Here is a 144,179-nt window from a genome sequence, read left to right on the forward strand (position 1 = left end):
TTTTGAAGCCGAAATCTTTTCATGAAAATCTTCGACTTTTTTGAAGTCGAAATAGTTCATGAAAGTTTTCAACCTTTTTGAAGCCAAAATGCTGTCATGAAAATTTTCAACTTTTTTGAAGCAGAAATCTTTTCATGAAAATTTTCAACTTTTTGAAACCGAAATCTTTTCATGAAAATGTTCCATTTTTTTGAAGCCGAAATCTTTTCATGAAAATGGACAACTTTTTTGAAGCCGAAATCTTTTCATGAAAATTTTCAACTTTTTGAAGCCGAAATCTTTTCATGAAAATTTTCATCTTTTTTGAAGCATAAATCTTTTCATGAAAATTTTAGACTTTTTTGAAGCCGAAATACTTCATGAAAATTTTCAACTTTTTTGAAGCCGAAATCTTTTCATGAAAATCTTCGACTTTTTTGAAGTCGAAATAGTTCATGAAAGTTTTCAACCTTTTTGAAGCTGAAATCTTTTCATGAAAATTTTCAACTTTTTGAAAACAAAATCTTTTCATGAAAATGTTCAACTTTTTTGAAGCCGAAATCTTTTCATGAAAATTTTCAACTTTTTGAAACCGAAATCTTTTCATGAAAATTTTCAACTTTTTTGAAGCCGAAATCTTTTCATGAAAATGTTCAACTTTTTTGAAACCGAAATCTTTTCATGAAAATGTTCAACTTTTTTGAAGCCGAAATCTTTTCATGAAAATTTTCAACTTTATGAAACCGAAATCTTTTCATGAAAATTTTTAACTTTTTTGAAGCCGAAATCTTTTCATGAAAATGTTCAACTTTTTTGAAGCTGAGATCTTTTCATGAAAATTTTCAACTTTTTTGAAGCCGAAATCTTTTCATGAAAATGGTCAACTTTTTTGAAGCCGAAATATTTTCATGAAAATCTTAGACTTTTTTGAAGTCGAAATCTTTTCATGTAAATTTTGAACTTTTTTGAAGCAGAAATCTTTTCATGAAATTGTTCAACTTTTTTGAAGCCGAAATCTTTTCATGAAAATGTTCCATTTTTTTGAAGCCGAAATACTTCATGAAAATTTTCAACTTTTTTGAAGCCGAAATCTTTTCATGAAAATGTTCAACTTTTTTGAAGCCAAAATCTTTTCATGAAAATTTTCAACTTTTTTGAAGCAGAAATCTTTTCATGAAAATGTTCAACTTTTTTGAAGCCGAAATCTTTTCATGAAAATGTTACATTTTTTTGAAGCCGAAATACTTCATGAAAATTTTCAACTTTTTTGAAGCCGAAATCTTTTCATGAAAATGTTTAACTTTTTTGAAGCCGAAATCTTTTTTATGAAAATTTTCAACTTTTTGAAACCAAAATCTTTTCATGAAAATCTTAAACTTTTTTGAAGTCGAAATCTTTTCATGAAAATGTTCAACTTTTTTGAAGCCGAAATCTTTTCATGAAAATGGTCAACTTTTTTGAAGCCGAAATCTTTTCATGAAAATTTTCAACTTTTTGAAACCGAAATCTTTTCATGAAAATTTTCAACTTTTTTGAAGGAGAAATCTTTTCATGAAAATCTTAGACTTTTTTGAAGTCGAAATCTTTTCATGAAAATGTTCCATTTTTTTGAAGCCGAAATACTTCATGAAAATTTTCAACTTTTTTGAAGTCGAAATCTTTTCATGTAAATTTTCAACTTTTTTGAAGCAGAAATCTTTTCATGAAAATGTTCAAGTTTTTTGAAGCCGAAATCTTTTCATGAAAATGTTCCATTTTTTTGAAGCCGAAATACTTCATGAAAATTTTCAACTTTTTTGAAGTCGAAATCTTTTCATGAAAATTTTCAACATTTTTGAAGCCGAAATCTTTTCATGAAAATTTTCAACTTTTTTGAAGTCGAAATCTTTTCATGAAAATTTTCAACATTTTTGAAGCCGAAATCTTTTCATGAAAATGTTCAACTTTTTTGAAGCCGAAATCTTTTCATGAAAATGGTCAACTTTTTTGAAGCCGAAATCTTTTCATGAAAATTTTCAACTTTTTGAAACCGAAATCTTTTCATGAAAATTTTCAACTTTTTTGAAGGAGAAATCTTTTCATGAAAATCTTAGACTTTTTTGAAGCCGAAATACTTCATGAAAATTTTCAACTTTTTTGAAGTCGAAATCTTTTCATGAAAATTTTCAACATTTTTGAAGCCGAAATCTTTTCATGAAAATGTTCAACTTTTTTGAAGCCGAGATCTTTTCATGAAAATTTTCAACTTTTTGAAACCGAAATCTTTTCATGAAAATGTTCCATTTTTTTGCAGCCGAAATACTTCATGTAAATTTTCAACTTTTTCGGAGCCGAAATCATTTCATGAAAATCTTCGACTTTTTTGAAGTCGAAATAGTTCATGAAATTTTTCAACTTCTTTGAAGCCGAAATACTTCATGAAAATTTTCGACTTTTTTAAAGCCGAAATCTTTTCATGAAAATGTTCAACTTTTTTGAAGCCGAAATCTTTTCATGAAAATGTTAGACTTTTTTGAAGCCGAAATCTTTCATGAAAATGTTCAACTTTTTGAAGCCAAAATCTTTTCATGAAAATTTTCAACTTTTTTGAAGCCGAAATCTTTTCATGAAAATGTTCAACTTTTTTGAAGCCGAGATCTTTTCATGAAAATTTTCAACTTTTTGAAACCGAAATCTTTTCATGAAAATGTTCCATTTTTTTGCAGCCGAAATACTTCATGTAAATTTTCAACTTTTTTGAAGCCGAAATCTTTTCATGAAAATCTTCGACTTTTTTGAAGTCGAAATAGTTCATGAAAGTTTTCAACCTTTTTGAAGCCAAAATGCTGTCATGAAAATTTTCAACTTTTTTGAAGCAGAAATCTTTTCATGAAAATTTTCAACTTTTTGAAACCGAAATCTTTTCATGAAAATGTTCAACTTTTTTGAAGCCGAAATCTTGTCATGAAAATGGACAACTTTTTTGAAGCCGAAATCTTTTCATGAAAATTTTCAACTTTTTGAAGCCGAAATCTTTTCATGAAAATTTTCATCTTTTTTGAAGCATAAATCTTTTCATGAAAATTTTAGACTTTTTTGAAGCCGAAATACTTCATGAAAATTTTCAACTTTTTTGAAGCCGAAATCTTTTCATGAAAATCTTCGACTTTTTTGAAGTCGAAATAGTTCATGAAAATGTTCAACTTTTTTGAAGCCGAAATCTTTTCATGAAAATGGTCAACTTTTTTGAAGCCGAAATCTTTTCATGAAAATTTTCAACTTTTTTGAAGCAGAAATCTTTTCATGAAAATCTTAGACTTTTTTGAAGCAGAAATCTTTTCATGAAAATCTTAGACTTTTTTGAAGTCGAAATCTTTTCATGTAAATGTTCAACTTTTTTGAAGCAGAAATCATTTCATGAAAATGTTCAACTTTTTTGAAGCCGAAATCATTTCATGAAAATGTTCAAGTTTTTTGAAGCCGAAATCTTTTCATGAAAATGTTCCATTTTTTTGAAGCCAAAGTACTTCATAAAATTTTTCAACTTTTTTGAAGCCGAAATCTTTTCATGAAAATTTTCAACTTTATGAAACCGAAATCTTTTCATGAAAATTTTCAACTTTTTTGAAGCCGAATTCTTTTCATGAAAATGTTCAAGTTTTTGAAACCAAAATCTTTTCATGTAATTTTTCAACTTTTTTGAATCCGAAATCTTTTCATGAAAATGTTCAACTTTTTGAAACCAAAATCTTTTCATGAAAATTTTCAACTTTTTTGAAGCCGAAATCTTTTCATGAAAATGTTCAAGTTTTTTGAAGCCGAAATCTTTTCATGAAAATGTTAAACTTTTTTGAAGCCGAAATCTTTTCATGAAAATTTTCAAATTTTTGAAGCCGAAATCTTTTCATGAAAATTTTCAACTTTTTGAAGCCGAAATCTTTTCATGAAAATTTTCAACTTTTTTGAAGCAGAAATCTTTTCATGAAAATCTTAGACTTTTTTGAAGTCGAAATCTTTTCATGAAAATTTTCAACTTTTTGAAGCCGAAATCTTTTCATGAAAATTTTCAACTTTTTTGAAGCAGAAATCTTTTCATGAAAATGTTCCATTTTTTTGAAGCCGAAATACTTCATGAAAATTTTCAACTTTTTTGAAGTCGAAAACTTTTCATGTAAATTTTCAACTTTTTTGAAGCAGAAATCTTTTCATGAAAATGTTCAACTTTTTTGAAGCCGAAATCTTTTCATGAAAATGTTCAACTTTTTGAAACTGAAATCTTTTCATGAAAATTTTAAACTTTTTTGAAGCAGAAATCTTTTCATGAAAATGTTCCATTTTTTTGCAGCCGAAATACTTCATGAAAATTTTCAACTTTTTTGAAGCCGAAATCTTTTCATGAAAATGTTCCATTTTTTTGCAGCCGAAATACTTCACGAAAATTTTCAACTTTTTTGAAGCCGAAATCTTTTCATGAAAATCTTCGACTTTTTTGAAGTCGAAATAGTTCATGAAAGTTTTCAACCTTTTTGAAGCCAAAATCCTGTCATGAAAATTTTCAACTTTTTTGAAGCCGAACTCTTTTCATGAAAATTTTCAACTTTTTTGATGCAGAAATCTTTTCATGAAAATTTTCAACTTTTTTGAAGCCGAAATCTTTTCATGTAAATTTTCAACTTTTTTGAAGCAGAAATCTTTTCATGAAAATGTTCAACTTTTTTGAAGCCGAAATCTTTTCATGAAAATGTTCCATTTTTTTGAAGCAGAAATCTTTTCATGAAAATTTTCAACTTTTTGAAACCAAAATCTTTTCATGAAAATTTTCAACTTTTTTGATGCAGAAATCTTTTCATGAAAATTTTCAACTTTTTTGATGCAGAAATCTTTTCATGAAAATCTTAGACTTTTTTGAAGTCGAAATCTTTTTATGTAAATTTTCAACTTTTTTGAAGTCGAAATCTTTTCATGAAAATGTTCAACTTTTTGAAACCAAAATCTTTTCATGAAAATTTTCAACTTTTTTGAAGCAGAAATCTTTTCATGAAAATGTTCAACTTTTTTGAAGCCGAAATCTTTTTATGAAAATCTTCGACTTTTTTGAAGCCGAAATACTTGATGAAAATGTTCAACTTTTTTGAAGTCTAAATCTTTTCATGAAAATGTTCAACTTTTTGAAACCAAAATCTTTTCATCAAAATTTTCAACTTTTTTGAAGCAGAAATCTTTTCATGAAAATCTTAGACTTTTTTGAAGCCGAAATACTTGATGAAAATATTCAACTTTTTTGAAGTCTAAATCTTTTCATGAAAATGTTCAACTTTTTTGAAGCCGAAATCTTTTCATGAAAATATTCAACTTTTTTGAAGCAGAAATCTTTTCATGAAAATTTTCAACTTTTTGAAACCAAAATCTTTTCATGAAAATTTTCAACTTTTTTGATGCAGAAATCTTTTCATGAAAATTTTCAACTTTTTTGATGCAGAAATCTTTTCATGAAAATCTTAGACTTTTTTGAAGTCGAAATCTTTTTATGTAAATTTTCAACTTTTTTGAAGTCGAAATCTTTTCATGAAAATGTTCAACTTTTTGAAACCAAAATCTTTTCATGAAAATTTTCAACTTTTTTGAAGCAGAAATCTTTTCATGAAAATGTTCAACTTTTTTGAAGCCGAAATCTTTTCATGAAAATTTTCAAATTTTTGAAGCCGAAATCTTTTCATGAAAATTTTCAACTTTTTGAAGCCGAAATCTTTTCATGAAAATGTTAAACTTTTTTGAAGCCGAAATCTTTTCATGAAAATTTTCAAATTTTTGAAGCCGAAATCTTTTCATGAAAATTTTCAACTTTTTGAAGCCGAAATCTTTTCATGAAAATTTTCAACTTTTTTGAAGCCGAAATCTTTTCATGAAAATCTTAGACTTTTTTGAAGTCTAAATCTTTTCATGAAAATTTTCAACTTTTTGAAGCCGAAATCTTTTCATGAAAATTTTCAACTTTTTTGAAGCAGAAATCTTTTCATGAAAATGTTCCATTTTTTTGAAGCCGAAATACTTAATGAAAATTTTCAACTTTTTTGAAGTCGAAAACTTTTCATGAAAATGTTCAACTTTTTTGAAGCCGAAATCTTTTCATGAAAATGTTCAACTTTTTGAAACCAAAATCTTTTCATGAAAATTTTAAACTTTTTTGAAGCAGAAATCTTTTCATGAAAATGTTCCATTTTTTTGCAGCCGAAATACTTCATGAAAATTTTCAACTTTTTTGAAGCCGAAATCTTTTCATGAAAATGTTCCATTTTTTTGCAGCCGAAATACTTCACGAAAATTTTCAACTTTTTTGAAGCCGAAATCTTTTCATGAAAATCTTCGACTTTTTTGAAGTCGAAATAGTTCATGAAAGTTTTCAACCTTTTTGAAGCCAAAATCCTGTCATGAAAATTTTCAACTTTTTTGAAGCCGCACTCTTTTCATGAAAATTTTCAACTTTTTGAAACCGAAATCTTTTCATGAAAATTTTCAACTTTTTGAAGCCGAAATCTTTTCATGAAAATTTTCATCTTTTTTGAAGCCGAAATACTTCATGAAAATGTTCAACTTTTTTGAAGCCGAAATCTTTTCATGAAAATCTTCGACTTTTTTGAAGTCGAAATAGTTCATGAAAGTTTTCAACCTTTTTGAAGCTGAAATCTTTTCATGAAAATTTTCAACTTATTGAAACCAAAATCTTTTCTTGAAAATTTTCAACTTTTTTAAAGCCGAAATCTTTTCATGAAAATGTTCAACTTTTTTGAAGCCGAAATCTTTTCATGAAAATGGTCAACTTTTTTGAAGCCGAAATACTTAATAAAAATTTTCAACTTTTTTGAAGCCGAAATCTTTTCATGAAAATGTTAGACTTTTTTGAAGCCGAGATCTTTTCTTGAAAATTTTCAACTTTATGAAACCGAAATCTTTTTATGTAAATTTTCAACTTTTTTGAAGTCGAAATCTTTTCATGAAAATGTTCAACTTTTTGAAACCAAAATCTTTTCATGAAAATTTTCAACTTTTTTGAAGCAGAAATCTTTTCATGAAAATGTTCAACTTTTTTGAAGCCGAAATCTTTTCATGAAAATGTTCCATTTTTTTGAAGCCAAAATACTTCATGAAAATTTTCAACTTTTTTGAAGCCGAAATCTTTTCATGAAAATTTTCAACTTTTTGAAACCCAAATCTTTTCATGAAAATGTTCAACTTTTTTGAAGCCGAAATCTTTTCATGAAAATGGTCAACTTTTTTGAAGCCGAAATACTTAATAAAAATTTTCAACTTTTTTGAAGCCGAAATCTTTTCATGAAAATGTTAGACTTTTTTGAAGCCGAGATCTTTTCTTGAAAATTTTCAACTTTATGAAACCGAAATCTTTTCATGAAAATTTTAGACTTTTTTGCAGCCGAAATCTTTTCATGAAATTTTTCAACTTTTTGAAACCGAAATCTTTTCATGAAAATGGTCAACTTTTTTGAAGCCGAAATCTTTTCATGAAAATGGTCAACTTTTTGAAGCAGAAATCTTTTCATGAAAATCTTAGACTTTTTTGAAGTCGAAATCTTTTCATGTAAATTTTCAATTTTTTTGAAGCAGAAATCTTTTCATGAAAATGTTCAACTTTTTTGAAGCCGAAATCTTTTCATGAAAATGTTCAAGTTTTTTGAAGCCGAAATCTTTTCATGAAAATCTTAAACTTTTTTGAAGTCGAAATCTTTTCATGAAAATGGTCAACCTTTTTGAAGCCAAAATCCTGTCATGAAAATTTTCAACTTTTTTGAAGCAGAAATCTTTTCATGAAAATTTTCAACTTTTTGAAACCGAAATCTTTTCATGAAAATTTTCAACTTTTTTGAAGCCGAAATCTTTTCATGAAAATGGTCAACTTTTTTGAAGTCAAAATAGTTCATGAAAGTTTTCAACCTTTTTGAAGACGAAATACTTCATGAAAATGTTCAACTTTTTTGAAGCCGAGATCTTTTCATGAAAATTTTCAACTTTTTGAAGCCGAAATCTTTTCATGAAAATTTTCAACTTTTTTGAAGCCGAAATCTTTTAATGTAAATCTTCAACTTTTTTGAAGCCGAAATACTTCATGAAAGTTTTCAACTTTTTTGAAGCCGAAATCTTTTCATGAACATTTTAAACTTTTTTGAAGCCGAAATCTTTTCATGAAAATGTTCAACTTTTTTGAAGCAGAAATCTTTTCATGAAAATCTTCGACTTTTTTGCAGCCGAAATACTTCATGAAAATGTTCATCTTTTTTGAAGCATAAATCTTTTCATCGAAATTTTAGACTTTTTTGAAGTCGAAAAAATTCATGGACATGTTCAACTTTTTTGAAGTATAAATCTTTTCATTAAAATTTTCAACTTTTTTGATGTCGAAATAGTTCATGAAAATTTTCAACTTTTTTGAAGCCGAGATCTTTTCATGAAAATTTTCATCTTTTTTGAAGCCGAAATTATTTCATGAAAATTTTCAACTTTTTTGAAGCCGAAATCTTGTCATGAAAATTTTCAACTTTTTTGAAGCCGAAATACTTGATGAAAATTTTCAACTGTTTTGAAGTCTAAATCTTTTCATGAAAATTTTCAACTTTTTTGAAGCCGAAATCTTTTCATGAAAATTTTCAACTTTTTTGAAGCCGAAATACTTCATGAAAGTTTTTGAATTTTTTGAAGCCGAAATCTTTTTGTGAAAATTTTCAACTTTTTTGAAGCAGAAATCTTTTCATGAAATACTTTGACTTTTTTGAAGCCGAAATACTTGATGAAAATTTTGAACTTTTTTGAAGCCGAAATCTTTTCATGAAAATTTTCAACTTTTTTGAAGCCGAAATACTTCATGAAATTTTTTGAATTTTTTGAAGCCGAAATCTTTTCATGAAAATTTTCAACTTTTTTGAAGCAGAAATCTTTTCATGAAAATGTTCGACTTTTTTGAAGTCGAAATAGTTCATGAAAGTTTTCAACTTTTTTGAAGCCGAAATCTTTTCATGAAAATTTTCATCTTTTTTGAAGCATAAATCTTTTCATCGAAATTTTAGACTTTTTTGAAGTCGAAAAAATTCATGGACATGTTCAACTTTTTTGAATTCTAAATCTTTTCATTAAAATTTTCAACTTTTTTGATGCCGAAATAGTTCATGAAAATTTTCAACTTTTTTGAAGCCGAAATCTTTTCAGGAAAATTTTCATCTTTTTTGAAGCCGAAATTATTTCATGAAAATTTTCATCTTTTTTGAAGCCGAAATCTTGTCATGAAAATTTTCAACTTTTTTGAAGCCGAAATCTTTTCATGAAAATTTTTAACTTTTTTGAAGCCGAAATCTTTTCATGAAAATTTTCAAACTTTTTGAAGCCGAAATCTTTTCATGAAAATTTTCAACTTTTTTGAAGCAGAAATCTTTTCATGAAAATCTTAGACTTTTTTGAAGTCGAAAAAATTCATGAACATTTTCAACTTTTTTGAAGTCTAAATCTTTTCATGAAAATTTTCAACTTTTTTGAAGCAGAAATCTTTTCATGAAAATCGTTGACTTTTTTGAAGCCGGAATCTTTTCATGAAAATTTTCAAGTTTTTGAAGCAGAAATCTTTTCATGAAAATTTTCATCTTTTTTGATGCCGAAATCTTTTCATGAAATACTTCGACTTTATTGAAGCCGAAATACTTGATGAAAATTCTTACCTTTTTTAAAGCCATAATGCTGTCATGAAAATTTTCAACTTTTTTGAAGCTGAAATCTTTTCATGAAAATTTTCAACTTTTTTGAAGCCGAAATCTTTTCATGTAAATTTTCAACTTTTTTGAAGCCGAATCCTTGTCATGAAAATTTTCAACTTTTTTGAAGCTGAAATCTTTTCATGAAAATCTTGAACTTTTTTGAAGCCGAAATACTTGATGAAAATTTTCAACTTTTTTGAAGTCTAAATCTTTTCATGAAAATTTTCAATTTTTTTGAAGCCGAAATCTTTTCATGAAAATTTTCAACTTTTTTGAAATAGAAATCTTTTCATGAAAATTTTCAACTTTTTTGAAGCCGAAATCTTTTAATGTAAATCTTCAACTTTTTTGAAGCCGAAATACTTCATGAAAGTTTTCAACTTTTTTGAAGCCGAAATCTTTTCATGAACATTTTAAACTTTTTTGAAGCCGAAATCTTTTCATGAAAATGTTCAACTTTTTTGAAGCAGAAATCTTTTCATGAAAATCTTCGACTTTTTTGCAGCCGAAATACTTCATGAAAGTTTTTGAATTTTTTGAAGCCGAAATCTTTTTGTGAAAATTTTCAACTTTTTTGAAGCAGAAATCTTTTCATGAAATACTTTGACTTTTTTGAAGCCGAAATACTTGATGAAAATTTTGAACTTTTTTGAAGCCGAAATCTTTTCATGAAAATTTTGAACTTTTTTGAAGCCGAAATACTTCATGAAATTTTTTGAATTTTTTGAAGCCGAAATCTTTTCATGAAAATTTTCAACTTTTTTGAAGCAGAAATCTTTTCATGAAAATGTTCGACTTTTTTGAAGTCGAAATAGTTCATGAAAGTTTTCAACTTTTTTGAAGCCGAAATCTTTTCATGAAAATTTTCATCTTTTTTGAAGCATAAATCTTTTCATCGAAATTTTAGACTTTTTTGAAGTCGAAAAAATTCATGGACATGTTCAACTTTTTTGAATTCTAAATCTTTTCATTAAAATTTTCAACTTTTTTGATGCCGAAATAGTTCATGAAAATTTTCAACTTTTTTGAAGCCGAAATCTTTTCAGGAAAATTTTCATCTTTTTTGAAGCCGAAATTATTTCATGAAAATTTTCATCTTTTTTGAAGCCGAAATCTTGTCATGAAAATTTTCAACTTTTTTGAAGCCGAAATCTTTTCATGAAAATTTTTAACTTTTTTGAAGCCGAAATCTTTTCATGAAAATTTTCAAACTTTTTGAAGCCGAAATCTTTTCATGAAAATTTTCAACTTTTTTGAAGCAGAAATCTTTTCATGAAAATCTTAGACTTTTTTGAAGTCGAAAAAATTCATGAACATTTTCAACTTTTTTGAAGTCTAAATCTTTTCATGAAAATTTTCAACTTTTTTGAAGCAGAAATCTTTTCATGAAAATCGTTGACTTTTTTGAAGCCGGAATCTTTTCATGAAAATTTTCAAGTTTTTGAAGCAGAAATCTTTTCATGAAAATTTTCATCTTTTTTGATGCCGAAATCTTTTCATGAAATACTTCGACTTTATTGAAGCCGAAATACTTGATGAAAATTCTTACCTTTTTTAAAGCCATAATGCTGTCATGAAAATTTTCAACTTTTTTGAAGCTGAAATCTTTTCATGAAAATTTTCAACTTTTTTGAAGCCGAAATCTTTTCATGTAAATTTTCAACTTTTTTGAAGCCGAATCCTTGTCATGAAAATTTTCAACTTTTTTGAAGCTGAAATCTTTTCATGAAAATCTTGAACTTTTTTGAAGCCGAAATACTTGATGAAAATTTTCAACTTTTTTGAAGTCTAAATCTTTTCATGAAAATTTTCAATTTTTTTGAAGCCGAAATCTTTTCATGAAAATTTTCAACTTTTTTGAAATAGAAATCTTTTCATGAAAATTTTCAACTTTTTTGAAGCCGAAATCTTTTAATGTAAATCTTCAACTTTTTTGAAGCCGAAATACTTCATGAAAGTTTTCAACTTTTTTGAAGCCGAAATCTTTTCATGAACATTTTAAACTTTTTTGAAGCCGAAATCTTTTCATGAAAATGTTCAACTTTTTTGAAGCAGAAATCTTTTCATGAAAATCTTCGACTTTTTTGCAGCCGAAATACTTCATGAAAATTTTCAACTTTTTTGAAGCCGAAATACTTCATGAAAGTTTTCAACCTTTTTGAAGCCGAAATACTTCATGAAAATTTTTACCTTTTTCAAAGCTAAAATCCTGTCATGAAAATTTTCAACTTTTTTGAAGCAGAAATCTTTTCATGAAAATTTTAGACTTTTTTGAAGTCGAAAAAATTCATGGACATGTTCAACTTTTTTGAAGTCTAAATCTTTTCATGAAAATTTTCAACTTTTTTGATGCCGAAATAGTTCATGAAAATTTTCAACTTTTTTGAAGCCGAAATCTTTTAATGAAAATTTTCAACTTTTTTGAAGCAGAAATCTTTTCATGAAAATCTTCGACTTTTTTGAAGTCGAAATAGTTCATGAAAGTTTTCAACCTTTTTGAAGCCGAAATCTTTTCATGAAAATTTTCAACTTTTTTGAAGCCGAAATCTTTTCATGAAATACTTCGACTTTTTTGAATCCGAAATACTTGATGAAAAATCTTAACTTTTTTAAAGCCATAATGCTGTCATGAAAATTTTCAACTTTTTTGAAGCTGAAATCTTTTCATGAAAATTTTCAACTTTTTTGAAGCCGAAATCTTTTCATGTAAATTTTCAACTTTTTTATAGCCGAAATCTTTTCATGAAAATTTTCAACTTTTTTGAAGCAGAAATCTTTTCATGAAATACTTTGACTTTTATGAAGCCGAAATAATTGATGAAAATTTACAACTTTTTTGAAGCCGAAATCTTTTCATGAAAATTTTCAACTTTTTGGAGCCGAAATCTTGTCATGAAAATTTTCAACTTTTTTGAAGCAGAAATCTTTTCATGAAAATCTTCGACTTTTTTGAAGTCGAAATAGTTCATGAAAGTTTTCAACCTTTTTGAAGCCGAAATCTTTTCATGAAAATTTTCAACTTTTTTGAAGCCGAAATCTTTTCATGAAATACTTCGACTTTTTTGAAGCCGAAATACTTGATGAAAATTCTTACCTTTTTTAAAGCCATAATGCTGTCATGAAAATTTTCAACTTTTTTGAAGCTGAAATCTTTTCATGAAAATTTTCAACTTTTTTGAAGCCGAAATCTTTTCATGTAAATTTTCAACTTTTTTAAAGCCGAAATCTTTTCATGAAAATGGTCAACTTTTTTGAAGCAGAAATCTTTTCATGAAATACTTTGACTTTTATGAAGCCGAAATACTTGATGAAAATTTACAACTTTTTTGAAGCCGAAATCTTTTCATGAAAATTTTCAACTTTTTGGAGCCGAAATCTTGTCATGAAAATTTTTACCTTTTTTAAAGCCAAAATCCTGTCATGAAAATTTTCAACTTTTTTGAAGCAGAAATCTTTTCAAGAAAATCTTTGACTTTTTTGAAGCTGAAATCTTTTCATGAAAATTTTCAACTTTTTTGAAGCCGAAATCTTTTCATGAACATTTTAAACTTTTTTGAAGCCGAAATCTTTTCATGAAAATGTTCAACTTTTTTGAAGCAGAAATCTTTTCATGAAAATCTTCGACTTTTTTGCAGCCGAAATACTTCATGAAAATGTTCAACTTTTTTGAAGCCGAAATACTTCATGAAAGTTTTCAACCTTTTTGAAGCCGAAATACTTCATGAAAATTTTTACCTTTTTCAAAGCTAAAATCCTGTCATGAAAATTTTCAACTTTTTTGAAGCAGAAATCTTTTCATGAAAATTTTAGACTTTTTTGAAGCCGAAATCTTTTCATGAAAATTTTCAACTTTTTGAAACCAAAATCTTTTCATGAAAATGTTCAACCTTTTTGAAGCCGAAATCTTTTCATGTAAATTTTCAACTTTTTTGAAGCCGAAATCTTTTCATGAAAATGTTCCATTTTTTTGAAGCCGAAATACTTCATGAAAATTTTCAACTTTTTTGAAGCCGAAATCTTTTCATGAAAATGTTCAACTTTTTTGAAGCCGAAATCTTTTCATGAAAATGTTCAACTTTTTTGAAGCCGAAATCTTTTCATGAAAATGTTCAACTTTTTGAAGCCGAAATCTGTTCATGAAAATTTTCAACTTTTTTGAAGCCGAAATCTTTTCATGAAAATGGTCAACTTTTTGAAGCCGAAATCTTTTCATGAAAATTTTCAACTTTTTGAAGCCGAAAAACTTTCATGAAAATCTTAAACTTTTTTGAAGTCGAAATCTTTTCATGAAAATTTTCAACTTTTTTGAAGCCGAAATCTTTTCATGAAAATGGTCAACTTTTTTGAAGCCGAAATCTTTTCATGAAAATGTTCAACTTTTTTGAAGCCGAAATCTTTTCATGAAAATTTTCAACTTTTTTGAAGCAGAAATCTTTTCATGAAAATCTTAGACTTTTTTGAAGTCGAAATCTTTTCATGAAAATTTTCAACTTTTTGAAGCCGAAATCTTTTCATGAAAATTTTCAACTTTTTTGAAGCAGAATTCTTTTCATGAAAATTTTCAACTTTTTGAAACCGAAATCTTTTCATGAAAATGGTCAACTTTTTTGAAGCCGAAATCTTTTCATGAAAATTTTCAACTTTTTAAGCCGAAATCTTTTCATGAAAATTTTCAACTTTTTTGAAGCAGCAATCTTTTCATGAAAATCTTAGACTTTTTTGAAGTCGAAATCTTTTCATGTAAATTTTCAATTTTTTTGAAGCAGAAATCTTTTCATGAAAATGTTCAACTTTTTTGAAGCAGAAATCTTTTCATGAAAATGTTCAACTTTTTTGAAGCCGAAATCTTTTCATGAAAATCTTCAACTTTTTTGAAGTCGAAATAGTTCATGAAAGTTTTTAACCTTTTTGAAGCCAAAATCCTGTCATGAAAATTTTCAACTTTTTTGAAGCAGAAATCTTTTCATGAAAATTTTCAACTTTTTGAAACCGAAATCTTTTCATGAAAATGTTCAACTTTTTTGAAGCCGAAATCTTTTCATGAAAATTTTCAACTTTTTTGAAGCAGAATTCTTTTCATGAAAATTTTCAACTTTTTGAAACCGAAATCTTTTCATGAAAATTTTCAACTTTTTAAGCCGAAATCTTTTCATGAAAATTTTCAACTTTTTTGAAGAAGAAATCTTTTCATGAAAATCTTAGACTTTTTTGAAGTCGAAATCTTTTCATGAAAGTTTTTAACCTTTTTGAAGCCGAAATCTTTTCATGAAAATTTTCAACTTTTTTGAAGCAGAAATCTTTTCATGAAAATTTTCAACTTTTTGAAACCGAAATCTTTTCATGAAGATGTTCCACTTTTTTGAAGCCGAAATCTTTTCATGAAAATTTTCATCTTTTTTGAAGCATAAATCTTTTCATGAAAATTTTCAACTTTTTGAAACCAAAATCTTTTCATGAAAATGTTCAACTTTTTTGAAGCCGAAATCTTTTCATGAAAATTTTCAACTTTTTGAAACCGAAATCTTTTCATGAAAATTTTCAACTTTTTTGAAGCCGAAATCTTTTCATGAAAATGTTCCATTTTTTTTAAACCGAAATACTTCATGAAAATGTTCAACTTTTTTGAAGCCGAAATCTTTTCATGAAAATTTTCAACTTTTTTGAAGCCGAAATCTTTTCATGAAAATTTTCAACTTTTTGGAGCCGAAATCTTGTCATGAAAATTTTCAACTTTTTTGAAGCCGAAATCTTTTCATGAAAATCTTCGACTTTTTTGAAGTCGAAATAGTTCATGAAAGTTTTCAACCTTTTTGAAGCCAAAATCCTGTCATGAAAATTTTCAACTTTTTTGAAGCAGAAATCTTTTCATGAAAATTTTCAACTTTTTTGATGCCGAAATAGTTCATGAAAATTTTCAACTTTTTTGAAGCCGAAATCTTTTCATGAAAATTTTCAACTTTTTTGATGCCGAAATAGTTCATGAAAATTTTCAACTTTTTTGAACCCGAAATCTTTTCATGAAAATTTTCAACTTTTTGAAACCAAAATCTTTTCATGAAAATTTTCAACTTTTTTGAAGCAGAAATCTTTTCATGAAAATGTTCAACTTTTTTGAAGCCGAAATCTTTTCATGAAAATGTTCAACTTTTTTGAAGCCGAAATCTTTTCATGAAAATGTTCAACTTTTTTGAAGCTGAGATCTTTTCATGAAAATTTTCAACTTTTTTGAATCCGAAATCTTTTCATGAAAATGGTCAACTTTTTTGAAGCCGAAATATTTTCATGAAAATCTTAGACTTTTTTGAAGTCGAAATCTTTTCATGTAAATTTTGAACTTTTTTGAAGCAGAAATCTTTTCATGAAAATGTTCAACTTTTTTGAAGCCGAAATCTTTTCATGAAAATGGTCAACTTTTTTTTAGTCGAAATCTTTTCATGAAAATTTTCAACTTTTTGAAGCCGAAATCTTTTCATGAAAATTTTCAACTTTTTTGAAGGAGAAATCTTTTCATGAAAATCTTAGACTTTTTTGAAGTCGAAATCTTTTCATGAAAATGTTCCATTTTTTTGAAGCCGAAATCTTTACATGAAAATGTTCAACTTTTTTGAAGCCGAGATCTTTTCATGAAAATGTTCAACTTTTTTGAAGCCGAAATCTTTTCATGAAAATGTTTAACTTTTTTGAAGCCGAAATCTTTTCATGAAAATGTTACATTTTTTTGAAGCCGAAATACTTCATGAAAATTTTCAACTTTTTTGAAGCCGAAATCTTTTCATGAAAATGTTTAACTTTTTTGAAGCCGAAATCTTTTTTATGAAAATTTTCAACTTTTTGAAACCAAAATCTTTTCATGAAAATCTTAAACTTTTTTTTAGTCGAAATCTTTTCATGAAAATGTTCAACTTTTTTGAAGCCGAAATCTTTTCATGAAAATGGTCAACTTTTTTGAAGCCGAAATCTTTTCATGAAAATTTTCAACTTTTTTGAAGGAGAAATCTTTTCATGAAAATCTTAGACTTTTTTGAAGTCGAAATCTTTTCATGAAAATGTTCCATTTTTTTGAAGCCGAAATCTTTACATGAAAATGTTCAACTTTTTTGAAGCCGAGATCTTTTCATGAAAATTTTCAACTTTTTTGAAGCAGAAATCTTTTCATGAAAATGTTCAACTTTTTTGAATCCGAAATCTTTTCATGAAAATGTTCAACTTTTTTGAAGCCGAAATCTTTTCATGAAAATGTTCAACTTTTTTGAAGCTGAGATCTTTTCATGAAAATTTTCAACTTTTTTGAAGCCGAGATCTTTTCATGAAAATGGTCAACTTTTTTGAAGCCGAAATATTTTCATGAAAATCTTAGACTTTTTTGAAGTCGAAATCTTTTCACGTAAATTTTGAACTTTTTTGAAGCAGAAATCTTTTCATGAAATTGTTCAACTTTTTTGAAGCCGAAATCTTTTCATGAAAATGTTCCATTTTTTTGAAGCCGAAATACTTCATGAAAATTTTCAACTTTTTTGAAGCCGAAATCTTTTCATGAAAATGTTCAACTTTTTTGAAGCCAAAATCTTTTCATGAAAATTTTCAACTTTTTTGAAGCAGAAATCTTTTCATGAAAATGTTCAACTTTTTTGAAGCCGAAATCTTTTCATGAAAATGTTACATTTTTTTGAAGCCGAAATACTTCATGAAAATTTTCAACTTTTTTGAAGCCGAAATCTTTTCATGAAAATGTTTAACTTTTTTGAAGCCGAAATCTTTTTTATGAAAATTTTCAACTTTTTGAAACCAAAATCTTTTCATGAAAATCTTAAACTTTTTTGAAGTCGAAATCTTTTCATGAAAATGTTCAACTTTTTTGAAGCCGAAATCTTTTCATGAAAATGGTCAACTTTTTTGAAGCCGAAATCTTTTCATGAAAATTTTCAACTTTTTGAAACCGAAATCTTTTCATGAAAATTTTCAACTTTTTTGAAGGAGAAATCTTTTCATGAAAATCTTAGACTTTTTTGAAGTCGAAATCTTTTCATGAAAATGTTCCATTTTTTTGAAGCCGAAATACTTCATGAAAATTTTCAACTTTTTTGAAGTCGAAATCTTTTCATGTAAATTTTCAACTTTTTTGAAGCAGAAATCTTTTCATGAAAATGTTCAAGTTTTTTGAAGCCGAAATCTTTTCATGAAAATGTTCCATTTTTTTGAAGCCGAAATACTTCATGAAAATTTTCAACTTTTTTGAAGTCGAAATCTTTTCATGAAAATTTTCAACATTTTTGAAGCCGAAATCTTTTCATGAAAATGTTCAACTTTTTTGAAGCCGAGATCTTTTCATGAAAATTTTCAACTTTTTGAAACCGAAATCTTTTCATGAAAATGTTCCATTTTTTTGCAGCCGAAATACTTCATGTAAATTTTCAACTTTTTTGGAGCCGAAATCTTTTCATGAAAATCTTCGACTTTTTTGAAGTCGAAATAGTTCATGAAATTTTTCAACTTCTTTGAAGCCGAAATACTTCATGAAAATTTTCGACTTTTTTAAAGCCGAAATCTTTTCATGAAAATGTTCAACTTTTTTGAAGCAGAAATCTTTTCATGAAAATGTTCAACTTTTTTGAAGCCGAAATCTTTTCATGAAAATGTTAGACTTTTTTGAAGCCGAAATCTTTCATGAAAATGTTCAACTTTTTGAAGCCAAAATCTTTTCATGAAAATTTTCATCTTTTTTGAAGCCGAAATCTTTTCATGAAAATGTTCAACTTTTTTGAAGCCGAGATCTTTTCATGAAAATTTTCAACTTTTTGAAACCGAAATCTTTTCATGAAAATGTTCCATTTTTTTGCAGCCGAAATACTTCATGTAAATTTTCAACTTTTTTGAAGCCGAAATCTTTTCATGAAAATCTTCGACTTTTTTGAAGTCGAAATAGTTCATGAAAGTTTTCAACCTTTTTGAAGCCAAAATGCTGTCATGAAAATTTTCAACTTTTTTGAAGCAGAAATCTTTTCATGAAAATTTTCAACTTTTTGAAACCGAAATCTTTTCATGAAAATGTTCCATTTTTTTGAAGCCGAAATCTTTTCATGAAAATGGACAACTTTTTTGAAGCCGAAATCTTTTCATGAAAATTTTCAACTTTTTGAAGCCGAAATCTTTTCATGAAAATTTTCATCTTTTTTGAAGCATAAATCTTTTCATGAAAATTTTAGACTTTTTTGAAGCCGAAATACTTCATGAAAATTTTCAACTTTTTTGAAGCCGAAATCTTTTCATGAAAATCTTCGACTTTTTTGAAGTCGAAATAGTTCATGAAAGTTTTCAACCTTTTTGAAGCTGAAATCTTTTCATGAAAATTTTCAACTTTTTGAAAACAAAATCTTTTCATGAAAATGTTCAACTTTTTTGAAGCCGAAATCTTTTCATGAAAATTTTCAACTTTTTGAAACCGAAATCTTTTCATGAAAATTTTCAACTTTTTTGAAGCCGAAATCTTTTCATGAAAATGTTCAACTTTTTTGAAACCGAAATCTTTTCATGAAAATGTTCAACTTTTTTGAAGCCGAAATCTTTTCATGAAAATTTTCAACTTTATGAAACCGAAATCTTTTCATGAAAATTTTTAACTTTTTTGAAGCCGAAATCTTTTCATGAAAATGTTCAACTTTTTTGAAGCTGAGATCTTTTCATGAAAATTTTCAACTTTTTTGAAGCCGAAATCTTTTCATGAAAATGGTCAACTTTTTTGAAGCCGAAATATTTTCATGAAAATCTTAGACTTTTTTGAAGTCGAAATCTTTTCATGTAAATTTTGAACTTTTTTGAAGCAGAAATCTTTTCATGAAATTGTTCAACTTTTTTGAAGCCGAAATCTTTTCATGAAAATGTTCCATTTTTTTGAAGCCGAAATACTTCATGAAAATTTTCAACTTTTTTGAAGCCGAAATCTTTTCATGAAAATGTTCAACTTTTTTGAAGCCAAAATCTTTTCATGAAAATTTTCAACTTTTTTGAAGCAGAAATCTTTTCATGAAAATGTTCAACTTTTTTGAAGCCGAAATCTTTTCATGAAAATGTTACATTTTTTTGAAGCCGAAATACTTCATGAAAATTTTCAACTTTTTTGAAGCCGAAATCTTTTCATGAAAATGTTTAACTTTTTTGAAGCCGAAATCTTTTTTATGAAAATTTTCAACTTTTTGAAACCAAAATCTTTTCATGAAAATCTTAAACTTTTTTGAAGTCGAAATCTTTTCATGAAAATGTTCAACTTTTTTGAAGCCGAAATCTTTTCATGAAAATGGTCAACTTTTTTGAAGCCGAAATCTTTTCATGAAAATTTTCAACTTTTTGAAACCGAAATCTTTTCATGAAAATTTTCAACTTTTTTGAAGGAGAAATCTTTTCATGAAAATCTTAGACTTTTTTGAAGTCGAAATCTTTTCATGAAAATGTTCCATTTTTTTGAAGCCGAAATACTTCATGAAAATTTTCAACTTTTTTGAAGTCGAAATCTTTTCATGTAAATTTTCAACTTTTTTGAAGCAGAAATCTTTTCATGAAAATGTTCAAGTTTTTTGAAGCCGAAATCTTTTCATGAAAATGTTCCATTTTTTTGAAGCCGAAATACTTCATGAAAATTTTCAACTTTTTTGAAGTCGAAATCTTTTCATGAAAATTTTCAACATTTTTGAAGCCGAAATCTTTTCATGAAAATTTTCAACTTTTTTGAAGTCGAAATCTTTTCATGAAAATTTTCAACATTTTTGAAGCCGAAATCTTTTCATGAAAATGTTCAACTTTTTTGAAGCCGAAATCTTTTCATGAAAATGGTCAACTTTTTTGAAGCCGAAATCTTTTCATGAAAATTTTCAACTTTTTGAAACCGAAATCTTTTCATGAAAATTTTCAACTTTTTTGAAGGAGAAATCTTTTCATGAAAATCTTAGACTTTTTTGAAGCCGAAATACTTCATGAAAATTTTCAACTTTTTTGAAGTCGAAATCTTTTCATGAAAATTTTCAACATTTTTGAAGCCGAAATCTTTTCATGAAAATGTTCAACTTTTTTGAAGCCGAGATCTTTTCATGAAAATTTTCAACTTTTTGAAACCGAAATCTTTTCATGAAAATGTTCCATTTTTTTGCAGCCGAAATACTTCATGTAAATTTTCAACTTTTTCGGAGCCGAAATCATTTCATGAAAATCTTCGACTTTTTTGAAGTCGAAATAGTTCATGAAATTTTTCAACTTCTTTGAAGCCGAAATACTTCATGAAAATTTTCGACTTTTTTAAAGCCGAAATCTTTTCATGAAAATGTTCAACTTTTTTGAAGCCGAAATCTTTTCATGAAAATGTTAGACTTTTTTGAAGCCGAAATCTTTCATGAAAATGTTCAACTTTTTGAAGCCAAAATCTTTTCATGAAAATTTTCAACTTTTTTGAAGCCGAAATCTTTTCATGAAAATGTTCAACTTTTTTGAAGCCGAGATCTTTTCATGAAAATTTTCAACTTTTTGAAACCGAAATCTTTTCATGAAAATGTTCCATTTTTTTGCAGCCGAAATACTTCATGTAAATTTTCAACTTTTTTGAAGCCGAAATCTTTTCATGAAAATCTTCGACTTTTTTGAAGTCGAAATAGTTCATGAAAGTTTTCAACCTTTTTGAAGCCAAAATGCTGTCATGAAAATTTTCAACTTTTTTGAAGCAGAAATCTTTTCATGAAAATTTTCAACTTTTTGAAACCGAAATCTTTTCATGAAAATGTTCAACTTTTTTGAAGCCGAAATCTTGTCATGAAAATGGACAACTTTTTTGAAGCCGAAATCTTTTCATGAAAATTTTCAACTTTTTGAAGCCGAAATCTTTTCATGAAAATTTTCATCTTTTTTGAAGCATAAATCTTTTCATGAAAATTTTAGACTTTTTTGAAGCCGAAATACTTCATGAAAATTTTCAACTTTTTTGAAGCCGAAATCTTTTCATGAAAATCTTCGACTTTTTTGAAGTCGAAATAGTTCATGAAAATGTTCAACTTTTTTGAAGCCGAAATCTTTTCATGAAAATGGTCAACTTTTTTGAAGCCGAAATCTTTTCATGAAAATTTTCAACTTTTTTGAAGCAGAAATCTTTTCATGAAAATCTTAGACTTTTTTGAAGTCGAAATCTTTTCATGTAAATGTTCAACTTTTTTGAAGCAGAAATCATTTCATGAAAATGTTCAACTTTTTTGAAGCAGAAATCATTTCATGAAAATGTTCAACTTTTTTGAAGCCGAAATCTTTTCATGAAAATGTTCAAGTTTTTTGAAGCCGAAATCTTTTCATGAAAATGTTCCATTTTTTTGAAGCCAAAGTACTTCATAAAATTTTTCAACTTTTTTGAAGCCGAAATCTTTTCATGAAAATTTTCAACTTTATGAAACCGAAATCTTTTCATGAAAATTTTCAACTTTTTTGAAGCCGAATTCTTTTCATGAAAATGGTCAACTTTTTTGAAGCCGAAATCTTTTCATGAAAATTTTCAACTTTTTGAAGCCGAAATCTTTTCATGAAAATTTTCAACTTTTTTGAAGCAGAAATCTTTTCATGAAAATCTTAGACTTTTTTGAAGTCGAAATCTTTTCATGTAAATGTTCAACTTTTTTGAAGCAGAAATCATTTCATGAAAATGTTCAACTTTTTTGAAGCCGAAATCTTTTCATGAAAATTTTCAACTTTTTTGAAGCCGAAATCTTTTCATGAAAATTTTCAACTTTTTGAAGCCGAAAATTTTCAACTTTTTTGAAGCAGAATTCTTTTCATGAAAATCTTCGACTTTTTTGAAGTCGAAAAACTTCATGAAAATTTTCAGATTTTTTGAAGCCGAAATCTTTTCATGAAAAATTTCAACTTTTTTGAAGCCGAAATACTTGATGAAAATTTTCAACTTTTTTGAAGCAGAAATCTTTTCATGAAAATTTTTACTTTTTTAAAAGCCAAAATCCTGTCATGAAAATTTTCAACTTTTTTGAAGCCGAAATCTTTTCATGAAAATGTTCATCTTTTTGGAGCCGAAATCTTTTCATGAAAATTTTCATCTTTTTTGAAGTCTAAATCTTTTCATGAAAATCTTCAAGTTTTTGAAGCCGAAATCTTTTCATGAAAATTTTCAACTTTTTGAGGCCGAAATCTTTTCATGAAAATTTTCATCTTTTTTGAAGCATAAATCTTTTCATCAAAATTTTAGACTTTTTTGAAGTCGAAAAAATTCATGGACATGTTCAACTTTTTTGAAGTCTAAATCTTTTCATGAAAATTTTCAACTTTTTTGATGCTGAAATAGTTCATGAACATTTTCAACTTTTTTGAAGTCTAAATCTTTTCATGAAAATTTTCAACTTTTTTGAAGCCGAAATCTTTTCATGAAAATTTTCAACTTTTTTGATGCCGAAATATTTCATGAAAATTTTCAACTTTTTTGAAGCCGAAATCTTTTCATGAAAATGTACGACTTTTTTGAAGCCGAAATCTTTTCATGAAAATTTTCAACATTCTTGAAGCCGAAATCTTTTCATGAAAATTTTCAACTTTTTGAAGCAGAAATCTTTTCATGAAAATGTTCAACTTTTTTGAAGCTGAAATCTTTTCATGAAAATCTTCGACTTTTTTGAAGCCGAAAAACTTGATGAAAATATTCAACTTTTTTGAAGTCTAAATCTTTTCATGAAAATTTTCAACTTTTTTGAAGCCGAAATCTTTTCATGAAAATTTTCAACTTTTTTGAATCCAAAATCTTTTCATGAAAATGTTCAACTTTTTTGAAGCCGAGATCTTTTCATGAAAATTTTCAACTTTATGAAACCGAAATCTTTTCATGAAAATTTTTAACTTTTTTGAAGCCGAAATCTTTTCATGAAAATGGTCAACTTTTTTGAAGCCGAAATCTTTTCATGAAAATTTTCAACTTTTTGAAGCCGAAATCTTTTCATGAAAATTTTCAACTTTATGAAACCGAAATCTTTTCATGAAAATTTTCAACTTTTTTGAAGCCGAATTCTTTTCATGAAAATGGTCAACTTTTTGAAGCCGAAATCTTTTCATGAAAATGTTCAACTTTTTTGAAGCAGAAATCTTTTCATGAAAATCTTAGACTTTTTTGAAGTCGAAATCTTTTCATGTAAATGTTCAACTTTTTTGAAGCAGAAATCATTTCATGAAAATGTTCAACTTTTTTGAAGCCGAAATCTTTTCATGAAAATCTTCGACGTTTTTGAAGTCGAAAAACTTCATGAAAATTTTCAAATTTTTTGAAGCCGAAATCTTTTCATGAAAATCGTCGACTTTTTTGAAGCCGAAATCTTTTCATGAAAATTTTCAACTTTTTTGAAGCCGAAATCTTTTCATGAAATTTTTCAACTTCTTTGAAGCCGAAATACTTCATGAAAATTTTCGACTTTTTTAAAGCCGAAATCTTTTCATGAAAATGTTCAACTTTTTTGAAGCCGAAATCTTTTCATGAAAATTTTCAACTTTTTGAAGCCGAAATCTTTTCATGAAAATTTTCAACTTTTTTGAAGCAGAATTCTTTTCATGAAAATCTTAGACTTTTTTGAAGTCGAAAAACTTCATGAAAATTTTCAGATTTTTTGAAGCCGAAATCTTTTCATGAAAATCGTAGACTTTTTTGAAGCCGAAATACTTGATGGAAATTTTCAACTTTTTTGAAGCAGAAATCCTGTCATGAAAATTTTCAACTTTTTTGAAGCCGAAATCTTTTCATGAAAATGTACGACTTTTTTGAAGCCGAAATCTTTTCATGAAAATTTTCAACATTCTTGAAGCCGAAATCTTTTCATGAAAATTTTCAACTTTTTGAAGCAGAAATCTTTTCATGAAAATGTTCAACTTTTTTGAAGCTGAAATCTTTTCATGAAAATCTTCGACTTTTTTGAAGCCGAAAAACTTGATGAAAATATTCAACTTTTTTGAAGCAGAAATAATTTCATGAAAATGTTCAACTTTTTTGAAGCCGAAATCTTTTCATGAAAATGTTCAAGTTTTTTGAAGCCGAAATCTTTTCATGAAAATGTTCAACTTTTTTGAAGCCGAGATCTTTTCATGAAAATTTTCAACTTTATGAAACCGAAATCTTTTCATGAAAATTTTCAACTTTTTTGAAGCCGAAATCTTTTCATGAAAATGGTCAACTTTTTTGAAGCCGAAATCTTTTCATGAAAATTTTCAACTTTTTGAAGCCGAAATCTTTTCATGAAAATTTTCAACTTTATGAAACCGAAATCTTTTCATGAAAATTTTCAACTTTTTTGAAGCCGAATTCTTTTCATGAAAATGGTCAACTTTTTGAAGCCGAAATCTTTTCATGAAAATTTTCAACTTTTTTGAAGCAGAAATCTTTTCATGAAAATCTTAGTCTTTTTTGAAGTCGAAATCTTTTCATGTAAATGTTCAACTTTTTTGAAGCAGAAATCATTTCATGAAAATGTTCAACTTTTTTGAAGTCGAAAAAATTCATGGACATGTTCAACTGTTTTGAAGTCTAAATCTTTTCATTAAAATTTTCAACTTTTTTGATGCCGAAATAGTTCATGAAAATTTTCAACTTTTTTGAAGCCGAAATCTTTTCATGAAAATTTTCAACTTTTTTGAAGCCGAAATACTTGATGAAAATTTTCAACTTTTTTGAAGCAGAAATCTTTTCATGAAAATTTTTACTTTTTTAAAAGCCAAAATCCTGTCATGAAAATTTTCAACTTTTTTGAAGCCGAAATCTTTTCATGAAAATGTTCATCTTTTTGGAGCCGAAATCTTTTCATGAAAATGTTCATCTTTTTGGAGCCGAATTCTTTTCATGAAAATTTTCAACTTTTTGAGGCCGAAATCTTTTCATGAAAATTTTCATCTTTTTTGAAGCATAAATCTTTTCATCAAAATTTTAGACTTTTTTGAAGTCGAAAAAATTCATGGACATGTTCAACTTTTTTGAAGTCTAAATCTTTTCATGAAAATTTTCAACTTTTTTGAAGCCGAAATCTTTTCATGAAAATTTTGTACTTTTTTGATGCCGAAATATTTCATGAAAATTTTCAACTTTTTTGAAGCCGAAATCTTTTCATGAAAATGTACGACTTTTTTGAAGCCGAAATCTTTTCATGAAAATTTTCAACATTCTTGAAGCCGAAATCTTTTCATGAAAATTTTCAACTTTTTGAAGCAGAAATCTTTTCATGAAAATTTTCAACTTTTTTGAAGCTGAAATCTTTTCATGAAAATCTTCGACTTTTTTGAAGCCGAAAAACTTGATGAAAATATTCAACTTTTTTGAAGTCTAAATCTTTTCATGAAAATTTTCAACTTTTTTGAAGCCGAAATCTTTTCATGAAAATTTTCAACTTTTTTGAATCCGAAATCTTTTCATGAAAATGTTAAACTTTTTTGAAGCCGAAATACTTCATGAAAATTCCTACCTTTTTTAAAGCCATAATCCTGTCATGAAAATTTTCAACTTTTCTGAAGCTGAAATTATTTCATGAAAATTTTCAACTTTTTTGAAGCCGAAATCTTTTCATGAAAATCGTTGACTTTTTTGAAGCCCAAATCTTTTAATGTAAATTTTCAACTTTTTTGAAGCCGAAATACTTCATGAAAATTTTCAACTTTTTTGAAACCTAAATCTTTTCATGAAAATTTTCAACTTTTTTGAAGCAGAAATCTTTTCATGAAAATTTTCAACTTTTCTAAAGCAGAAATCTTTTCATGAAAATCATTGACTTTTTTGAAGCCGAAATACTTCATGAAAATTTTCATCTTTTTTGAAGCATAAATCTTTTCATGAAAATCTTCAACTTTTCTAAAGCAGAAATCTTTTCATGAAAATCATTGACTTTTTTGAAGTCGAAATACTTCCTGAAAATTTTCAACTTTTTTGATGCCGAAATAGTTCATGAAAATCATTGACTTTTTTGAAGCCGAAATCCTTCATGAAAATTTTCAACTTTTTTGATGCCGAAATAGTTCATGAAAATTTTCAACTTTTTTGAAGCCGAAATCTTTTCATGAAAATTTTCAACTTTTTGAAGCCGAAATCTTTTCATGAAAATTTTCAAGTTTTTGAAGCAGAAATCTTTTCATGAAAATCTTAGACTTTTTTGAAGTCGAAATCTTTTCATGTAAATGTTCAACTTTTTAGAAGCAGAAATCATATCATGAAAATGTTCAACTTTTTTGAAGCAGAAATCATTTCATGAAAATGTTCAACTTTTTTGAAGCCGAAATCTTTTCATGAAAATGTTCAAGTTTTTTGAAGCCGAAATCTTTTCATGAAAATGTTCAACTTTTTTGAAGCCGAGATCTTTTCATGAAAATTTTCAACTTTATGAAACCGAAATCTTTTCATGAAAATTTTCAACTTTTTTGAAGCCGAAATCTTTTCATGAAAATGGTCAACTTTTTTGAAGCCGAAATCTTTTCATGAAAATTTTCAACTTTTTGAAGCCGAAATCTTTTCATGAAAATTTTCAACTTTATGAAACCGAAATCTTTTCATGAAAATTTTCAACTTTTTTGAAGCCGAATTCTTTTCATGAAAATGGTCAACTTTTTGAAGCCGAAATCTTTTCATGAAAATTTTCAACTTTTTTGAATCAGAAATCTTTTCATGAAAATCTTAGACTTTTTTGAAGTCGAAATCTTTTCATGTAAATGTTCAACTTTTTTGAAGCAGAAATCATTTCATGAAAATGTTCAACTTTTTTGAAGTCGAAAAAATTCATGGACATGTTCAACTGTTTTGAAGTCTAAATCTTTTCATTAAAATTTTCAACTTTTTTGATGCCGAAATAGTTCATGAAAATTTTCAACTTTTTTGAAGCCGAAATCTTTTCATGAAAATTTTAAACTTTTTTGAAGCCGAAATACTTCATGAAAATTCCTACCTTTTTTAAAGCCATAATCCTGTCATGAAAATTTTCAACTTTTCTGAAGCTGAAATTATTTCATGAAAATTTTCAACTTTTTTGAAGCCGAAATCTTTTCATGAAAATCGTTGACTTTTTTGAAGCCCAAATCTTTTAATGTAAATTTTCAACTTTTTTGAAGCCGAAATACTTCATGAAAATTTTCAACTTTTTTGAAACCTAAATCTTTTCATGAAAATTTTCAACTTTTTTGAAGCAGAAATCTTTTCATGAAAATTTTCAACTTTTCTAAAGCAGAAATCTTTTCATGAAAATCATTGACTTTTTTGAAGCCGAAATACTTCATGAAAATTTTCATCTTTTTTGAAGCATAAATCTTTTCATGAAAATCTTCAACTTTTCTAAAGCAGAAATCTTTTCATGAAAATCATTGACTTTTTTGAAGTCGAAATACTTCATGAAAATTTTCAACTTTTTTGATGCCGAAATAGTTCATGAAAATCATTGACTTTTTTGAAGCCGAAATCCTTCATGAAAATTTTCAACTTTTTTGATGCCGAAATAGTTCATGAAAATTTTCAACTTTTTTGAAGCCGAAATCTTTTCATGAAAATTTTCAACTTTTTGAAGACGAAATCTTTTCATGAAAATTTTCAAGTTTTTGAAGCAGAAATCTTTTCATGAAAATCTTAGACTTTTTTGAAGTCGAAAAAATTCATGAACATTTTCAACTTTTTTGAAGTGTAAATCTTTTCATGAAAATTTTCAACTTTTTTGAAGCCGAAATCTTTTCATGAAAATTTTCAAATTTTTTGAAGCCGAAATATTTCATGACATTTTTTCAACTTTTTTGAAGCCGAAATACTTCATGAAAATTTTCAACTTTTTTGATGCCGAAATAGTTCATGAAAATTTTCAACTTTTTTGAAGCCGAAATCTTTTCATGAAAATTTTCAACTTTTTGAAGCCGAAATCTTTTCATGAAAATTTTCAAGTTTTTGAAGCAGAAATCTTTTCATGAAAATCTTAGACTTTTTTGAAGTCGAAAAAATTCATGAACATTTTCAACTTTTTTGAAGTGTAAATCTTTTCATGAAAATTTTCAACTTTTTGAAGCCGAAATCTTTTCATGAAAATTTTCAAATTTTTTAAAGCCGAAATATTTCATGACATTGTTTCAACTTTTTTGAAGCCGAAATACTTCATGAAAATTTTCAACTTTTTTGAAGCCGAAATCTTTTCATCAAAATTTTCAACTTTTTTAAAGCCGAAATATTTCATGACATTTTTTCAACTTTTTTGAAGCCGAAATACTTCATGAAAATTTTCAACTTTTTTAAAGCCGAAATCTTTTCATGAAAATTTTCAACTTTTTTAAAGCCGAAATATTTCATGACATTTTTTCAACTTTTTTGAAGCAGAAATCTTTTCATGAAAATTTTCGACTTTATTCAAACTGATATTCTACATTTTCTAACTCAAAGTGTCGTTTTAAAGTAAAAATACTGTTAGAAGGAGTGATTCAGACAAAATTAGATGAAACAGCTGTACTGGTAACAAACAATGATATTAACAGCTTTAGTGATCAAATTGAGCGTATCTTGGGAAGCTGAGCTCGAAAGTGACATGAAACATGTTTTTCAGACATAAAGTGACAGTTACAGTGAATACCTGTTGTGACTACATTTTCTAACTCAAAGTGTCGTTTCAAAGTAAAAATACTGTTAGAGGGAGTGATTCAGACAAAATTAGATGAAACAGCTGTAGTGGTAACAAATGAGCGCAGTTACATTAAATGACATCAAAATCAACATTCCCTGAGCCAGACAACGCTATTAACAGCTTTAGTGATCAAATTGAGCGTATCTTGCGAAGCTGAGCTCGAAAGTGACATGAAACATGTTTTTGAGACATAAAGTGACACTTACAGTGAATACCTGTCCTGACTACATTTTCTAACTGAAAGCGTCGTTTCAAAGTAAAAATACTGTTAGAAGGAGTGATTCAGACAAAATTAGATGAAACAGCTGTAGTGGTAACAAATGAGCGCAGTTACATGAAATGACATCAAAATCAACATTCCCTGAGCCAGACAACGCTATTAACAGCTTTAGTGATCAAATTGAGCGTATCTTGCGAAGCTGAGCTCGAAAGTGACATGAAACATGTTTTTCAGACAAAAAGTGACGCTTACTGTTCAGACTGCATTTTCTAACTAAAAGTGTCGTTTCAAAGTAAAAATACTGTTAGAAGGAGTGATTCAGACAAAATTAGATGAAACAGCTGTAGTGGTAACAAATGAGCGCAGTTACATGAAATGACATCAAAATCAACATTCCCTGAGCCAGACAACGCTATTAACAGCTTTAGTGATCAAATTGAGCGTATCTTGCGAAGCTGAGCTCGAAAGTGACATGAAACATGTTTTTCAGACAAAAAGTGACGCTTACTGTTCAGACTGCATTTTCTAACTCAAAGTGTCGTTTCAAAGTAAAAATACTGTTAGAAGGAGTGATTCAGACAAAATTAGATGAAACAGTTGCAGTGGTAACAAATGAGCGCAGTTACATGAAATTACATCAAAATCAACATTCCCTGAGCCAGACAACGCTATTAACAGCTTTAGTGATCAAATTGAGCGTATCTTGCGAAGCTGAGCTCGAAAGTGACATGAAACATGTTTTTCAGACAAAAAGTGACGCTTACTGTTCAGACTGCATTTTCTAACTCAAAGTGTCGTTTCAAAGTAAAAATACTGTTAGAAGGAGTGATTCAGACAAAATTAGATGAAACAGCTGCAGTGGTAACAAATGAGCGCAGTTACATGAAATGACATCAAAATCAACATTCCCTGAGCCAGACAACGCTATTAACAGCTTTAGTGATCAAATTGAGCGTATCTTGCGAAGCTGAGCTCGAAAGTGACATGAAACATGTTTTTGAGACATAAAGTGACACTTACAGTGAATACCTGTCCTGACTACATTTTCTAACTGAAAGCGTCGTTTCAAAGTAAAAATACTGTTAGAAGGAGTGATTCAGACAAAATTAGATGAAACAGCTGTACTGGTAACAAATGAGCGCAGTTACATGAAATGACATCAAAATCAACATTCCCTGAGCCAGACAACGCTATTAACAGCTTTAGTGATCAAATTGAGCGTATCTTGCGAAGCTGAGCTCGAAAGTGACATGAAACATGTTTTTGAGACATAAAGTGACACTTACAGTGAATACCTGTCCTGACTACATTTTCTAACTGAAAGCGTCGTTTCAAAGTAAAAATACTGTCAGAAGGAGTGATTCAGACAAAATTAAATGAAACAGCTGTAGTGGTAACAAATGATCGCAGTTACATGAAATGACATCAAAATCAACATTCCCTGAGCCAGACAACGCTATTAACAGCTTTAGTGATCAAATTGAGCGTATCTTGCGAAGCTGAGCTCGAAAGTGACATGAAACATGTTTTTCAGACAAAAAGTGACACTTACTGTTCAGACTGCATTTTCTAACTCAAAGTGTCGTTTCAAAGTAAAAATACTGTTAGAAGGAGTGATGCAGACAAAATTAGATGAAACAGCTGTACTGGTAACAAACAACGATATTAACAGCTTTAGTGATCAAATTGAGCGTATCTTGCGAAGCTGAGCTCGAAAGTGACATGAAACATGTTTTTGGGACATAAAGTGACACTTACTGTTCAAAACATGTTTCATGTCACTTTCGAGCTCAGCTTCGCAAGATACGCTCAATTTGATCACTAAAGCTGTTAATAGCGTTGTCTGGCTCAGGGAATGTTGATTTTGATGTCATTTCATGTAACTGCGCTCATTTGTTACCAGTACAGCTGTTTCATCTAATTTTGTCTGAATCACTCCTTCTAACAGTATTTTTACTTTGAAACGACACTTTGAGTTAGAAAATGTAGTCAGAACAGGTATTCACTGTAAGTGTCACTTTATGTCTCAAAAACATGTTTCATGTCACTTTCAAGCTCAGCTTCGCAAGATACGCTCAATTTGATCACTAAAGCTGTTAATAGCGTTGTCTGGCTCAGGGAATGTTGATTTTGATGTCATTTCATGTAACTGCGCTCATTTGTTACCAGTACAGCTGTTTCATCTAATTTTGTCTGAATCACGCCTTCTAACAGTATTTTTACTTTGAAACGACACTTTGAGTGAGAAAATGTAGTCTAAAAAGAAAGTGTCACTTTATGTCCCAAAAACATGTTTCATGTCACTTTCGAGCTCAGCTTCGCAAGATACGCTCAATTTGATCACTAAAGCTGTTAATAGCGTTTTCTGGCTCAGGGAATGTTGATTTTGATGTCATTTCATGTAACTGCGCTCATTTCTTACCAGTACAGCTGTTTCATCTAATTTTGTCTGAATCACTCCTTCTAACAGTATTTTTACTTTGAAACGACACTTTGAGTTAGAAAATGTAGTCAGGACAGGTATTCACTGTAAGTGTTACTTTATGTCTCAAAAACATGTTTCATGTCACATTCGAGCTCAGCTTCGCAAGATACGCTCAATTTGATCACTAAAGCTGTTAATAGCGTTGTCTGGCTCAGGGAATGTTGATTTTGATGTCATTTCATGTAACTGCGCTCATTTGTTACCAGTGCTGCTGTTTCATCTAATTTTGTCTGAATCACTCCTTCTAACAGTATTTTTACTTTGAAACGACACTTTGAGTTAGAAAATGTAGTCAGAACAGGTATTCACTGTAAGTGTCACTTTATGTCTCAAAAACATGTTTCATGTCACTTTCGAGCTCAGCTTCGCAAGATACGCTCAATTTGATCACTAAAGCTGTTAATAGCGTTGTCTGGCTCAGGGAATGTTGATTTTGATGTCATTTCATGTAACTGCGCTCATTTGTTACCAGTACAGCTGTTTCATCTAATTTTGTCTGAATCACTCCTTCTAACAGTATTTTTACTTTGAAACGACACTTTGAGTGAGAAAATGTAGTCTAAAAAGAAAGTGTCACTTTATGTCCCAAAAACATGTTTCATGTCACTTTCGAGCTCAGCTTCGCAAGATACGCTCAATTTGATCACTAAAGCTGTTAATAGCGTTGTCTGGCTCAGGGAATGTTGATTTTGATGTCATTTCATGTAAATGCGCTCATTTGTTACCAGTGCTGCTGTTTCATCTAATTTTGTCTGAATCACTCCTTCTAACAGTATTTTTACTTTGAAACGACACTTTGAGTTAGAAAATGTAGTCAGAACAGGTATTCACTGTAAGTGTCACTTTATGTCTCAAAAACATGTTTCATGTCACTTTCGAGCTCAGCTTCGCAAGATACGCTCAATTTGATCACTAAAGCTGTTAATAGCGTTTTCTGGCTCAGGGAATGTTGATTTTGATGTCATTTCATGTAACTGCGCTCATTTCTTACCAGTACAGCTGTTTCATCTAATTTTGTCTGAATCACTCCTTCTAACAGTATTTTTACTTTGAAACGACACTTTGAGTTAGAAAATGTAGAATATCAGTTTGAATAAAGTTGAAAATTTACATATAAAGATTTCAGCTTTAAAAAAGTTGAAAACTTTCATGAAGTATTTCGACTTCAAAAAAGTTGAAAATTTTCAATAAGTATTTCGGCTTCAAAAAAGTTGAAAATTTTCATGAAAAGATTTCATTTTCAAAAAAGTTCAAAATTTACATGAAAAGATTTCTGTTTCAAAAAAGTTGAAAATTTCAAGCTTTTTAAAAAGTTGAAAACTTTCATGAAAAGATTTCGGCTTCAAAAAAGTTGAAAATTTTCATGAAAAGATTTTTGCTTCAAAATTTTCATGAAAAGATTCATGAAAAGATTTCGGATTTAACAAAGTTGAAAATTTTAATGAAAACATTTCGGCTTCAAAAAAGTTGAAAATTTTCATGAAGTATTTCGGATTCAAAAAAGTTGAAAATTTACATGAAAAGATTTCTGCTTAAAAAAATTGAAAATTTTCATGAAAAGATTTCTGCTTGAAAATTTTCATAAAAATATTTCTGCATTAAAAAAGTCAAAGATTTTCATGAAAAGATATCGGATTTAAAAAAGTTGAAAATTTTCATAAAAAGATTTCTGCTTCAAAAAAGTTGAAAATTTTCATGAAAAGATTTCTGCTTTAAAATTTTCATGAAAAGATTTAGGCTTCAAAAAAGTCGAAAATTTTCATGAAAAGATTTCGGCTTCAAAAAAGTTGAAGATTTTCGTGAAAAGATTTCTGCTTCAAAAAAGTTGAAAAGTTTCATGACAGGATTTTGGCTTTAAAGAAGTTGAAAATTTACATGAAAAGATTTCTGCTTCAAAAAGGTTGAAAAGTTTCATGAAAAGATTTTGGCTTCAAAAAAGTTGAAAATTTTCATGAAGTATTTCAGCTTCAAAAAAGTTGAAAACTTTCATTAAGTTTTTCGGCTTCCAAAAAGTTGAAAACTTTCATGACGTTTTTCTGCTTTACAAAAGTTGAAAATTTTCATGAAAAGATTTCGGTTTTAAAAAAGTTAAAAATATACATGAAAAGATTTCGGCTTCAAAAAAGTTGAAAATTTTCATGAAAAGGTTTCATTTTCAAAAAAGTTGATAATTTTCATGAAAAGATTTCAGCTTCAACAAAATTGAAATTTTTCATGACAGGATTTTTTCTTCAAAAAAGTTGAAAATTTTCATAAAAAGATTTCTGCTTCAAAAAAGTCGAAGATTTTCATGAAAAGATTTCGGCTTCAAAAAAGTCAAAAATTTTCATGAAGTATTTTGGTTTCAAAAAAGTTGAAAATTTACATGAAAAGATTTCAGCTTCAAAAAAGTTGAAAATTTTCATGAAAAGATTTCTGCTTTAAAATTTTCATGAAAAGATTTCTGCTTCAACAAAGTTGAAGATTTTCATGAAAAGTTTTTTTCTTCAAAAAAGTTGAAGATCTTCATGAAACGATTTCTGCTTCAAAAAAGTTGAACATTTTCATGAAAAAATTTCAGCTTCAAAAAAGTTTAAAATTTTCATGAAGTATTTCGGTTTCAAAAAAGTTAAAAATTTACATGAAAAGATTTCGGCTTCAAAAAAGTTGAAAATTTTGATGAAAAGGTTTCATTTTCAAAAAAGTTGAAAATTTTCATGAAGTATTTCGGCTTCAAAAAAGTTGAAAATTTAAATGAAAAGTTTTCTGCTTCAAAAAAGTTGAAAATTTTCATGAAGTAATTCGACTTCAAAAAAGTTGAAAAATTCGGGTTTTTGAAAAAGTTGAACATTTTCATAAAATATTTCTACTTTAGAAAGTTGAAAATTTTCATGAAAAGATTTCGGCATCAAAAAAGTTGAAAATTTTCATGAAAAGATTTCGGCTTCTACAAAGTTGAAAATTTTCATGACAGGATTTTGGCTTTAAAAAAGGTAAAAATTTTCATGAAGTATTTCAGCTTCAAAAAGGTTGAAAACTTTCATTAAGTATTTCGGCTTCAAAAAATTTGAAAATTTTGATGAAAAGATTTCTGCTTCAAAAAAGTTCAAAATTTTCATGAAAAGATTTCGGCTTTAAAAAAGTTGAAAACTTTCATGAAATGATTTCGGCTTCAAAAAAGTCAAAGATTTTCATGAAGTATTTCGGCTTCAAAAAAGTTGAAAATTTTCATGAAAATCTTCGACTTTCTTCATGCTGGCTGAGTTTTTCTTTGTTCTATCTTTTGAAATCTATTTATTTTATGATTGAATATTCCAAGTATTCTTTAAATATCTTGTTTTTGATTACCACCAATCACTATTTCCATTTTTACTTTCATGCTTTATGAACAAAAATAGCTTTTTTTATTACTACATCAAGTTTACACACATGGGTCAAAAATGACCCATACATCCAAGTGTGATTTAAAATTAAATGAATTAATACTATAATAATAATTTGTTTCAAGTAATTACTTTAGCAGTGAGTGGAGCCAAACACTTATGTATTTCATATTTGCATCATGTTTATTTGTCATTTTGTCACACATACACATACCTCTGATAACAGATAACACGGCTGTTGAACTGAACTGTATCTGTAATTTAACAACTGTAAACTGGTGAATGTGACCAAACAAAATGAAATACAACTGAACACATCACTAGAGCACAAATTGCCATCTCAATTTTGACATGCCTCACAAATGATCACTAAGAGTTTGTGCTCCTTGCACACAGGCCTGGTGCACTGGGAACACTAGCTGCTGACTTTTCTGTCTTTGGTAACTGGGCAGATCGTGCACCTCTTCCTCTTCCTTTGGCCCTCCTGTCTGATGTCCTCTTGTGGCTGGGTGGTGGCTGTGTTTTGTTTTTTAAACCCACATCTTCCCATTGTTTCTTCTTCTGACTGCTGTCATCCACTGCTTTGTCATCATGCATAGTGCTCAGGAGGACAACAGCTTTTCCCTTCTTCTGCACATAGCTCACCATGGTCATGTTGCCATTGAATCCGAATTCTGAGCTATGAATCTCCCGTGATTTGGATGGCTTCATGATAGGTGGTATGTCCGATTTGTTCTGGCAAAGAGTCCCAACAATGGTCAGGTTCTTCTCGAGGAGCTTCTCAGCCAGCGGGACACTGGTGAAGAAGTTGCTAATTGTGATGTTGCGACCTATGAGAGGGGGAAAAGATTGTAAATTTACTCGACATGGAATTCTTTAAACTCTAACGCCATAATCTGTTGCATTGCATTGCATTTTATTCTGTTTTACTATTTTGCTTACAGAGAAATCAAATAAAAAAATAAAATACACATTATTAAAGATTGGGAAAAAGTATGTAGGTATTGTGCTAAAACTTAATACATTAGTTTCTCTATTGTACTTTACATTCACCTGTCTGTCTGATTCCACTGCACAATTGCTGGACGACATTCTCTCCAAGGTTCCTCTGAACCTGGCTGTCTCCCGGTATAGACAATTCCATCTATTGCATAAGGTACCCTTGCGTCGCACATCCAGAAGATTTTTATCCCATATTTTGCAGGCTTGCTGGGCATGTGTTGCCGTAACTTGCACCTGCCTCGGAATGGCACAAGCTGCTCATCTATGGTGACACAGTCACTGGGGATGAACTTTCTTCTGCAGTTGTCCAGGAAACAGTCCCACACGTACCTTAATGTCGCCATGTGGTGTGTTTCCAGTCGCAGAGCCCTGGTCCTCTTGTCGTCAAACCGTATGACGCGGCGGATATCTTCATATCTCCTAAGCCCCATGGTGGCCTTGTAAATTGGATTTTGCAGCGGATCCACAAACAGCTCCCGCAAGGCCACATCCCAGCTCTTCTCCCCCCCTGCAAGAATTGATGAAGGCCATCAATTCTTCTTTATCAATGCTTCTCCACTCTTTCCCTTTTGCTGTGGCTGTTCTTCGTCCCTCTAAGTTGGTACATATTAGAACCTCCTCAATGATGTTGTCACTCATGAACATATCCCAGGCATCTTTTGGTGAAACAGCTGGTGATCCAGGTGTAGGTCCTGGGCAGCTCCTCAGAATGTTATGGCTTCTTGTTCTGCCATGAATGGGGGGATTCTCATTCCAGTAAGATCCGTTTTTACTCAATCTATTGGACTGGGTCTGAGTTTCCTCTTCAGAGGACTCATCAGATGAGTCTTCTGTATCATCAGAGGAGTCTTCTTCATGGATTCCCAGACACACCCACAACTCCAGCTTGACCCTCTGGCAAATATTCTGGGTCATCATCATCAGAAATTTCAGACTCTGAATCAAGACAAATTGCCTCCTCATCTGGTTCTTCCTGCAGCATCGCTACAACCATCTCAGTAGTAAATCTGGGACCAGCCATACTCTGGATAAAGAAAATCAAAAGCACAATAAAATTTTCAGATGCACATCAATATACATACACATACATAGAGTTTTATTTTGGTGACTTGGCTAAGTAGCTTAGCTAAGTACTTTGCTAAGTAGCCTAGCAATCTACATAATAGTTAGCTAACTACAATAGAATTAGCTAACTAAAATAGAAGTGTCAACAGCTAGCTAGCTAATAGTAATTACTTGTAACTTTCTGACAAGTAATGTACTCACTCTCAAGGTAACCTAAACCTAATCAAATGTTATGTACAGTTATCTTTCACAATTGTCATCAAATATTTTCTAAAGTGATGTTAGAACAATTTAAAAACAATACTTACATGTATTAGATGTTCCAAGGGAGCTGTGCTGAGCTGTGAAATGTCTGAAACAACCACGTTTCACAGCAAATGCTATAGTAAATGCATGTGGGTCGTTTCTGGGGTCGTTTCTGACTTGATGTAGAAATACAAAAGCTGTGCTCGTTCATAAAGTAAGAAAGGAAAAATACAAATGATGATTTGTGCTTAACAAAAACAAGATATTTACTGCATACTTGGAAAAGAAAATGATAAAATGTATTTATTTCAAAGATATATCATAGAAACACTCAGCCATACATGAAATAACATAGAAAGTGGATTCATTTTTGACCCATGTTGTGCATTAGAAGGGTAATGATACAAAAATGTTTTTTATTCAAAAAGTAAGAAAGGAAAAACTAAAATAAGGATGTATGATGATCAAAAACAAGTTAATTGAGGAATACCTTGAATACTGAATGAAGAGATGAATTTATTGCAAAGATGTAGAAAATAAAAACTCAACCGGGTCACTTTGACATTTTTAAAGCAGAAATACTTCATGAAAGTTTTAGACTTTTTTGATGCCGAAATAGTTCATGAAAATTTTCAACTTTTTTGAAGCCAAAATCTTTTCATGAAAATTTTCAACTTTTTTGAAGCAGAAGTCTTTTCATGAAATACTTCGACTTTTTTGAAGCCGAAATACTTGATGAAAATTCTTACCTTTTTTAAAGCCATAATGCTGTCATGAAAATTTTCAACTTTTTTGAAGCCAAAATCTTTTCATGAAAATTTTCAACTTTTTTGAAGCCGAAATCTTTTCATGTAAATTTTCAACTTTTTTGAAGCCGAAATCTTTTCATGAAAATTTTCAACTTTTTTGAAGCAGAAATCTTTTCATGAAATACTTTGACTTTTTTGAAGCCGAAATACTTGATGAAAATTTTCAACTTTTTTGAAGCCGAAATCTTTTCATGAAAATTTTCAACTTTTTTGAAGCCGAAATCTTTTCATGAAAATTTTCAACTTTTTGGAGCCGAAATCTTGTCATGAAAATTTTTACCATTTTTAAAGCCAAAATCCTGTCATGAAAATTTTCAACTTTTTTGAAGCAGAAATCTTTTCAAGAAAATCTTTGACTTTTTTGAAGCTGAAATCTTTTCATGAAAATTTTCAACTTTTTTGAAGCCGAGATCTTTTCATGAAAATTTTCAACTTTTTTGAAATAGAAATCTTTTCATGAAAATTTTCAACATTTTTGAAGCCGAAATACTTCATTAAAGTTTTCAACTTTTTTGATGCTGAAATCTTTTCATGAACATTTTAAACTTTTTTGAAGCCGAAATCTTTTCATGAAAATGTTCAACTTTTTTGAAGCAGAAATCTTTTCATGAAAATCTTCGACTTTTTTGAAGCCGAAATACTTGATGAAAATTTTTACCTTTTTCAAAGCTAAAATCCTGTCATGAAAATTTTTCAACTTTTTTGAAGCAGAAATCTTTTCATGAAAATCTTCAACTTCTTTGAAGCCGAAATACTTGATGAAAATTTTCAACTTTTTTGAAGCCGAAATACTTCATGAAAGTTTTGGAATTTTTTGAAGCCGAAATCTTTTAATGAAAATTTTCAACTTTTTTGAAGCAGAAATCTTTTCATGAAAATTTTCAACTTTTTTGAAGCAGAAATATTTTCATGAAAATTTTCAACTTATTTGAAGCCGAAATCTTTTCATGAAAATTTTCAACTTTTTGGAGCCGAAATCTTGTCATGAAAATTTTCAACTTTGTTGAAGCCGAAATACTTCATGAAAGTTTTGGAATTTTTTGAAGCCGAAATCTTTTAATGAAAATTTTCAACTTTTTTGAAGCAGAAATCTTTTCATGAAAATTTTCAACTTTTTTGAAGCAGAAATCTTTTCATGAAAATTTTCAAATTTTTTGAAGCAGAAATCTTTTCAAGAAAATCTTTGACTTTTTTGAAGCTGAAATCTTTTCATGAAAATCTTAGAATTTTTTGACGTCGAAAAAATTCATGAACATTTTCAACTTTTTTGAAGCCGAAATCTTTTCATGAAAATTTTCAAACTTTTTGAAGCCGAAATCTTTTCATGAAAATTTTCAACTTTTTTGAAGCAGAAATCTTTTCATGAAAATCGTTGACTTTTTTGAAGCCGAAATACTTGATGAAAATTCTTACCTTTTTTAAAGCCATAATGCTGTCATGAAAATTTTCAACTTTTTTGAAGCCAAAATCTTTTCATGAAAATTTTCAACTTTTTTGAAGCCGAAATCTTTTCATGTAAATTTTCAACTTTTTTGAAGCCGAAATCTTTTCATGAAAATTTTCAACTTTTTTGAAGCAGAAATCTTTTCATGAAATACTTTGACTTTTTTGAAGCCGAAATACTTGATGAAAATTTTCAACTTTTTTGAAGCGGAAATCTTTTCATGAAAATTTTCAACTTTTTTGAAGCCGAAATCTTTTCATGAAAATTTTCAACTTTTTGGAGCCGAAATCTTGTCATGAAAATTTTTACCATTTTTAAAGCCAAAATCCTGTCATGAAAATTTTCAACTTTTTTGAAGCAGAAATCTTTTCAAGAAAATCTTTGACTTTTTTGAAGCTGAAATCTTTTCATGAAAATTTTCAACTTTTTTGAAGCCGAGATCTTTTCATGAAAATTTTCAACTTTTTTGAAATAGAAATCTTTTCATGAAAATTTTCAACATTTTTGAAGCCGAAATACTTCATTAAAGTTTTCAACTTTTTTGATGCTGAAATCTTTTCATGAACATTTTAAACTTTTTTGAAGCCGAAATCTTTTCATGAAAATGTTCAACTTTTTTGAAGCAGAAATCTTTTCATGAAAATCTTCGACTTTTTTGAAGCCGAAATACTTGATGAAAATTTTTACCTTTTTCAAAGCTAAAATCCTGTCATGAAAATTTTTCAACTTTTTTGAAGCAGAAATCTTTTCATGAAAATCTTCAACTTCTTTGAAGCCGAAATACTTGATGAAAATTTTCAACTTTTTTGAAGCCGAAATACTTCATGAAAGTTTTGGAATTTTTTGAAGCCGAAATCTTTTAATGAAAATTTTCAACTTTTTTGAAGCAGAAATCTTTTCATGAAAATTTTCAACTTTTTTGAAGCAGAAATATTTTCATGAAAATTTTCAACTTATTTGAAGCCGAAATCTTTTCATGAAAATTTTCAACTTTTTGGAGCCGAAATCTTGTCATGAAAATTTTCAACTTTTTTGAAGCCGAAATACTTCATGAAAGTTTTGGAATTTTTTGAAGCCGAAATCTTTTAATGAAAATTTTCAACTTTTTTGAAGCAGAAATCTTTTCATGAAAATTTTCAACTTTTTTGAAGCAGAAATCTTTTCATGAAAATTTTCAAATTTTTTGAAGCAGAAATCTTTTCAAGAAAATCTTTGACTTTTTTGAAGCTGAAATCTTTTCATGAAAATCTTAGAATTTTTTGACGTCGAAAAAATTCATGAACATTTTCAACTTTTTTGAAGCCGAAATCTTTTCATGAAAATTTTCAAACTTTTTGAAGCCGAAATCTTTTCATGAAAATTTTCAACTTTTTTGAAGCAGAAATCTTTTCATGAAAATCGTTGACTTTTTTGAAGCCCAAATCTTTTAATGTAAATTTTCAACCTTTTTGAAGCCGAAATCTTTTAATGAAAATTTTCAACTTTTTTGAAGCAGAAATCTTTTCATGAAAATCTTCGACTTTTTTGAAGTCGAAATAGTTCATGAAAGTTTTCAACCTTTTTGAAGCCGAAATACTTTATGAAAATTTTTACTTTTTGTAAAGCCAAAATCCTGTCATGAAAATTTTCAACTTTTTTGAAGCCGAAATCTTTTCATGAAAATGTTCAACTTTTTTGAAGCCGAAATCTTTTCATGAAAATTTTCAACTTTTTTGAAGCCGAAATCTTTTCATGAAAATTTTCAACTTTTTGGAGCCGAAATCTTGTCATGAAAGTTTTCATCTTTTTTGAAGTCTAAATCTTTTCATGAAAATTTTCAACTTTTTGGAGCCGAAATCTTGTCATGAAAATTTTCATCTTTTTTGAAGTCTAAATCTTTTCATCAAAATTTTAGACTTTTTTTGATGCCGAAATCTTTTCATGAAAATTTTCAACTTTTTTGAAGCAGAAATCTTTTCATGAAAATCGTTGACTTTTTTGATGCCGAAATAGTTCATGCAAATTTTCAACTTTTTTGAAGCCGAAATCTTTTCATGAAAATTTTCAAACTTTTTGAAGCCAAAATCTTTTCATGAACATTTTCAACTTTTTTGAAGCCGAAATCTTTTCATGAAAATTTTCAACTTTTTTTGATGCCGAAATCTTTTCATGAAAATTTTCAACTTTTTTGAAGCAGAAATCTTTTCATGAAAATCGTTGACTTTTTTGATGCCGAAATAGTTCATGCAAATTTTCAACTTTTTTGAAGCCGAAATCTTTTCATGAAAATTTTCAACTTTTTGAAGCCGAAATCTTTTCATGAAAATTTTCAACTATTTTGAAGCAGAAATCTTTTGATGAAAATTTTTAACTTTTTTGAAGTTGAAAAAATACATGAAAATTTTCAACTTTTTGAAGCAGAAATCTTTTCATTAAAATTTTCAACTTTTTTGAAGCCGAAATCTTTTCATGAAAATTTTCAAGTTTTTGAAGCAGAAATCTTTTCATGAAAATCTTAGACTTTTTTGAAGTCGAAAAAATTCATGAACATTTTCAACTTTTTTGAAGTGTAAATCTTTTCATGAAAATTTTCAACTTTTTTGAAGCCGAAATCTTTTCATGAAAATTTTCAAGTTTTTGAAGCAGAAATCTTTTCATGAAAATCTTAGACTTTTTTGAAGTCGAAAAAATTCATGAACATTTTCAACTTTTTTGAAGTGTAAATCTTTTCATGAAAATTTTCAACTTTTTTGAAGCCGAAATCTTTTCATGAAAATTTTCAACTTTTTTGAAGCCGAAATACTTCATGAAAATTTTTGACTTTTTTGAAGCCGAAATCTTTTCATGAAAATTGTCAACTTTTTTGAAGCAGAAATCTTTTGATGAAAATTTTTAACTTTTTTGAAGTTGAAAAAATACATGAACATTTTCAACTTTTTTGAAGTCTAAATCTTTTCATGAAAATTTTCAACTTTTTTGAAGCCGAAATACTTCATGAAAATTTTTGACTTTTTTGAAGCCGAAATCTTTTAATGTAAATTTTCAATTTTTTGATGCCGAAATAGTTCATGAAAATTTTCAACATTTTTGAAGCCGAAATCTATTCATGAAAATGTTCGACTTTTTTGAAGTCGAAAAAATTCATGAACATTTTCAACTTTTTTGAAGTGTAAATCTTTTCATGAAAATTTTCAACTTTTTTGAAGCCGAAATCTTTTCATGAAAATTTTCAAGTTTTTGAAGCAGAAATCTTTTCATGAAAATCTTAGACTTTTTTGAAGTCGAAAAAATTCATGAACATTTTCAACTTTTTTGAAGCAGAAATCTTTTCATGAAAATCTTAGACTTTTTTGAAGTCGAAAAAATTCATGAACATTTTCAACTTTTTTGAAGTGTAAATCTTTTCATGAAAATTTTCAACTTTTTTGAAGCCGAAATCTTTTCATGAAAATTTTCAAGTTTTGAAGCAGAAATCTTTTCATGAAAATCTTAGACTTTTTTGAAGTCGAAAAAATTCATGAACATTTTCAACTTTTTTGAAGTGTAAATCTTTTCATGAAAATTTTCAACTTTTTTGAAGCCGAAATCTTTTCATGAAAATTTTCAACTTTTTTGAAGCCGAAATACTTCATGAAAATTTTTGACTTTTTTGAAGCCGAAATCTTTTAATGTAAATTTTCAACTTTTTTGATGCCGAAATAGTTCATGACATTTTTTCAACTTTTTTGAAGTCGAAAAAATTCATGAACATTTTCAACTTTCTTGAAGTGTAAATCTTTTCATGAAAATTTTCAACTTTTTTGAAGCCGAAATCTTTTCATGAAAATTTTCAAGTTTTTGAAGCAGAAATCTTTTCATGAAAATCTTAGACTTTTTTGAAGTCGAAAAAATTCATGAACATTTTCAACTTTTTTGAAGTGTAAATCTTTTCATGAAAATTTTCAACTTTTTTGAAGCCGAAATCTTTTCATGAAAATTTTCAACTTTTTTGAAGCCGAAATACTTCATGAAAATTTTTGACTTTTTTGAAGCCGAAATCTTTTAATGTAAATTTTCAACTTTTTTGATGCCGAAATAGTTCATGAAAATTTTCAACTTTTTTGAAGCAGAAATCTTTTCATGAAAATTGTCAACTTTTTTGAAGCAGAAATCTTTTGATGAAAATTTTTAACTTTTTTGAAGTTGAAAAAATACATGAACATTTTCAACTTTTTTGAAGTCTAAATCTTTTCATGAAAATTTTCAACTTTTTTGAAGCCGAAATCTTTTCATGTAAATTTTCAACTTTTTTGAAGCCGAAATCTTTTCATGAAAATTTTCAACTTTTTTGAAGCAGAAATCTTTTCATGAAATACTTTGACTTTTTTGAAGCCGAAATACTTGATGAAAATTTTCAACTTTTTTGAAGCCGAAATCTTTTCATGAAAATTTTCAACTTTTTTGAAGCCGAAATCTTTTCATGAAAATTTTCAACTTTTTGGAGCCGAAATCTTGTCATGAAAATTTTTACCATTTTTAAAGCCAAAATCCTGTCATGAAAATTTTCAACTTTTTTGAAGCAGAAATCTTTTCAAGAAAATCTTTGACTTTTTTGAAGCTGAAATCTTTTCATGAAAATTTTCAACTTTTTTGAAGCCGAGATCTTTTCATGAAAATTTTCAACTTTTTTGAAATAGAAATCTTTTCATGAAAATTTTCAACATTTTTGAAGCCGAAATACTTCATTAAAGTTTTCAACTTTTTTGATGCTGAAATCTTTTCATGAACATTTTAAACTTTTTTGAAGCCGAAATCTTTTCATGAAAATGTTCAACTTTTTTGAAGCAGAAATCTTTTCATGAAAATCTTCGACTTTTTTGCAGCCGAAATACTTGATGAAAATTTTTACCTTTTTCAAAGCTAAAATCCTGTCATGAAAATTTTTCAACTTTTTTGAAGCAGAAATCTTTTCATGAAAATCTTCAACTTCTTTGAAGCCGAAATACTTGATGAAAATTTTCAACTTTTTTGAAGCCGAAATCTTTTCATGAAAATTTTCAACTTTTTTGAAGCCGAAATACTTCATGAAAGTTTTGGAATTTTTTGAAGCCGAAATCTTTTAATGAAAATTTTCAACTTTTTTGAAGCAGAAATCTTTTCATGAAAATTTTCAACTTTTTTGAAGCAGAAATCTTTTCATGAAAATTTTCAACTTATTTGAAGCCGAAATCTTTTCATGAAAATTTTCAACTTTTTGGAGCCGAAATCTTGTCATGAAAATTTTTACCTTTTTTAAAGCCAAAATCCTGTCATGAAAATTTTCAAATTTTTTGAAGCAGAAATCTTTTCAAGAAAATCTTTGACTTTTTTGAAGCTGAAATCTTTTCATGAAAATCTTAGAATTTTTTGACGTCGAAAAAATTCATGAACATTTTCAACTTTTTTGAAGCCGAAATCTTTTCATGAAAATTTTCAAACTTTTTGAAGCCGAAATCTTTTCATGAAAATTTTCAACTTTTTTGAAGCAGAAATCTTTTCATGAAAATCGTTGACTTTTTTGAAGCCCAAATCTTTTAATGTAAATTTTCAACCTTTTTGAAGCCGAAATCTTTTAATGAAAATTTTCAACTTTTTTGAAGCAGAAATCTTTTCATGAAAATCTTCGACTTTTTTGAAGTCGAAATAGTTCATGAAAGTTTTCAACCTTTTTGAAGCCGAAATACTTTATGAAATTTTTTACTTTTTGTAAAGCCAAAATCCTGTCATGAAAATTTTCAACTTTTTTGAAGCCGAAATCTTTTCATGAAAATGTTCAACTTTTTTGAAGCCGAAATCTTTTCATGAAAATTTTCAACTTTTTTGAAGCCGAAATCTTTTCATGAAAATTTTCAACTTTTTGGAGCCGAAATCTTGTCATGAAAGTTTTCATCTTTTTTGAAGTCTAAATCTTTTCATGAAAATTTTCAACTTTTTGGAGCCGAAATCTTGTCATGAAAATTTTCATCTTTTTTGAAGTCTAAATCTTTTCATCAAAATTTTAGACTTTTTTTGATGCCGAAATCTTTTCATGAAAATTTTCAACTTTTTTGAAGCAGAAATCTTTTCATGAAAATCGTTGACTTTTTTGAAGCCGAAATAGTTCATGCAAATTTTCAACTTTTTTGAAGCCGAAATCTTTTCATGAAAATTTTCAAACTTTTTGAAGCCAAAATCTTTTCATGAACATTTTCAACTTTTTTGAAGCCGAAATCTTTTCATGAAAATTTTCAACTTTTTTTGATGCCGAAATCTTTTCATGAAAATTTTCAACTTTTTTGAAGCAGAAATCTTTTCATGAAAATCGTTGACTTTTTTGATGCCGAAATAGTTCATGCAAATTTTCAACTTTTTTGAAGTCGAAATCTTTTCATGAAAATTTTCAACTTTTTTTGATGCCGAAATCTTTTCATGAAAATTTTCAACTTTTTGAAGCCGAAATCTTTTCATGAAAATTTTCAACTATTTTGAAGCAGAAATCTTTTGATGAAAATTTTCAACTTTTTTGATGCCGAAATAGTTCATGAAAATTTTCAACATTTTTGAAGCCGAAATCTATTCATGAAAATGTTCGACTTTTTTGAAGTCGAAAAAATTCATGGACATTTTCAACTTTTTTGAAGTCTAAATCTTTTCATTAAAATTTTCAACTTTTTTGAAGCCGAAATCTTTTCATGAAAATTTTCAAGTTTTTGAAGCAGAAATCTTTTCATGAAAATCTTAGACTTTTTTGAAGTCGAAAAAATTCATGAACATTTTCAACTTTTTTGAAGTGTAAATCTTTTCATGAAAATTTTCAACTTTTTTGAAGCCGAAATCTTTTCATGAAAATTTTCAATTTTTGAAGCAGAAATCTTTTCATGAAAATTTTAGACTTTTTTGAAGTCGAAAAAATTCATGAACATTTTCAACTTTTTTGAAGTGTAAATCTTTTCATGAAAATTTTCAACTTTTTTGAAGCCGAAATCTTTTCATGAAAATTTTCAAGTTTTTGAAGCAGAAATCTTTTCATGAAAATCTTAGACTTTTTTGAAGTTGAAAAAATACATGAACATTTTCAACTTTTTTGAAGTCTAAATCTTTTCATGAAAATTTTCAACTTTTTTGAAGCCGAAATACTTCATGAAAATTTTTGACTTTTTTGAAGCCGAAATCTTTTAATGTAAATTTTCAATTTTTTGATGCCGAAATAGTTCATGAAAATTTTCAACATTTTTGAAGCCGAAATCTATTCATGAAAATGTTCGACTTTTTTGAAGTCGAAAAAATTCATGAACATTTTCAACTTTTTTGAAGTGTAAATCTTTTCATGAAAATTTTCAACTTTTTTGAAGCAGAAATCTTTTCATGAAAATCTTAGACTTTTTTGAAGTCGAAAAAATTCATGAACATTTTCAACTTTTTTGAAGTGTAAATCTTTTCATGAAAATTTTCAACTTTTTTGAAGCCGAAATCTTTTCATGAAAATTTTCAAGTTTTGAAGCAGAAATCTTTTCATGAAAATCTTAGACTTTTTTGAAGTCGAAAAAATTCATGAACATTTTCAACTTTTTTGAAGTGTAAATCTTTTCATGAAAATTTTCAACTTTTTTGAAGCAGAAATCTTTTGATGAAAATTTTTAACTTTTTTGAAGTTGAAAAAATACATGAACATTTTCAACTTTTTTGAAGTCTAAATCTTTTCATGAAAATTTTCAACTTTTTTGAAGCCGAAATCTTTTCATGTAAATTTTCAACTTTTTTGAAGCCGAAATCTTTTCATGAAAATTTTCAACTTTTTTGAAGCAGAAATCTTTTCATGAAATACTTTGACTTTTTTGAAGCCGAAATACTTGATGAAAATTTTCAACTTTTTTGAAGCCGAAATCTTTTCATGAAAATTTTCAACTTTTTTGAAGCCGAAATCTTTTCATGAAAATTTTCAACTTTTTGGAGCCGAAATCTTGTCATGAAAATTTTTACCATTTTTAAAGCCAAAATCCTGTCATGAAAATTTTCAACTTTTTTGAAGCAGAAATCTTTTCAAGAAAATCTTTGACTTTTTTGAAGCTGAAATCTTTTCATGAAAATTTTCAACTTTTTTGAAGCCGAGATCTTTTCATGAAAATTTTCAACTTTTTTGAAATAGAAATCTTTTCATGAAAATTTTCAACATTTTTGAAGCCGAAATACTTCATTAAAGTTTTCAACTTTTTTGATGCTGAAATCTTTTCATGAACATTTTAAACTTTTTTGAAGCCGAAATCTTTTCATGAAAATGTTCAACTTTTTTGAAGCAGAAATCTTTTCATGAAAATCTTCGACTTTTTTGCAGCCGAAATACTTGATGAAAATTTTTACCTTTTTCAAAGCTAAAATCCTGTCATGAAAATTTTTCAACATTTTTGAAGCAGAAATCTTTTCATGAAAATCTTCAACTTCTTTGAAGCCGAAATACTTGATGAAAATTTTCAACTTTTTTGAAGCCGAAATCTTTTCATGAAAATTTTCAACTTTTTTGAAGCCGAAATACTTCATGAAAGTTTTGGAATTTTTTGAAGCCGAAATCTTTTAATGAAAATTTTCAACTTTTTTGAAGCAGAAATCTTTTCATGAAAATTTTCAACTTTTTTGAAGCAGAAATCTTTTCATGAAAATTTTCAACTTATTTGAAGCCGAAATCTTTTCATGAAAATTTTCAACTTTTTGGAGCCGAAATCTTGTCATGAAAATTTTTACCTTTTTTAAAGCCAAAATCCTGTCATGAAAATTTTCAAATTTTTTGAAGCAGAAATCTTTTCAAGAAAATCTTTGACTTTTTTGAAGCTGAAATCTTTTCATGAAAATCTTAGAATTTTTTGACGTCGAAAAAATTCATGAACATTTTCAACTTTTTTGAAGCCGAAATCTTTTCATGAAAATTTTCAAACTTTTTGAAGCCGAAATCTTTTCATGAAAATTTTCAACTTTTTTGAAGCAGAAATCTTTTCATGAAAATCGTTGACTTTTTTGAAGCCCAAATCTTTTAATGTAAATTTTCAACCTTTTTGAAGCCGAAATCTTTTAATGAAAATTTTCAACTTTTTTGAAGCAGAAATCTTTTCATGAAAATCTTCGACTTTTTTGAAGTCGAAATAGTTCATGAAAGTTTTCAACCTTTTTGAAGCCGAAATACTTTATGAAATTTTTTACTTTTTGTAAAGCCAAAATCCTGTCATGAAAATTTTCAACTTTTTTGAAGCCGAAATCTTTTCATGAAAATGTTCAACTTTTTTGAAGCCGAAATCTTTTCATGAAAATTTTCAACTTTTTTGAAGCCGAAATCTTTTCATGAAAATTTTCAACTTTTTGGAGCCGAAATCTTGTCATGAAAGTTTTCATCTTTTTTGAAGTCTAAATCTTTTCATGAAAATTTTCAACTTTTTGGAGCCGAAATCTTGTCATGAAAATTTTCATCTTTTTTGAAGTCTAAATCTTTTCATCAAAATTTTAGACTTTTTTTGATGCCGAAATCTTTTCATGAAAATTTTCAACTTTTTTGAAGCAGAAATCTTTTCATGAAAATCGTTGACTTTTTTGAAGCCGAAATAGTTCATGCAAATTTTCAACTTTTTTGAAGCCGAAATCTTTTCATGAAAATTTTCAAACTTTTTGAAGCCAAAATCTTTTCATGAACATTTTCAACTTTTTTGAAGCCGAAATCTTTTCATGAAAATTTTCAACTTTTTTTGATGCCGAAATCTTTTCATGAAAATTTTCAACTTTTTTGAAGCAGAAATCTTTTCATGAAAATCGTTGACTTTTTTGATGCCGAAATAGTTCATGCAAATTTTCAACTTTTTTGAAGTCGAAATCTTTTCATGAAAATTTTCAACTTTTTTTGATGCCGAAATCTTTTCATGAAAATTTTCAACTTTTTGAAGCCGAAATCTTTTCATGAAAATTTTCAACTATTTTGAAGCAGAAATCTTTTGATGAAAATTTTCAACTTTTTTGATGCCGAAATAGTTCATGAAAATTTTCAACATTTTTGAAGCCGAAATCTATTCATGAAAATGTTCGACTTTTTTGAAGTCGAAAAAATTCATGGACATTTTCAACTTTTTTGAAGTCTAAATCTTTTCATTAAAATTTTCAACTTTTTTGAAGCCGAAATCTTTTCATGAAAATTTTCAAGTTTTTGAAGCAGAAATCTTTTCATGAAAATCTTAGACTTTTTTGAAGTCGAAAAAATTCATGAACATTTTCAACTTTTTTGAAGTGTAAATCTTTTCATGAAAATTTTCAACTTTTTTGAAGCCGAAATCTTTTCATGAAAATTTTCAATTTTTGAAGCAGAAATCTTTTCATGAAAATTTTAGACTTTTTTGAAGTCGAAAAAATTCATGAACATTTTCAACTTTTTTGAAGTGTAAATCTTTTCATGAAAATTTTCAACTTTTTTGAAGCCGAAATCTTTTCATGAAAATTTTCAAGTTTTTGAAGCAGAAATCTTTTCATGAAAATCTTAGACTTTTTTGAAGTTGAAAAAATACATGAACATTTTCAACTTTTTTGAAGTCTAAATCTTTTCATGAAAATTTTCAACTTTTTTGAAGCCGAAATACTTCATGAAAATTTTTGACTTTTTTGAAGCCGAAATCTTTTAATGTAAATTTTCAATTTTTTGATGCCGAAATAGTTCATGAAAATTTTCAACATTTTTGAAGCCGAAATCTATTCATGAAAATGTTCGACTTTTTTGAAGTCGAAAAAATTCATGAACATTTTCAACTTTTTTGAAGTGTAAATCTTTTCATGAAAATTTTCAACTTTTTTGAAGCAGAAATCTTTTCATGAAAATCTTAGACTTTTTTGAAGTCGAAAAAATTCATGAACATTTTCAACTTTTTTGAAGTGTAAATCTTTTCATGAAAATTTTCAACTTTTTTGAAGCCGAAATCTTTTCATGAAAATTTTCAAGTTTTGAAGCAGAAATCTTTTCATGAAAATCTTAGACTTTTTTGAAGTCGAAAAAATTCATGAACATTTTCAACTTTTTTGAAGTGTAAATCTTTTCATGAAAATTTTCAACTTTTTTGAAGCAGAAATCTTTTGATGAAAATTTTTAACTTTTTTGAAGTTGAAAAAATACATGAACATTTTCAACTTTTTTGAAGTCTAAATCTTTTCATGAAAATTTTCAACTTTTTTGAAGCCGAAATCTTTTCATGTAAATTTTCAACTTTTTTGAAGCCGAAATCTTTTCATGAAAATTTTCAACTTTTTTGAAGCAGAAATCTTTTCATGAAATACTTTGACTTTTTTGAAGCCGAAATACTTGATGAAAATTTTCAACTTTTTTGAAGCCGAAATCTTTTCATGAAAATTTTCAACTTTTTTGAAGCCGAAATCTTTTCATGAAAATTTTCAACTTTTTGGAGCCGAAATCTTGTCATGAAAATTTTTACCATTTTTAAAGCCAAAATCCTGTCATGAAAATTTTCAACTTTTTTGAAGCAGAAATCTTTTCAAGAAAATCTTTGACTTTTTTGAAGCTGAAATCTTTTCATGAAAATTTTCAACTTTTTTGAAGCCGAGATCTTTTCATGAAAATTTTCAACTTTTTTGAAATAGAAATCTTTTCATGAAAATTTTCAACATTTTTGAAGCCGAAATACTTCATTAAAGTTTTCAACTTTTTTGATGCTGAAATCTTTTCATGAACATTTTAAACTTTTTTGAAGCCGAAATCTTTTCATGAAAATGTTCAACTTTTTTGAAGCAGAAATCTTTTCATGAAAATCTTCGACTTTTTTTGCAGCCGAAATACTTGATGAAAATTTTTACCTTTTTCAAAGCTAAAATCCTGTCATGAAAATTTTTCAACTTTTTTGAAGCAGAAATCTTTTCATGAAAATCTTCAACTTCTTTGAAGCCGAAATACTTGATGAAAATTTTCAACTTTTTTGAAGCCGAAATCTTTTCATGAAAATTTTCAACTTTTTTGAAGCCGAAATACTTCATGAAAGTTTTGGAATTTTTTGAAGCCGAAATCTTTTAATGAAAATTTTCAACTTTTTTGAAGCAGAAATCTTTTCATGAAAATTTTCAACTTTTTTGAAGCAGAAATCTTTTCATGAAAATTTTCAACTTATTTGAAGCCGAAATCTTTTCATGAAAATTTTCAACTTTTTGGAGCCGAAATCTTGTCATGAAAATTTTTACCTTTTTTAAAGCCAAAATCCTGTCATGAAAATTTTCAAATTTTTTGAAGCAGAAATCTTTTCAAGAAAATCTTTGACTTTTTTGAAGCTGAAATCTTTTCATGAAAATCTTAGAATTTTTTGACGTCGAAAAAATTCATGAACATTTTCAACTTTTTTGAAGCCGAAATCTTTTCATGAAAATTTTCAAACTTTTTGAAGCCGAAATCTTTTCATGAAAATTTTCAACTTTTTTGAAGCAGAAATCTTTTCATGAAAATCGTTGACTTTTTTGAAGCCCAAATCTTTTAATGTAAATTTTCAACCTTTTTGAAGCCGAAATCTTTTAATGAAAATTTTCAACTTTTTTGAAGCAGAAATCTTTTCATGAAAATCTTCGACTTTTTTGAAGTCGAAATAGTTCATGAAAGTTTTCAACCTTTTTGAAGCCGAAATACTTTATGAAATTTTTTACTTTTTGTAAAGCCAAAATCCTGTCATGAAAATTTTCAACTTTTTTGAAGCCGAAATCTTTTCATGAAAATGTTCAACTTTTTTGAAGCCGAAATCTTTTCATGAAAATTTTCAACTTTTTTGAAGCCGAAATCTTTTCATGAAAATTTTCAACTTTTTGGAGCCGAAATCTTGTCATGAAAGTTTTCATCTTTTTTGAAGTCTAAATCTTTTCATGAAAATTTTCAACTTTTTGGAGCCGAAATCTTGTCATGAAAATTTTCATCTTTTTTGAAGTCTAAATCTTTTCATCAAAATTTTAGACTTTTTTTGATGCCGAAATCTTTTCATGAAAATTTTCAACTTTTTTGAAGCAGAAATCTTTTCATGAAAATCGTTGACTTTTTTGATGCCGAAATAGTTCATGCAAATTTTCAACTTTTTTGAAGCCGAAATCTTTTCATGAAAATTTTCAAACTTTTTGAAGCCAAAATCTTTTCATGAACATTTTCAACTTTTTTGAAGCCGAAATCTTTTCATGAAAATTTTCAACTTTTTTTGATGCCGAAATCTTTTCATGAAAATTTTCAACTTTTTTGAAGCAGAAATCTTTTCATGAAAATCGTTGACTTTTTTGATGCCGAAATAGTTCATGCAAATTTTCAACTTTTTTGAAGCCGAAATCTTTTCATGAAAATTTTCAACTTTTTGAAGCCGAAATCTTTTCATGAAAATTTTCAACTATTTTGAAGCAGAAATCTTTTGATGAAAATTTTTAACTTTTTTGAAGTTGAAAAAATACATGAAAATTTTCAACATTTTTGAAGCCGAAATCTTTTCATGAAAATTTTCAACTTTTTTGAAGCCGAAATCTTTTCATGAAAATTTTCAAGTTTTGAAGCAGAAATCTTTTCATGAAAATCTTAGACTTTTTTGAAGTCGAAAAAATTCATGAACATTTTCAACTTTTTTGAAGTGTAAATCTTTTCATGAAAATTTTCAACTTTTTTGAAGCCGAAATCTTTTCATGAAAATTTTCAAGTTTTTGAAGCAGAAATCTTTTCATGAAAATCTTAGACTTTTTTGAAGTCGAAAAAATTCATGAACATTTTCAACTTTTTTGAAGTGTAAATCTTTTCATGAAAATTTTCAACTTTTTTGAAGCCGAAATCTTTTGATGAAAATTTTCAACTTTTTTGAAGCCGAAATACTTCATGAAAATTTTTGACTTTTTTGAAGCCGAAATCTTTTCATGAAAATTGTCAACTTTTTTGAAGCAGAAATCTTTTGATGAAAATTTTTAACTTTTTTGAAGTTGAAAAAATACATGAACATTTTCAACTTTTTTGAAGTCTAAATCTTTTCATGAAAATTTTCAACTTTTTTGAAGCCGAAATACTTCATGAAAATTCATGAACATTTTCAACTTTTTTGAAGTGTAAATCTTTTCATGAAAATTTTCAACTTTTTTGAAGCCGAAATCTTTTCATGAAAATTTTCAACTTTTTTGAAGCCGAAATACTTCATGAAAATTTTTGACTTTTTTGAAGCCGAAATCTTTTAATGTAAATTTTCAACTTTTTTGATGCCGAAATAGTTCATGACATTTTTTCAACTTTTTTGAAGTCGAAAAAATTCATGAACATTTTCAACTTTTTTGAAGTGTAAATCTTTTCATGAAAATTTTCAACTTTTTTGAAGCCGAAATCTTTTCATGAAAATTTTCAACTTTTTTGAAGCCGAAATACTTCATGAAAATTTTTGACTTTTTTGAAGCCGAAATCTTTTAATGTAAATTTTCAACTTTTTTGATGCCGAAATAGTTCATGACATTTTTTCAACTTTTTTGAAGTCGAAAAAATTCATGAACATTTTCAACTTTTTTGAAGTGTAAATCTTTTCATGAAAATTTTCAACTTTTTTGAAGCCGAAATCTTTTCATGAAAATTTTCAAGTTTTTGAAGCAGAAATCTTTTCATGAAAATCTTAGACTTTTTTGAAGTCGAAAAAATTCATGAACATTTTCAACTTTTTTGAAGTGTAAATCTTTTCATGAAAATTTTCAACTTTTTTGAAGCCGAAATCTTTTCATGAAAATTTTCAACTTTTTTGAAGCCGAAATACTTCATGAAAATTTTCAACTTTTTTGAAGCAGAAATCTTTTCATGAAAATTGTCAACTTTTTTGAAGCAGAAATCTTTTGATGAAAATTTTTAACTTTTTTGAAGTTGAAAAAATACATGAACATTTTCAACTTTTTTGAAGTCTAAATCTTTTCATGAAAATTTTCAACTTTTTTGAAGCCGAAATACTTCATGAAAATTTTTGACTTTTTTGAAGCCGAAATCTTTTAATGTAAATTTTCAATTTTTTGATGCCGAAATAGTTCATGAAAATTTTCAACATTTTTGAAGCCAAAATCTATTCATGAAAATGTTCGACTTTTTTGAAGTCGAAAAAATTCATGAACATTTTCAACTTTTTTGAAGTGTAAATCTTTTCATGAAAATTTTCAACTTTTTTGAAGCCGAAATCTTCTCATGAAAATTTTCAAGTTTTTGAAGCAGAAATCTTTTCATGAAAATCTTAGACTTTTTTGAAGTCGAAAAAATTCATGAACATTTTCAACTTTTTTGAAGTGTAAATCTTTTCATGAAAATTTTCAACTTTTTTGAAGCCGAAATCTTTTCATGAAAATTTTCAAGTTTTGAAGCAGAAATCTTTTCATGAAAATCTTAGACTTTTTTGAAGTCGAAAAAATTCATGAACATTTTCAACTTTTTTGAAGTGTAAATCTTTTCATGAAAATTTTCAACTTTTTTGAAGCCGAAATCTTTTCATGAAAATTTTTACCTTTTTTAAAGCCAAAATCCTGTCATGAAAAATTTATACTTTTTTGAAGCAGAAATCTTTTCATGAAAATTTTCGACTTTATTCAAACTGATATTCTACATTTTCTAACTCAAAGTGTCGTTTCAAAGTAAAAATACTGTTAGAAGGAGTGATTCAGACAAAATTAGATGAAACAGCTGTACTGGTAACAAACAATGATATTAACAGCTTTAGTGATCAAATTGAGCGTATCTTGGGAAGCTGAGCTCGAAAGTGACATGAAACATGTTTTTCAGACATAAAGTGACAGTTACAGTGAATACCTGTTCTGACTACATTTTCTAACTCAAAGTGTCGTTTCAAAGTAAAAATACTGTTAGAAGGAGTGATTCAGACAAAATTAGATGAAACAGCTGTAGTGGTAACAAATGAGCCCAGTTACATGAAATGACATCAAAATCAACATTCCCTGAGCCAGACAACGCTATTAACAGCTTTAGTGATCAAATTGAGCGTATCTTGCGAAGCTGAGCTCGAAAGTGACATGAAACATGTTTTTGAGACATAAAGTGACACTTACTGTTCAAAACATGTTTCATGTCACTTTCGAGCACAACTTCGCAAGATACGCTCAATTTGATCACTAAAGCTGTTAATAGCGTTGTCTGGCTCAGGGAATGTTGATTTTGATGTCATTTCATGTAACTGCGCTCATTTGTTACCAGTACAGCTGTTTCATCTAATTTTGTCTGAATCACTCCTTCTAACAGTATTTTTACTTTGAAACGGCACTTTGAGTTAGAAAATGTAGTCAGAACAGGTATTCATTGTAAGTGTCACTTTATGTCTCAAAAACTTGTTTCATGTCACTTTCGAGCTCAGCTTCGCAAGAAACGCTCAATTTGATCACTAAAGCTGTTAATATCGTTGTTTGTTACCAGTGCTGCTGTTTCATCTAATTTTGTCTGAATCACTCCTTCTAACAGTATTTTTACTTTGAAACGACACTTTGAGTTAGAAAATGTAGTCAGAACAGGTATTCATTGTAAGTGTCACTTTATGTCTGAAAAACATGTTTCATGTCACTTTCGAGCTCAGCTTCGCAAGATACGCTCAATTTGATCACTAAAGCTGTTAATATCGTTGTTTGTTACCAGTACAGCTGTTTCATCTAATTTTGTCTGAATCACGCCTTCTAACAGTATTTTTACTTTGAAACGACACTTTGAGTGAGAAAATGTAGTCTGAAAAGTAAGTGTCACTTTATGTCCCAAAAACATGTTTCATGTCACTTTCGAGCTCAGCTTCGCAAGAAACGCTCAATTTGATCACTAAAGCTGTTAATAGCGTTGTCTGGCTCAGGGAATGTTGATTTTGATGTCATTTCATGTAACTGCGCTCATTTGTTACCAGTGCTGCTGTTTCATCTTATTTTTGATGAATCACTCCTTCTAACAGTATTTTTACTTTGAAACGACACTTTGAGTTAAAAAATGTAGTCAGGACAGGTATTCACTGTAAGTGTCACTTTATGTCTCAAAAACATGTTTCATGTCACTTTCGAGCTCAGCTTCGCAAGAAACGCTCAATTTGATCACTAAAGCTGTTAATAGCGTTGTCTGGCTCAGGGAATGTTGATTTTAATGTCATTTCATGTAACTGCGCTCATTTGTTACCAGTGCTGCTGTTTCATCTAATTTTGTCTGAATCACTCCTTCTAACAGTATTTTTACTTTGAAACGACACTTTGAGTTAGAAAATGTAGTCAGAACAGGTATTCATTGTGAGTGTCACTTTATGTCTGAAAAACATGTTTCATGTCACTTTCGAGCTCAGCTTCGCAAGATACGCTCAATTTGATCACTAAAGCTGTTAATATCGTTGTTTATTACCAGTACAGCTGTTTCATCTAATTTTGTCTGAATCACGCCTTCTAACAGTATTTTTACTTTGAAACGACACTTTGAGTGAGAAAATGTAGTCTGAAAAGTAAGTGTCACTTTATGTCCCAAAAACATGTTTCATGTCACTTTCGAGCTCAGCTTCGCAAGATACGCTCAATTTGATCACTAAAGCTGTTAATAGCGTTTTCTGGCTCAGGGAATGTTGATTTTGATGTCATTTCATGTAACTGCGCTCATTTCTTACCAGTACAGCTGTTTCATCTAATTTTGTCTGAATCACTCCTTCTAACAGTATTTTTACTTTGAAACGACACTTTGAGTTAGAAAATGTAGAATATCAGTTTGAATAAAGTTGAAAATTTACATATAAAGATTTCAGCTTTAAAAAAGTTGAAAACTTTCATGAAGTATTTCAGCTTTGAAAAAGTTGAAAACTTTCATGAAGTATTTCGACTTCAAAAAAGTTGAAAATTTTCAATAAGTATTTCGGCTTCAAAAAAGTTGAAAATTTTCATGAAAAGATTTCATTTTCAAAAAAGTTCAAAATTTACATGAAAAGATTTCTGTTTCAAAAAAGTTGAAAACTTTCATGAAAAGATTTCGGCTTCAAAAAGTTGAAAACTTTCATGAAAAGATTTCTGCTTCAAAAAGTTGAAAACTTTCATGAAAAGATTTCGGCTTCAAAAAGTTGAAAACTTTCATGAAAAGATTTCGGCTTCAAAAAGTTGAAAACTTTCATGAAAAGATTTCGGCTTCAAAAAAGTTGAAAATTTTCATGAAAAGATTTCTGCTTAAAAAAATTGAAAATTTTCATAAAAATATTTCTGCATTAAAAAAGTCAAAGATTTTCATGAAAAGATTTCGGATTGAAAAAAGTTGAAAATTTTCATAAAAAGATTTCTGCTTCAAAAAAGTTGAAAATTTTCATGAAAAGATTTAGGCTTCAAAAAAGTCGAAGATTTTCATGAAAAGATTTCTGCATGAAGATTTTCATGAAAAGATTTCGGCTACAAAAAAGTTGAAAATTTTCATAAAAAGATTTCTGCTTCAAAAAAGTCGAAGATTTTCATGAAAAGATTTCGGCTTCAAAAAAGTCAAAAATTTTCATGAAGTATTTTGGTTTCAAAAAAGTTGAAAATTTACATGAAAAGATTTCAGCTTCAAAAAAGTTGAAAATTTTCATGAAAAGATTTCTGCTTTAAAATTTTCATGAAAAGATTTCTGCTTCAACAAAGTTGAAAATTTTCATGAAAAGATTTCTGCTTCAACAAAGTTAAAAATTTTCATGAAAAGATTTAGCCTTCAAAAAAGTTGAAAATTTTCATGAAAAGATTTCGGCTTCAAAAAAGTTGGACATTTTCATGAAGTATTTCGGCTTCAAAAAAGTTGAAAATTTAAATGAAAAGTTTTCTGCTTCAAAAAAGTTGAAAATTTTCATGAAGTATTTCGGCTTCAAAAAAGTTGAAAAATTCGGGTTTTTGAAAAAGTTGAAAATTTTCATAAAATATTTCTACTTCAGAAAGTTGAAAATTTTCATGAAAAGATTTCGGCTTCAAAAAAGTTGAAAATTTTCATGAAAAGATTTCGGCTTCAACAAAGTTGAAAATTTTCATGACAGGATTTCGGCTTCAAAAAAGTCAAAAATTTTCATGAAGTATTTTGGTTTCAAAAAAGTTGAAAATTTACATGAAAAGATTTCAGCTTCAAAAAAGTTGAAAATTTTCATGAAAAGATTTCTGCTTTAAAATTTTCATGAAAAGATTTCTGCTTCAACAAAGTTGAAAATTTTCATGAAAAGATTTCTGCTTCAACAAAGTTAAAAATTTTCATGAAAAGATTTAGCCTTCAAAAAAGTTGAAAATTTTCATGAAAAGATTTCGGCTTCAAAAAAGTTGAACATTTTCATGAAGTATTTCAGCTTCAAAAAATTTGAAAATTTTGATGAAAAGATTTTTGCTTCAAAAAAGTTGAAGATCTTCATGAAACGATTTTGGCTTCAAAAAAGTTGAAAATTTCCATGAAAAGATTTCAGCTTCAACAAAATTGAAATTTTTCATGAAAAGAGTTCGGCTTTCAAAAAAGTTGAAAATTTTCATGAAGTATTTCGGCTTCAAAAAAGTTGAAAATTTAAATGAAAAGTTTTCTGCTTCAAAAAAGTTGAAAATTTTGATGAAAAGATTTCTGCTTCAAAAAAGTTCAAAATTTTCATGAAAAGATTTCGGCTTCAAAAAAGTTGAACATTTCCATGAAGTATTTCTGCTTCAAAAAAGTTGAAGATTTTCATGAAAAGATTTTTGCTTCAAAAAAGTTGAAAATTTTCATGAAGTATTTCGGTTTCAAAAAAGTTAAAAATTTACATGAAAAGATTTCGGCTTCAAAAAAGTTGAAAATTTTGATGAAAAGGTTTCATTTTCAAAAAAGTTGATAATTTTTATGAAAAGATTTCTGCTTCAAAAAAGTTGAAAATTTTCATGACAAGATTTTGGCTTCAAAAAAGTTGAAAATTTCCATGAAAAGATTTCAGCTTCAACAAAATTGAAATTTTTCATTACAGGATTTTGGCTTTAAAAAAGTTGAAAATTTTCATGAAAAGATTTCTGCTTCAAAAAAGTTGAAAATTTTCATAAAAAGATTTCTGCTTCAAAAAAGTCGAAGATTTTGATGAAAAGATTTCGGCTTCAAAAAAGTCAAAAATTTTCATGAAGTATTTTGGTTTCAAAAAAGTTGAAAATTTACATGAAAAGATTTCAGCTTCAAAAAAGTTGAAAATTTTCATGAAAAGATTTCTGCTTTAAAATTTTCATGAAAAGATTTCTGCTTCAACAAAGTTGAAAATTTTCATGAAAAGATTTCTGCTTCAACAAAGTTAAAAATTTTCATGAAAAGATTTAGCCTTCAAAAAAGTTGAAAATTTTCATGAAAAGATTTCGGCTTCAAAAAAGTTGAAAATTTTCATGAAGTATTTCGGCTTCAAAAAAGTTGAAAATTTAAATGAAAAGTTTTCTGCTTCAAAAAAGTTGAAAATTTTCATGAAGTATTTCGGCTTCAAAAAAGTTGAAAAATTCGGGTTTTTGAAAAAGTTGAAAATTTTCATAAAATATTTCTACTTCAGAAAGTTGAAAATTTTCATGAAAAGATTTCGGCTTCAAAAAAGTTGAAAATTTTCATGAAAAGATTTCGGCTTCAACAAAGTTGAAAATTTTCATGACAGGATTTCGGCTTCAAAAAAGTCAAAAATTTTCATGAAGTATTTTGGTTTCAAAAAAGTTGAAAATTTACATGAAAAGATTTCAGCTTCAAAAAAGTTGAAAATTTTCATGAAAAGATTTCTGCTTTAAAATTTTCATGAAAAGATTTCTGCTTCAACAAAGTTGAAAATTTTCATGAAAAGATTTCTGCTTCAACAAAGTTAAAAATTTTCATGAAAAGATTTAGCCTTCAAAAAAGTTGAAAATTTTCATGAAAAGATTTCGGCTTCAAAAAAGTTGAACATTTTCATGAAGTATTTCAGCTTCAAAAAATTTGAAAATTTTGATGAAAAGATTTTTGCTTCAAAAAAGTTGAAGATCTTCATGAAACGATTTTGGCTTCAAAAAAGTTGAAAATTTCCATGAAAAGATTTCAGCTTCAACAAAATTGAAATTTTTCATGAAAAGAGTTCGGCTTTCAAAAAAGTTGAAAATTTTCATGAAGTATTTCGGCTTCAAAAAAGTTGAAAATTTAAATGAAAAGTTTTCTGCTTCAAAAAAGTTGAAAATTTTGATGAAAAGATTTCTGCTTCAAAAAAGTTCAAAATTTTCATGAAAAGATTTCGGCTTCAAAAAAGTTGAACATTTCCATGAAGTATTTCTGCTTCAAAAAAGTTGAAGATTTTCATGAAAAGATTTTTGCTTCAAAAAAGTTGAAAATTTTCATGAAGTATTTCGGTTTCAAAAAAGTTAAAAATTTACATGAAAAGATTTCGGCTTCAAAAAAGTTGAAAATTTTGATGAAAAGGTTTCATTTTCAAAAAAGTTGATAATTTTTATGAAAAGATTTCTGCTTCAAAAAAGTTGAAAATTTTCATGACAAGATTTTGGCTTCAAAAAAGTTGAAAATTTCCATGAAAAGATTTCAGCTTCAACAAAATTGAAATTTTTCATTACAGGATTTTGGCTTTAAAAAAGTTGAAAATTTTCATGAAAAGATTTCTGCTTCAAAAAAGTTGAAAATTTTCATAAAAAGATTTCTGCTTCAAAAAAGTCGAAGATTTTGATGAAAAGATTTCGGCTTCAAAAAAGTCAAAAATTTTCATGAAGTATTTTGGTTTCAAAAAAGTTGAAAATTTACATGAAAAGATTTCAGCTTCAAAAAAGTTGAAAATTTTCATGAAAAGATTTCTGCTTTAAAATTTTCATGAAAAGATTTCTGCTTCAACAAAGTTGAAAATTTTCATGAAAAGATTTCTGCTTCAACAAAGTTGAAAATTTTCATGAAAAGATTTCTGCTTCAACAAAGTTAAAAATTTTCATGAAAAGATTTAGCCTTCAAAAAAGTTGAAAATTTTCATGAAAAGATTTCGGCTTCAAAAAAGTTGAAAATTTTCATGAAGTATTTCGGCTTCAAAAAAGTTGAAAATTTAAATGAAAAGTTTTCTGCTTCAAAAAAGTTGAAAATTTTCATGAAGTATTTCGGTTTCAAAAAAGTTGAAAAATTCGGGTTTTTGAAAAAGTTGAAAATTTTCATAAAATATTTCTACTTCAGAAAGTTGAAAATTTTCATGAAAAGATTTCGGCTTCAAAAAAGTTGAAAATTTTCATGAAAAGATTACGGCTTCAACAAAGTTGAAAATTTTCATGACAGGATTTTGGCTTTAAAAAAGGTAAAAATTTTCATGAAGTATTTCAGCTTCAAAAAGGTTGAAAACTTTCATGAAGTATTTCGGCTTCAAAAAATTTGAAAATTTTGATGAAAAGATTTCTGCTTCAAAAAAGTTCAACATTTTCATGAAAAGATTTCGGCTTTAAAAAAGTTGAAAACTTTCATGAAAAGGTTTCGGCTTCAAAAAAGTCAAAGATTTTCATGAAGTATTTCGGCTTCAAAAAAGTTGAAAATTTTCATGAAAATCTTCGACTTTCTTCATGCTGGCTGAGTTTTTCTTTGTTCTATCTTTTGAAATCAATTTATTTTATGATTGAATATTCCAAGTATTCTTTAAATATCTTGTTTTTGATTACCACCAATCACTATTTCCATTTTTACTTTCATGCTTTATGAACAAAAATAGCTTTTTTTATTACTACATCAAGTTTACACACATGGGTCAAAAATGACCCATACATCCAAGTGTGATTTAAAATTAAATGAATTAATACTATAATAATAATTTGTTTCAAGTAATTACTTTAGCAGTGAGTGGAGCCAAACACTTATGTATTTCATATTTGCAACATGTTTATTTGTCATTTTGTCACACATACACATACCTCTGATAACAGATAACACGGCTGTTGAACTGAACTGTATCTGTAATTTAACAACTGTAAACTGGTGAATGTGACCAAACAAAATGAAATACAACTGACCACATCACTAGAGCACAAATTGCCTTCTCAATTTTGACATGCCTCACAAATGATCACTAAGAGTTTGTGCTCCTTGCACACAGGCCTGGTGCACTGGGAACACTAGCTGCTGACTTTTCTGTCTTTGGTAACTGGGCAGATCGTGCACCTCTTCCTCTTCCTTTGGCCCTCCTGTCTGATGTCCTCTTGTGGCTGGGTGGTGGCTGTGTTTTGTTTTTTAAACCCACATCTTCCCATTGTTTCTTCTTCTGACTGCTGTCATCCACTGCTTTGTCATCATGCATAGTGCTCAGGAGGACAACAGCTTTTCCCTTCTTCTGCACATAGCTCACCATGGTCATGTTGCCATTGAATCCGAATTCTGAGCTATGAATCTCCCGTGATTTGGATGGCTTCATGATAGGTGGTATGTCCGATTTGTTCTGGCAAAGAGTCCCAACAATGGTCAGGTTCTTCTCGAGGAGCTTCTCAGCCAGCGGGACACTGGTGAAGAAGTTGCTAATTGTGATGTTGCGACCTATGAGAGGGGGAAAAGATTGTAAATTTACTCGACATGGAATTCTTTAAACTCTAACGCCATAATCTGTTGCATTGCATTGCATTTTATTCTGTTTTACTATTTTGCTTACAGAGAAATCAAATAAAAAAATAAAATACACATTATTAAAGATTGGGAAAAAGTATGTAGGTATTGTGCTAAAACTTAATACATTAGTTTCTCTATTGTACTTTACATTCACCTGTCTGTCTGATTCCACTGCACAATTGCTGGACGACATTCTCTCCAAGGTTCCTCTGAACCTGGCTGTCTCCCGGTATAGACAATTCCATCTATTGCATAAGGTACCCTTGCGTCGCACATCCAGAAGATTTTTATCCCATATTTTGCAGGCTTGCTGGGCATGTGTTGCCGTAACTTGCACCTGCCTCGGAATGGCACAAGCTGCTCATCTATGGTGACACAGTCACTGGGGATGAACTCTCTTCTGCAGTTGTCCAGGAAACAGTCCCACACGTACCTAAATGTCGCCATGTGGTGTGTTTCCAGTCGCAGAGCCCTGGTCCTCTTGTCGTCAAACCGTATGACGCGGCGGATATCTTCATATCTCCTAAGCCCCATGGTGGCCTTGTAAATTGGATTTTGCAGCGGATCCACAAACAGCTCCTGCAAGGCCACATCCCAGCTCTTCTCCCCCCCTGCAAGAATTGATGAAGGCCATCAATTCTTCTTTATCAATGCTTCTCCACTCTTTCCCTTTTGCTGTGGCTGTTCTTCGTCCCTCTAAGTTGGTACATATTAGAACCTCCTCAATGATGTTGTCACTCATGAACATATCCCAGGCATCTTTTGGTGAAACAGCTGGTGATCCAGGTGTAGGTCCTGGGCAGCTCCTCAGAATGTTATGGCTTCTTGTTCTGCCATGAATGGGGGGATTCTCATTCCAGTAAGATCCGTTTTTACTCAATCTATTGGACTGGGTCTGAGTTTCCTCTTCAGAGGACTCATCAGATGAGTCTTCTGTATCATCAGAGGAGTCTTCTTCATGGATTCCCAGACACACCCACAACTCCAGCTTGACCCTCTGGCAAATATTCTGGGTCATCATCATCAGAAATTTCAGACTCTGAATCAAGACAAATTGCCTCCTCATCTGGTTCTTCCTGCAGCATCGCTACAACCATCTCAGTAGTAAATCTGGGACCAGCCATACTCTGGATAAAGAAAATCAAAAGCACAATAAAATTTTCAGATGCACATCAATATACATACACATACATAGAGTTTTATTTTGGTGACTTGGCTAAGTAGCTTAGCTAAGTACTTTGCTAAGTAGCCTAGCAATCTACATAATAGTTAGCTAACTACAATAGAATTAGCTAACTAAAATAGAAGTGTCAACAGCTAGCTAGCTAATAGTAATTACTTGTAACTTTCTGACAAGTAATGTACTCACTCTCAAGGTAACCTAAACCTAATCAAATGTTATGTACAGTTATCTTTCACAATTGTCATCAAATATTTTCTAAAGTGATGTTAGAACAATTTAAAAACAATACTTACATGTATTAGATGTTCCAAGGGAGCTGTGCTGAGCTGTGAAATGTCTGAAACAACCACGTTTCACAGCAAATGCTATAGTAAATGCATGTGGGTCGTTTCTGGGGTCGTTTCTGACTTGATGTAGAAATACAAAAGCTGTGCTCGTTCATAAAGTAAGAAAGGAAAAATACAAATGATGATTTGTGCTTAACAAAAACAAGATATTTACTGCATACTTGGAAAAGAAAATGATAAAATGTATTTATTTCAAAGATATATCATAGAAACACTCAGCCATACATGAAATAACATAGAAAGTGGATTCATTTTTGACCCATGTTGTGCATTAGAAGGGTAATGATACAAAAATGTTTTTTATTCAAAAAGTAAGAAAGGAAAAACTAAAATAAGGATGTATGATGATCAAAAACAAGTTAATTGAGGAATACCTTGAATACTGAATGAAGAGATGAATTTATTGCAAAGATGTAGAAAATAAAAACTCAACCGGGTCACTTTGACATTTTTAAAGCAGAAATACTTCATGAAAGTTTTAGACTTTTTTGATGCCGAAATAGTTCATGAAAATTTTCAACTTTTTTGAAGCCAAAACATTTTCATGAAAATTTTCAACTTTTTTGAAGCAGAAGTCTTTTCATGAAATACTTCGACTTTTTTGAAGCCGAAATACTTGATGAAAATTCTTACCTTTTTTAAAGCCATAATGCTGTCATGAAAATTTTCAACTTTTTTGAAGCCAAAATCTTTTCATGAAAATTTTCAACTTTTTTGAAGCCGAAATCTTTTCATGTAAATTTTCAACTTTTTTGAAGCCGAAATCTTTTCATGAAAATTTTCAACTTTTTTGAAGCAGAAATCTTTTCATGAAATACTTTGACTTTTTTGAAGCCGAAATACTTGATGAAAATTTTCAACTTTTTTGAAGCCGAAATCTTTTCATGAAAATTTTCAACTTTTTTGAAGCCGAAATCTTTTCATGAAAATTTTCAACTTTTTGGAGCCGAAATCTTGTCATGAAAATTTTTACCATTTTTAAAGCCAAAATCCTGTCATGAAAATTTTCAACTTTTTTGAAGCAGAAATCTTTTCAAGAAAATCTTTGACTTTTTTGAAGCTGAAATCTTTTCATGAAAATTTTCAACTTTTTTGAAGCCGAGATCTTTTCATGAAAATTTTCAACTTTTTTGAAATAGAAATCTTTTCATGAAAATTTTCAACATTTTTGAAGCCGAAATACTTCATTAAAGTTTTCAACTTTTTTGATGCTGAAATCTTTTCATGAACATTTTAAACTTTTTTGAAGCCGAAATCTTTTCATGAAAATGTTCAACTTTTTTGAAGCAGAAATCTTTTCATGAAAATCTTCGACTTTTTTGCAGCCGAAATACTTGATGAAAATTTTTACCTTTTTCAAAGCTAAAATCCTGTCATGAAAATTTTTCAACTTTTTTGAAGCAGAAATCTTTTCATGAAAATCTTCAACTTCTTTGAAGCCGAAATACTTGATGAAAATTTTCAACTTTTTTGAAGCCGAAATCTTTTCATGAAAATTTTCAACTTTTTTGAAGCCGAAATACTTCATGAAAGTTTTGGAATTTTTTGAAGCCGAAATCTTTTAATGAAAATTTTCAACTTTTTTGAAGCAGAAATCTTTTCATGAAAATTTTCAACTTTTTTGAAGCAGAAATCTTTTCATGAAAATTTTCAACTTATTTGAAGCCGAAATCTTTTCATGAAAATTTTCAACTTTTTCGAGCCGAAATCTTGTCATGAAAATTTTCAACTTTTTTGAAGCCGAAATACTTCATGAAAGTTTTGGAATTTTTTGAAGCCGAAATCTTTTAATGAAAATTTTCAACTTTTTTGAAGCAGAAATCTTTTCATGAAAATTTTCAACTTTTTTGAAGCAGAAATCTTTTCATGAAAATTTTCAAATTTTTTGAAGCAGAAATCTTTTCAAGAAAATCTTTGACTTTTTTGAAGCTGAAATCTTTTCATGAAAATCTTAGAATTTTTTGACGTCGAAAAAATTCATGAACATTTTCAACTTTTTTGAAGCCGAAATCTTTTCATGAAAATTTTCAAACTTTTTGAAGCCGAAATCTTTTCATGAAAATTTTCAACTTTTTTGAAGCAGAAATCTTTTCATGAAAATCGTTGACTTTTTTGAAGCCCAAATCTTTTAATGTAAATTTTCAACCTTTTTGAAGCCGAAATCTTTTAATGAAAATTTTCAACTTTTTTGAAGCAGAAATCTTTTCATGAAAATCTTCGACTTTTTTGAAGTCGAAATAGTTCATGAAAGTTTTCAACCTTTTTGAAGCCGAAATACTTTATGAAAATTTTTACTTTTTGTAAAGCCAAAATCCTGTCATGAAAATTTTCAACTTTTTTGAAGCCGAAATCTTTTCATGAAAATGTTCAACTTTTTTGAAGCCGAAATCTTTTCATGAAAATTTTCAACTTTTTTGAAGCCGAAATCTTTTCATGAAAATTTTCAACTTTTTGGAGCCGAAATCTTGTCATGAAAGTTTTCATCTTTTTTGAAGTCTAAATCTTTTCATGAAAATTTTCAACTTTTTGGAGCCGAAATCTTGTCATGAAAATTTTCATCTTTTTTGAAGTCTAAATCTTTTCATCAAAATTTTAGACTTTTTTTGATGCCGAAATCTTTTCATGAAAATTTTCAACTTTTTTGAAGCAGAAATCTTTTCATGAAAATCGTTGACTTTTTTGATGCCGAAATAGTTCATGCAAATTTTCAACTTTTTTGAAGCCGAAATCTTTTCATGAAAATTTTCAAACTTTTTGAAGCCAAAATCTTTTCATGAACATTTTCAACTTTTTTGAAGCCGAAATCTTTTCATGAAAATTTTCTACTTTTTTTGATGCCGAAATCTTTTCATGAAAATTTTCAACTTTTTTGAAGCAGAAATCTTTTCATGAAAATCGTTGACTTTTTTGATGCCGAAATAGTTCATGCAAATTTTCAACTTTTTTGAAGCCGAAATCTTTTCATGAAAATTTTCAACTTTTTGAAGCCGAAATCTTTTCATGAAAATTTTCAACTATTTTGAAGCAGAAATCTTTTGATGAAAATTTTTAACTTTTTTGAAGTTGAAAAAATACATGAAAATTTTCAACATTTTTGAAGCCGAAATCTTTTCATGAAAATTTTCAACTTTTTTGAAGCCGAAATCTTTTCATGAAAATTTTCAAGTTTTGAAGCAGAAATCTTTTCATGAAAATCTTAGACTTTTTTGAAGTCGAAAAAATTCATGAACATTTTCAACTTTTTTGAAGTGTAAATCTTTTCATGAAAATTTTCAACTTTTTTGAAGCCGAAATCTTTTCATGAAAATTTTCAAGTTTTTGAAGCAGAAATCTTTTCATGAAAATCTTAGACTTTTTTGAAGTCGAAAAAATTCATGAACATTTTCAACTTTTTTGAAGTGTAAATCTTTTCATGAAAATTTTCAACTTTTTTGAAGCCGAAATCTTTTCATGAAAATTTTCAACTTTTTTGAAGCCGAAATACTTCATGAAAATTTTTGACTTTTTTGAAGCCGAAATCTTTTCATGAAAATTGTCAACTTTTTTGAAGCAGAAATCTTTTGATGAAAATTTTTAACTTTTTTGAAGTTGAAAAAATACATGAACATTTTCAACTTTTTTGAAGTCTAAATCTTTTCATGAAAATTTTCAACTTTTTTGAAGCCGAAATACTTCATGAAAATTCATGAACATTTTCAACTTTTTTGAAGTGTAAATCTTTTCATGAAAATTTTCAACTTTTTTGAAGCCGAAATCTTTTCATGAAAATTTTCAACTTTTTTGAAGCCGAAATACTTCATGAAAATTTTTGACTTTTTTGAAGCCGAAATCTTTTAATGTAAATTTTCAACTTTTTTGATGCCGAAATAGTTCATGACATTTTTTCAACTTTTTTGAAGTCGAAAAAATTCATGAACATTTTCAACTTTTTTGAAGTGTAAATCTTTTCATGAAAATTTTCAACTTTTTTGAAGCCGAAATCTTTTCATGAAAATTTTCAAGTTTTTGAAGCAGAAATCTTTTCATGAAAATCTTAGACTTTTTTGAAGTCGAAAAAATTCATGAACATTTTCAACTTTTTTGAAGTGTAAATCTTTTCATGAAAATTTTCAACTTTTTTGAAGCCGAAATCTTTTCATGAAAATTTTCAACTTTTTTGAAGCCGAAATACTTCATGAAAATTTTTGACTTTTTTGAAGCCGAAATCTTTTAATGTAAATTTTCAACTTTTTTGATGCCGAAATAGTTCATGACATTTTTTCAACTTTTTTGAAGTCGAAAAAATTCATGAACATTTTCAACTTTTTTGAAGTGTAAATCTTTTCATGAAAATTTTCAACTTTTTTGAAGCCGAAATCTTTTCATGAAAATTTTCAAGTTTTTGAAGCAGAAATCTTTTCATGAAAATCTTAGACTTTTTTGAAGTCGAAAAAATTCATGAACATTTTCAACTTTTTTGAAGTGTAAATCTTTTCATGAAAATTTTCAACTTTTTTGAAGCCGAAATCTTTTCATGAAAATTTTCAACTTTTTTGAAGCCGAAATACTTCATGAAAATTTTCAACTTTTTTGAAGCAGAAATCTTTTCATGAAAATTGTCAACTTTTTTGAAGCAGAAATCTTTTGATGAAAATTTTTAACTTTTTTGAAGTTGAAAAAATACATGAACATTTTCAACTTTTTTGAAGTCTAAATCTTTTCATGAAAATCTTCAACTTTTTTGAAGCCGAAATACTTCATGAAAATTTTTGACTTTTTTGAAGCCGAAATCTTTTAATGTAAATTTTCAATTTTTTGATGCCGAAATAGTTCATGAAAATTTTCAACATTTTTGAAGCCAAAATCTATTCATGAAAATGTTCGACTTTTTTGAAGTCGAAAAAATTCATGAACATTTTCAACTTTTTTGAAGTGTAAATCTTTTCATGAAAATTTTCAACTTTTTTGAAGCCGAAATCTTCTCATGAAAATTTTCAAGTTTTGAAGCAGAAATCTTTTCATGAAAATCTTAGACTTTTTTGAAGTCGAAAAAATTCATGAACATTTTCAACTTTTTTGAAGTGTAAATCTTTTCATGAAAATTTTCAACTTTTTTGAAGCCGAAATCTTTTCATGAAAATTTTTACCTTTTTTAAAGCCAAAATCCTGTCATGAAAAATTTATACTTTTTTGAAGCAGAAATCTTTTCATGAAAATTTTCGACTTTATTCAAACTGATATTCTACATTTTCTAACTCAAAGTGTCGTTTCAAAGTAAAAATACTGTTAGAAGGAGTGATTCAGACAAAATTAGATGAAACAGCTGTACTGGTAACAAACAATGATATTAACAGCTTTAGTGATCAAATTGAGCGTATCTTGGGAAGCTGAGCTCGAAAGTGACATGAAACATGTTTTTCAGACATAAAGTGACAGTTACAGTGAATACCTGTTCTGACTACATTTTCTAACTCAAAGTGTCGTTTCAAAGTAAAAATACTGTTAGAAGGAGTGATTCAGACAAAATTAGATGAAACAGCTGTAGTGGTAACAAATGAGCCCAGTTACATGAAATGACATCAAAATCAACATTCCCTGAGCCAGACAACGCTATTAACAGCTTTAGTGATCAAATTGAGCGTATCTTGCGAAGCTGAGCTCGAAAGTGACATGAAACATGTTTTTGAGACATAAAGTGACACTTACAGTGAATACCTGTCCTGACTACATTTTCTAACTGAAAGCGTCGTTTCAAAGTAAAAATACTGTTAGAAGGAGTGATTCAGACAAAATTAGATGAAACAGCTGTACTGGTAACAAACAACGATATTAACAGCTTTAGTGATCAAATTGAGCGTATCTTGCGAAGCTGAGCTCGAAAGTGACATGAAACATGTTTTTCAGACAAAAAGTGACACTTACTGTTCAGACTGCATTTTCTAACTCAAAGTGTCGTTTCAAAGTAAAAATACTGTTAGAAGGAGTTTTTCAGGCAAAATTAGATGAAACAGCTGTAGTGGTAAAAAAAAAATGAGCGCAGTTACATGAAATGACATCAAAATCAACATTCCCTGAGCCAGACAACGCTATTAACAGTTTTAGTGATCAAATTGAGCGTATCTTGCGAAGCTGAGCTCGAAAGTGACATGAAACATGTTTTTGAGACATAAAGTGACACTTACAGTGAATACCTGTTCTGACTACATTTTCTAACTCAAAGCGTCGTTTCAAAGTAAAAATACTGTTAGAAGGAGTGTTTCAGACAAAATTAGTTGAAACAGCTGTACTGCTAACAATCAACGATATTAACAGCTTTAGTGATCAAATTGAGCGTATCTTGCGAAGCTGAGCTCGAAAGTGACATGAAACATGTTTTTGAGACATAAAGTGACACTTACTGTTCAAAACATGTTTCATGTCACTTTCGAGCACAACTTCGCAAGATACGCTCAATTTGATCACTAAAGCTGTTAATATCGTTGTTTGTTACCAGTACAGCTGTTTCATCTAATTTTGTCTGAATCACTCCTTCTAACAGTATTTTTACTTTGAAACGACGCTTTCAGTTAGAAAATGTAGTCAGGACAGGTATTCACTGTAAGTGTCACTTTATGTCTCAAAAACATGTTTCATGTCACTTTCGAGCTCAGCTTCGCAAGATACGCTCAATTTGATCACTAAAGCTGTTAATAGCGTTGTCTGGCTCAGGGAATGTTGATTTTGATGTCATTTCATGTAACTGCGCTCATTTGTTACCAGTACAGCTGTTTCATCTAATTTTTTCTGAATCACTCATTCTAACAGTATTTTTACTTTGAAACGGCACTTTGAGTTAAAAATGTAGTCTGAACAGTAAGTGTCACTTTATGTCTCAAAAACTTGTTTCATGTCACTTTCGAGCTCAGCTTCGCAAGATACGCTCAATTTGATCACTAAAGCTGTTAATAGCGTTGTCTGGCTCAGGGAATGTTGATTTTGATGTCATTTCATGTAACTGCGCTCATTTGTTACCAGTGCTGCTGTTTCATCTAATTTTGTCTGAATCACTCCTTCTAACAGTATTTTTACTTTGAAACGACACTTTGAGTTAGAAAATGTAGTCAGGACAGGTATTCACTGTAAGTGTCACTTTATGTCTCAAAAACATGTTTCATGTCACTTTCGAGCTCAGCTTCGCAAGAAACGCTCAATTTGATCACTAAAGCTGTTAATAGCGTTGTCTGGCTCAGGGAATGTTGATTTTGATGTCATTTCATGTAACTGCGCTCATTTGTTACCAGTGCTGCTGTTTCATCTTATTTTTGATGAATCACTCCTTCTAACAGTATTTTTACTTTGAAACGACACTTTGAGTTAAAAAATGTAGTCAGGACAGGTATTCACTGTAAGTGTCACTTTATGTCTCAAAAACATGTTTCATGTCACTTTCGAGCTCAGCTTCGCAAGAAACGCTCAATTTGATCACTAAAGCTGTTAATAGCGTTGTCTGGCTCAGGGAATGTTGATTTTAATGTCATTTCATGTAACTGCGCTCATTTGTTACCAGTGCTGCTGTTTCATCTAATTTTGTCTGAATCACTCCTTCTAACAGTATTTTTACTTTGAAACGACACTTTGAGTTAGAAAATGTAGTCAGAACAGGTATTCATTGTAAGTGTCACTTTATGTCTGAAAAACATGTTTCATGTCACTTTCGAGCTCAGCTTCGCAAGATACGCTCAATTTGATCACTAAAGCTGTTAATATCGTTGTTTGTTACCAGTACAGCTGTTTCATCTAATTTTGTCTGAATCACGCCTTCTAACAGTATTTTTACTTTGAAACGACACTTTGAGTGAGAAAATGTAGTCTGAAAAGTAAGTGTCACTTTATGTCCCAAAAACATGTTTCATGTCACTTTCGAGCTCAGCTTCGCAAGAAACGCTCAATTTGATCACTAAAGCTGTTAATAGCGTTGTCTGGCTCAGGGAATGTTGATTTTGATGTCATTTCATGTAACTGCGCTCATTTGTTACCAGTGCTGCTGTTTCATCTTATTTTTGATGAATCACTCCTTCTAACAGTATTTTTACTTTGAAACGACACTTTGAGTTAAAAAATGTAGTCAGGACAGGTATTCACTGTAAGTGTCACTTTATGTCTCAAAAACATGTTTCATGTCACTTTCGAGCTCAGCTTCGCAAGAAACGCTCAATTTGATCACTAAAGCTGTTAATAGCGTTGTCTGGCTCAGGGAATGTTGATTTTAATGTCATTTCATGTAACTGCGCTCATTTGTTACAAGTGCTGCTGTTTCATCTAATTTTGTCTGAATCACTCCTTCTAACAGTATTTTTACTTTGAAACGACACTTTGAGTTAGAAAATGTAGTCAGAACAGGTATTCATTGTGAGTGTCACTTTATGTCTGAAAAACATGTTTCATGTCACTTTCGAGCTCAGCTTCGCAAGATACGCTCAATTTGATCACTAAAGCTGTTAATATCGTTGTTTATTACCAGTACAGCTGTTTCATCTAATTTTGTCTGAATCACGCCTTCTAACAGTATTTTTACTTTGAAACGACACTTTGAGTGAGAAAATGTAGTCTGAAAAGTAAGTGTCACTTTATGTCCCAAAAACATGTTTCATGTCACTTTCGAGCTCAGCTTCGCAAGATACGCTCAATTTGATCACTAAAGCTGTTAATAGCGTTTTCTGGCTCAGGGAATGTTGATTTTGATGTCATTTCATGTAACTGCGCTCATTTCTTACCAGTACAGCTGTTTCATCTAATTTTGTCTGAATCACTCCTTCTAACAGTATTTTTACTTTGAAACGACACTTTGAGTTAGAAAATGTAGAATATCAGTTTGAATAAAGTTGAAAATTTACATATAAAGATTTCAGCTTTAAAAAAGTTGAAAACTTTCATGAAGTATTTCAGCTTTGAAAAAGTTGAAAACTTTCATGAAGTATTTCGACTTCAAAAAAGTTGAAAATTTTCAATAAGTATTTCGGCTTCAAAAAAGTTGAAAATTTTCATGAAAAGATTTCATTTTCAAAAAAGTTCAAAATTTACATGAAAAGATTTCTGTTTCAAAAAAGTTGAAAATTTCAAGCTTTTTAAAAAGTTGAAAATTTTCATGAAGTATTTTTGCTTCAAAAAGTTGAAAACTTTCATGAAAAGATTTCGGCTTCAAAAAGTTGAAAACTTTCATGAAAAGATTTCGGCTTCAAAAAAGTTGAAAATTTTCATGAAAAGATTTCTGCTTCAAAATTTTCATGAAAAGATTCATGAAAAGATTTCGGATTTAAAAAAGTTGAAAATTTTAATGAAAACATTTCGGCTTCAAAAAAGTTGAAAATTTTAATGAAAACATTTCGGCTTCAAAAAAGTTGAAAATTTTCATGAAAAGATTTAGGCTTCAAAGAAGTCGAAGATTTTCATGAAAAGATTTCTGCATGAAAATTTTCATGAAAAGATTTCTGCTTCAAAAAAGTCGAAGATTTTCATGAAAAGATTTCGGCTACAAAAAAGTTGAAAATTTTCATGAAAAGATTTAGCCTTCAAAAAAGTTGAAAATTTTCATGAAAAGATTTCGGCTTCAAAAAAGTTGAACATTTTCATGAAGTATTTCAGCTTCAAAAAATTTGAAAATTTTGATGAAAAGATTTTTGCTTCAAAAAAGTTGAAGATCTTCATGAAACGATTTTGGCTTCAAAAAAGTTGAAAATTTCCATGAAAAGATTTCAGATTCAACAAAATTGAAATTTTTCATTACAGGATTTTGGCTTTAAAAAAGTTGAAAATTTTCATGAAAAGATTTCTGCTTCAAAAAAGTTGAAAATTTTCATAAAAAGATTTCTGCTTCAAAAAAGTCGAAAATTTTCATGAAAAGATTTCGGCTTCAAAAAAGTCAAAAATTTTCATGAAGTATTTTGGTTTCAAAAAAGTTGAAAATTTACATGAAAAGATTTCAGCTTCAAAAAAGTTGAAAATTTTCATGAAAAGATTTCTGCTTTAAAATTTTCATGAAAAGATTTCTGCTTCAACAAAGTTAAAAATTTTCATGAAAAGATTTAGCCTTCAAAAAAGTTGAAAATTTTCATGAAAAGATTTCGGCTTCAAAAAAGTTGAAAATTTTCATGAAGTATTTCGGCTTCAAAAAAGTTGAAAATTTAAATGAAAAGTTTTCTGCTTCAAAAAAGTTGAAAATTTTCATGAAGTATTTCGGCTTCAAAAAAGTTGAAAAATTCGGGTTTTTGAAAAAGTTCAAAATTTTCATGAAAAGATTTCGGCTTCAAAAAAGTTGAACATTTCCATGAAGTATTTCTGCTTCAAAAAAGTTGAAGATTTTCATGAAAAGATTTTTGCTTCAAAAAAGTTGAAAATTTTCATGAAGTATTTCGGTTTCAAAAAAGTTAAAAATTTACATGAAAAGATTTCGGCTTCAAAAAAGTTGAAAATTTTGATGAAAAGGTTTCATTTTCAAAAAAGTTGATAATTTTTATGAAAAGATTTCTGCTTCAAAAAAGTTGAAAATTTTCATGACAAGATTTTGGCTTCAAAAAAGTTGAAAATTTCCATGAAAAGATTTCAGATTCAACAAAATTGAAATTTTTCATTACAGGATTTTGGCTTTAAAAAAGTTGAAAATTTTCATGAAAAGATTTCTGCTTCAAAAAAGTCGAAAATTTTCATGAAAAGATTTCGGCTTCAAAAAAGTCAAAAATTTTCATGAAGTATTTTGGTTTCAAAAAAGTTGAAAATTTACATGAAAAGATTTCAGCTTCAAAAAAGTTGAAAATTTTCATGAAAAGATTTCTGCTTTAAAATTTTCATGAAAAGATTTCTGCTTCAACAAAGTTGAAAATTTTCATGAAAAGATTTCTGCTTCAACAAAGTTAAAAATTTTCATGAAAAGATTTAGCCTTCAAAAAAGTTGAAAATTTTCATGAAAAGATTTCGGCTTCAAAAAAGTTGAAAATTTTCATGAAGTATTTCGGCTTCAAAAAAGTTGAAAATTTAAATGAAAAGTTTTCTGCTTCAAAAAAGTTGAAAATTTTCATGAAGTATTTCGGCTTCAAAAAAGTTGAAAAATTCGGGTTTTTGAAAAAGTTGAAAATTTTCATAAAATATTTCTACTTCAGAAAGTTGAAAATTTTCATGAAAAGATTTCGGCTTCAAAAAAGTTGAAAATTTTCATGAAAAGATTTCGGCTTCAACAAAGTTGAAAATTTTCATGACAGGATTTCGGCTTCAAAAAAGTCAAAAATTTTCATGAAGTATTTTGGTTTCAAAAAAGTTGAAAATTTACATGAAAAGATTTCTGCTTCAAAAAAGTTGAAAATTTTCATAAAAAGATTTCTGCTTCAAAAAAGTCGAAAATTTTCATGAAAAGATTTCGGCTTCAAAAAAGTCAAAAATTTTCATGAAGTATTTTGGTTTCAAAAAAGTTGAAAATTTACATGAAAAGATTTCAGCTTCAAAAAAGTTGAAAATTTTCATGAAAAGATTTCTGCTTTAAAATTTTCATGAAAAGATTTCTGCTTCAACAAAGTTAAAAATTTTCATGAAAAGATTTAGCCTTCAAAAAAGTTGAAAATTTTCATGAAAAGATTTCGGCTTCAAAAAAGTTGAAAATTTTCATGAAGTATTTCGGCTTCAAAAAAGTTGAAAATTTAAATGAAAAGTTTTCTGCTTCAAAAAAGTTGAAAATTTTCATGAAGTATTTCGGCTTCAAAAAAGTTGAAAAATTCGGGTTTTTGAAAAAGTTCAAAATTTTCATGAAAAGATTTCGGCTTCAAAAAAGTTGAACATTTCCATGAAGTATTTCTGCTTCAAAAAAGTTGAAGATTTTCATGAAAAGATTTTTGCTTCAAAAAAGTTGAAAATTTTCATGAAGTATTTCGGTTTCAAAAAAGTTAAAAATTTACATGAAAAGATTTCGGCTTCAAAAAAGTTGAAAATTTTGATGAAAAGGTTTCATTTTCAAAAAAGTTGATAATTTTTATGAAAAGATTTCTGCTTCAAAAAAGTTGAAAATTTTCATGACAAGATTTTGGCTTCAAAAAAGTTGAAAATTTCCATGAAAAGATTTCAGATTCAACAAAATTGAAATTTTTCATTACAGGATTTTGGCTTTAAAAAAGTTGAAAATTTTCATGAAAAGATTTCTGCTTCAAAAAAGTCGAAAATTTTCATGAAAAGATTTCGGCTTCAAAAAAGTCAAAAATTTTCATGAAGTATTTTGGTTTCAAAAAAGTTGAAAATTTACATGAAAAGATTTCAGCTTCAAAAAAGTTGAAAATTTTCATGAAAAGATTTCTGCTTTAAAATTTTCATGAAAAGATTTCTGCTTCAACAAAGTTGAAAATTTTCATGAAAAGATTTCTGCTTCAACAAAGTTAAAAATTTTCATGAAAAGATTTAGCCTTCAAAAAAGTTGAAAATTTTCATGAAAAGATTTCGGCTTCAAAAAAGTTGAAAATTTTCATGAAGTATTTCGGCTTCAAAAAAGTTGAAAATTTAAATGAAAAGTTTTCTGCTTCAAAAAAGTTGAAAATTTTCATGAAGTATTTCGGCTTCAAAAAAGTTGAACATTTCCATGAAGTATTTCTGCTTCAAAAAAGTTGAAGATTTTCATGAAAAGATTTTTGCTTCAAAAAAGTTGAAAATTTTCATGAAGTATTTCGGTTTCAAAAAAGTTAAAAATTTACATGAAAAGATTTCGGCTTCAAAAAAGTTGAAAATTTTGATGAAAAGGTTTCATTTTCAAAAAAGTTGATAATTTTTATGAAAAGATTTCTGCTTCAAAAAAGTTGAAAATTTTCATGACAAGATTTTGGCTTCAAAAAAGTTGAAAATTTCCATGAAAAGATTTCAGATTCAACAAAATTGAAATTTTTCATTACAGGATTTTGGCTTTAAAAAAGTTGAAAATTTTCATGAAAAGATTTCTGCTTCAAAAAAGTTGAAAATTTTCATAAAAAGATTTCTGCTTCAAAAAAGTCGAAAATTTTCATGAAAAGATTTCGGCTTCAAAAAAGTCAAAAATTTTCATGAAGTATTTTGGTTTCAAAAAAGTTGAAAATTTACATGAAAAGATTTCAGCTTCAAAAAAGTTGAAAATTTTCATGAAAAGATTTCTGCTTTAAAATTTTCATGAAAAGATTTCTGCTTCAACAAAGTTGAAAATTTTCATGAAAAGATTTCTGCTTCAACAAAGTTAAAAATTTTCATGAAAAGATTTAGCCTTCAAAAAAGTTGAAAATTTTCATGAAAAGATTTCGGCTTCAAAAAAGTTGAAAATTTTCATGAAGTATTTCGGCTTCAAAAAAGTTGAAAATTTAAATGAAAAGTTTTCTGCTTCAAAAAAGTTGAAAATTTTCATGAAGTATTTCGGCTTCAAAAAAGTTGAAAAATTCGGGTTTTTGAAAAAGTTGAAAATTTTCATAAAATATTTCTACTTCAGAAAGTTGAAAATTTTCAGGAAAAGATTTCGGCTTCAAAAAAGTTGAAAATTTTCATGAAAAGATTTCGGCTTCAACAAAGTTGAAAATTTTCATGACAGGATTTCGGCTTCAAAAAAGTCAAAAATTTTCATGAAGTATTTTGGTTTCAAAAAAGTTGAAAATTTACATGAAAAGATTTCAGCTTCAAAAAAGTTGAAAATTTTCATGAAAAGATTTCTGCTTTAAAATTTTCATGAAAAGATTTCTGCTTCAACAAAGTTGAAAATTTTCATGAAAAGATTTCTGCTTCAACAAAGTTAAAAATTTTCATGAAAAGATTTAGCCTTCAAAAAAGTTGAAAATTTTCATGAAAAGATTTCGGCTTCAAAAAAGTTGAAAATTTTCATGAAGTATTTCGGCTTCAAAAAAGTTGAAAATTTAAATGAAAAGTTTTCTGCTTCAAAAAAGTTGAAAATTTTCATGAAGTATTTCGGCTTCAAAAAAGTTGAAAAATTCGGGTTTTTGAAAAAGTTCAAAATTTTCATGAAAAGATTTCGGCTTCAAAAAAGTTGAACATTTCCATGAAGTATTTCTGCTTCAAAAAAGTTGAAGATTTTCATGAAAAGATTTTTGCTTCAAAAAAGTTGAAAATTTTCATGAAGTATTTCGGTTTCAAAAAAGTTAAAAATTTACATGAAAAGATTTCGGCTTCAAAAAAGTTGAAAATTTTGATGAAAAGGTTTCATTTTCAAAAAAGTTGATAATTTTTATGAAAAGATTTCTGCTTCAAAAAAGTTGAAAATTTTCATGACAAGATTTTGGCTTCAAAAAAGTTGAAAATTTCCATGAAAAGATTTCAGATTCAACAAAATTGAAATTTTTCATTACAGGATTTTGGCTTTAAAAAAGTTGAAAATTTTCATGAAAAGATTTCTGCTTCAAAAAAGTTGAAAATTTTCATAAAAAGATTTCTGCTTCAAAAAAGTCGAAAATTTTCATGAAAAGATTTCGGCTTCAAAAAAGTCAAAAATTTTCATGAAGTATTTTGGTTTCAAAAAAGTTGAAAATTTACATGAAAAGATTTCAGCTTCAAAAAAGTTGAAAATTTTCATGAAAAGATTTCTGCTTTAAAATTTTCATGAAAAGATTTCTGCTTCAACAAAGTTGAAAATTTTCATGAAAAGATTTCTGCTTCAACAAAGTTAAAAATTTTCATGAAAAGATTTAGCCTTCAAAAAAGTTGAAAATTTTCATGAAAAGATTTCGGCTTCAAAAAAGTTGAACATTTTCATGAAGTATTTCAGCTTCAAAAAATTTGAAAATTTTGATGAAAAGATTTTTGCTTCAAAAAAGTTGAAGATCTTCATGAAACGATTTTGGCTTCAAAAAAGTTGAAAATTTCCATGAAAAGATTTCAGCTTCAACAAAATTGAAATTTTTCATGAAAAGAGTTCGGCTTTCAAAAAAGTTGAAAATTTTCATGAAGTATTTCGGCTTCAAAAAAGTTGAAAATTTAAATGAAAAGTTTTCTGCTTCAAAAAAGTTGAAAATTTTGATGAAAAGATTTCTGCTTCAAAAAAGTTCAAAATTTTCATGAAAAGATTTCGGCTTCAAAAAAGTTGAACATTTCCATGAAGTATTTCTGCTTCAAAAAAGTTGAAGATTTTCATGAAAAGATTTTTGCTTCAAAAAAGTTGAAAATTTTCATGAAGTATTTCGGTTTCAAAAAAGTTAAAAATTTACATGAAAAGATTTCGGCTTCAAAAAAGTTGAAAATTTTGATGAAAAGGTTTCATTTTCAAAAAAGTTGATAATTTTTATGAAAAGATTTCTGCTTCAAAAAAGTTGAAAATTTTCATGACAAGATTTTGGCTTCAAAAAAGTTGAAAATTTCCATGAAAAGATTTCAGCTTCAACAAAATTGAAATTTTTCATTACAGGATTTTGGCTTTAAAAAAGTTGAAAATTTTCATGAAAAGATTTCTGCTTCAAAAAAGTTGAAAATTTTCATAAAAAGATTTCTGCTTCAAAAAAGTCGAAGATTTTGATGAAAAGATTTCGGCTTCAAAAAAGTCAAAAATTTTCATGACAAGATTTTGGCTTCAAAAAAGTTGAAAATTTACATGAAAAGATTTCAGCTTCAAAAAAGTTGAAAATTTTCATGAAAAGATTTCTGCTTTAAAATTTTCATGAAAAGATTTCTGCTTCAACAAAGTTGAAAATTTTCATGAAAAGATTTCTGCTTCAACAAAGTTAAAAATTTTCATGAAAAGATTTAGCCTTCAAAAAAGTTGAAAATTTTCATGAAGTATTTCGGCTTCAAAAAAGTTGAAAATTTAAATGAAAAGTTTTCTGCTTCAAAAAAGTTGAAAATTTTCATGAAGTATTTCGGCTTCAAAAAAGTTGAAAAATTCGGGTTTTTGAAAAAGTTGAAAATTTTCATAAAATATTTCTACCTCAGAAAGTTGAAAATTTTCATGAAAAGATTTCGGCTTCAAAAAAGTTGAAAATTTTCATGAAAAGATTTCTGCTTCAACAAAGTTAAAAATTTTCATGAAAAGATTTAGCCTTCAAAAAAGTTGAAAATTTTCATGAAAAGATTTCGGCTTCAAAAAAGTTGGACATTTTCATGAAGTATTTCAGCTTCAAAAAATTTGAAAATTTTGATGAAAAGATTTTTGCTTCAAAAAAGTTGAAGATCTTCATGAAACGATTTTGGCTTCAAAAAAGTTGAAAATTTCCATGAAAAGATTTCAGCTTCAACAAAATTGAAATTTTTCATGAAAAGAGTTCGGCTTTCAAAAAAGTTGAAAATTTAAATGAAAAGTTTTCTGCTTCAAAAAAGTTGAAAATTTTGATGAAAAGATTTCTGCTTCAAAAAAGTTCAAAATTTTCATGAAAAGATTTCGGCTTCAAAAAAGTTGAACATTTCCATGAAGTATTTCTGCTTCAAAAAAGTTGAAGATTTTCATGAAAAGATTTTTGCTTCAAAAAAGTTGAAAATTTTCATGAAGTATTTCGGTTTCAAAAAAGTTAAAAATTTACATGAAAAGATTTCGGCTTCAAAAAAGTTGAAAATTTTGATGAAAAGGTTTCATTTTCAAAAAAGTTGATAATTTTTATGAAAAGATTTCTGCTTCAAAAAAGTTGAAAATTTTCATGACAAGATTTTGGCTTCAAAAAAGTTGAAAATTTCCATGAAAAGATTTCAGATTCAACAAAATTGAAATTTTTCATTACAGGATTTTGGCTTTAAAAAAGTTGAAAATTTTCATGAAAAGATTTCTGCTTCAAAAAAGTTGAAAATTTTCATAAAAAGATTTCTGCTTCAAAAAAGTCGAAAATTTTCATGAAAAGATTTCGGCTTCAAAAAAGTCAAAAATTTTCATGAAGTATTTTGGTTTCAAAAAAGTTGAAAATTTACATGAAAAGATTTCAGCTTCAAAAAAGTTGAAAATTTTCATGAAAAGATTTCTGCTTTAAAATTTTCATGAAAAGATTTCTGCTTCAACAAAGTTGAAAATTTTCATGAAAAGATTTCTGCTTCAACAAAGTTAAAAATTTTCATGAAAAGATTTAGCCTTCAAAAAAGTTGAAAATTTTCATGAAAAGATTTCGGCTTCAAAAAAGTTGAAAATTTTCATGAAGTATTTCGGCTTCAAAAAAGTTGAAAATTTAAATGAAAAGTTTTCTGCTTCAAAAAAGTTGAAAATTTTCATGAAGTATTTCGGCTTCAAAAAAGTTGAAAAATTCGGGTTTTTGAAAAAGTTCAAAATTTTCATGAAAAGATTTCGGCTTCAAAAAAGTTGAAAATTTTCATGACAAGATTTTGGCTTCAAAAAAGTTGAAAATTTCCATGAAAAGATTTCAGATTCAACAAAATTGAAATTTTTCATTACAGGATTTTGGCTTTAAAAAAGTTGAAAATTTTCATGAAAAGATTTCTGCTTCAAAAAAGTTGAAAATTTTCATAAAAAGATTTCTGCTTCAAAAAAGTCGAAAATTTTCATGAAAAGATTTCGGCTTCAAAAAAGTCAAAAATTTTCATGAAGTATTTTGGTTTCAAAAAAGTTGAAAATTTACATGAAAAGATTTCAGCTTCAAAAAAGTTGAAAATTTTCATGAAAAGATTTCTGCTTTAAAATTTTCATGAAAAGATTTCTGCTTCAACAAAGTTGAAAATTTTCATGAAAAGATTTCTGCTTCAACAAAGTTAAAAATTTTCATGAAAAGATTTAGCCTTCAAAAAAGTTGAAAATTTTCATGAAAAGATTTCGGCTTCAAAAAAGTTGAAAATTTTCATGAAGTATTTCGGCTTCAAAAAAGTTGAAAATTTAAATGAAAAGTTTTCTGCTTCAAAAAAGTTGAAAATTTTCATGAAGTATTTCGGCTTCAAAAAAGTTGAAAAATTCGGGTTTTTGAAAAAGTTGAAAATTTTCATAAAATATTTCTACTTCAGAAAGTTGAAAATTTTCATGAAAAGATTTCGGCTTCAAAAAAGTTGAAAATTTTCATGAAAAGATTTCGGCTTCAACAAAGTTGAAAATTTTCATGACAGGATTTCGGCTTCAAAAAAGTCAAAAATTTTCATGAAGTATTTTGGTTTCAAAAAAGTTGAAAATTTACATGAAAAGATTTCAGCTTCAAAAAAGTTGAAAATTTTCATGAAAAGATTTCTGCTTTAAAATTTTCATGAAAAGATTTCTGCTTCAACAAAGTTGAAAATTTTCATGAAAAGATTTCTGCTTCAACAAAGTTAAAAATTTTCATGAAAAGATTTAGCCTTCAAAAAAGTTGAAAATTTTCATGAAAAGATTTCGGCTTCAAAAAAGTTGAACATTTTCATGAAGTATTTCTGCTTCAAAAAATTTGAAAATTTTGATGAAAAGATTTTTGCTTCAAAAAAGTTGAAGATCTTCATGAAACGATTTTGGCTTCAAAAAAGTTGAAAATTTCCATGAAAAGATTTCAGCTTCAACAAAATTGAAATTTTTCATGAAAAGAGTTCGGCTTTCAAAAAAGTTGAAAATTTTCATGAAGTATTTCGGCTTCAAAAAAGTTGAAAATTTAAATGAAAAGTTTTCTGCTTCAAAAAAGTTGAAAATTTTGATGAAAAGATTTCTGCTTCAAAAAAGTTCAAAATTTTCATGAAAAGATTTCGGCTTCAAAAAAGTTGAAGATTTTCATGAAAAGATTTTTGCTTCAAAAAAGTTGAAAATTTTCATGAAGTATTTCGGTTTCAAAAAAGTTAAAAATTTACATGAAAAGATTTCGGCTTCAAAAAAGTTGAAAATTTTGATGAAAAGGTTTCATTTTCAAAAAAGTTGATAATTTTTATGAAAAGATTTCTGCTTCAAAAAAGTTGAAAATTTTCATGACAAGATTTTGGCTTCAAAAAAGTTGAAAATTTCCATGAAAAGATTTCAGCTTCAACAAAATTGAAATTTTTCATTACAGGATTTTGGCTTTAAAAAAGTTGAAAATTTTCATGAAAAGATTTCTGCTTCAAAAAAGTTGAAAATTTTCATAAAAAGATTTCTGCTTCAAAAAAGTCGAAGATTTTGATGAAAAGATTTCGGCTTCAAAAAAGTCAAAAATTTTCATGAAGTATTTTGGTTTCAAAAAAGTTGAAAATTTACATGAAAAGATTTCAGCTTCAAAAAAGTTGAAAATTTTCATGAAAAGATTTCTGCTTTAAAATTTTCATGAAAAGATTTCTGCTTCAACAAAGTTGAAAATTTTCATGAAAAGATTTCTGCTTCAACAAAGTTAAAAATTTTCATGAAAAGATTTAGCCTTCAAAAAAGTTGAAAATTTTCATGAAAAGATTTCGGCTTCAAAAAAGTTGAAAATTTTCATGAAGTATTTCGGCTTCAAAAAAGTTGAAAATTTAAATGAAAAGTTTTCTGCTTCAAAAAAGTTGAAAATTTTCATGAAGTATTTCGGCTTCAAAAAAGTTGAAAAATTCGGGTTTTTGAAAAAGTTGAAAATTTTCATAAAATATTTCTACCTCAGAAAGTTGAAAATTTTCATGAAAAGATTTCGGCTTCAAAAAAGTTGAAAATTTTCATGAAAAGATTTCTGCTTCAACAAAGTTAAAAATTTTCATGAAAAGATTTAGCCTTCAAAAAAGTTGAAAATTTTCATGAAAAGATTTACACTTCAAAAAAGTTGGACATTTTCATGAAGTATTTCAGCTTCAAAAAATTTGAAAATTTTGATGAAAAGATTTTTGCTTCAAAAAAGTTGAAGATCTTCATGAAACGATTTTGGCTTCAAAAAAGTTGAAAATTTCCATGAAAAGATTTCAGCTTCAACAAAATTGAAATTTTTCATGAAAAGAGTTCGGCTTTCAAAAAAGTTGAAAATTTAAATGAAAAGTTTTCTGCTTCAAAAAAGTTGAAAATTTTGATGAAAAGATTTCTGCTTCAAAAAAGTTCAAAATTTTCATGAAAAGATTTCGGCTTCAAAAAAGTTGAACATTTCCATGAAGTATTTCTGCTTCAAAAAAGTTGAAGATTTTCATGAAAAGATTTTTGCTTCAAAAAAGTTGAAAATTTTCATGAAGTATTTCGGTTTCAAAAAAGTTAAAAATTTACATGAAAAGATTTCGGCTTCAAAAAAGTTGAAAATTTTGATGAAAAGGTTTCATTTTCAAAAAAGTTGATAATTTTTATGAAAAGATTTCTGCTTCAAAAAAGTTGAAAATTTCCATGAAAAGATTTCAGATTCAACAAAATTGAAATTTTTCATTACAGGATTTTGGCTTTAAAAAAGTTGAAAATTTTCATGAAAAGATTTCTGCTTCAAAAAAGTTGAAAATTTTCATAAAAAGATTTCTGCTTCAAAAAAGTCGAAGATTTTGATGAAAAGATTTCGGCTTCAAAAAAGTCAAAAATTTTCATGAAGTATTTTGGTTTCAAAAAAGTTGAAAATTTACATGAAAAGATTTCAGCTTCAAAAAAGTTGAAAATTTTCATGAAAAGATTTCTGCTTTAAAATTTTCATGAAAAGATTTCTGCTTCAACAAAGTTGAAAATTTTCATGAAAAGATTTCTGCTTCAACAAAGTTAAAAATTTTCATGAAAAGATTTAGCCTTCAAAAAAGTTGAAAATTTTCATGAAAAGATTTCGGCTTCAAAAAAGTTGAAAATTTTCATGAAGTATTTCGGCTTCAAAAAAGTTGAAAATTTAAATGAAAAGTTTTCTGCTTCAAAAAAGTTGAAAATTTTCATGAAGTATTTCGGCTTCAAAAAAGTTGAAAAATTCGGGTTTTTGAAAAAGTTGAAAATTTTCATAAAATATTTCTACCTCAGAAAGTTGAAAATTTTCATGAAAAGATTTCGGCTTCAAAAAAGTTGAAAATTTTCATGAAAAGATTTCTGCTTCAACAAAGTTAAAAATTTTCATGAAAAGATTTAGCCTTCAAAAAAGTTGAAAATTTTCATGAAAAGATTTACACTTCAAAAAAGTTGGACATTTTCATGAAGTATTTCAGCTTCAAAAAATTTGAAAATTTTGATGAAAAGATTTTTGCTTCAAAAAAGTTGAAGATCTTCATGAAACGATTTTGGCTTCAAAAAAGTTGAAAATTTCCATGAAAAGATTTCAGCTTCAACAAAATTGAAATTTTTCATGAAAAGAGTTCGGCTTTCAAAAAAGTTGAAAATTTAAATGAAAAGTTTTCTGCTTCAAAAAAGTTGAAAATTTTGATGAAAAGATTTCTGCTTCAAAAAAGTTCAAAATTTTCATGAAAAGATTTCGGCTTCAAAAAAGTTGAACATTTCCATGAAGTATTTCTGCTTCAAAAAAGTTGAAGATTTTCATGAAAAGATTTTTGCTTCAAAAAAGTTGAAAATTTTCATGAAGTATTTCGGTTTCAAAAAAGTTAAAAATTTACATGAAAAGATTTCGGCTTCAAAAAAGTTGAAAATTTTGATGAAAAGGTTTCATTTTCAAAAAAGTTGATAATTTTTATGAAAAGATTTCTGCTTCAAAAAAGTTGAAAATTTCCATGAAAAGATTTCAGATTCAACAAAATTGAAATTTTTCATTACAGGATTTTGGCTTTAAAAAAGTTGAAAATTTTCATGAAAAGATTTCTGCTTCAAAAAAGTTGAAAATTTTCATAAAAAGATTTCTGCTTCAAAAAAGTCGAAAATTTTCATGAAAAGATTTCGGCTTCAAAAAAGTCAAAAATTTTCATGAAGTATTTTGGTTTCAAAAAAGTTGAAAATTTACATGAAAAGATTTCAGCTTCAAAAAAGTTGAAAATTTTCATGAAAAGATTTCTGCTTTAAAATTTTCATGAAAAGATTTCTGCTTCAACAAAGTTGAAAATTTTCATGAAAAGATTTCTGCTTCAACAAAGTTAAAAATTTTCATGAAAAGATTTAGCCTTCAAAAAAGTTGAAAATTTTCATGAAAAGATTTCGGCTTCAAAAAAGTTGAAAATTTTCATGAAGTATTTCGGCTTCAAAAAAGTTGAAAATTTAAATGAAAAGTTTTCTGCTTCAAAAAAGTTGAAAATTTTCATGAAGTATTTCGGCTTCAAAAAAGTTGAAAAATTCGGGTTTTTGAAAAAGTTCAAAATTTTCATGAAAAGATTTCGGCTTCAAAAAAGTTGAAAATTTTCATGACAAGATTTTGGCTTCAAAAAAGTTGAAAATTTCCATGAAAAGATTTCAGATTCAACAAAATTGAAATTTTTCATTACAGGATTTTGGCTTTAAAAAAGTTGAAAATTTTCATGAAAAGATTTCTGCTTCAAAAAAGTTGAAAATTTTCATAAAAAGATTTCTGCTTCAAAAAAGTCGAAAATTTTCATGAAAAGATTTCGGCTTCAAAAAAGTCAAAAATTTTCATGAAGTATTTTGGTTTCAAAAAAGTTGAAAATTTACATGAAAAGATTTCAGCTTCAAAAAAGTTGAAAATTTTCATGAAAAGATTTCTGCTTTAAAATTTTCATGAAAAGATTTCTGCTTCAACAAAGTTGAAAATTTTCATGAAAAGATTTCTGCTTCAACAAAGTTAAAAATTTTCATGAAAAGATTTAGCCTTCAAAAAAGTTGAAAATTTTCATGAAAAGATTTCGGCTTCAAAAAAGTTGAAAATTTTCATGAAGTATTTCGGCTTCAAAAAAGTTGAAAATTTAAATGAAAAGTTTTCTGCTTCAAAAAAGTTGAAAATTTTCATGAAGTATTTCGGCTTCAAAAAAGTTGAAAAATTCGGGTTTTTGAAAAAGTTGAAAATTTTCATAAAATATTTCTACTTCAGAAAGTTGAAAATTTTCATGAAAAGATTTCGGCTTCAAAAAAGTTGAAAATTTTCATGAAAAGATTTCGGCTTCAACAAAGTTGAAAATTTTCATGACAGGATTTCGGCTTCAAAAAAGTCAAAAATTTTCATGAAGTATTTTGGTTTCAAAAAAGTTGAAAATTTACATGAAAAGATTTCAGCTTCAAAAAAGTTGAAAATTTTCATGAAAAGATTTCTGCTTTAAAATTTTCATGAAAAGATTTCTGCTTCAACAAAGTTGAAAATTTTCATGAAAAGATTTCTGCTTCAACAAAGTTAAAAATTTTCATGAAAAGATTTAGCCTTCAAAAAAGTTGAAAATTTTCATGAAAAGATTTCGGCTTCAAAAAAGTTGAACATTTTCATGAAGTATTTCAGCTTCAAAAAATTTGAAAATTTTGATGAAAAGATTTTTGCTTCAAAAAAGTTGAAGATCTTCATGAAACGATTTTGGCTTCAAAAAAGTTGAAAATTTCCATGAAAAGATTTCAGCTTCAACAAAATTGAAATTTTTCATGAAAAGAGTTCGGCTTTCAAAAAAGTTGAAAATTTTCATGAAGTATTTCGGCTTCAAAAAAGTTGAAAATTTAAATGAAAAGTTTTCTGCTTCAAAAAAGTTGAAAATTTTGATGAAAAGATTTCTGCTTCAAAAAAGTTCAAAATTTTCATGAAAAGATTTCGGCTTCAAAAAAGTTGAACATTTCCATGAAGTATTTCTGCTTCAAAAAAGTTGAAGATTTTCATGAAAAGATTTTTGCTTCAAAAAAGTTGAAAATTTTCATGAAGTATTTCGGTTTCAAAAAAGTTAAAAATTTACATGAAAAGATTTCGGCTTCAAAAAAGTTGAAAATTTTGATGAAAAGGTTTCATTTTCAAAAAAGTTGATAATTTTTATGAAAAGATTTCTGCTTCAAAAAAGTTGAAAATTTTCATGACAAGATTTTGGCTTCAAAAAAGTTGAAAATTTCCATGAAAAGATTTCAGCTTCAACAAAATTGAAATTTTTCATTACAGGATTTTGGCTTTAAAAAAGTTGAAAATTTTCATGAAAAGATTTCTGCTTCAAAAAAGTTGAAAATTTTCATAAAAAGATTTCTGCTTCAAAAAAGTCGAAGATTTTGATGAAAAGATTTCGGCTTCAAAAAAGTCAAAAATTTTCATGAAGTATTTTGGTTTCAAAAAAGTTGAAAATTTACATGAAAAGATTTCAGCTTCAAAAAAGTTGAAAATTTTCATGAAAAGATTTCTGCTTTAAAATTTTCATGAAAAGATTTCTGCTTCAACAAAGTTGAAAATTTTCATGAAAAGATTTCTGCTTCAACAAAGTTAAAAATTTTCATGAAAAGATTTAGCCTTCAAAAAAGTTGAAAATTTTCATGAAAAGATTTCGGCTTCAAAAAAGTTGAAAATTTTCATGAAGTATTTCGGCTTCAAAAAAGTTGAAAATTTAAATGAAAAGTTTTCTGCTTCAAAAAAGTTGAAAATTTTCATGAAGTATTTCGGCTTCAAAAAAGTTGAAAAATTCGGGTTTTTGAAAAAGTTGAAAATTTTCATAAAATATTTCTACCTCAGAAAGTTTAAAATTTTCATGAAAAGATTTCGGCTTCAAAAAAGTTGAAAATTTTCATGAAAAGATTTCTGCTTCAACAAAGTTAAAAATTTTCATGAAAAGATTTAGCCTTCAAAAAAGTTGAAAATTTTCATGAAAAGATTTACACTTCAAAAAAGTTGGACATTTTCATGAAGTATTTCAGCTTCAAAAAATTTGAAAATTTTGATGAAAAGATTTTTGCTTCAAAAAAGTTGAAGATCTTCATGAAACGATTTTGGCTTCAAAAAAGTTGAAAATTTCCATGAAAAGATTTCAGCTTCAACAAAATTGAAATTTTTCATGAAAAGAGTTCGGCTTTCAAAAAAGTTGAAAATTTAAATGAAAAGTTTTCTGCTTCAAAAAAGTTGAAAATTTTGATGAAAAGATTTCTGCTTCAAAAAAGTTCAAAATTTTCATGAAAAGATTTCGGCTTCAAAAAAGTTGAACATTTCCATGAAGTATTTCTGCTTCAAAAAAGTTGAAGATTTTCATGAAAAGATTTTTGCTTCAAAAAAGTTGAAAATTTTCATGAAGTATTTCAGTTTCAAAAAAGTTAAAAATTTACATGAAAAGATTTCGGCTTCAAAAAAGTTGAAAATTTTGATGAAAAGGTTTCATTTTCAAAAAAGTTGATAATTTTTATGAAAAGATTTCTGCTTCAAAAAAGTTGAAAATTTCCATGAAAAGATTTCAGATTCAACAAAATTGAAATTTTTCATTACAGGATTTTGGCTTTAAAAAAGTTGAAAATTTTCATGAAAAGATTTCTGCTTCAAAAAAGTTGAAAATTTTCATAAAAAGATTTCTGCTTCAAAAAAGTCGAAAATTTTCATGAAAAGATTTCGGCTTCAAAAAAGTCAAAAATTTTCATGAAGTATTTTGGTTTCAAAAAAGTTGAAAATTTACATGAAAAGATTTCAGCTTCAAAAAAGTTGAAAATTTTCATGAAAAGATTTCTGCTTTAAAATTTTCATGAAAAGATTTCTGCTTCAACAAAGTTGAAAATTTTCATGAAAAGATTTCTGCTTCAACAAAGTTAAAAATTTTCATGAAAAGATTTAGCCTTCAAAAAAGTTGAAAATTTTCATGAAAAGATTTCGGCTTCAAAAAAGTTGAAAATTTTCATGAAGTATTTCGGCTTCAAAAAAGTTGAAAATTTAAATGAAAAGTTTTCTGCTTCAAAAAAGTTGAAAATTTTCATGAAGTATTTCGGCTTCAAAAAAGTTGAAAAATTCGGGTTTTTGAAAAAGTTCAAAATTTTCATGAAAAGATTTCGGCTTCAAAAAAGTTGAAAATTTTCATGACAAGATTTTGGCTTCAAAAAAGTTGAAAATTTCCATGAAAAGATTTCAGATTCAACAAAATTGAAATTTTTCATTACAGGATTTTGGCTTTAAAAAAGTTGAAAATTTTCATGAAAAGATTTCTGCTTCAAAAAAGTTGAAAATTTTCATAAAAAGATTTCTGCTTCAAAAAAGTCGAAAATTTTCATGAAAAGATTTCGGCTTCAAAAAAGTCAAAAATTTTCATGAAGTATTTTGGTTTCAAAAAAGTTGAAAATTTACATGAAAAGATTTCAGCTTCAAAAAAGTTGAAAATTTTCATGAAAAGATTTCTGCTTTAAAATTTTCATGAAAAGATTTCTGCTTCAACAAAGTTGAAAATTTTCATGAAAAGATTTCTGCTTCAACAAAGTTAAAAATTTTCATGAAAAGATTTAGCCTTCAAAAAAGTTGAAAATTTTCATGAAAAGATTTCGGCTTCAAAAAAGTTGAAAATTTTCATGAAGTATTTCGGCTTCAAAAAAGTTGAAAATTTAAATGAAAAGTTTTCTGCTTCAAAAAAGTTGAAAATTTTCATGAAGTATTTCGGCTTCAAAAAAGTTGAAAAATTCGGGTTTTTGAAAAAGTTGAAAATTTTCATAAAATATTTCTACTTCAGAAAGTTGAAAATTTTCATGAAAAGATTTCGGCTTCAAAAAAGTTGAAAATTTTCATGAAAAGATTTCGGCTTCAACAAAGTTGAAAATTTTCATGACAGGATTTCGGCTTCAAAAAAGTCAAAAATTTTCATGAAGTATTTTGGTTTCAAAAAAGTTGAAAATTTACATGAAAAGATTTCAGCTTCAAAAAAGTTGAAAATTTTCATGAAAAGATTTCTGCTTTAAAATTTTCATGAAAAGATTTCTGCTTCAACAAAGTTGAAAATTTTCATGAAAAGATTTCTGCTTCAACAAAGTTAAAAATTTTCATGAAAAGATTTAGCCTTCAAAAAAGTTGAAAATTTTCATGAAAAGATTTCGGCTTCAAAAAAGTTGAACATTTTCATGAAGTATTTCAGCTTCAAAAAATTTGAAAATTTTGATGAAAAGATTTTTGCTTCAAAAAAGTTGAAGATCTTCATGAAACGATTTTGGCTTCAAAAAAGTTGAAAATTTCCATGAAAAGATTTCAGCTTCAACAAAATTGAAATTTTTCATGAAAAGAGTTCGGCTTTCAAAAAAGTTGAAAATTTTCATGAAGTATTTCGGCTTCAAAAAAGTTGAAAATTTAAATGAAAAGTTTTCTGCTTCAAAAAAGTTGAAAATTTTGATGAAAAGATTTCTGCTTCAAAAAAGTTCAAAATTTTCATGAAAAGATTTCGGCTTCAAAAAAGTTGAACATTTCCATGAAGTATTTCTGCTTCAAAAAAGTTGAAGATTTTCATGAAAAGATTTTTGCTTCAAAAAAGTTGAAAATTTTCATGAAGTATTTCGGTTTCAAAAAAGTTAAAAATTTACATGAAAAGATTTCGGCTTCAAAAAAGTTGAAAATTTTGATGAAAAGGTTTCATTTTCAAAAAAGTTGATAATTTTTATGAAAAGATTTCTGCTTCAAAAAAGTTGAAAATTTTCATGACAAGATTTTGGCTTCAAAAAAGTTGAAAATTTCCATGGAAAGATTTCAGCTTCAACAAAATTGAAATTTTTCATTACAGGATTTTGGCTTTAAAAAAGTTGAAAATTTTCATGAAAAGATTTCTGCTTCAAAAAAGTTGAAAATTTTCATAAAAAGATTTCTGCTTCAAAAAAGTCGAAGATTTTGATGAAAAGATTTCGGCTTCAAAAAAGTCAAAAATTTTCATGAAGTATTTTGGTTTCAAAAAAGTTGAAAATTTACATGAAAAGATTTCAGCTTCAAAAAAGTTGAAAATTTTCATGAAAAGATTTCTGCTTTAAAATTTTCATGAAAAGATTTCTGCTTCAACAAAGTTGAAAATTTTCATGAAAAGATTTCTGCTTCAACAAAGTTAAAAATTTTCATGAAAAGATTTAGCCTTCAAAAAAGTTGAAAATTTTCATGAAAAGATTTCGGCTTCAAAAAAGTTGAAAATTTTCATGAAGTATTTCGGCTTCAAAAAAGTTGAAAATTTAAATGAAAAGTTTTCTGCTTCAAAAAAGTTGAAAATTTTCATGAAGTATTTCGGCTTCAAAAAAGTTGAAAAATTCGGGTTTTTGAAAAAGTTGAAAATTTTCATAAAATATTTCTACTTCAGAAAGTTGAAAATTTTCATGAAAAGATTTCGGCTTCAAAAAAGTTGAAAATTTTCATGAAAAGATTTCGGCTTCAACAAAGTTGAAAATTTTCATGACAGGATTTCGGCTTCAAAAAAGTCAAAAATTTTCATGAAGTATTTTGGTTTCAAAAAAGTTGAAAATTTACATGAAAAGATTTCAGCTTCAAAAAAGTTGAAAATTTTCATGAAAAGATTTCTGCTTTAAAATTTTCATGAAAAGATTTCTGCTTCAACAAAGTTGAAAATTTTCATGAAAAGATTTCTGCTTCAACAAAGTTAAAAATTTTCATGAAAAGATTTAGCCTTCAAAAAAGTTGAAAATTTTCATGAAAAGATTTCGGCTTCAAAAAAGTTGAACATTTTCATGAAGTATTTCAGCTTCAAAAAATTTGAAAATTTTGATGAAAAGATTTTTGCTTCAAAAAAGTTGAAGATCTTCATGAAACGATTTTGGCTTCAAAAAAGTTGAAAATTTCCATGAAAAGATTTCAGCTTCAACAAAATTGAAATTTTTCATGAAAAGAGTTCGGCTTTCAAAAAAGTTGAAAATTTTCATGAAGTATTTCGGCTTCAAAAAAGTTGAAAATTTAAATGAAAAGTTTTCTGCTTCAAAAAAGTTGAAAATTTTGATGAAAAGATTTCTGCTTCAAAAAAGTTCAAAATTTTCATGAAAAGATTTCGGCTTCAAAAAAGTTGAACATTTCCATGAAGTATTTCTGCTTCAAAAAAGTTGAAGATTTTCATGAAAAGATTTTTGCTTCAAAAAAGTTGAAAATTTTCATGAAGTATTTCGGTTTCAAAAAAGTTAAAAATTTACATGAAAAGATTTCGGCTTCAAAAAAGTTGAAAATTTTGATGAAAAGGTTTCATTTTCAAAAAAGTTGATAATTTTTATGAAAAGATTTCTGCTTCAAAAAAGTTGAAAATTTCCATGAAAAGATTTCAGATTCAACAAAATTGAAATTTTTCATTACAGGATTTTGGCTTTAAAAAAGTTGAAAATTTTCATGAAAAGATTTCTGCTTCAAAAAAGTTGAAAATTTTCATAAAAAGATTTCTGCTTCAAAAAAGTCGAAAATTTTCATGAAAAGATTTCGGCTTCAAAAAAGTCAAAAATTTTCATGAAGTATTTTGGTTTCAAAAAAGTTGAAAATTTACATGAAAAGATTTCAGCTTCAAAAAAGTTGAAAATTTTCATGAAAAGATTTCTGCTTTAAAATTTTCATGAAAAGATTTCTGCTTCAACAAAGTTGAAAATTTTCATGAAAAGATTTCTGCTTCAACAAAGTTAAAAATTTTCATGAAAAGATTTAGCCTTCAAAAAAGTTGAAAATTTTCATGAAAAGATTTCGGCTTCAAAAAAGTTGAAAATTTTCATGAAGTATTTCGGCTTCAAAAAAGTTGAAAATTTAAATGAAAAGTTTTCTGCTTCAAAAAAGTTGAAAATTTTCATGAAGTATTTCGGCTTCAAAAAAGTTGAAAAATTCGGGTTTTTGAAAAAGTTCAAAATTTTCATGAAAAGATTTCGGCTTCAAAAAAGTTGAAAATTTTCATGACAAGATTTTGGCTTCAAAAAAGTTGAAAATTTCCATGAAAAGATTTCAGATTCAACAAAATTGAAATTTTTCATTACAGGATTTTGGCTTTAAAAAAGTTGAAAATTTTCATGAAAAGATTTCTGCTTCAAAAAAGTTGAAAATTTTCATAAAAAGATTTCTGCTTCAAAAAAGTCGAAAATTTTCATGAAAAGATTTCGGCTTCAAAAAAGTCAAAAATTTTCATGAAGTATTTTGGTTTCAAAAAAGTTGAAAATTTACATGAAAAGATTTCAGCTTCAAAAAAGTTGAAAATTTTCATGAAAAGATTTCTGCTTTAAAATTTTCATGAAAAGATTTCTGCTTCAACAAAGTTGAAAATTTTCATGAAAAGATTTCTGCTTCAACAAAGTTAAAAATTTTCATGAAAAGATTTAGCCTTCAAAAAAGTTGAAAATTTTCATGAAAAGATTTCGGCTTCAAAAAAGTTGAAAATTTTCATGAAGTATTTCGGCTTCAAAAAAGTTGAAAATTTAAATGAAAAGTTTTCTGCTTCAAAAAAGTTGAAAATTTTCATGAAGTATTTCGGCTTCAAAAAAGTTGAAAAATTCGGGTTTTTGAAAAAGTTGAAAATTTTCATAAAATATTTCTACTTCAGAAAGTTGAAAATTTTCATGAAAAGATTTCGGCTTCAAAAAAGTTGAAAATTTTCATGAAAAGATTTCGGCTTCAACAAAGTTGAAAATTTTCATGACAGGATTTCGGCTTCAAAAAAGTCAAAAATTTTCATGAAGTATTTTGGTTTCAAAAAAGTTGAAAATTTACATGAAAAGATTTCAGCTTCAAAAAAGTTGAAAATTTTCATGAAAAGATTTCTGCTTTAAAATTTTCATGAAAAGATTTCTGCTTCAACAAAGTTGAAAATTTTCATGAAAAGATTTCTGCTTCAACAAAGTTAAAAATTTTCATGAAAAGATTTAGCCTTCAAAAAAGTTGAAAATTTTCATGAAAAGATTTCGGCTTCAAAAAAGTTGAACATTTTCATGAAGTATTTCAGCTTCAAAAAATTTGAAAATTTTGATGAAAAGATTTTTGCTTCAAAAAAGTTGAAGATCTTCATGAAACGATTTTGGCTTCAAAAAAGTTGAAAATTTCCATGAAAAGATTTCAGCTTCAACAAAATTGAAATTTTTCATGAAAAGAGTTCGGCTTTCAAAAAAGTTGAAAATTTTCATGAAGTATTTCGGCTTCAAAAAAGTTGAAAATTTAAATGAAAAGTTTTCTGCTTCAAAAAAGTTGAAAATTTTGATGAAAAGATTTCTGCTTCAAAAAAGTTCAAAATTTTCATGAAAAGATTTCGGCTTCAAAAAAGTTGAACATTTCCATGAAGTATTTCTGCTTCAAAAAAGTTGAAGATTTTCATGAAAAGATTTTTGCTTCAAAAAAGTTGAAAATTTTCATGAAGTATTTCGGTTTCAAAAAAGTTAAAAATTTACATGAAAAGATTTCGGCTTCAAAAAAGTTGAAAATTTTGATGAAAAGGTTTCATTTTCAAAAAAGTTGATAATTTTTATGAAAAGATTTCTGCTTCAAAAAAGTTGAAAATTTTCATGACAAGATTTTGGCTTCAAAAAAGTTGAAAATTTCCATGAAAAGATTTCAGCTTCAACAAAATTGAAATTTTTCATTACAGGATTTTGGCTTTAAAAAAGTTGAAAATTTTCATGAAAAGATTTCTGCTTCAAAAAAGTTGAAAATTTTCATAAAAAGATTTCTGCTTCAAAAAAGTCGAAGATTTTGATGAAAAGATTTCGGCTTCAAAAAAGTCAAAAATTTTCATGAAGTATTTTGGTTTCAAAAAAGTTGAAAATTTACATGAAAAGATTTCAGCTTCAAAAAAGTTGAAAATTTTCATGAAAAGATTTCTGCTTTAAAATTTTCATGAAAAGATTTCTGCTTCAACAAAGTTGAAAATTTTCATGAAAAGATTTCTGCTTCAACAAAGTTAAAAATTTTCATGAAAAGATTTAGCCTTCAAAAAAGTTGAAAATTTTCATGAAAAGATTTCGGCTTCAAAAAAGTTGAAAATTTTCATGAAGTATTTCGGCTTCAAAAAAGTTGAAAATTTAAATGAAAAGTTTTCTGCTTCAAAAAAGTTGAAAATTTTCATGAAGTATTTCGGCTTCAAAAAAGTTGAAAAATTCGGGTTTTTGAAAAAGTTGAAAATTTTCATAAAATATTTCTACTTCAGAAAGTTGAAAATTTTCATGAAAAGATTTCGGCTTCAAAAAAGTTGAAAATTTTCATGAAAAGATTTCGGCTTCAAAAAAGTTGAAAATTTTCATGAAAAGATTTCGGCTTCAACAAAGTTGAAAATTTTCATGACAGGATTTCGGCTTCAAAAAAGTCAAAAATTTTCATGAAGTATTTTGGTTTCAAAAAAGTTGAAAATTTACATGAAAAGATTTCAGCTTCAAAAAAGTTGAAAATTTTCATGAAAAGATTTCTGCTTTAAAATTTTCATGAAAAGATTTCTGCTTCAACAAAGTTGAAAATTTTCATGAAAAGATTTCTGCTTCAACAAAGTTAAAAATTTTCATGAAAAGATTTAGCCTTCAAAAAAGTTGAAAATTTTCATGAAAAGATTTCGGCTTCAAAAAAGTTGAACATTTTCATGAAGTATTTCAGCTTCAAAAAATTTGAAAATTTTGATGAAAAGATTTTTGCTTCAAAAAAGTTGAAGATCTTCATGAAACGATTTTGGCTTCAAAAAAGTTGAAAATTTCCATGAAAAGATTTCAGCTTCAACAAAATTGAAATTTTTCATGAAAAGAGTTCGGCTTTCAAAAAAGTTGAAAATTTTCATGAAGTATTTCGGCTTCAAAAAAGTTGAAAATTTAAATGAAAAGTTTTCTGCTTCAAAAAAGTTGAAAATTTTGATGAAAAGATTTCTGCTTCAAAAAAGTTCAAAATTTTCATGAAAAGATTTCGGCTTCAAAAAAGTTGAACATTTCCATGAAGTATTTCTGCTTCAAAAAAGTTGAAGATTTTCATGAAAAGATTTTTGCTTCAAAAAAGTTGAAAATTTTCATGAAGTATTTCGGTTTCAAAAAAGTTAAAAATTTACATGAAAAGATTTCGGCTTCAAAAAATTTGAAAATTTTGATGAAAAGGTTTCATTTTCAAAAAAGTTGATAATTTTTATGAAAAGATTTCTGCTTCAAAAAAGTTGAAAATTTTCATGACAAGATTTTGGCTTCAAAAAAGTTGAAAATTTCCATGAAAAGATTTCAGCTTCAACAAAATTGAAATTTTTCATTACAGGATTTTGGCTTTAAAAAAGTTGAAAATTTTCATGAAAAGATTTCTGCTTCAAAAAAGTTGAAAATTTTCATAAAAAGATTTCTGCTTCAAAAAAGTCGAAGATTTTGATGAAAAGATTTCGGCTTCAAAAAAGTCAAAAATTTTCATGAAGTATTTTGGTTTCAAAAAAGTTGAAAATTTACATGAAAAGATTTCAGCTTCAAAAAAGTTGAAAATTTTCATGAAAAGATTTCTGCTTTAAAATTTTCATGAAAAGATTTCTGCTTCAACAAAGTTGAAAATTTTCATGAAAAGATTTCTGCTTCAACAAAGTTGAAAATTTTCATGAAAAGATTTCTGCTTCAACAAAGTTAAAAATTTTCATGAAAAGATTTAGCCTTCAAAAAAGTTGAAAATTTTCATGAAAAGATTTCGGCTTCAAAAAAGTTGAAAATTTTCATGAAGTATTTCGGCTTCAAAAAAGTTGAAAATTTAAATGAAAAGTTTTCTGCTTCAAAAAAGTTGAAAATTTTCATGAAGTATTTCGGCTTCAAAAAAGTTGAAAAATTCGGGTTTTTGAAAAAGTTGAAAATTTTCATAAAATATTTCTACTTCAGAAAGTTGAAAATTTTCATGAAAAGATTTCGGCTTCAAAAAAGTTGAAAATTTTCATGAAAAGATTACGGCTTCAACAAAGTTGAAAATTTTCATGACAGGATTTTGGCTTTAAAAAAGGTAAAAATTTTCATGAAGTATTTCAGCTTCAAAAAGGTTGAAAACTTTCATGAAGTATTTCGGCTTCAAAAAATTTGAAAATTTTGATGAAAAGATTTCTGCTTCAAAAAAGTTCAACATTTTCATGAAAAGATTTCGGCTTTAAAAAAGTTGAAAACTTTCATGAAAAGGTTTCGGCTTCAAAAAAGTCAAAGATTTTCATGAAGTATTTCGGCTTCAAAAAAGTTGAAAATTTTCATGAAAATCTTCGACTTTCTTCATGCTGGCTGAGTTTTTCTTTGTTCTATCTTTTGAAATCAATTTATTTTATGATTGAATATTCCAAGTATTCTTTAAATATCTTGTTTTTGATTACCACCAATCACTATTTCCATTTTTACTTTCATGCTTTATGAACAAAAATAGCTTTTTTTATTACTACATCAAGTTTACACACATGGGTCAAAAATGACCCATACATCCAAGTGTGATTTAAAATTAAATGAATTAATACTATAATAATAATTTGTTTCAAGTAATTACTTTAGCAGTGAGTGGAGCCAAACACTTATGTATTTCATATTTGCAACATGTTTATTTGTCATTTTGTCACACATACACATACCTCTGATAACAGATAACACGGCTGTTGAACTGAACTGTATCTGTAATTTAACAACTGTAAACTGGTGAATGTGACCAAACAAAATGAAATACAACTGACCACATCACTAGAGCACAAATTGCCTTCTCAATTTTGACATGCCTCACAAATGATCACTAAGAGTTTGTGCTCCTTGCACACAGGCCTGGTGCACTGGGAACACTAGCTGCTGACTTTTCTGTCTTTGGTAACTGGGCAGATCGTGCACCTCTTCCTCTTCCTTTGGCCCTCCTGTCTGATGTCCTCTTGTGGCTGGGTGGTGGCTGTGTTTTGTTTTTTAAACCCACATCTTCCCATTGTTTCTTCTTCTGACTGCTGTCATCCACTGCTTTGTCATCATGCATAGTGCTCAGGAGGACAACAGCTTTTCCCTTCTTCTGCACATAGCTCACCATGGTCATGTTGCCATTGAATCCGAATTCTGAGCTATGAATCTCCCGTGATTTGGATGGCTTCATGATAGGTGGTATGTCCGATTTGTTCTGGCAAAGAGTCCCAACAATGGTCAGGTTCTTCTCGAGGAGCTTCTCAGCCAGCGGGACACTGGTGAAGAAGTTGCTAATTGTGATGTTGCGACCTATGAGAGGGGGAAAAGATTGTAAATTTACTCGACATGGAATTCTTTAAACTCTAACGCCATAATCTGTTGCATTGCATTGCATTTTATTCTGTTTTACTATTTTACTTACAGAGAAATCAAATAAAAAAATAAAATACACATTATTAAAGATTGGGAAAAAGTATGTAGGTATTGTGCTAAAACTTAATACATTAGTTTCTCTATTGTACTTTACATTCACCTGTCTGTCTGATTCCACTGCACAATTGCTGGACGACATTCTCTCCAAGGTTCCTCTGAACCTGGCTGTCTCCCGGTATAGACAATTCCATCTATTGCATAAGGTACCCTTGCGTCGCACATCCAGAAGATTTTTATCCCATATTTTGCAGGCTTGCTGGGCATGTGTTGCCGTAACTTGCACCTGCCTCGGAATGGCACAAGCTGCTCATCTATGGTGACACAGTCACTGGGGATGAACTTTCTTCTGCAGTTGTCCAGGAAACAGTCCCACACGTACCTAAATGTCGCCATGTGGTGTGTTTCCAGTCGCAGAGCCCTGGTCCTCTTGTCGTCAAACCGTATGACGCGGCGGATATCTTCATATCTCCTAAGCCCCATGGTGGCCTTGTAAATTGGATTTTGCAGCGGATCCACAAACAGCTCCTGCAAGGCCACATCCCAGCTCTTCTCCCCCCCTGCAAGAATTGATGAAGGCCATCAATTCTTCTTTATCAATGCTTCTCCACTCTTTCCCTTTTGCTGTGGCTGTTCTTCGTCCCTCTAAGTTGGTACATATTAGAACCTCCTCAATGATGTTGTCACTCATGAACATATCCCAGGCATCTTTTGGTGAAACAGCTGGTGATCCAGGTGTAGGTCCTGGGCAGCTCCTCAGAATGTTATGGCTTCTTGTTCTGCCATGAATGGGGGGATTCTCATTCCAGTAAGATCCGTTTTTACTCAATCTATTGGACTGGGTCTGAGTTTCCTCTTCAGAGGACTCATCAGATGAGTCTTCTGTATCATCAGAGGAGTCTTCTTCATGGATTCCCAGACACACCCACAACTCCAGCTTGACCCTCTGGCAAATATTCTGGGTCATCATCATCAGAAATTTCAGACTCTGAATCAAGACAAATTGCCTCCTCATCTGGTTCTTCCTGCAGCATCGCTACAACCATCTCAGTAGTAAATCTGGGACCAGCCATACTCTGGATAAAGAAAATCAAAAGCACAATAAAATTTTCAGATGCACATCAATATACATACACATACATAGAGTTTTATTTTGGTGACTTGGCTAAGTAGCTTAGCTAAGTACTTTGCTAAGTAGCCTAGCAATCTACATAATAGTTAGCTAACTACAATAGAATTAGCTAACTAAAATAGAAGTGTCAACAGCTAGCTAGCTAATAGTAATTACTTGTAACTTTCTGACAAGTAATGTACTCACTCTCAAGGTAACCTAAACCTAATCAAATGTTATGTACAGTTATCTTTCACAATTGTCATCAAATATTTTCTAAAGTGATGTTAGAACAATTTAAAAACAATACTTACATGTATTAGATGTTCCAAGGGAGCTGTGCTGAGCTGTGAAATGTCTGAAACAACCACGTTTCACAGCAAATGCTATAGTAAATGCATGTGGGTCGTTTCTGGGGTCGTTTCTGACTTGATGTAGAAATACAAAAGCTGTGCTCGTTCATAAAGTAAGAAAGGAAAAATACAAATGATGATTTGTGCTTAACAAAAACAAGATATTTACTGCATACTTGGAAAAGAAAATGATAAAATGTATTTATTTCAAAGATATATCATAGAAACACTCAGCCATACATGAAATAACATAGAAAGTGGATTCATTTTTGACCCATGTTGTGCATTAGAAGGGTAATGATACAAAAATGTTTTTTATTCAAAAAGTAAGAAAGGAAAAACTAAAATAAGGATGTATGATGATCAAAAACAAGTTAATTGAGGAATACCTTGAATACTGAATGAAGAGATGAATTTATTGCAAAGATGTAGAAAATAAAAACTCAACCGGGTCACTTTGACATTTTTAAAGCAGAAATACTTCATGAAAGTTTTAGACTTTTTTGATGCCGAAATAGTTCATGAAAATTTTCAACTTTTTTGAAGCCAAAATCTTTTCATGAAAATTTTCAACTTTTTTGAAGCCAAAATCTTTTCATGAAAATTTTCAACTTTTTTGAAGCCGAAATCTTTTCATGTAAATTTTCAACTTTTTTGAAGCCGAAATCTTTTCATGAAAATTTTCAACTTTTTTGAAGCAGAAATCTTTTCATGAAATACTTTGACTTTTTTGAAGCCGAAATACTTGATGAAAATTTTCAACTTTTTTAAAGCCGAAATCTTTTCATGAAAATTTTCAACTTTTTTGAAGCCGAAATCTTTTCATGAAAATTTTCAACTTTTTGGAGCCGAAATCTTGTCATGAAAATTTTTACCATTTTTAAAGCCAAAATCCTGTCATGAAAATTTTCAACTTTTTTGAAGCAGAAATCTTTTCAAGAAAATCTTTGACTTTTTTGAAGCTGAAATCTTTTCAAGAAAATCTTTGACTTTTTTGAAGCTGAAATCTTTTCATGAACATTTTAAACTTTTTTGAAGCCGAAATCTTTTCATGAAAATGTTCAACTTTTTTGAAGCCGAAATCTTTTCATGAAAATCTTCGACTTTTTTGCAGCCGAAATACTTGATGAAAATTTTTACCTTTTTCAAAGCTAAAATCCTGTCATGAAAATTTTTCAACTTTTTTGAAGCAGAAATCTTTTCATGAAAATCTTCAACTTCTTTGAAGCCGAAATACTTGATGAAAATTTTCAACTTTTTTGAAGCCGAAATCTTTTCATGAAAATTTTCAACTTTTTTGAAGCCGAAATACTTCATGAAAGTTTTGGAATTTTTTGAAGCCGAAATCTTTTAATGAAAATTTTCAACTTTTTTGAAGCAGAAATCTTTTCATGAAAATTTTCAACTTTTTTGAAGCAGAAATCTTTTCATGAAAATTTTCAACTTATTTGAAGCCGAAATCTTTTCATGAAAATTTTCAACTTTTTGGAGCCGAAATCTTGTCATGAAAATTTTTACCTTTTTTAAAGCCAAAATCCTGTCATGAAAATTTTCAAATTTTTTGAAGCAGAAATCTTTTCAAGAAAATCTTTGACTTTTTTGAAGCTGAAATCTTTTCATGAAAATCTTAGAATTTTTTGACGTCGAAAAAATTCATGAACATTTTCAACTTTTTTGAAGCCGAAATCTTTTCATGAAAATTTTCAACTTTTTTGAAGCAGAAATCTTTTCATGAAAATCGTTGACTTTTTTGATGCCGAAATAGTTCATGCAAATTTTCAACTTTTTTGAAGCCGAAATCTTTTCATGAAAATTTTCAACTTTTTGAAGCCGAAATCTTTTCATGAAAATTTTCAACTATTTTGAAGCAGAAATCTTTTGATGAAAATTTTTAACTTTTTTGAAGTTGAAAAAATACATGAAAATTTTCAACTTTTTGAAGCAGAAATCTTTTCATGAAAATTTTCAACTTTTTTGATGCCGAAATAGTTCATGCAAATTTTCAACTTTTTTGAAGCCGAAATCTTTTCATGAAAATTTTCAACTTTTTTGAAGCAGAAATCTTTTCATGAAAATCGTTGACTTTTTTGAAGCCCAAATCTTTTAATGTAAATTTTCAACCTTTTTGAAGCCGAAATCTTTTAATGAAAATTTTCAACTTTTTTGAAGCAGAAATCTTTTCATGAAAATCTTCGACTTTTTTGAAGTCGAAATAGTTCATGAAAGTTTTCAACCTTTTTGAAGCCGAAATACTTTATGAAATTTTTTACTTTTTGTAAAGCCAAAATCCTGTCATGAAAATTTTCAACTTTTTTGAAGCCGAAATCTTTTCATGAAAATGTTCAACTTTTTTGAAGCCGAAATCTTTTCATGAAAATTTTCAACTTTTTTGAAGCCGAAATCTTTTCATGAAAATTTTCAACTTTTTGGAGCCGAAATCTTGTCATGAAAGTTTTCATCTTTTTTGAAGTCTAAATCTTTTCATGAAAATTTTCAACTTTTTGGAGCCGAAATCTTGTCATGAAAATTTTCATCTTTTTTGAAGTCTAAATCTTTTCATCAAAATTTTAGACTTTTTTTGATGCCGAAATCTTTTCATGAAAATTTTCAACTTTTTTGAAGCAGAAATCTTTTCATGAAAATCGTTGACTTTTTTGATGCCGAAATAGTTCATGCAAATTTTCAACTTTTTTGAAGCCGAAATCTTTTCATGAAAATTTTCAAACTTTTTGAAGCCAAAATCTTTTCATGAACATTTTCAACTTTTTTGAAGCCGAAATCTTTTCATGAAAATTTTCAACTTTTTTTGATGCCGAAATCTTTTCATGAAAATTTTCAACTTTTTTGAAGCAGAAATCTTTTCATGAAAATCGTTGACTTTTTTGATGCCGAAATAGTTCATGCAAATTTTCAACTTTTTTGAAGCCGAAATCTTTTCATGAAAATTTTCAACTTTTTGAAGCCGAAATCTTTTCATGAAAATTTTCAACTATTTTGAAGCAGAAATCTTTTGATGAAAATTTTTAACTTTTTTGAAGTTGAAAAAATACATGAAAATTTTCAACTTTTTGAAGCAGAAATCTTTTCATGAAAATTTTCAACTTTTTTGATGCCGAAATAGTTCATGAAAATTTTCAACATTTTTGAAGCCGAAATCTATTCATGAAAATGTTCGACTTTTTTGAAGTCGAAAAAATTCATGGACATTTTCAACTTTTTTGAAGTCTAAATCTTTTCATTAAAATTTTCAACTTTTTTGAAGCCGAAATCTTTTCATGAAAATGTTCAAGTTTTTGAAGCAGAAATCTTTTCATGAAAATCTTAGACTTTTTTGAAGTCGAAAAAATTCATGAACATTTTCAACTTTTTTGAAGTGTAAATCTTTTCATGAAAATTTTCAACTTTTTTGAAGCCGAAATCTTTTCATGAAAATTTTCAACTTTTTTGAAGCCGAAATACTTCATGAAAATTTTTGACTTTTTTGAAGCCGAAATCTTTTCATGAAAATTGTCAACTTTTTTGAAGCAGAAATCTTTTGATGAAAATTTTTAACTTTTTTGAAGTTGAAAAAATACATGAACATTTTCAACTTTTTTGAAGTCTAAATCTTTTCATGAAAATTTTCAACTTTTTTGAAGCCGAAATCTTTTCATGAAAATTTTCAACTTTTTTGAAGCCGAAATACTTCATGAAAATTTTTGACTTTTTTGAAGCCGAAATCTTTTAATGTAAATTTTCAATTTTTTGATGCCGAAATAGTTCATGAAAATTTTCAACATTTTTGAAGCCAAAATCTATTCATGAAAATGTTCGACTTTTTTGAAGTCGAAAAAATTCATGAACATTTTCAACTTTTTTGAAGTGTAAATCTTTTCATGAAAATTTTCAACTTTTTTGAAGCCGAAATCTTCTCATGAAAACTTTCAAGTTTTTGAAGCAGAAATCTTTTCATGAAAATCTTAGACTTTTTTGAAGTCGAAAAAATTCATGAACATTTTCAACTTTTTTGAAGTGTAAATCTTTTCATGAAAATTTTCAACTTTTTTGAAGCCGAAATCTTTTCATGAAAATTTTCAATTTTTTGAAGCAGAAATCTTTTCATGAAAATCTTAGACTTTTTTGAAGTCGAAAAAATTCATGAACATTTTCAACTTTTTTGAAGTGTAAATCTTTTCATGAAAATTTTCAACTTTTTTGAAGCCGAAATCTTTTCATGAAAATTTTTACCTTTTTTAAAGCCAAAATCCTGTCATGAAAAATTTATACTTTTTTGAAGCAGAAATCTTTTCATGAAAATTTTCGACTTTATTCAAACTGATATTCTACATTTTCTAACTCAAAGTGTCGTTTCAAAGTAAAAATACTGTTAGAAGGAGTGATTCAGACAAAATTAGATGAAACAGCTGTACTGGTAACAAACAATGATATTAACAGCTTTAGTGATCAAATTGAGCGTATCTTGGGAAGCTGAGCTCGAAAGTGACATGAAACATGTTTTTCAGACATAAAGTGACAGTTACAGTGAATACCTGTTCTGACTACATTTTCTAACTCAAAGTGTCGTTTCAAAGTAAAAATACTGTTAGAAGGAGTGATTCAGACAAAATTAGATGAAACAGCTGTAGTGGTAACAAATGAGCCCAGTTACATGAAATGACATCAAAATCAACATTCCCTGAGCCAGACAACGCTATTAACAGCTTTAGTGATCAAATTGAGCGTATCTTGCGAAGCTGAGCTCGAAAGTGACATGAAACATGTTTTTGAGACATAAAGTGACACTTACAGTGAATACCTGTCCTGACTACATTTTCTAACTGAAAGCGTCGTTTCAAAGTAAAAATACTGTTAGAAGGAGTGATTCAGACAAAATTAGATGAAACAGCTGTACTGGTAACAAACAACGATATTAACAGCTTTAGTGATCAAATTGAGCGTATCTTGCGAAGCTGAGCTCGAAAGTGACATGAAACATGTTTTTCAGACAAAAAGTGACACTTACTGTTCAGACTGCATTTTCTAACTCAAAGTGTCGTTTCAAAGTAAAAATACTGTTAGAAGGAGTTTTTCAGGCAAAATTAGATGAAACAGCTGTAGTGGTAAAAAAAAAATGAGCGCAGTTACATGAAATGACATCAAAATCAACATTCCCTGAGCCAGACAACGCTATTAACAGCTTTAGTGATCAAATTGAGCGTATCTTGCGAAGCTGAGCTCGAAAGTGACATGAAACATGTTTTTGAGACATAAAGTGACACTTACTGTTCAAAACATGTTTCTGGCTCAGGGAATGTTGATTTTGATGTCATTTCATGTAACTGCGCTCATTTGTTACCAGTACAGCTGTTTCATCTAATTTTTTCTGAATCACTCATTCTAACAGTATTTTTACTTTGAAACGGCACTTTGAGTTAAAAATGTAGTCTGAACAGTAAGTGTCACTTTATGTCTCAAAAACTTGTTTCATGTCACTTTCGAGCTCAGCTTCGCAAGATACGCTCAATTTGATCACTAAAGCTGTTAATATCGTTGTTTGTTACCAGTGCTGCTGTTTCATCTAATTTTGTCTGAATCACTCCTTCTAACAGTATTTTTACTTTGAAACGACACTTTGAGTTAGAAAATGTAGTCAGGACAGGTATTCACTGCAAGTGTCACTTTATGTCTCAAAAACATGTTTCATGTCACTTTCGAGCTCAGCTTCGCAAGATACGCTCAATTTGATCACTAAAGCTGTTAATAGCGTTGTCTGGCTCAGGGAATGTTGATTTTGATGTCATTTCATGTAACTGCGCTCATTTGTTACCAGTGCTGCTGTTTCATCTAATTTTGTCTGAATCACTCCTTCTAACAGTATTTTTACTTTGAAACGACACTTTGAGTTAGAAAATGTAGTCAGAACAGGTATTCACTGTAACTGTCACTTTATGTCTGAAAAACATGTTTCATGTCACTTTCGAGCTCAGCTTCCCAAGATACGCTCAATTTGATCACTAAAGCTGTTAATATCATTGTTTGTTACCAGTACAGCTGTTTCATCTAATTTTGTCTGAATCACTCCTTCTAACAGTATTTTTACTTTGAAACGACACTTTGAGTTAGAAAATGTAGTCAGAACAGGTATTCACTGTAAGTGTCACTTTATGTCTGAAAAACATGTTTCATGTCACTTTCGAGCTCAGCTTCGCAAGATACGCTCAATTTGATCACTAAAGCTGTTAATATCGTTGTTTGTTACCAGTACAGCTGTTTCATCTAATTTTGTCTGAATCACGCCTTCTAACAGTATTTTTACTTTGAAACGACACTTTGAGTGAGAAAATGTAGTCTGAAAAGTAAGTGTCACTTTATGTCCCAAAAACATGTTTCATGTCACTTTCGAGCTCAGCTTCGCAAGATACGCTCAATTTGATCACTAAAGCTGTTAATAGCGTTTTCTGGCTCAGGGAATGTTGATTTTGATGTCATTTCATGTAACTGCGCTCATTTCTTACCAGTACAGCTGTTTCATCTAATTTTGTCTGAATCACTCCTTCTAACAGTATTTTTACTTTGAAACGACACTTTGAGTTAGAAAATGTAGAATATCAGTTTGAATAAAGTTGAAAATTTACATATAAAGATTTCAGCTTTAAAAAAGTTGAAAACTTTCATGAAGTATTTCAGCTTTGAAAAAGTTGAAAACTTTCATGAAGTATTTCGACTTCAAAAAAGTTGAAAATTTTCAATAAGTATTTCGGCTTCAAAAAAGTTGAAAATTTTCATGAAAAGATTTCATTTTCAAAAAAGTTCAAAATTTACATGAAAAGATTTCTGTTTCAAAAAAGTTGAAAATTTCAAGCTTTTTAAAAAGTTGAAAATTTTCATGAAGTATTTTTGCTTCAAAAAGTTGAAAACTTTCATGAAAAGATTTCGGCTTCAAAAAAGTTGAAAATTTTCATGAAAAGATTTCTGCTTCAAAATTTTCATGAAAAGATTCATGAAAAGATTTCGGATTTAAAAAAGTTGAAAATTTTAATGAAAACATTTCGGCTTCAAAAAAGTTGAAAATTTTCATGAAGTATTTCGGATTCAAAAAAGTTGAAAATTTACATGAAAAGATTTCTGCTTAAAAAAATTGAAAATTTTCATAAAAATATTTCTGCATTAAAAAAGTCAAAGATTTTCATGAAAAGATTTCGGATTGAAAAAAGTTGAAAATTTTCATAAAAAGATTTCTGCTTCAAAAAAGTTGAAAATTTTCATGAAAAGATTTAGGCTTCAAAAAAGTCGAAGATTTTCATGAAAAGATTTCTGCATGAAAATTTTCATGAAAAGATTTCTGCTTCAAAAAAGTCGAAGATTTTCATGAAAAGATTTCGGCTTCAAAAAAGTCAAAAATTTTCATGAAGTATTTTGGTTTCAAAAAAGTTGAAAATTTACATGAAAAGATTTCAGCTTCAAAAAAGTTGAAAATTTTCATGAAAAGATTTCTGCTTTAAAATTTTCATGAAAAGATTTCTGCTTCAACAAAGTTGAAAATTTTCATGAAAAGATTTCTGCTTCAACAAAGTTAAAAGTTTTCATGAAAAGATTTAGCCTTCAAAAAAGTTGAAAATTTTCATGAAAAGATTTCGGCTTCAAAAAAGTTGAACATTTTCATGAAGTATTTCAGCTTCAAAAAATTTGAAAATTTTGATGAAAAGATTTTTGCTTCAAAAAAGTTGAAGATCTTCATGAAACGATTTTGGCTTCAAAAAAGTTGAAAATTTCCATGAAAAGATTTCAGCTTCAACAAAATTGAAATTTTTCATGAAAAGAGTTCGGCTTCAAAAAAGTTGAAAATTTTCATGAAGTATTTCGGCTTCAAAAAAGTTGAAAATTTAAATGAAAAGTTTTCTGCTTCAAAAAAGTTGAAAATTTTGATGAAAAGATTTCTGCTTCAAAAAAGTTCAAAATTTTCATGAAAAGATTTCGGCTTCAAAAAAGTTGAAGATTTTCATGAAAAGATTTTTGCTTCAAAAAAGTTGAAAATTTTCATGAAGTATTTCGGTTTCAAAAAAGTTAAAAATTTACATGAAAAGATTTCGGCTTCAAAAAAGTTGAAAATTTTGATGAAAAGGTTTCATTTTCAAAAAAGTTGATAATTTTTATGAAAAGATTTCTGCTTCAAAAAAGTTGAAAATTTTCATGACAAGATTTTGGCTTCAAAAAAGTTGAAAATTTCCATGAAAAGATTTCAGATTCAACAAAATTGAAATTTTTCATTACAGGATTTTGGCTTTAAAAAAGTTGAAAATTTTCATGAAAAGATTTCTGCTTCAAAAAAGTTGAAAATTTTCATAAAAAGATTTCTGCTTCAAAAAAGTCGAAAATTTTCATGAAAAGATTTCGGCTTCAAAAAAGTCAAAAATTTTCATGAAGTATTTTGGTTTCAAAAAAGTTGAAAATTTACATGAAAAGATTTCAGCTTCAAAAAAGTTGAAAATTTTCATGAAAAGATTTCTGCTTTAAAATTTTCATGAAAAGATTTCTGCTTCAACAAAGTTGAAAATTTTCATGAAAAGATTTCTGCTTCAACAAAGTTAAAAATTTTCATGAAAAGATTTAGCCTTCAAAAAAGTTGAAAATTTTCATGAAAAGATTTCGGCTTCAAAAAAGTTGAAAATTTTCATGAAGTATTTCGGCTTCAAAAAAGTTGAAAATTTAAATGAAAAGTTTTCTGCTTCAAAAAAGTTGAAAATTTTCATGAAGTATTTCGGCTTCAAAAAAGTTGAAAAATTCGGGTTTTTGAAAAAGTTGAAAATTTTCATAAAATATTTCTACTTCAGAAAGTTGAAAATTTTCATGAAAAGATTTCGGCTTCAACAAAGTTGAAAATTTTCATGACAGGATTTCGGCTTCAAAAAAGTCAAAAATTTTCATGAAGTATTTTGGTTTCAAAAAAGTTGAAAATTTACATGAAAAGATTTCAGCTTCAAAAAAGTTGAAAATTTTCATGAAAAGATTTCTGCTTTAAAATTTTCATGAAAAGATTTCTGCTTCAACAAAGTTGAAAATTTTCATGAAAAGATTTCTGCCTCAACAAAGTTAAAAATTTTCATGAAAAGATTTAGCCTTCAAAAAAGTTGAAAATTTTCATGAAAAGATTTCGGCTTCAAAAAAGTTGAACATTTTCATGAAGTATTTCAGCTTCAAAAAATTTGAAAATTTTGATGAAAAGATTTTTGCTTCAAAAAAGTTGAAGATCTTCATGAAACGATTTTGGCTTCAAAAAAGTTGAAAATTTCCATGAAAAGATTTCAGCTTCAACAAAATTGAAATTTTTCATGAAAAGAGTTCGGCTTCAAAAAAGTTAAAAATTTTCATGAAGTATTTCGGCTTCAAAAAAGTTGAAAATTTAAATGAAAAGTTTTCTGCTTCAAAAAAGTTGAAAATTTTGATGAAAAGATTTCTGCTTCAAAAAAGTTCAAAATTTTCATGAAAAGATTTCGGCTTCAAAAAAGTTGAACATTTCCATGAAGTATTTCTGCTTCAAAAAAGTTGAAGATTTTCATGAAAAGATTTTTGCTTCAAAAAAGTTGAAAATTTTCATGAAGTATTTCGGTTTCAAAAAAGTTGAAAATTTTCATGAAAAGATTTCTGCTTCAAAAAAGTTGAAAATTTTCATAAAAAGATTTCTGCTTCAAAAAAGTCGAAAATTTTCATGAAAAGATTTCGGCTTCAAAAAAGTCAAAAATTTTCATGAAGTATTTTGGTTTCAAAAAAGTTGAAAATTTACATGAAAAGATTTCAGCTTCAAAAAAGTTGAAAATTTTCATGAAAAGATTTCTGCTTTAAAATTTTCATGAAAAGATTTCTGCTTCAACAAAGTTGAAAATTTTCATGAAAAGATTTCTGCTTCAACAAAGTTAAAAATTTTCATGAAAAGATTTAGCCTTCAAAAAAGTTGAAAATTTTCATGAAAAGATTTCGGCTTCAAAAAAGTTGAAAATTTTCATGAAGTATTTCGGCTTCAAAAAAGTTGAAAATTTAAATGAAAAGTTTTCTGCTTCAAAAAAGTTGAAAATTTTCATGAAGTATTTCGGCTTCAAAAAAGTTGAAAAATTCGGGTTTTTGAAAAAGTTGAAAATTTTCATAAAATATTTCTACTTCAGAAAGTTGAAAATTTTCATGAAAAGATTTCGGCTTCAAAAAAGTTGAAAATTTTCATGAAAAGATTTCGGCTTCAACAAAGTTGAAAATTTTCATGACAGGATTTCGGCTTCAAAAAAGTCAAAAATTTTCATGAAGTATTTTGGTTTCAAAAAAGTTGAAAATTTACATGAAAAGATTTCAGCTTCAAAAAAGTTGAAAATTTTCATGAAAAGATTTCTGCTTTAAAATTTTCATGAAAAGATTTCTGCTTCAACAAAGTTGAAAATTTTCATGAAAAGATTTCTGCTTCAACAAAGTTAAAAATTTTCATGAAAAGATTTAGCCTTCAAAAAAGTTGAAAATTTTCATGAAAAGATTTCGGCTTCAAAAAAGTTGAACATTTTCATGAAGTATTTCAGCTTCAAAAAATTTGAAAATTTTGATGAAAAGATTTTTGCTTCAAAAAAGTTGAAGATCTTCATGAAACGATTTTGGCTTCAAAAAAGTTGAAAATTTCCATGAAAAGATTTCAGCTTCAACAAAATTGAAATTTTTCATGAAAAGAGTTCGGCTTTCAAAAAAGTTGAAAATTTTCATGAAGTATTTCGGCTTCAAAAAAGTTGAAAATTTAAATGAAAAGTTTTCTGCTTCAAAAAAGTTGAAAATTTTGATGAAAAGATTTCTGCTTCAAAAAAGTTGAAAATTTCCATGAAAAGATTTCAGCTTCAACAAAATTGAAATTTTTCATTACAGGATTTTGGCTTTAAAAAAGTTGAAAATTTTCATGAAAAGATTTCTGCTTCAAAAAAGTTGAAAATTTTCATAAAAAGATTTCTGCTTCAAAAAAGTCGAAAATTTTCATGAAAAGATTTCGGCTTCAAAAAAGTCAAAAATTTTCATGAAGTATTTTGGTTTCAAAAAAGTTGAAAATTTACATGAAAAGATTTCAGCTTCAAAAAAGTTGAAAATTTTCATGAAAAGATTTCTGCTTTAAAATTTTCATGAAAAGATTTCTGCTTCAACAAAGTTGAAAATTTTCATGAAAAGATTTCTGCTTCAACAAAGTTAAAAATTTTCATGAAAAGATTTAGCCTTCAAAAAAGTTGAAAATTTTCATGAAAAGATTTCGGCTTCAAAAAAGTTGAAAATTTTCATGAAGTATTTCGGCTTCAAAAAAGTTGAAAATTTAAATGAAAAGTTTTCTGCTTCAAAAAAGTTGAAAATTTTCATGAAGTATTTCGGCTTCAAAAAAGTTGAAAAATTCGGGTTTTTGAAAAAGTTCAAAATTTTCATGAAAAGATTTCGGCTTCAAAAAAGTTGAACATTTCCATGAAGTATTTCTGCTTCAAAAAAGTTGAAGATTTTCATGAAAAGATTTTTGCTTCAAAAAAGTTGAAAATTTTCATGAAGTATTTCGGTTTCAAAAAAGTTAAAAATTTACATGAAAAGATTTCGGCTTCAAAAAAGTTGAAAATTTTGATGAAAAGGTTTCATTTTCAAAAAAGTTGATAATTTTTATGAAAAGATTTCTGCTTCAAAAAAGTTGAAAATTTTCATGACAAGATTTTGGCTTCAAAAAAGTTGAAAATTTCCATGAAAAGATTTCAGATTCAACAAAATTGAAATTTTTCATTACAGGATTTTGGCTTTAAAAAAGTTGAAAATTTTCATGAAAAGATTTCTGCTTCAAAAAAGTTGAAAATTTTCATAAAAAGATTTCTGCTTCAAAAAAGTCGAAAATTTTCATGAAAAGATTTCGGCTTCAAAAAAGTCAAAAATTTTCATGAAGTGTTTTGGTTTCAAAAAAGTTGAAAATTTACATGAAAAGATTTCAGCTTCAAAAAAGTTGAAAATTTTCATGAAAAGATTTCTGCTTTAAAATTTTCATGAAAAGATTTCTGCTTCAACAAAGTTGAAAATTTTCATGAAAAGATTTCTGCTTCAACAAAGTTAAAAATTTTCATGAAAAGATTTAGCCTTCAAAAAAGTTGAAAATTTTCATGAAAAGATTTCGGCTTCAAAAAAGTTGAAAATTTTCATGAAGTATTTCGGCTTCAAAAAAGTTGAAAATTTAAATGAAAAGTTTTCTGCTTCAAAAAAGTTGAAAATTTTCATGAAGTATTTCGGCTTCAAAAAAGTTGAAAAATTCGGGTTTTTGAAAAAGTTGAAAATTTTCATAAAATATTTCTACTTCAGAAAGTTGAAAATTTTCATGAAAAGATTTCGGCTTCAAAAAAGTTGAAAATTTTCATGACAGGATTTCGGCTTCAACAAAGTTGAAAATTTTCATGACAGGATTTCGGCTTCAAAAAAGTCAAAAATTTTCATGAAGTATTTTGGTTTCAAAAAAGTTGAAAATTTACATGAAAAGATTTCAGCTTCAAAAAAGTTGAAAATTTTCATGAAAAGATTTCTGCTTTAAAATTTTCATGAAAAGATTTCTGCTTCAACAAAGTTGAAAATTTTCATGAAAAGATTTCTGCTTCAACAAAGTTAAAAATTTTCATGAAAAGATTTAGCCTTCAAAAAAGTTGAAAATTTTCATGAAAAGATTTCGGCTTCAAAAAATTTGAAAATTTTGATGAAAAGATTTTTGCTTCAAAAAAGTTGAAGATCTTCATGAAACGATTTTGGCTTCAAAAAAGTTGAAAATTTCCATGAAAAGATTTCAGCTTCAACAAAATTGAAATTTTTCATGAAAAGAGTTCGGCTTCAAAAAAGTTGAAAATTTTCATGAAGTATTTCGGCTTCAAAAAAGTTGAAAATTTAAATGAAAAGTTTTCTGCTTCAAAAAAGTTGAAAATTTTGATGAAAAGATTTCTGCTTCAAAAAAGTTCAAAATTTTCATGAAAAGATTTCGGCTTCAAAAAAGTTGAACATTTCCATGAAGTATTTCTGCTTCAAAAAAGTTGAAGATTTTCATGAAAATATTTTTGCTTCAAAAAAGTTGAAAATTTTCATGAAGTATTTCGGTTTCAAAAAAGTTAAAAATTTACATGAAAAGATTTCGGCTTCAAAAAAGTTGAAAATTTTGATGAAAAGGTTTCATTTTCAAAAAAGTTGATAATTTTTATGAAAAGATTTCTGCTTCAAAAAAGTTGAAAATTTTCATGACAAGATTTTGGCTTCAAAAAAGTTGAAAATTTCCATGAAAAGATTTCAGCTTCAACAAAATTGAAATTTTTCATTACAGGATTTTGGCTTTAAAAAAGTTGAAAATTTTCATGAAAAGATTTCTGCTTCAAAAAAGTTGAAAATTTTCATAAAAAGATTTCTGCTTCAAAAAAGTCGAAAATTTTCATGAAAAGATTTCGGCTTCAAAAAAGTCAAAAATTTTCATGAAGTATTTTGGTTTCAAAAAAGTTGAAAATTTACATGAAAAGATTTCAGCTTCAAAAAAGTTGAAAATTTTCATGAAAAGATTTCTGCTTTAAAATTTTCATGAAAAGATTTCTGCTTCAACAAAGTTGAAAATTTTCATGAAAAGATTTCTGCTTCAACAAAGTTAAAAATTTTCATGAAAAGATTTAGCCTTCAAAAAAGTTGAAAATTTTCATGAAAAGATTTCGGCTTCAAAAAAGTTGAAAATTTTCATGAAGTATTTCGGCTTCAAAAAAGTTGAAAATTTAAATGAAAAGTTTTCTGCTTCAAAAAAGTTGAAAATTTTCATGAAGTATTTCGGCTTCAAAAAAGTTGAAAAATTCGGGTTTTTGAAAAAGTTGAAAATTTTCATAAAATATTTCTACTTCAGAAAGTTGAAAATTTTCATGAAAAGATTTCGGCTTCAAAAAAGTTGAAAATTTTCATGAAAAGATTTCGGCTTCAACAAAGTTGAAAATTTTCATGACAGGATTTCGGCTTCAAAAAAGTCAAAAATTTTCATGAAGTATTTTGGTTTCAAAAAAGTTGAAAATTTACATGAAAAGATTTCAGCTTCAAAAAAGTTGAAAATTTTCATGAAAAGATTTCTGCTTTAAAATTTTCATGAAAAGATTTCTGCTTCAACAAAGTTGAAAATTTTCATGAAAAGATTTCTGCTTCAACAAAGTTAAAAATTTTCATGAAAAGATTTAGCCTTCAAAAAAGTTGAAAATTTTCATGAAAAGATTTCGGCTTCAAAAAAGTTGAACATTTTCATGAAGTATTTCAGCTTCAAAAAATTTGAAAATTTTGATGAAAAGATTTTTGCTTCAAAAAAGTTGAAGATCTTCATGAAACGATTTTGGCTTCAAAAAAGTTGAAAATTTCCATGAAAAGATTTCAGCTTCAACAAAATTGAAATTTTTCATGAAAAGAGTTCGGCTTTCAAAAAAGTTGAAAATTTTCATGAAGTATTTCGGCTTCAAAAAAGTTGAAAATTTAAATGAAAAGTTTTCTGCTTCAAAAAAGTTGAAAATTTTGATGAAAAGATTTCTGCTTCAAAAAAGTTCAAAATTTTCATGAAAAGATTTCGGCTTCAAAAAAGTTGAACATTTCCATGAAGTATTTCTGCTTCAAAAAAGTTGAAGATTTTCATGAAAAGATTTTTGCTTCAAAAAAGTTGAAAATTTTCATGAAGTATTTCGGTTTCAAAAAAGTTAAAAATTTACATGAAAAGATTTCGGCTTCAAAAAAGTTGAAAATTTTGATGAAAAGGTTTCATTTTCAAAAAAGTTGATAATTTTTATGAAAAGATTTCTGCTTCAAAAAAGTTGAAAATTTTCATGACAAGATTTTGGCTTCAAAAAAGTTGAAAATTTCCATGAAAAGATTTCAGCTTCAACAAAATTGAAATTTTTCATTACAGGATTTTGGCTTTAAAAAAGTTGAAAATTTTCATGAAAAGATTTCTGCTTCAAAAAAGTTGAAAATTTTCATAAAAAGATTTCTGCTTCAAAAAAGTCGAAGATTTTGATGAAAAGATTTCGGCTTCAAAAAAGTCAAAAATTTTCATGAAGTATTTTGGTTTCAAAAAAGTTGAAAATTTACATGAAAAGATTTCAGCTTCAAAAAAGTTGAAAATTTTCATGAAAAGATTTCTGCTTTAAAATTTTCATGAAAAGATTTCTGCTTCAACAAAGTTGAAAATTTTCATGAAAAGATTTCTGCTTCAACAAAGTTAAAAATTTTCATGAAAAGATTTAGCCTTCAAAAAAGTTGAAAATTTTCATGAAAAGATTTCGGCTTCAAAAAAGTTGAAAATTTTCATGAAGTATTTCGGCTTCAAAAAAGTTGAAAATTTAAATGAAAAGTTTTCTGCTTCAAAAAAGTTGAAAATTTTCATGAAGTATTTCGGCTTCAAAAAAGTTGAAAAATTCGGGTTTTTGAAAAAGTTGAAAATTTTCATAAAATATTTTTACTTCAGAAAGTTGAAAATTTTCATGAAAAGATTTCGGCTTCAAAAAAGTTGAAAATTTTCATGAAAAGATTACGGCTTCAACAAAGTTGAAAATTTTCATGACAGGATTTTGGCTTTAAAAAAGGTAAAAATTTTCATGAAGTATTTCAGCTTCAAAAAGGTTGAAAACTTTCATGAAGTATTTCGGCTTCAAAAAATTTGAAAATTTTGATGAAAAGATTTCTGCTTCAAAAAAGTTCAACATTTTCATGAAAAGATTTCGGCTTTAAAAAAGTTGAAAACTTTCATGAAAAGGTTTCGGCTTCAAAAAAGTCAAAGATTTTCATGAAGTATTTCGGCTTCAAAAAAGTTGAAAATTTTCATGAAAATCTTCGACTTTCTTCATGCTGGCTGAGTTTTTCTTTGTTCTATCTTTTGAAATCAATTTATTTTATGATTGAATATTCCAAGTATTCTTTAAATATCTTGTTTTTGATTACCACCAATCACTATTTCCATTTTTACTTTCATGCTTTATGAACAAAAATAGCTTTTTTTATTACTACATCAAGTTTACACACATGGGTCAAAAATGACCCATACATCCAAGTGTGATTTAAAATTAAATGAATTAATACTATAATAATAATTTGTTTCAAGTAATTACTTTAGCAGTGAGTGGAGCCAAACACTTATGTATTTCATATTTGCAACATGTTTATTTGTCATTTTGTCACACATACACATACCTCTGATAACAGATAACACGGCTGTTGAACTGAACTGTATCTGTAATTTAACAACTGTAAACTGGTGAATGTGACCAAACAAAATGAAATACAACTGACCACATCACTAGAGCACAAATTGCCTTCTCAATTTTGACATGCCTCACAAATGATCACTAAGAGTTTGTGCTCCTTGCACACAGGCCTGGTGCACTGGGAACACTAGCTGCTGACTTTTCTGTCTTTGGTAACTGGGCAGATCGTGCACCTCTTCCTCTTCCTTTGGCCCTCCTGTCTGATGTCCTCTTGTGGCTGGGTGGTGGCTGTGTTTTGTTTTTTAAACCCACATCTTCCCATTGTTTCTTCTTCTGACTGCTGTCATCCACTGCTTTGTCATCATGCATAGTGCTCAGGAGGACAACAGCTTTTCCCTTCTTCTGCACATAGCTCACCATGGTCATGTTGCCATTGAATCCGAATTCTGAGCTATGAATCTCCCGTGATTTGGATGGCTTCATGATAGGTGGTATGTCCGATTTGTTCTGGCAAAGAGTCCCAACAATGGTCAGGTTCTTCTCGAGGAGCTTCTCAGCCAGCGGGACACTGGTGAAGAAGTTGCTAATTGTGATGTTGCGACCTATGAGAGGGGGAAAAGATTGTAAATTTACTCGACATGGAATTCTTTAAACTCTAACGCCATAATCTGTTGCATTGCATTGCATTTTATTCTGTTTTACTATTTTGCTTACAGAGAAATCAAATAAAAAAATAAAATACACATTATTAAAGATTGGGAAAAAGTATGTAGGTATTGTGCTAAAACTTAATACATTAGTTTCTCTATTGTACTTTACATTCACCTGTCTGTCTGATTCCACTGCACAATTGCTGGACGACATTCTCTCCAAGGTTCCTCTGAACCTGGCTGTCTCCCGGTATAGACAATTCCATCTATTGCATAAGGTACCCTTGCGTCGCACATCCAGAAGATTTTTATCCCATATTTTGCAGGCTTGCTGGGCATGTGTTGCCGTAACTTGCACCTGCCTCGGAATGGCACAAGCTGCTCATCTATGGTGACACAGTCACTGGGGATGAACTTTCTTCTGCAGTTGTCCAGGAAACAGTCCCACACGTACCTAAATGTCGCCATGTGGTGTGTTTCCAGTCGCAGAGCCCTGGTCCTCTTGTCGTCAAACCGTATGACGCGGCGGATATCTTCATATCTCCTAAGCCCCATGGTGGCCTTGTAAATTGGATTTTGCAGCGGATCCACAAACAGCTCCTGCAAGGCCACATCCCAGCTCTTCTCCCCCCCTGCAAGAATTGATGAAGGCCATCAATTCTTCTTTATCAATGCTTCTCCACTCTTTCCCTTTTGCTGTGGCTGTTCTTCGTCCCTCTAAGTTGGTACATATTAGAACCTCCTCAATGATGTTGTCACTCATGAACATATCCCAGGCATCTTTTGGTGAAACAGCTGGTGATCCAGGTGTAGGTCCTGGGCAGCTCCTCAGAATGTTATGGCTTCTTGTTCTGCCATGAATGGGGGGATTCTCATTCCAGTAAGATCCGTTTTTACTCAATCTATTGGACTGGGTCTGAGTTTCCTCTTCAGAGGACTCATCAGATGAGTCTTCTGTATCATCAGAGGAGTCTTCTTCATGGATTCCCAGACACACCCACAACTCCAGCTTGACCCTCTGGCAAATATTCTGGGTCATCATCATCAGAAATTTCAGACTCTGAATCAAGACAAATTGCCTCCTCATCTGGTTCTTCCTGCAGCATCGCTACAACCATCTCAGTAGTAAATCTGGGACCAGCCATACTCTGGATAAAGAAAATCAAAAGCACAATAAAATTTTCAGATGCACATCAATATACATACACATACATAGAGTTTTATTTTGGTGACTTGGCTAAGTAGCTTAGCTAAGTACTTTGCTAAGTAGCCTAGCAATCTACATAATAGTTAGCTAACTACAATAGAATTAGCTAACTAAAATAGAAGTGTCAACAGCTAGCTAGCTAATAGTAATTACTTGTAACTTTCTGACAAGTAATGTACTCACTCTCAAGGTAACCTAAACCTAATCAAATGTTATGTACAGTTATCTTTCACAATTTTCATCAAATATTTTCTAAAGTGATGTTAGAACAATTTAAAAACAATACTTACATGTATTAGATGTTCCAAGGGAGCTGTGCTGAGCTGTGAAATGTCTGAAACAACCACGTTTCACAGCAAATGCTATAGTAAATGCATGTGGGTCGTTTCTGGGGTCGTTTCTGACTTGATGTAGAAATACAAAAGCTGTGCTCGTTCATAAAGTAAGAAAGGAAAAATACAAATGATGATTTGTGCTTAACAAAAACAAGATATTTACTGCATACTTGGAAAAGAAAATGATAAAATGTATTTATTTCAAAGATATATCATAGAAACACTCAGCCATACATGAAATAACATAGAAAGTGGATTCATTTTTGACCCATGTTGTGCATTAGAAGGGTAATGATACAAAAATGTTTTTTATTCAAAAAGTAAGAAAGGAAAAACTAAAATAAGGATGTATGATGATCAAAAACAAGTTAATTGAGGAATACCTTGAATACTGAATGAAGAGATGAATTTATTGCAAAGATGTAGAAAATAAAAACTCAACCGGGTCACTTTGACATTTTTAAAGCAGAAATACTTCATGAAAGTTTTAGACTTTTTTGATGCCGAAATAGTTCATGAAAATTTTCAACTTTTTTGAAGCCAAAATCTTTTCATGAAAATTTTCAACTTTTTTGAAGCAGAAGTCTTTTCATGAAATACTTCGACTTTTTTGAAGCCGAAATACTTGATGAAAATTCTTACCTTTTTTAAAGCCATAATGCTGTCATGAAAATTTTCAACTTTTTTGAAGCCAAAATCTTTTCATGAAAATTTTCAACTTTTTTGAAGCCGAAATCTTTTCATGTAAATTTTCAACTTTTTTGAAGCCGAAATCTTTTCATGAAAATTTTCAACTTTTTTGAAGCAGAAATCTTTTCATGAAATACTTTGACTTTTTTGAAGCCGAAATACTTGATGAAAATTTTCAACTTTTTTGAAGCCGAAATCGTTTCATGAAAATTTTCAACTTTTTTGAAGCCGAAATCTTTTCATGAAAATTTTCAACTTTTTGGAGCCGAAATCTTGTCATGAAAATTTTTACCATTTTTAAAGCCAAAATCCTGTCATGAAAATTTTCAACTTTTTTGAAGCAGAAATCTTTTCAAGAAAATCTTTGACTTTTTTGAAGCTGAAATCTTTTCAAGAAAATCTTTGACTTTTTTGAAGCTGAAATCTTTTCATGAAAATTTTCAACTTTTTTGAAGCCGAGATCTTTTCATGAAAATTTTCAACTTTTTTGAAATAGAAATCTTTTCATGAAAATTTTCAACATTTTTGAAGCCGAAATACTTCATTAAAGTTTTCAACTTTTTTGATGCTGAAATCTTTTCATGAACATTTTAAACTTTTTTGAAGCCGAAATCTTTTCATGAAAATGTTCAACTTTTTTGAAGCAGAAATCTTTTCATGAAAATCTTCGACTTTTTTGCAGCCGAAATACTTGATGAAAATTTTTACCTTTTTCAAAGCTAAAATCCTGTCATGAAAATTTTTCAACTTTTTTGAAGCAGAAATCTTTTCATGAAAATCTTCAACTTCTTTGAAGCCGAAATACTTGATGAAAATTTTCAACTTTTTTGAAGCCGAAATCTTTTCATGAAAATTTTCAACTTTTTTGAAGCCGAAATACTTCATGAAAGTTTTGGAATTTTTTGAAGCCGAAATCTTTTAATGAAAATTTTCAACTTTTTTGAAGCAGAAATCTTTTCATGAAAATTTTCAACTTTTTTGAAGCAGAAATCTTTTCATGAAAATTTTCAACTTATTTGAAGCCGAAATCTTTTCATGAAAATTTTCAACTTTTTGGAGCCGAAATCTTGTCATGAAAATTTTTACCTTTTTTAAAGCCAAAATCCTGTCATGAAAATTTTCAAATTTTTTGAAGCAGAAATCTTTTCAAGAAAATCTTTGACTTTTTTGAAGCTGAAATCTTTTCATGAAAATCTTAGAATTTTTTGACGTCGAAAAAATTCATGAACATTTTCAACTTTTTTGAAGCCGAAATCTTTTCATGAAAATTTTCAACTTTTTTGAAGCAGAAATCTTTTCATGAAAATCGTTGACTTTTTTGATGCCGAAATAGTTCATGCAAATTTTCAACTTTTTTGAAGCCGAAATCTTTTCATGAAAATTTTCAACTTTTTGAAGCCGAAATCTTTTCATGAAAATTTTCAACTATTTTGAAGCAGAAATCTTTTGATGAAAATTTTTAACTTTTTTGAAGTTGAAAAAATACATGAAAATTTTCAACTTTTTGAAGCAGAAATCTTTTCATGAAAATTTTCAACTTTTTTGATGCCGAAATAGTTCATGCAAATTTTCAACTTTTTTGAAGCCGAAATCTTTTCATGAAAATTTTCAACTTTTTTGAAGCAGAAATCTTTTCATGAAAATCGTTGACTTTTTTGAAGCCCAAATCTTTTAATGTAAATTTTCAACCTTTTTGAAGCCGAAATCTTTTAATGAAAATTTTCAACTTTTTTGAAGCAGAAATCTTTTCATGAAAATCTTCGACTTTTTTGAAGTCGAAATAGTTCATGAAAGTTTTCAACCTTTTTGAAGCCGAAATACTTTATGAAATTTTTTACTTTTTGTAAAGCCAAAATCCTGTCATGAAAATTTTCAACTTTTTTGAAGCCGAAATCTTTTCATGAAAATGTTCAACTTTTTTGAAGCCGAAATCTTTTCATGAAAATTTTCAACTTTTTTGAAGCCGAAATCTTTTCATGAAAATTTTCAACTTTTTGGAGCCGAAATCTTGTCATGAAAGTTTTCATCTTTTTTGAAGTCTAAATCTTTTCATGAAAATTTTCAACTTTTTGGAGCCGAAATCTTGTCATGAAAATTTTCATCTTTTTTGAAGTCTAAATCTTTTCATCAAAATTTTAGACTTTTTTTGATGCCGAAATCTTTTCATGAAAATTTTCAACTTTTTTGAAGCAGAAATCTTTTCATGAAAATCGTTGACTTTTTTGATGCCGAAATAGTTCATGCAAATTTTCAACTTTTTTGAAGCCAAAATCTTTTCATGAAAATTTTCAAACTTTTTGAAGCCAAAATCTTTTCATGAACATTTTCAACTTTTTTGAAGCCGAAATCTTTTCATGAAAATTTTCAACTTTTTTTGATGCCGAAATCTTTTCATGAAAATTTTCAACTTTTTTGAAGCAGAAATCTTTTCATGAAAATCGTTGACTTTTTTGATGCCGAAATAGTTCATGCAAATTTTCAACTTTTTTGAAGCCGAAATCTTTTCATGAAAATTTTCAACTTTTTGAAGCCGAAATCTTTTCATGAAAATTTTCAACTATTTTGAAGCAGAAATCTTTTGATGAAAATTTTTAACTTTTTTGAAGTTGAAAAAATACATGAACATTTTCAACTTTTTTGAAGTGTAAATCTTTTCATGAAAATTTTCAACTTTTTTGAAGCCGAAATCTTTTCATGAAAATTTTCAAGTTTTTGAAGCAGAAATCTTTTCATGAAAATCTTAGACTTTTTTGAAGTCGAAAAAATTCATGAACATTTTCAACTTTTTTGAAGTGTAAATCTTTTCATGAAAATTTTCAACTTTTTTGAAGCCGAAATCTTTTCATGAAAATTTTCAACTTTTTTGAAGCCGAAATACTTCATGAAAATTTTTGACTTTTTTGAAGCCGAAATCTTTTCATGAAAATTGTCAACTTTTTTGAAGCAGAAATCTTTTGATGAAAATTTTTAACTTTTTTGAAGTTGAAAAAATACATGAACATTTTCAACTTTTTTGAAGTCTAAATCTTTTCATGAAAATTTTCAACTTTTTTGAAGCCGAAATCTTTTCATGAAAATTTTCAACTTTTTTGAAGCCGAAATACTTCATGAAAATTTTTGACTTTTTTGAAGCCGAAATCTTTTAATGTAAATTTTCAACTTTTTTGATGCCGAAATAGTTCATGACATTTTTTCATTTTTTTTGAAGTCGAAAAAATTCATGAACATTTTCAACTTTTTTGAAGTGTAAATCTTTTCATGAAAATTTTCAACTTTTTTGAAGCCGAAATCTTTTCATGAAAATTTTCAAGTTTTTGAAGCAGAAATCTTTTCATGAAAATCTTAGACTTTTTTGAAGTCGAAAAAATTCATGAACATTTTCAACTTTTTTGAAGTGTAAATCTTTTCATGAAAATTTTCAACTTTTTTGAAGCCGAAATCTTTTCATGAAAATTTTCAACTTTTTTGAAGCCGAAATACTTCATGAAAATTTTTGACTTTTTTGAAGCCGAAATCTTTTAATGTAAATTTTCAACTTTTTTGATGCCGAAATAGTTCATGAAAATTTTCAACTTTTTTGAAGCAGAAATCTTTTCATGAAAATTGTCAACTTTTTTGAAGCAGAAATCTTTTGATGAAAATTTTTAACTTTTTTGAAGTTGAAAAAATACATGAACATTTTCAACTTTTTTGAAGTCTAAATCTTTTCATGAAAATTTTCAACTTTTTTGAATCCGAAATACTTCATGAAAATTTTTGACTTTTTTGAAGCCGAAATCTTTTAATGTAAATTTTCAATTTTTTGATGCCGAAATAGTTCATGAAAATTTTCAACATTTTTGAAGCCAAAATCTATTCATGAAAATGTTCGACTTTTTTGAAGTCGAAAAAATTCATGAACATTTTCAACTTTTTTGAAGTGTAAATCTTTTCATGAAAATTTTCAACTTTTTTGAAGCCGAAATCTTCTCATGAAAACTTTCAAGTTTTTGAAGCAGAAATCTTTTCATGAAAATCTTAGACTTTTTTGAAGTCGAAAAAATTCATGAACATTTTCAACTTTTTTGAAGTGTAAATCTTTTCATGAAAATTTTCAACTTTTTTGAAGCCGAAATCTTTTCATGAAAATTTTCAAGTTTTTGAAGCAGAAATCTTTTCATGAAAATCTTAGACTTTTTTGAAGTCGAAAAAATTCATGAACATTTTCAACTTTTTTGAAGTGTAAATCTTTTCATGAAAATTTTCAACTTTTTTGAAGCCGAAATCTTTTCATGAAAATTTTTACCTTTTTTAAAGCCAAAATCCTGTCATGAAAAATTTATACTTTTTTGAAGCAGAAATCTTTTCATGAAAATTTTCGACTTTATTCAAACTGATATTCTACATTTTCTAACTCAAAGTGTCGTTTCAAAGTAAAAATACTGTTAGAAGGAGTGATTCAGACAAAATTAGATGAAACAGCTGTACTGGTAACAAACAATGATATTAACAGCTTTAGTGATCAAATTGAGCGTATCTTGGGAAGCTGAGCTCGAAAGTGACATGAAACATGTTTTTCAGACATAAAGTGACAGTTACAGTGAATACCTGTTCTGACTACATTTTCTAACTCAAAGTGTCGTTTCAAAGTAAAAATACTGTTAGAAGGAGTGATTCAGACAAAATTAGATGAAACAGCTGTAGTGGTAACAAATGAGCCCAGTTACATGAAATGACATCAAAATCAACATTCCCTGAGCCAGACAACGCTATTAACAGCTTTAGTGATCAAATTGAGCGTATCTTGCGAAGCTGAGCTCGAAAGTGACATGAAACATGTTTTTGAGACATAAAGTGACACTTACAGTGAATACCTGTCCTGACTACATTTTCTAACTGAAAGCGTCGTTTCAAAGTAAAAATACTGTTAGAAGGAGTGATTCAGACAAAATTAGATGAAACAGCTGTACTGGTAACAAACAACGATATTAACAGCTTTAGTGATCAAATTGAGCGTATCTTGCGAAGCTGAGCTCGAAAGTGACATGAAACATGTTTTTCAGACAAAAAGTGACACTTACTGTTCAGACTGCATTTTCTAACTCAAAGTGTCGTTTCAAAGTAAAAATACTGTTAGAAGGAGTTTTTCAGGCAAAATTAGATGAAACAGCTGTAGTGGTAAAAAAAAAATGAGCGCAGTTACATGAAATGACATCAAAATCAACATTCCCTGAGCCAGACAACGCTATTAACAGCTTTAGTGATCAAATTGAGCGTATCTTGCGAAGCTGAGCTCGAAAGTGACATGAAACATGTTTTTGAGACATAAAGTGACACTTACTGTTCAAAACATGTTTCATGTCACTTTCGAGCACAACTTCGCAAGATACGCTTAATTTGATCACTAAAGCTGTTAATAGCGTTGTCTGGCTCAGGGAATGTTGATTTTGATGTCATTTCATGTAACTGCGCTCATTTGTTACCAGTACAGCTGTTTCATCTAATTTTTTCTGAATCACTCATTCTAACAGTATTTTTACTTTGAAACGGCACTTTGAGTTAAAAATGTAGTCTGAACAGTAAGTGTCACTTTATGTCTCAAAAACTTGTTTCATGTCACTTTCGAGCTCAGCTTCGCAAGATACGCTCAATTTGATCACTAAAGCTGTTAATATCGTTGTTTGTTACCAGTGCTGCTGTTTCATCTAATTTTGTCTGAATCACTCCTTCTAACAGTATTTTTACTTTGAAACGACACTTTGAGTTAGAAAATGTAGTCAGAACAGGTATTCATTGTAAGTGTCACTTTATGTCTCAAAAACTTGTTTCATGTCACTTTCGAGCTCAGCTTCGCAAGAAACGCTCAATTTGATCACTAAAGCTGTAAATATCGTTGTTTGTTACCAGTGCTGCTGTTTCATCTAATTTTGTCTGAATCACTCCTTCTAACAGTATTTTTACTTTGAAACGACACTTTGAGTTAGAAAATGTAGTCAGGACAGGTATTCACTGCAAGTGTCACTTTATGTCTCAAAAACATGTTTCATGTCACTTTCGAGCTCAGCTTCGCATGATACGCTCAATTTGATCACTAAAGCTGTTAATAGCGTTGTCTGGCTCAGGGAATGTTGATTTTGATGTCATTTCATGTAACTGCGCTCATTTGTTACCAGTGCTGCTGTTTCATCTAATTTTGTCTGAATCACTCCTTCTAACAGTATTTTTACTTTGAAACGACACTTTGAGTTAGAAAATGTAGTCAGAACAGGTATTCACTGTAACTGTCACTTTATGTCTGAAAAACATGTTTCATGTCACTTTCGAGCTCAGCTTCCCAAGATACGCTCAATTTGATCACTAAAGCTGTTAATATCATTGTTTGTTACCAGTACAGCTGTTTCATCTAATTTTGTCTGAATCACTCCTTCTAACAGTATTTTTACTTTGAAACGACACTTTGAGTTAGAAAATGTAGTCAGAACAGGTATTCACTGTAAGTGTCACTTTATGTCTCAAAAACATGTTTCATGTCACTTTCGAGCTCAGCTTCGCAAGAAACGCTCAATTTGATCACTAAAGCTGTTAATATCGTTGTCTGGCTCAGGGAATGTTGATTTTGATGTCATTTCATGTAACTGCGCTCATTTGTTACCAGTGCTGCTGTTTCATCTTATTTTTGATGAATCACTCCTTCTAACAGTATTTTTACTTTGAAACGACACTTTGAGTTAAAAAATGTAGTCAGGACAGGTATTCACTGTAAGTGTCACTTTATGTCTCAAAACATGTTTCATGTCACTTTCGAGCTCAGCTTCGCAAGAAACGCTCAATTTGATCACTAAAGCTGTTAATAGCGTTGTCTGGCTCAGGGAATGTTGATTTTAATGTCATTTCATGTAACTGCGCTCATTTGTTACCAGTGCTGCTGTTTCATCTAATTTTGTCTGAATCACTCCTTCTAACAGTATTTTTACTTTGAAACGACACTTTGAGTTAGAAAATGTAGTCAGAACAGGTATTCATTGTAAGTGTCACTTTATGTCTGAAAAACATGTTTCATGTCACTTTCGAGCTCAGCTTCGCAAGATACGCTCAATTTGATCACTAAAGCTGTTAATATCGTTGTTTGTTACCAGTACAGCTGTTTCATCTAATTTTGTCTGAATCACGCCTTCTAACAGTATTTTTACTTTGAAACGACACTTTGAGTGAGAAAATGTAGTCTGAAAAGTAAGTGTCACTTTATGTCCCAAAAACATGTTTCATGTCACTTTCGAGCTCAGCTTCGCAAGAAACGCTCAATTTGATCACTAAAGCTGTTAATAGCGTTGTCTGGCTCAGGGAATGTTGATTTTGATGTCATTTCATGTAACTGCGCTCATTTGTTACCAGTGCTGCTGTTTCATCTTATTTTTGATGAATCACTCCTTCTAACAGTATTTTTACTTTGAAACGACACTTTGAGTTAAAAAATGTAGTCAGGACAGGTATTCACTGTAAGTGTCACTTTATGTCTCAAAAACATGTTTCATGTCACTTTCGAGCTCAGCTTCGCAAGAAACGCTCAATTTGATCACTAAAGCTGTTAATAGCGTTGTCTGGCTCAGGGAATGTTGATTTTAATGTCATTTCATGTAACTGCGCTCATTTGTTACCAGTGCTGCTGTTTCATCTAATTTTGTCTGAATCACTCCTTCTAACAGTATTTTTACTTTGAAACGACACTTTGAGTTAGAAAATGTAGTCAGAACAGGTATTCATTGTGAGTGTCACTTTATGTCTGAAAAACATGTTTCATGTCACTTTCGAGCTCAGCTTCGCAAGATACGCTCAATTTGATCACTAAAGCTGTTAATATCGTTGTTTGTTACCAGTACAGCTGTTTCATCTAATTTTGTCTGAATCACGCCTTCTAACAGTATTTTTACTTTGAAACGACACTTTGAGTGAGAAAATGTAGTCTGAAAAGTAAGTGTCACTTTATGTCCCAAAAACATGTTTCATGTCACTTTCGAGCTCAGCTTCGCAAGATACGCTCAATTTGATCACTAAAGCTGTTAATAGCGTTTTCTGGCTCAGGGAATGTTGATTTTGATGTCATTTCATGTAACTGCGCTCATTTCTTACCAGTACAGCTGTTTCATCTAATTTTGTCTGAATCACTCCTTCTAACAGTATTTTTACTTTGAAACGACACTTTGAGTTAGAAAATGTAGAATATCAGTTTGAATAAAGTTGAAAATTTACATATAAAGATTTCAGCTTTAAAAAAGTTGAAAACTTTCATGAAGTATTTCAGCTTTGAAAAAGTTGAAAACTTTCATGAAGTATTTCGACTTCAAAAAAGTTGAAAATTTTCAATAAGTATTTCGGCTTCAAAAAAGTTGAAAATTTTCATGAAAAGATTTCATTTTCAAAAAAGTTCAAAATTTACATGAAAAGATTTCTGTTTCAAAAAAGTTGAAAATTTCAAGCTTTTTAAAAAGTTGAAAATTTTCATGAAGTATATTTGCTTCAAAAAGTTGAAAACTTTCATGAAAAGATTTCGGCTTCAAAAAAGTTGAAAATTTTCATGAAAAGATTTCTGCTTCAAAATTTTCATGAAAAGATTCATGAAAAGATTTCGGATTTAAAAAAGTTGAAAATTTTAATGAAAACATTTCGGCTTCAAAAAAGTTGAAAATTTTCATGAAGTATTTCGGATTCAAAAAAGTTGAAAATTTACATGAAAAGATTTCTGCTTAAAAAAATTGAAAATTTTCATAAAAATATTTCTGCATTAAAAAAGTCAAAGATTTTCATGAAAAGATTTCGGATTGAAAAAAGTTGAAAATTTTCATAAAAAGATTTCTGCTTCAAAAAAGTTGAAAATTTTCATGAAAAGATTTAGGCTTCAAAAAAGTCGAAGATTTTCATGAAAAGATTTCTGCATGAAAATTTTCATGAAAAGATTTCTGCTTCAAAAAAGTCGAAGATTTTCATGAAAAGATTTCGGCTTCAAAAAAGTCAAAAATTTTCATGAAGTATTTTGGTTTCAAAAAAGTTGAAAATTTACATGAAAAGATTTCAGCTTCAAAAAAGTTGAAAATTTTCATGAAAAGATTTCTGCTTTAAAATTTTCATGAAAAGATTTCTGCTTCAAAAAAGTTGAAGATCTTCATGAAACGATTTTGGCTTCAAAAAAGTTGAAAATTTCCATGAAAAGATTTCAGCTTCAACAAAATTGAAATTTTTCATGAAAAGAGTTCGGCTTTCAAAAAAGTTGAAAATTTAAATGAAAAGTTTTCTGCTTCAAAAAAGTTGAAAATTTTGATGAAAAGATTTCTGCTTCAAAAAAGTTCAAAATTTTCATGAAAAGATTTCGGCTTCAAAAAAGTTGAACATTTCCATGAAGTATTTCGGCTTCAAAAAAGTTGAAAATTTTCATGAAGTATTTCGGTTTCAAAAAAGTTAAAAATTTACATGAAAAGATTTCGGCTTCAAAAAAGTTGAAAATTTTGATGAAAAGGTTTCATTTTCAAAAAAGTTGATAATTTTTATGAAAAGATTTCTGCTTCAAAAAAGTTGAAAATTTTCATGACAAGATTTTGGCTTCAAAAAAGTTGAAAATTTAAATGAAAAGTTTTCTGCTTCAAAAAAGTTGAAAATTTTCATGAAGTATTTCGGCTTCAAAAAAGTTGAAAAATTCGGGTTTTTGAAAAAGTTGAAAATTTTCATAAAATATTTCTACTTCAGAAAGTTGAAAATTTTCATGAAAAGATTTCGGCTTCAACAAAGTTGAAAATTTTCATGACAGGATTTCGGCTTCAAAAAAGTCAAAAATTTTCATGAAGTATTTTGGTTCAAAAAAGTTGAAAATTTACATGAAAAGATTTCAGCTTCAAAAAAGTTGAAAATTTTCATGAAAAGATTTCTGCTTCAACAAAGTTAAAAATTTTCATGAAAAGATTTAGCCTTCAAAAAAGTTGAAAATTTTCATGAAAAGATTTCGGCTTCAAAAAAGTTGAAAATTTTCATGAAGTATTTCGGCTTCAAAAAAGTTGAAAAATTCGGGTTTTTGAAAAAGTTTGAAAATTTTCATAAAATATTTCTACTTCAGAAAGTTGAAAATTTTCATGAAAAGATTTCGGCTTCAAAAAAGTTGAAAATTTTCATGAAAAGATTACGGCTTCAACAAAGTTGAAAATTTTCATGACAGGATTTTGGCTTTAAAAAAGGTAAAAATTTTCATGAAGTATTTCAGCTTCAAAAAGGTTGAAAACTTTCATGAAGTATTTCGGCTTCAAAAAATTTGAAAATTTTGATGAAAAGATTTCTGCTTCAAAAAAGTTCAACATTTTCATGAAAAGATTTCGGCTTTAAAAAAGTTGAAAACTTTCATGAAAAGGTTTCGGCTTCAAAAAAGTCAAAGATTTTCATGAAGTATTTCGGCTTCAAAAAAGTTGAAAATTTTCATGAAAATCTTCGACTTTCTTCATGCTGGCTGAGTTTTTCTTTGTTCTATCTTTTGAAATCAATTTATTTTATGATTGAATATTCCAAGTATTCTTTAAATATCTTGTTTTTGATTACCACCAATCACTATTTCCATTTTTACTTTCATGCTTTATGAACAAAAATAGCTTTTTTTATTACTACATCAAGTTTACACACATGGGTCAAAAATGACCCATACATCCAAGTGTGATTTAAAATTAAATGAATTAATACTATAATAATAATTTGTTTCAAGTAATTACTTTAGCAGTGAGTGGAGCCAAACACTTATGTATTTCATATTTGCAACATGTTTATTTGTCATTTTGTCACACATACACATACCTCTGATAACAGATAACACGGCTGTTGAACTGAACTGTATCTGTAATTTAACAACTGTAAACTGGTGAATGTGACCAAACAAAATGAAATACAACTGACCACATCACTAGAGCACAAATTGCCTTCTCAATTTTTGACATGCCTCACAAATGATCACTAAGAGTTTGTGCTCCTTGCACACAGGCCTGGTGCACTGGGAACACTAGCTGCTGACTTTTCTGTCTTTGGTAACTGGGCAGATCGTGCACCTCTTCCTCTTCCTTTGGCCCTCCTGTCTGATGTCCTCTTGTGGCTGGGTGGTGGCTGTGTTTTGTTTTTTAAACCCACATCTTCCCATTGTTTCTTCTTCTGACTGCTGTCATCCACTGCTTTGTCATCATGCATAGTGCTCAGGAGGACAACAGCTTTTCCCTTCTTCTGCACATAGCTCACCATGGTCATGTTGCCATTGAATCCGAATTCTGAGCTATGAATCTCCCGTGATTTGGATGGCTTCATGATAGGTGGTATGTCCGATTTGTTCTGGCAAAGAGTCCCAACAATGGTCAGGTTCTTCTCGAGGAGCTTCTCAGCCAGCGGGACACTGGTGAAGAAGTTGCTAATTGTGATGTTGCGACCTATGAGAGGGGGAAAAGATTGTAAATTTACTCGACATGGAATTCTTTAAACTCTAACGCCATAATCTGTTGCATTGCATTGCATTTTATTCTGTTTTACTATTTTGCTTACAGAGAAATCAAATAAAAAAATAAAATACACATTATTAAAGATTGGGAAAAAGTATGTAGGTATTGTGCTAAAACTTAATACATTAGTTTCTCTATTGTACTTTACATTCACCTGTCTGTCTGATTCCACTGCACAATTGCTGGACGACATTCTCTCCAAGGTTCCTCTGAACCTGGCTGTCTGCCGGTATAGACAATTCCATCTATTGCATAAGGTACCCTTGCGTCGCACATCCAGAAGATTTTTATCCCATATTTTGCAGGCTTGCTGGGCATGTGTTGCCGTAACTTGCACCTGCCTCGGAATGGCACAAGCTGCTCATCTATGGTGACACAGTCACTGGGGATGAACTTTCTTCTGCAGTTGTCCAGGAAACAGTCCCACACGTACCTAAATGTCGCCATGTGGTGTGTTTCCAGTCGCAGAGCCCTGGTCCTCTTGTCGTCAAACCGTATGACGCGGCGGATATCTTCATATCTCCTAAGCCCCATGGTGGCCTTGTAAATTGGATTTTGCAGCGGATCCACAAACAGCTCCTGCAAGGCCACATCCCAGCTCTTCTCCCCCCCTGCAAGAATTGATGAAGGCCATCAATTCTTCTTTATCAATGCTTCTCCACTCTTTCCCTTTTGCTGTGGCTGTTCTTCGTCCCTCTAAGTTGGTACATATTAGAACCTCCTCAATGATGTTGTCACTCATGAACATATCCCAGGCATCTTTTGGTGAAACAGCTGGTGATCCAGGTGTAGGTCCTGGGCAGCTCCTCAGAATGTTATGGCTTCTTGTTCTGCCATGAATGGGGGGATTCTCATTCCAGTAAGATCCGTTTTTACTCAATCTATTGGACTGGGTCTGAGTTTCCTCTTCAGAGGACTCATCAGATGAGTCTTCTGTATCATCAGAGGAGTCTTCTTCATGGATTCCCAGACACACCCACAACTCCAGCTTGACCCTCTGGCAAATATTCTGGGTCATCATCATCAGAAATTTCAGACTCTGAATCAAGACAAATTGCCTCCTCATCTGGTTCTTCCTGCAGCATCGCTACAACCATCTCAGTAGTAAATCTGGGACCAGCCATACTCTGGATAAAGAAAATCAAAAGCACAATAAAATTTTCAGATGCACATCAATATACATACACATACATAGAGTTTTATTTTGGTGACTTGGCTAAGTAGCTTAGCTAAGTACTTTGCTAAGTAGCCTAGCAATCTACATAATAGTTAGCTAACTACAATAGAATTAGCTAACTAAAATAGAAGTGTCAACAGCTAGCTAGCTAATAGTAATTACTTGTAACTTTCTGACAAGTAATGTACTCACTCTCAAGGTAACCTAAACCTAATCAAATGTTATGTACAGTTATCTTTCACAATTGTCATCAAATATTTTCTAAAGTGATGTTAGAACAATTTAAAAACAATACTTACATGTATTAGATGTTCCAAGGGAGCTGTGCTGAGCTGTGAAATGTCTGAAACAACCACGTTTCACAGCAAATGCTATAGTAAATGCATGTGGGTCGTTTCTGGGGTCGTTTCTGACTTGATGTAGAAATACAAAAGCTGTGCTCGTTCATAAAGTAAGAAAGGAAAAATACAAATGATGATTTGTGCTTAACAAAAACAAGATATTTACTGCATACTTGGAAAAGAAAATGATAAAATGTATTTATTTCAAAGATATATCATAGAAACACTCAGCCATACATGAAATAACATAGAAAGTGGATTCATTTTTGACCCATGTTGTGCATTAGAAGGGTAATGATACAAAAATGTTTTTTATTCAAAAAGTAAGAAAGGAAAAACTAAAATAAGGATGTATGATGATCAAAAACAAGTTAATTGAGGAATACCTTGAATACTGAATGAAGAGATGAATTTATTGCAAAGATGTAGAAAATAAAAACTCAACCGGGTCACTTTGACATTTTTAAAGCAGAAATACTTCATGAAAGTTTTAGACTTTTTTGATGCCGAAATAGTTCATGAAAATTTTCAACTTTTTTGAAGCCAAAACATTTTCATGAAAATTTTCAACTTTTTTGAAGCAGAAGTCTTTTCATGAAATACTTCGACTTTTTTGAAGCCGAAATACTTGATGAAAATTCTTACCTTTTTTAAAGCCATAATGCTGTCATGAAAATTTTCAACTTTTTTGAAGCCAAAATCTTTTCATGAAAATTTTCAACTTTTTTGAAGCCGAAATCTTTTCATGAAAATTTTCAACTTTTTTGAAGCCGAAATCTTTTCATGAAAATTTTCAACTTTTTTGAAGCAGAAATCTTTTCATGAAATACTTTGACTTTTTTGAAGCCGAAATACTTGATGAAAATTTTCAACTTTTTTGAAGCCGAAATCTTTTCATGAAAATTTTCAACTTTTTTGAAGCCGAAATCTTTTCATGAAAATTTTCAACTTTTTGGAGCCGAAATCTTGTCATGAAAATTTTTACCATTTTTAAAGCCAAAATCCTGTCATGAAAATTTTCAACTTTTTTGAAGCAGAAATCTTTTCAAGAAAATCTTTGACTTTTTTGAAGCTGAAATCTTTTCATGAAAATTTTCAACTTTTTTGAAGCCGAGATCTTTTCATGAAAATTTTCAACTTTTTTGAAATAGAAATCTTTTCATGAAAATTTTCAACATTTTTGAAGCCGAAATACTTCATTAAAGTTTTCAACTTTTTTGAAGCCGAAATCTTTTCATGAAAATGTTCAACTTTTTTGAAGCAGAAATCTTTTCATGAAAATCTTCGACTTTTTTGCAGCCGAAATACTTGATGAAAATTTTTACCTTTTTCAAAGCTAAAATCCTGTCATGAAAATTTTTCAACTTTTTTGAAGCAGAAATCTTTTCATGAAAATCTTCAACTTCTTTGAAGCCGAAATACTTGATGAAAATTTTCAACTTTTTTGAAGCCGAAATCTTTTCATGAAAATTTTCAACTTTTTTGAAGCCGAAATACTTCATGAAAGTTTTGGAATTTTTTGAAGCCGAAATCTTTTAATGAAAATTTTCAACTTTTTTGAAGCAGAAATCTTTTCATGAAAATTTTCAACTTTTTTGAAGCAGAAATCTTTTCATGAAAATTTTCAACTTATTTGAAGCCGAAATCTTTTCATGAAAATTTTCAACTTTTTCGAGCCGAAATCTTGTCATGAAAATTTTCAACTTTTTTAAAGCCAAAATACTTCATGAAAGTTTTGGAATTTTTTGAAGCCGAAATCTTTTAATGAAAATTTTCAACTTTTTTGAAGCAGAAATCTTTTCATGAAAATTTTCAACTTTTTTGAAGCAGAAATCTTTTCATGAAAATTTTCAAATTTTTTGAAGCAGAAATCTTTTCAAGAAAATCTTTGACTTTTTTGAAGCTGAAATCTTTTCATGAAAATCTTAGAATTTTTTGACGTCGAAAAAATTCATGAACATTTTCAACTTTTTTGAAGCCGAAATCTTTTCATGAAAATTTTCAAACTTTTTGAAGCCGAAATCTTTTCATGAAAATTTTCAACTTTTTTGAAGCAGAAATCTTTTCATGAAAATCGTTGACTTTTTTGAAGCCCAAATCTTTTAATGTAAATTTTCAACCTTTTTGAAGCCGAAATCTTTTAATGAAAATTTTCAACTTTTTTGAAGCAGAAATCTTTTCATGAAAATCTTCGACTTTTTTGAAGTCGAAATAGTTCATGAAAGTTTTCAACTTTTTTGAAGCCGAAATCTTTTCATGAAAATGTTCAACTTTTTGAAGCCGAAATCTTTTCATGAAAATTTTCAACTTTTTTGAAGCAGAAATCTTTTCATGAAAATCGTTGACTTTTTTGATGCCGAAATAGTTCATGCAAATTTTCAACTTTTTTGAAGCCGAAATCTTTTCATGAAAATTTTCAACTTTTTTGAAGCAGAAATCTTTTCATGAAAATTTTCAAATTTTTTGAAGCAGAAATCTTTTCAAGAAAATCTTTGACTTTTTTGAAGCTGAAATCTTTTCATGAAAATCTTAGAATTTTTTGACGTCGAAAAAATTCATGAACATTTTCAACTTTTTTGAAGCCGAAATCTTTTCATGAAAATTTTCAAACTTTTTGAAGCCGAAATCTTTTCATGAAAATTTTCAACTTTTTTGAAGCAGAAATCTTTTCATGAAAATCGTTGACTTTTTTGAAGCCCAAATCTTTTAATGTAAATTTTCAACCTTTTTGAAGCCGAAATCTTTTAATGAAAATTTTCAACTTTTTTGAAGCAGAAATCTTTTCATGAAAATCTTCGACTTTTTTGAAGTCGAAATAGTTCATGAAAGTTTTCAACTTTTTTGAAGCCGAAATCTTTTCATGAAAATGTTCAACTTTTTGAAGCCGAAATCTTTTCATGAAAATTTTCAACTTTTTTGAAGCAGAAATCTTTTCATGAAAATCGTTGACTTTTTTGATGCCGAAATAGTTCATGCAAATTTTCAACTTTTTTGAAGCCGAAATCTTTTCATGAAAATTTTCAAACTTTTTGAAGCCAAAATCTTTTCATGAACATTTTCAACTTTTTTGAAGCCGAAATCTTTTCATGAAAATTTTCAACTTTTTTTGATGCCGAAATCTTTTCATGAAAATTTTCAACTTTTTTGAAGCAGAAATCTTTTCATGAAAATCGTTGACTTTTTTGATGCCGAAATAGTTCATGCAAATTTTCAACTTTTTTGAAGCCGAAATCTTTTCATGAAAATTTTCAACTTTTTGAAGCCGAAATCTTTTCATGAAAATTTTCAACTATTTTGAAGCAGAAATCTTTTGATGAAAATTTTTAACTTTTTTGAAGTTGAAAAAATACATGAAAATTTTCAACATTTTTGAAGCCGAAATCTTTTCATGAAAATTTTCAACTTTTTTGAAGCCGAAATCTTTTCATGAAAATTTTCAAGTTTTGAAGCAGAAATCTTTTCATGAAAATCTTAGACTTTTTTGAAGTCGAAAAAATTCATGAACATTTTCAACTTTTTTGAAGTGTAAATCTTTTCATGAAAATTTTCAACTTTTTTGAAGCCGAAATCTTTTCATGAAAATTTTCAAGTTTTTGAAGAAGAAATCTTTTCATGAAAATCTTAGACTTTTTTGAAGTCGAAAAAATTCATGAACATTTTCAACTTTTTTGAAGTGTAAATCTTTTCATGAAAATTTTCAACTTTTTTGAAGCCGAAATCTTTTCATGAAAATTTTCAACTTTTTTGAAGCCGAAATACTTCATGAAAATTTTTGACTTTTTTGAAGCCGAAATCTTTTCATGAAAATTGTCAACTTTTTTGAAGCAGAAATCTTTTGATGAAAATTTTTAACTTTTTTGAAGTTGAAAAAATACATGAACATTTTCAACTTTTTTGAAGTCTAAATCTTTTCATGAAAATTTTCAACTTTTTTGAAGCCGAAATACTTCATGAAAATTCATGAACATTTTCAACTTTTTTGAAGTGTAAATCTTTTAATGTAAATTTTCAACCTTTTTGAAGCCGAAATCTTTTAATGAAAATTTTCAACTTTTTTGAAGCCGAAATCTTTTCATGAAAATCTTCGACTTTTTTGAAGTCGAAATAGTTCATGAAAGTTTTCAACCTTTTTGAAGCCGAAATACTTTATGAAAATTTTTACTTTTTGTAAAGCCAAAATCCTGTCATGAAAATTTTTGACTTTTTTGAAGCCGAAATCTTTTAATGTAAATTTTCAACTTTTTTGATGCCGAAATAGTTCATGACATTTTTTCAACTTTTTTGAAGTCGAAAAAATTCATGAACATTTTCAACTTTTTTGAAGTGTAAATCTTTTCATGAAAATTTTCAACTTTTTTGAAGCCGAAATCTTTTCATGAAAATTTTCAACTTTTTTGAAGCCGAAATACTTCATGAAAATTTTTGACTTTTTTGAAGCCGAAATCTTTTAATGTAAATTTTTGACTTTTTTGATGCCGAAATAGTTCATGACATTTTTTCAACTTTTTTGAAGTCGAAAAAATTCATGAACATTTTCAACTTTTTTGAAGTGTAAATCTTTTCATGAAAATTTTCAACTTTTTTGAAGCCGAAATCTTTTCATGAAAATTTTCAAGTTTTTGAAGCAGAAATCTTTTCATGAAAATCTTAGACTTTTTTGAAGTCGAAAAAATTCATGAACATTTTCAACTTTTTTGAAGTGTAAATCTTTTCATGAAAATTTTCAACTTTTTTGAAGCCGAAATCTTTTCATGAAAATTTTCAACTTTTTTGAAGCCGAAATACTTCATGAAAATTTTCAACTTTTTTGAAGCAGAAATCTTTTCATGAAAATTGTCAACTTTTTTGAAGCAGAAATCTTTTGATGAAAATTTTTAACTTTTTTGAAGTTGAAAAAATACATGAACATTTTCAACTTTTTTGAAGTCTAAATCTTTTCATGAAAATTTTCAACTTTTTTGAAGCCGAAATACTTCATGAAAATTTTTGACTTTTTTGAAGCCGAAATCTTTTAATGTAAATTTTCAATTTTTTGATGCCGAAATAGTTCATGAAAATTTTCAACATTTTTGAAGCCAAAATCTATTCATGAAAATGTTCGACTTTTTTGAAGTCGAAAAAATTCATGAACATTTTCAACTTTTTTGAAGTGTAAATCTTTTCATGAAAATTTTCAACTTTTTTGAAGCCGAAATCTTCTCATGAAAATTTTCAAGTTTTTGAAGCAGAAATCTTTTCATGAAAATCTTAGACTTTTTTGAAGTCGAAAAAATTCATGAACATTTTCAACTTTTTTGAAGTGTAAATCTTTTCATGAAAATTTTCAACTTTTTTGAAGCCGAAATCTTTTCATGAAAATTTTTACCTTTTTTAAAGCCAAAATCCTGTCATGAAAAATTTATACTTTTTTGAAGCAGAAATCTTTTCATGAAAATTTTCGACTTTATTCAAACTGATATTCTACATTTTCTAACTCAAAGTGTCGTTTCAAAGTAAAAATACTGTTAGAAGGAGTGATTCAGACAAAATTAGATGAAACAGCTGTACTGGTAACAAACAATGATATTAACAGCTTTAGTGATCAAATTGAGCGTATCTTGGGAAGCTGAGCTCGAAAGTGACATGAAACATGTTTTTCAGACATAAAGTGACAGTTACAGTGAATACCTGTTCTGACTACATTTTCTAACTCAAAGTGTCGTTTCAAAGTAAAACTACTGTTAGAAGGAGTGATTCAGACAAAATTAGATGAAACAGCTGTAGTGGTAACAAATGAGCCCAGTTACATGAAATGACATCAAAATCAACATTCCCTGAGCCAGACAACGCTATTAACAGCTTTAGTGATCAAATTGAGCGTATCTTGCGAAGCTGAGCTCGAAAGTGACATGAAACATGTTTTTGAGACATAAAGTGACACTTACAGTGAATACCTGTCCTGACTACATTTTCTAACTGAAAGCGTCGTTTCAAAGTAAAAATACTGTTAGAAGGAGTGATTCAGACAAAATTAGATGAAACAGCTGTACTGGTAACAAACAACGATATTAACAGCTTTAGTGATCAAATTGAGCGTATCTTGCGAAGCTGAGCTCGAAAGTGACATGAAACATGTTTTTCAGACAAAAAGTGACACTTACTGTTCAGACTGCATTTTCTAACTCAAAGTGTCGTTTCAAAGTAAAAATACTGTTAGAAGGAGTTTTTCAGGCAAAATTAGATGAAACAGCTGTAGTGGTAAAAAAAAAATGAGCGCAGTTACATGAAATGACATCAAAATCAACATTCCCTGAGCCAGACAACGCTATTAACAGTTTTAGTGATCAAATTGAGCGTATCTTGCGAAGCTGAGCTCGAAAGTGACATGAAACATGTTTTTGAGACATAAAGTGACACTTACAGTGAATACCTGTTCTGACTACATTTTCTAACTCAAAGCGTCGTTTCAAAGTAAAAATACTGTTAGAAAGAGTGTTTCAGACAAAATTAGTTGAAACAGCTGTACTGCTAACAATCAACGATATTAACAGCTTTAGTGATCAAATTGAGCGTATCTTGCGAAGCTGAGCTCGAAAGTGACATGAAACATGTTTTTGAGACATAAAGTGACACTTACTGTTCAAAACATGTTTCATGTCACTTTCGAGCACAACTTCGCAAGATACGCTCAATTTGATCACTAAAGCTGTTAATATCGTTGTTTGTTACCAGTACAGCTGTTTCATCTAATTTTGTCTGAATCACTCCTTCTAACAGTATTTTTACTTTGAAACGACGCTTTCAGTTAGAAAATGTAGTCAGGACAGGTATTCACTGTAAGTGTCACTTTATGTCTCAAAAACATGTTTCATGTCACTTTCGAGCTCAGCTTCGCAAGATACGCTCAATTTGATCACTAAAGCTGTTAATAGCGTTGTCTGGCTCAGGGAATGTTGATTTTGATGTCATTTCATGTAACTGCGCTCATTTGTTACCAGTACAGCTGTTTCATCTAATTTTTTCTGAATCACTCATTCTAACAGTATTTTTACTTTGAAACGGCACTTTGAGTTAAAAATGTAGTCTGAACAGTAAGTGTCACTTTATGTCTCAAAAACTTGTTTCATGTCACTTTCGAGCTCAGCTTCGCAAGATACGCTCAATTTGATCACTAAAGCTGTTAATAGCGTTGTCTGGCTCAGGGAATGTTGATTTTGATGTCATTTCATGTAACTGCGCTCATTTGTTACCAGTGCTGCTGTTTCATCTAATTTTGTCTGAATCATTCCTTCTAACAGTATTTTTACTTTGAAACGACACTTTGAGTTAAAAAATGTAGTCAGGACAGGTATTCACTGTAAGTGTCACTTTATGTCTCAAAAACATGTTTCATGTCACTTTCGAGCTCAGCTTCGCAAGAAACGCTCAATTTGATCACTAAAGCTGTTAATAGCGTTGTCTGGCTCAGGGAATGTTGATTTTAATGTCATTTCATGTAACTGCGCTCATTTGTTACCAGTGCTGCTGTTTCATCTAATTTTGTCTGAATCACTCCTTCTAACAGTATTTTTACTTTGAAACGACACTTTGAGTTAAAAAATGTAGTCAGAACAGGTATTCATTGTAAGTGTCACTTTATGTCTGAAAAACATGTTTCATGTCACTTTCGAGCTCAGCTTCGCAAGATACGCTCAATTTGATCACTAAAGCTGTTAATATCGTTGTTTGTTACCAGTACAGCTGTTTCATCTAATTTTGTCTGAATCACGCCTTCTAACAGTATTTTTACTTTGAAACGACACTTTGAGTGAGAAAATGTAGTCTGAAAAGTAAGTGTCACTTTATGTCCCAAAAACATGTTTCATGTCACTTTCGAGCTCAGCTTCGCAAGAAACGCTCAATTTGATCACTAAAGCTGTTAATAGCGTTGTCTGGCTCAGGGAATGTTGATTTTGATGTCATTTCATGTAACTGCGCTCATTTGTTACCAGTGCTGCTGTTTCATCTTATTTTTGATGAATCACTCCTTCTAACAGTATTTTTACTTTGAAACGACACTTTGAGTTAAAAAATGTAGTCAGGACAGGTATTCACTGTAAGTGTCACTTTATGTCTCAAAAACATGTTTCATGTCACTTTCGAGCTCAGCTTCGCAAGAAACGCTCAATTTGATCACTAAAGCTGTTAATAGCGTTGTCTGGCTCAGGGAATGTTGATTTTAATGTCATTTCATGTAACTGCGCTCATTTGTTACCAGTGCTGCTGTTTCATCTAATTTTGTCTGAATCACTCCTTCTAACAGTATTTTTACTTTGAAACGACACTTTGAGTTAGAAAATGTAGTCAGAACAGGTATTCATTGTGAGTGTCACTTTATGTCTGAAAAACATGTTTCATGTCACTTTCGAGCTCAGCTTCGCAAGATACGCTCAATTTGATCACTAAAGCTGTTAATATCGTTGTTTATTACCAGTACAGCTGTTTCATCTAATTTTGTCTGAATCACGCCTTCTAACAGTATTTTTACTTTGAAACGACACTTTGAGTGAGAAAATGTAGTCTGAAAAGTAAGTGTCACTTTATGTCCCAAAAACATGTTTCATGTCACTTTCGAGCTCAGCTTCGCAAGATACGCTCAATTTGATCACTAAAGCTGTTAATAGCGTTTTCTGGCTCAGGGAATGTTGATTTTGATGTCATTTCATGTAACTGCGCTCATTTCTTACCAGTACAGCTGTTTCATCTAATTTTGTCTGAATCACTCCTTCTAACAGTATTTTTACTTTGAAACGACACTTTGAGTTAGAAAATGTAGAATATCAGTTTGAATAAAGTTGAAAATTTACATATAAAGATTTCAGCTTTAAAAAAGTTGAAAACTTTCATGAAGTATTTCAGCTTTGAAAAAGTTGAAAACTTTCATGAAGTATTTCGACTTCAAAAAAGTTGAAAATTTTCAATAAGTATTTCGGCTTCAAAAAAGTTGAAAATTTTCATGAAAAGATTTCATTTTCAAAAAAGTTCAAAATTTACATGAAAAGATTTCTGTTTCAAAAAAGTTGAAAATTTCAAGCTTTTTAAAAAGTTGAAAATTTTCATGAAGTATTTTTGCTTCAAAAAGTTGAAAACTTTCATGAAAAGATTTCGGCTTCAAAAAGTTGAAAACTTTCATGAAAAGATTTCGGCTTCAAAAAAGTTGAAAATTTTCATGAAAAGATTTCTGCTTCAAAATTTTCATGAAAAGATTCATGAAAAGATTTCGGATTTAAAAAAGTTGAAAATTTTAATGAAAACATTTCGGCTTCAAAAAAGTTGAAAATTTTCATGAAGTATTTCGGATTCAAAAAAGTTGAAAATTTACATGAAAAGATTTCTGCTTAAAAAAATTGAAAATTTTCATAAAAATATTTCTGCATTAAAAAAGTCAAAGATTTTCATGAAAAGATTTCGGATTGAAAAAAGTTCAAAATTTTCATGAAAAGATTTCGGCTTCAAAAAAGTTGAACATTTCCATGAAGTATTTCTGCTTCAAAAAAGTTGAAGATTTTCATGAAAAGATTTTTGCTTCAAAAAAGTTGAAAATTTTCATGAAGTATTTCGGTTTCAAAAAAGTTAAAAATTTACATGAAAAGATTTCGGCTTCAAAAAAGTTGAAAATTTTGATGAAAAGGTTTCATTTTCAAAAAAGTTGATAATTTTTATGAAAAGATTTCTGCTTCAAAAAAGTTGAAAATTTTCATGACAAGATTTTGGCTTCAAAAAAGTTGAAAATTTCCATGAAAAGATTTCAGATTCAACAAAATTGAAATTTTTCATTACAAGATTTTGGCTTTAAAAAAGTTGAAAATTTTCATGAAAAGATTTCTGCTTCAAAAAAGTTGAAAATTTTCATAAAAAGATTTCTGCTTCAAAAAAGTCGAAAATTTTCATGAAAAGATTTCGGCTTCAAAAAAGTCAAAAATTTTCATGAAGTATTTTGGTTTCAAAAAAGTTGAAAATTTACATGAAAAGATTTCAGCTTCAAAAAAGTTGAAAATTTTCATGAAAAGATTTCTGCTTTAAAATTTTCATGAAAAGATTTCTGCTTCAACAAAGTTGAAAATTTTCATGAAAAGATTTCTGCTTCAACAAAGTTAAAAATTTTCATGAAAAGATTTAGCCTTCAAAAAAGTTGAAAATTTTCATGAAAAGATTTCGGCTTCAAAAAAGTTGAAAATTTTCATGAAGTATTTCGGCTTCAAAAAAGTTGAAAATTTAAATGAAAAGTTTTCTGCTTCAAAAAAGTTGAAAATTTTCATGAAGTATTTCGGCTTCAAAAAAGTTGAAAAATTCGGGTTTTTGAAAAAGTTGAAAATTTTCATAAAATATTTCTACTTCAGAAAGTTGAAAATTTTCATGAAAAGATTTCGGCTTCAAAAAAGTTGAAAATTTTCATGAAAAGATTTCGGCTTCAACAAAGTTGAAAATTTTCATGACAGGATTTCGGCTTCAAAAAAGTCAAAAATTTTCATGAAGTATTTTGGTTTCAAAAAAGTTGAAAATTTACATGAAAAGATTTCAGCTTCAAAAAAGTTGAAAATTTTCATGAAAAGATTTCTGCTTTAAAATTTTCATGAAAAGATTTCTGCTTCAACAAAGTTGAAAATTTTCATGAAAAGATTTCTGCTTCAACAAAGTTAAAAATTTTCATGAAAAGATTTAGCCTTCAAAAAAGTTGAAAATTTTCATGAAAAGATTTCGGCTTCAAAAAAGTTGAAAATTTTCATGAAGTATTTCGGCTTCAAAAAAGTTGAAAATTTAAATGAAAAGTTTTCTGCTTCAAAAAAGTTGAAAATTTTCATGAAGTATTTCGGCTTCAAAAAAGTTGAAAAATTCGGGTTTT

Source organism: Labrus bergylta, chromosome 6, assembly GCF_963930695.1.
Source record: "Labrus bergylta chromosome 6, fLabBer1.1, whole genome shotgun sequence".
Lineage (NCBI taxonomy): Eukaryota > Metazoa > Chordata > Actinopteri > Labriformes > Labridae > Labrus > Labrus bergylta.